Source organism: Mixophyes fleayi, chromosome 2, assembly GCF_038048845.1.
Source record: "Mixophyes fleayi isolate aMixFle1 chromosome 2, aMixFle1.hap1, whole genome shotgun sequence".
In the NCBI taxonomy this organism is placed as follows: domain Eukaryota; kingdom Metazoa; phylum Chordata; class Amphibia; order Anura; family Limnodynastidae; genus Mixophyes; species Mixophyes fleayi.
In genome coordinates, this window is record NC_134403.1 from 377,193,123 (window position 1) to 377,337,301 (window position 144,179).

Genomic DNA, 144,179 nt, shown 5'->3' on the forward strand with positions numbered 1-144,179 from the left:
TCCATCCACCACCTATCAGGACACCAGTCCCTCATTACTCTCTATATGTGGACATGTCACATTATTACCGTGTTCTCCATCCACCACCTATCAGGACACCAGTCCCTCATTACTCTCTATATGTGGGCATGTCACATTATTACCTTGTTCTCCATCCACCACCTATCAGGACACCAGTCCCTCATTACTCTCTATATGTGGGCATGTCACATTATTACCATGTTCTCCATCCACCACCTATCAGGACACCAGTCCCTCATTACTCTCTATATGTGGGCATGTCACATCATTACCTTGTTCTCCATCCACCACCTATCAGGACACCAGTCCCTCATTACTCTCTATATGTGGACATGTCACATCATTACCATGTTCTCCATCCACCACCTATCAGGGCACCAGTCCCTCATTACTCTCTATATGTGGGCATGTCACATCATTACCATGTTCTCCATCCACCACCTATCAGGACACCAGTCCCTCATTACTCTCTATATGTGGGCATGTCACATTATTACCATGTTCTCCATCCACCACCTATCAGGGCACCAGTCCCTCATTACTCTCTATATGTGGGCATGTCACATTATTACCATGTTCTCCATCCACCACCTATCAGGACACCAGTCCCTCATTACTCTCTATATGTGGGCATGTCACATCATTACCATGTTCTCCATCCACCACCTATCAGGGCACCAGTCCCTCATTACTCTCTATATGTGGGCATGTCACATCATTACCATGTTCTCCATCCACCACCTATCAGGACACCAGTCCCTCATTACTCTCTATATGTGGGCATGTCACATTATTACCATGTTCTCCATCCACCACCTATCAGGGCACCAGTCCCTCATTACTCTCTATATGTGGGCATGTCACATTATTACCATGTTCTCCATCCACCACCTATCAGGACACCAGTCCCTCATTACTCTCTATATGTGGACATGTCACATCATTACCGTGTTCTCCATCCACCACCTATCAGGACACCAGTCCCCTCATTACTCTCTATATGTGGGCATGTCACATCATTACCATGTTCTCCATCCACCACCTATCAGGGCACCAGTCCCTCATTACTCTCTATAAGTGGGCATGTCACATTATTACCATGTTCTCCATCCACCACCTATCAGGACACCAGTCCCTCATTACTCTCTATATGTGGACATGTCACATCATTACCATGTTCTCCATCCACCACCTATCAGGACACCAGTCCCTCATTACTCTCTATATGTGGGCATGTCACATCATTACCATGTTCTCCATCCACCACCTATCAGGACACCAGTCCCTCATTACTCTCTATATGTGGGCATGTCACATTATTACCATGTTCTCCATCCACCACCTATCAGGACACCAGTCCCTCATTACTCTCTATATGTGGACATGTCACATCATTACCATGTTCTCCATCCACCACCTATCAGGACACCAGTCCCTCATTACTCTCTATATGTGGGCATGTCACATCATTACCATGTTCTCCATCCACCACCTATCAGGACACCAGTCCCTCATTACTCTCTATATGTGGGCATGTCACATCATTACCATGTTCTCCATCCACCACCTATCAGGACACCAGTCCCTCATTACTCTCTATATGTGGGCATGTCACATTATTACCATGTTCTCCATCCACCACCTATCAGGGCACCAGTCCCTCATTACTCTCTATATGTGGACATGTCACATTATTACCTTGTTCTCCATCCACCACCTATCAGGACACCAGTCCCTCATTACTCTCTATATGTGGACATGTCACATCATTACCATGTTCTCCATCCACCACCTATCAGGGCACCAGTCCCTCATTACTCTCTATATGTGGGCATGTCACATTATTACCATGTTCTCCATCCACCACCTATCAGGACACCAGTCCCTCATTACTCTCTATATGTGGGCATGTCACATTATTACCATGTTCTCCATCCACCACCTATCAGGACACCAGTCCCTCATTACTCTCTATATGTGGACATGTCACATCATTACCATGTTCTCCATCCACCACCTATCAGGACACCAGTCCCTCATTACTCTCTATATGTGGGCATGTCACATCATTACCATGTTCTCCATCCACCACCTATCAGGACACCAGTCCCTCATTACTCTCTATATGTGGGCATGTCACATCATTACCATGTTCTCCATCCACCACCTATCAGGACACCAGTCCCTCATTACTCTCTATATGTGGGCATGTCACATTATTACCATGTTCTCCATCCACCACCTATCAGGGCACCAGTCCCTCATTACTCTCTATATGTGGACATGTCACATTATTACCTTGTTCTCCATCCACCACCTATCAGGACACCAGTCCCTCATTACTCTCTATATGTGGACATGTCACATCATTACCATGTTCTCCATCCACCACCTATCAGGGCACCAGTCCCTCATTACTCTCTATATGTGGGCATGTCACATTATTACCATGTTCTCCATCCACCACCTATCAGGACACCAGTCCCTCATTACTCTCTATATGTGGGCATGTCACATTATTACCATGTTCTCCATCCACCACCTATCAGGACACCAGTCCCTCATTACTCTCTATATGTTTGCATGTTACATCATTACCATGTTCTCCATCCACCACCTATCAGGGCACCAGTCCCTCATTACTCTCTATATGTGGGCATGTCACATCATTACCGTGTTCTCCATCCACCACCTATCAGGGCACCAGTCCCTCGTTACTCTCTATATGTGGGCATGTCACATTATTACCTTGTTCTCCATCCACCACCTATCAGGACACCAGCCCCATTTCGACCTCTACATGTGGACATGTCATTTGATCTCTCAATCTTTCCATGTTGAATAATAGAATACATTAGAAGACATTTTGCAGATAAAAACCTTCAATGAACACATCCTTCAAACAAGGAGTTTTCCTAGAAATTAGACAGATACTGATCTAGTGCATCCTTCACACATAGGATCTCTTACAGTGACACCAAATGATGCCACTCAGAACTGAACATCTCTTCTCACTGAGGTTATTATCTCGTCTTCCATCTTTACCTCTTCACTCTGCGTCTCCCACACATTGAATGTTGATTTCTTCAGAGCATTTCTAGTGTCCACAGGAATCTGTAAAGGAAACTTGGAGACACATCGACATAGTTTTATATCTTCTCTCCATCCTCCATCTTCATATCCAACAATCTCTCCATTCTGTCTCTCCTTCCTCCAATAACTCTCTCCCTGCTGTTTAATTTCTGTATACAGCATCTCTCTCATGCCGCTGTCTAATTTCTGTATACAGCTCTCTCATTGCCTTCTCCTCCCTGTATACAGTTCTTTTTCCTGTACCAGATTTCTCCCTGCTTGTTCCAGGCTGCAGACCTCTCGGATTGCTATCTCGTGTCCATCTGTAAACTCTCTCTCGGCTGTCTCTACATTCCCTACCAGCTCTCACACTGCTATGTCGTACCTTTCTACTAGATGTTAGCATGTCTCTCCTGTTTATTCCCTAGGATCCAATCTGTCATTGATGTCTACTCCCAGTTATCTACCTAATGTCTCCTCCCCATCTACTAATCCATCCATACTGTGTCCTAAATGTCTACTAGATCTCTTCCTGCTGCCTCCTCTCTGTCTCCCACATATCTCCCTATTGTATCCTCCATGTCTACCAGTCCCTCCTTGCCATCTCCACCCTAGTAACCCATCTCCCTGTCTAACCCATCTCTCCTTACTGTCTCCACCCCCACACAAACCTGGGAGATCAGACAAACTCCACACAAATAGTGCCCATCGCACCAGTCCAGTGTGTCCGTAATAAACACAACAGTGCCAACTGACTATGCTATATCTCCAAGGCTTCCCACCATTCTCCACCTTGTAATATATTATCAACACAGTCTGCTTTTACCTGCGTTTTATCCTGACCATTCTCGTTTGTGCACAGAGTCTCTCTGAAAGAGAAAGTCATTTGTTATAGAGATCAGTAATTATTCTGTTGAGTTCCCAGAATAACTCTTAGTAACTATAGTTATGTTTTCCATGATAATGTGACCACTAGAGGTATTGTCCTTAGGACTCACTAGCGGCAGCTGCTGTTCATGTAATAAAATCATATACAATTGTTTTACTGAACATTTTTTAGAAAAATTAATGACAATACTCTGCTTACATGTGCAATGTGTCTTTTAAAAGTAGTTGGACTTTTTTATAATTTTCACATGTTTCTGTGTTACAAATGTTATGTACACACCTTATTCCAATCCTTAATTGTCCAGTCGTTAATCATTTCTTAAAACTCAAGAAAAGATCATATAAAGTTATTAAATTTTAAGTAGATGTCTTAAAGAAAGTAAAAACTGAAACGTCATACTTGCAAAAGTTTTCAGACCCCCACCCACCCACTCTTATCCGCTAGAACCATCTGTCGGGGGAACGTCATTTTTTGTGCAGACTGAAACAAGCTTTTTCCTTTTACATCAATCTTCTTTCCTTCATTTCTACCTTAGTTCCCTGACCCTGAGATCGCCGTCCCTCCCAGGACGCTGCCACCACCATAATTCTCTGATGATCACTGAAGAATACAGACACACAGCACAAGTCATTCTGTCAGGTGTGAACTTATCTGGAAACTGCTTTTGTTGTACAGTGTTTGTAAAAATGCTGTAAAATCACTGTTCTTGCTGGGTCCAGATGGAAAGAGTAGAACCATCACCAACATCAACATTTATTTATATAGCGCAAGCAAATTCCGTGGCGCTGTACAATTGGAACCATCAATGCATAGGCTGCCGTCCGTCACTTCAGATGCAGAGAGAGGTCTTCATCACACGTGTCCCTATTGTATGTTACGATGATTGTGTAATAATGTGACTCATATCCCGGGGCCTCTCCTGAGGGCCTGCTGGGGGCAAATCTAGCCCTGGCCCCATTATTTCATCATCATCATCATCATCATCACCATTTATTTATATAGCGCCACTGATTCTGCAGCGCTGTACAGCCCCATTGGAGCTTACAGTCTAAATTCCCTAATACACACAGATAGACAGACAGACAGACTAGGGTCAATTTTGATTGCAGCCAATTAACCTACTAGTGTTTTTGGAGTGTGGGAGGAAACCGGAGCACCCGGAGGAAACCCACACAAACACGGGGAGAACATACAAACTCCAATTCCCGACCACGGCCTTATCTGTGTGAACTCATGACCCCAGCGCTGTGAGGCAGAAGTGCTAGAATTTGTATTATTCTTTATCCATACAGTACATACACAGCACTGTACAGATAATACTTTATTCATTCACATCAGTCCCTTCCCCACGAGGTGAGGAGAATCAGGAGACTGGCGAGGGACCAGATGGATGCGGGCGGTTGCACAGAGCTTGGCGTAATATCAAGCTGCCTCCTTGCAGGTTAATATTAGTGTTCTCTCCATCCATCCAGGCTAGTTCTTTCTACCCTGGTCACCCACCTGGATATGCCGGGGCTCTGCATACACCAAGAAGTTAATATAATTCACGGCAAAATGTGGGCAAACATCAGCACAATGTTCATTGCGCACATTTCCGGGTACTGTGTCACCTCTATGGGGTGCGAGGCAAACTCGGCAATATAACATGGCCGCGGAGCGCCCCGAGAGTCCGGTTATCTCTCGTTTGCCTGTCAAGTTCTGTAAATAAATGTCTGCACCAAATATTTATCATTATAAAATAAGAAATTAGAGTTATGTACATATTATCTCATCACTTTGTCATATCTGTTGTCATTTGTTATGGTGAAGAAACCTTTTCATCATTGCTGTTATAATTTTGGTTTAATCTTATTTTATTTGTAGTTTTTCATGCAGATGATAGAATATTTTTTAATTTCTTCTTTTATTTCCATCCTGAGACTTCAAGTAAGAAGTAAACTGAGCGTCATCCAGCAGCCGATCTATTACCTAGTAAAGTCCAGTCCATGTTGTATCTACATTACATGGACCCGAGCGTGGATGGTACTCTGGGGATTATGTACACAGAACATGAACATGAGACACAGAACATGAGACCAGGAGATGTAAGATCAGAGTCACATATAAATCCAGTACATGTGGATGAGGGAACCATGGAGTTATAAATATAACCACATTAATTATGGCAGGTATTCGGGTTATCAGAAGGTCACTAAGTACTAGTAACTGGTGCTGAGAGCTCCTGAATACTCCGTCTCCATCATCTTTAACAGGTTTCTCAGCTCAGGAACAGGAGATAAATACAGCTCCAGGTAAACAGGTCACATGGCCATTATTACTGCTCTATAGCACAGAGGGTCCTACCCCTCTCACAGAAGCTGAGTACCCCCCACCTCACCTGATCTCTGGTAACTGCTCCGTCATCCTGTCCCTGTGTTATATCCTCTATAACCGTCTCTTTATGTCTGATTACTAGAAACTCTGTAACTAGAGACAAACTGGCTGCACCTCATTCCTATCACACCCTGCTCTACCTGTGAAGGGTTAACAAGTGGCAGACCCGGAATTTCTAGAAAGAGCAGAGTGTACACAGAGGGAACGTATACAATTACCAGGGTGACGGAGTGTACGCCCAGAACACACTATTACCATGTCATACATTCAATGCGGCTTGCATAAGTATTCATCCCTGTACATAGTAAAAGAAACACACCTGGCTTGTGGTCAGTAGATACTTAGTAAGGGAGATCCGCACCTGACTCGTGGACAGTGGTTACTTAGTAAGGGAGACCCCACCTGACACGTGGACTGTAGTTGCTTAGTCAGGGAGATCCCACCTGACACGTGGACTGTAGTTGCTTAGTCAGGGAGATCCCACCTGACACGTGGACAGTGGTTACTTAGTCAGGGAGACCCCACCTGACACGTGGACTGTAGTTGCTTAGTCAGGGAGATCCCACCTGACACGTGGACTGTAGTTGCTTAGTCAGGGAGATCCCACCTGACACGTGGACAGTGGTTACTTAGTCAGGGAGACCCCACCTGACACGTGGACAGTAGTTACTTAGTAAGGGAGACCCCACCTGACACGTGGACAGTAGTTACTTAGTAAGGGAGATCCCACCTGACACATGGACAGTAGATACTTAGTAAGGGAGATCCCACCTGACACGTGGACAGTGGTTACTTAGTCAGGGAGACCCCACCTGACACGTGGACAGTAGTTACTTAGTCAGGGAGACCCCACCTGACACGTGGACAGTAGTTACTTAGTGAGGGAGACCCCACCTGACACGTGGACAGTAGTTGCTTAGTCAGGGAGACCCCACCTGACACGTGGACAGTAGTTGCTTAGTCAGGGAGATCAGCACCTGACTCGTGCACAGTGGTTACTTAGTAAGAGAGACCCCCACCTAACACGTGGACAGTGGTTACTTTGTAAGGGAGACCCCACCTGACACGTGGACAGTAGTTACTTAGTGAGGGAGATCAGCATCTGCCACATGGACAGTAGTTACTTAGTAAGTGTCAGACGCGGTCCCCGCTGTTCCCCTGTCATACGGGGACGGACGCCTGCTGACTGCGGCCGGTGCTCCCTGTTGCCTAGCAACAGGCACGCCGCAGCTTCCGCCGGACCTCACTTTCGGGAGCATGCGCTCTGCTCCGTCCCGTTGGCTAGCAACGCGTGCCTCTCCTGTGTCCTCCAATCACTGGTCTGCTGCCTCTATTTAAACCTGGGTCTGGCGCCATTAGGGTGCCAGAGTAACAGGTTCCTGTCTCCAGCGTTTTCCCTGTGTTATTCCTGTTGTGACCCGGCTCTACTGACCATTGTCTTGCCTCTGCGATCTCCTGTTGTGACCCGGCTTGTCGACCATCCTCCATTCTGCCTGTCCCATATTGTTCCTGCGACCTTGGCCTGTTTGACTACCAGTTTGGATCCTCCTTTGAAACTTGCATTCCCGATTGGCTTTGACCCGGACTGTCTGACCCTCCTTACCGCTACACCGGCAACTGGCTAGGAGGACTGCCACCTGCGTGCCCTGTGCAGCGAAGTCCAAACCTCCTTGTGGGGGACCCTGGCGAACATCAGGGGTACGATAGACTCCGCATCTGCTAGTTCAGTAGTGCTAATACCTGTTAGTGGCTTTCTATACTCAAGTCTACGGCTGAGGCCTGACAGTAAGGGAGATCAGCACCTGACTCGTGGACAGTGGTTACTTAGTAAGGGAGACCCCACCTGCCACATAGACAGTGGTTACTTAGTAAGAGAGATCCCACCTGACACGTGGACAGTAATTACTTAGCAAAGGAGAACCCACCTGACACGTGGACAGTGGTTACTTAGTAAGGGAGATCAGCACCTGCCACATTGACAGTAGTTACTTAGTAAGGGAGATCAGCACCTGACACCTGGACAGTAGTTACTTAGCAAGAGAGACCCCCAGCTACCATGTGGACAGTAGTTACTTAATAAGGAAGTCTCCCAGCTGACACGTGGATAGTAGTTTCTTACTAAGGGAGATCAGCACCTGATATGTGACAGTAGTTACTCAGTAAGGGAGACTCCCACCTGACACGTGAACAGTAGTTACTTAGTAAGAGAGACCCCCAGCTGCCACGTGGACAGTAGTTACTTAGTAAGGGAGATCAGCGCCTGCCACATAGACAGTGGTTACTTAGTAAGGGAGATCAGCACCTGACACAGGGACAGTAGTTACTTAGTAAAGGAGATCAGTACCTGACTTGTGGACAGTGGTTACTTAGTAAGAGAGACCCTCACCTGACACGTGGACAGTAGTTACTTAGTAAGGGAGATCAGCACCTGACACGTGGACAGTAGTTACTTAATAAGAGAGATCAGCACCTGACACAAGGACAGTGGTTACTTAGTAAGAGAGACCCCCAGCTGCCACATGGACAGTATTTACTTAGTATGGGAGACCCCACCGAACACGTGGACAGTAATTACTTAGTAAGGAAGTCTCTTATCCGACATGTGGACAGTAATTACTTAGTATCGGAGATCAGCATCTGACACGTGGACAGTAGTTACCTAGTATCGGAGATCAGCACCTGCCACGAGGACAATAGTTACTTATTAAAGGAGATCAGCACCTGCCACATGGACAGTAGTTGCTTAGTAAGGGAGACCCCCACCTGACACGTGGACAGTAGTTACTTAGTAAGAGAGACCCCCAGCTGCCACGTGGACAGTAGTTACTTATTAAGGGAGATCAGCGCCTTCCACGTAGACAGTAGTTACTTAGTAAGAGAGATCAGCACCTGACACGTGGACAGTAGTTACTTAGTAAGGGAATCAGCACCTGACACGTGGACAGTAGTCACTTAGTAAGGGAGATCAGCACCTGACACGTGGACAGTAGTTACTTAGTAAGAGAGATCAGTTACCTAGTATCGGAGATCAGCACCTGCCACGAGGACAATAGTTACTTATTAAAGGAGATCAGCACCTGCCACATGGACAGTAGTTACTTAGTAAGAGAGACCCCCAGCTGCCACGTGGACAGTAGTTACTTATTAAGGGAGATCAGCACCTGACACGTGGACAGTAGTTACTTAGTAAGGGAGATCAGCACGTGGACACGTGGACAGTAGTTACTTAGGAAGAGAGATCAGCACGTGGACACGTAGACAGTAGTTACTTAGTAAGAGAGATCAGCACCTGACACGTGGACAGTAGTCACTTAGTAAGGGAGATCAGCACCTGACACGTGGACAGTAGTTACTTAGTAAGAGAGATCAGTTACCTAGTATCGGAGATCAGCACCTGCCACGAGGACAATAGTTACTTATTAAAGGAGATCAGCACCTGCCACATGGACAGTAGTTACTTAGTAAGAGAGACCCCCAGCTGCCACGTGGACAGTAGTTACTTATTAAGGGAGATCAGCACCTGACACGTGGACAGTAGTTACTTAGTAAGGGAGATCAGCACCTGACACGTGGACAGTAGTTACTTAGTAAGGGAGATCAGCACCTGACACGTGGACAGTAGTTACTTAGTAAGGGAGATCAGCACCTGACACGTGGACAGTAGTCACTTAGTAAGGGAGATCAGCACCTGACACGTGGACAGTAGTTACTTAGTAAGGGAGATCAGCACCTGACATAGCCCCCCCACACACTGTTTCCTCCCTTTGTTCCTTTTCTCTCTTACGATCTACACATCTGTCACTACTATTTTAATTCATATATCTGCAATCTCTCACTGAGATACTCTCATACTTTTATTCTCTTAATAAAAAATTGTATTGGGGATTTGAACTTGTTCTGATATGAATATGTTACATTCCAATCACCTCCATCACCTCCTTGATCTCAGTGAAATTTTAATATAATTTTATAAAAGAAGAAAAAAAAGAAAGGGGTCTACATGCAAGGGGAAGACAGTGTAATTTTGCCACTGTATAAATTGTTGGTAAGACCTCATCTTGAATATGGAGTACAGTTCTGGGCACCAATCTATAAAAAAATACAGTTTGGAACCAGAAAGGGGTTAAAAGAGGGCGACAAAATTGATTCATTAAGTTATGAGGAAAGAGGCGTCTAAGAGGAGATATGATTACTATGTACAAATACATTAAAGATCAATACAAAGACCTTTCATGGGAACTTTTTACCCCAAGGACTGTGCACAGGACACGCGGTCACCCCCTAGGGTTTGAGGAGAGGAACAACCATCAAAGGAAGGGGTTCTTTACAGTAAGGGCAGTCACTATATGGAATTCACTGCCAGGGAAGGTTGTGATGGCAGATTCAATAGATATTTTTAAGAAAGGATTAGACAAGTTTTTTAGTGGAAAAGTGTATCCAGGGATACGACCGTTAATTAAAATGAAGGATAGTAGAGGATATAGGGAGAAATAGGACTGCAATATTTTGTTAGGAGGGATTTTCCCGATTGAAACAAATTGGCGGTTGCTTTATCCGGATTAATTTCTAATACAAGAGAGGGATCGCAGGAGATCTAAAATCGGTTGAACTTGATGGACTGGTGTCTTTTTCAACTTCATCAACTATGTAAGTTTTTTTTACTTGTACATAATACTTTAATTGACATAAAACTTTAATTGAACATGATGTTAAGGGCTGGATTTACTAAACTGTGGGTTTGAAAAAGTGGAGATATTGCCTATAGCAACCAATCAGATTCTAGTTAGCGTTTATTTAGTACATTCTACAAAATGACAGCTAGAATCTGATTGGTTGCTAAAGGCAACATCTCCACTTCTTCAAACCCGCAGTTTAGTAAATATACCCCTAAGACTCCTCTGGGGGTAGTAGTCAAACAGAAGCCATATTATATCCCTGAAGCGAGACGGCTGGCAATAAAATGGGAAATGCTGAAAATGGTTGAGTTAGATGTGATCGAGGAATCCACAAGTGTAATAGTCCAATTGTACTTGTATAAAAACCCAATGGGACTATAAGATTCTGCAATAGCTTCTCACGGTTTGATGTCTACCCCATTCCACGGGTAGATGATCTGGTAGAGAACTTAGCGGGTAATTATTTTAGCTCACAAAGGGAAATTGGCAGATCCCTCTCACCCTTTCTCCATCAGGACATTGTTCTGCAGAATCGGTGCTGCACCAAATGTTCATTCTGCAGACAGATGCATTTAGTGTTGGCTTGGAGGCAGTTCTATCCCAAGTCAAGAAAGAGGCTGAATACCCCGTACTTTAGTTAGAGGTTGCGACAGTGGAAAAAGAATGTTTGGCCATAACGTGGGCCACAGAAGCCGTGGCAGGGAACTCACAGTAGTAATTGATCATGCACGTGGGATGCATACCAACCGGGTAGTGACTGCCAAGGTAATGCTGTGTTTTTTGGTCCTCCAGCCTTTCCAGTTCATGGTGAAGCATAGACCGGGCATTCTGCATAAAAATGCACTCTCTGCGGAGTGTGGAGGGGTATAAAACAAGCAGTCCTTGCCCATAGACTCTAGTGTTATAAGAGATTTCAGGAAAAATAGGGCAGTGTCTGTATCTCTACACACTTGACTGTATAAGATTTCTAGAAACAGGGTGTATCAATGCATCATACATTGGTTCATCGGCGCTGGCTATTGGCACTTGCATATGTAGTAACTGGAGTCCTCTTCCTTCATGGTTTGATGCCATTAGTTGTAGTTCTCTGGGTGTTTTCTATGGGGCAGATTCTGATTGGTACACCGAACCAGGGCTATTGCCTGGGGCATTTCTTTAGAAGCTGGGACTGATAATTAGAGTCAGATGGGTCGTATGCGCCAATCTCTGTAGGTCTTCAGCCTGTATGTATAACAGGCGGCTGTGGCCACGATTTGATTTTCAAGATGGCCATAGATCCACTGTGAGTCATGATCATGCACTGGTGAGGATTCAGACTGTACCTCACTCTATTGGATAAAACCTGCTATGTAGATGTAGCTACAAGGCTGTAACACCACCATTAACATTTACTCTAAACAGAAATGATCTAAACAGGCCCAGAGCGAACAACATTCATTCAGCGGATATGGACAGAGAATCTACATCTTGTAATATAACGCATCAGCCTCTGATTACTGCAGCTGAATCTGGGGAATGTGAATCCGGATGATAGATAATTCTTGGATCACCCTAACCTGTGTTTATACATATTACTCTCTTATATTCCCAAGTGATTCCCATTATACAGAATTTGGAGATTGTGGGACCGGGGGGCCCATAGGAGTAATATTTGTAGAGTTAAAATTCTGTAGATCTCTGTACAGTCTCATTGTAAAATCGATGGTTAACGAGATTGTCCGTATAATGAGAATACTTTGGTCAACGGGGCCTTCGCTGTCTCCACCTGTTGTCTCAGCTACTTCTACCAAGAGATCACAGGAAGCCAGTAGATCATTAGACGTTTATTATGCAGTCATACAATATTTTGGAGGGATTGTTTAGCTTTTGATGGTTACAAAACATAATATAGAGTCATCTGTCTGACCCAATACTTTGTTGCCATGAAATAGAATCATCATTTTCAGGGTTTTCTGTACAATACAATTACTCTACAGGGCTTGAAAATCAGAATCTAACTTATTACAGCAGCACAAATATAATTATTTTAAAATATTCTAAAAAATATTCTAACATTTTTCAGAATGACAATATTAATTCTACTCTGATGTCAAGACACCGACATAGATGTCCCACATAGACAGATACTGCATAGACCCATGCAGTGGCAGGCCCTAGACCATACCTCCCAACTTTGGAGAAATTGGGAGAGGGACCTGTGATTATACGTGTGCCGTCATCATGATGGGGGTGTGGCCAAGCTCTGGGGCGTGGCTAGAACTTTCGAAAGCATTCAGATGCCCCATTCCCCCTACCATCAATTGATTGCTGTGTCCACTGCTCAGAAGCTGATCCAATGGCATTCAACATGAAACCATGAGAATTTAAATACATACTTTAATAAATAAAAACCAATCTCCTTATAAACCAGTTGTATACAATATATACACTATATCTATATATGTGACAGAGATAATTAGTGTGTGTATGCATTATATCTTCCCCCACATCTTTATCTATAATATCTCATGTTTCCATACATGTTACGTGTAATATGTCCTGTACAGAATATGAGGATATTTCAGGGGTGATGTAACAGTGGGGGGGGATATGTGCAGAGGGAGAGGCCCCCGTTTGAATTACAGTTTCTGTAAATCCACAAACCCTATATTAAAACATTATTAATACAACAGGTATCAAGTGGGTTTTAGGTCCAGCCTAAAAATCTGCTCATAATAAAGTACAATACTTAAAATTCACATTTGTAATTGACTGAGATAAGATTAACCAGACACTGGCCGTATTATCCAATAACTTCTATCTGTAACATACAAAAGTGATCCGTGTGCAGAGCACATATGTGCAAATATACATGGGTGTATACAGAATCTTCATATAACTGGCCGTATTATCCAATAACTTCTACCCGTAACAAATAAAGTGATCCGTGTGCAGAGCACACATGTACAGATGTGTCTAGAGCGGGATGTGAGACTTCTTAATGCTCTTTCCACCTACAAGATAAGAAAACCACTGTAAGAAAACAGATTATATAAATGTACAAGAAAAAGAAGAACGGAGGAACCAGAACATACGGAGACATTGGGGGAACAATGAAAGGGTTACATGAGACAGATGATTAATCCCCTTAGTGAGATTCACTAATTATGATTCTTTAGACCCCACGGCCTCCATCTTCCTTACACTAATCACATTTTGCACATAGAGCTTAGAAGGCATGTAAGAGAACATGGGAAATACACACAAGGGAGGACGCATGTAAGAGAACATGGGAAATACACACAAGGGAGGACGCATGTAAGAGAACATGGGAAATACACACAAGGGAGGACGCATGTAAGAGAACATGGGAAATACACACAAGGGAGGACGCGTGTAAGAGAACATGGGAAATACACACAAGGGAGGACGCATGTAAGAGAACATGGGAATTACACACAAGGGAGGACGCATGTAAGAGAACATGGGAAATACACACAAGGGAGGACGCATGTAAGAGAACATGGGAAATACACACAAGGAAGGACGCATGTAAGAGAACATGGGAATTACACACAAGGAAGGACACATGTAAGAAAAGGAAGAAGAGACATCACTTACTCTGTCTGCTCAACTCCAGGATGTCGGACACATTTTATTTCTTTCTTAATGAGACGCAGCAAAAACTGAGGAAAGAAAGAGACTCTGTGAGACATAAAGCCAATCACAGCCAGACAGGTGACATCACAGCCAGAGACAGGTGACATCACAGCCAGGTAATATTATAGCCAGAGACAGGTGACATCACAGCCAGGTAATATTATAGCCAGAGACAGGTGACATCAGAGCAAGACAGGTGACATTAGAAAACAACATGATGTTGAAGATCTGCAAGTGTTCAGACAGTAGAAAATCTTTGGTGTTTAGCAGCATATTAGACAAACTGCTGTTAGTCCCCATTCACATTATATTGTGATTACTCACCAATAAGGCACAGGCATCGCTTATCATGAGCATGAAGAACACGTTGTGCCAGCCATATGGGGACAGGAGACCAGCCAGCAGAGGACCTAGAGCAGCACCTGGATGTAGATAGTAGAAAAGTAACAGGTGAAAACAAAATAGGAGACATCTGGACACCAAAGGCAAGGAAAGTTGGGACAGACTTTGGCGCAAAGAGGAGAAGGATAAGAGCCTGGGGTAAGGGGATAAAAAAAAATAGGGTATCGGCATCAAAGCAAGAGAACAGTGCAGGGTCGCAAGAAAAGGGAAAGGGGAGGACGGTGCAGAGACAGGAGAGAAGGAAAGGGGAGGACGGTGCAGGGGCAGGAGAGAAGGACAGTGCAGGGACAGGAGAGAAGGAAAGGGGAGGACCGTGCAGGGGCAGGAGAGAAGGACAGTGCAGGGGCAGGAGAGAAGGAAAGGGGAGGACGGTGCAGGGGCAGGAGAGAAGGAAATGGAAGGACGGTGCATGGGCAGGAGAGAAGGAAATGGAAGGACGGTGCATGGGCAGGAGAGAAGGAAAGGGGAGGACGGTGCATGGGCAGGAGAGAAGGAAAGGGGAGGACGGTGCATGGGCAGGAGAGAAGGAAAGGGGAGGACGGTGCATGGGCGGGAGAGAAGGAAAGGGGAGGACGGTGCAGGGGCAGGAGAGAAGGAAAGGGGAGGACGGTGCATGGGCGGGAGAGAAGGAAAGGGGAGGACGGTGCAGGGGCAGGAGAGAAGGAAAGGGGAGGACGGTGCAGGGGCAGGAGAGAAGGAAAGGGGAGGACGGTGCATGGGCGGGAGAGAAGGAAAGGGGAGGACGGTGCAGGGGCGGGAGAGAAGGAAAGGGGAGGACGGTGCAGGGGCAGGAGAGAAGGAAAGGGGAGGACGGTGCAGGGGCGGGAGAGAAGGAAAGGGGAGGACGGTGCAGGGGCAGGAGAGAAGGAAATGGAAGGACGGTGCATGGGCGGGAGAGAAGGAAAGGGGAGGACGGTGCAGGGGCAGGAGAGAAGGAAAGGGGAGGACGGTGCATGGGCGGGAGAGAAGGAAAGGGGAGGACGGTGCAGGGGCAGGAGAGAAGGAAAGGGGAGGACGGTGCAGGGGCAGGAGAGAAGGAAAGGGGAGGACGGTGCATGGGCGGGAGAGAAGGTAAAGGGAGGACGGTGCAGAGGTGGGAGAGAAGGAAAGGGGAGGACGGTGCAGGGGCGGGAGAGAAGGAAAGGGGAGGACGGTGCATGGGCGGGAGAGAAGGTAAAGGGAGGACGGTGCAGAGGCGGGAGAGAAGGAAAGGGGAGGACGGTGCAGGGGCGGGAGAGAAGGGAAGAGAAGGGGGGTGCAGGGATAGGGAAATGTTTGTTAGGGAAAGGAAAGTAACAAATAATTGATTAGATTATTAGATTAGTAGTGTCTCACCTACAGATCCAGTGCCATCTATAATAGCGGTAACTGTGGACAGGGCATGAGAATTTCCTTTTAAAGTCTTATGTGTCCCCTGTGAAAAGAAATATTTAAATTCATAATTTTTTGGTGGATAACAAGCTCTTATTTTGCAGGATGAGTTTTTGCTTTTCTCATCCAGAGCTATTTTATTCCACTACAAAGTCAGGAGTTAAATGTGGATTCAGACTTGTATAACGTTCAACAACTCTTGTTTCATTGATCTGATAAAGTTTTCTAACTGAAGACCCCAGTTTTATTAAGCTATTACGTCAGTATTCTTCAGCAGTCACTGATACGTCACATACTCGCAGGCTAGATGTCACACAGAGGGGACCACCCATGGTGCATCTCCTCTCCGGACTGTCAGTTAAACAGCCCTGATATAAGTAAAGAAATTTCAATTTAGTGACCTTAAAGTAACCAAGAGACTCCCTGTGGATGGACAAGAGACTTTACAAATACACTCTGGTGCTGGTCACATGATATAAAACCCAGCATTGATGCAGATGCAGGTTATATAATGGTGTTAGCGCATCTATACAATAAGTTTAACTGACCAGGTCAGCAGCCACGGCTGTTGTGATAAGAGAGTATGGACCATTCACTAGAGCTCCGCAGATCAGCAGCATCACTGGGGCAGAGAGAGACAGTCAGCGACATGCATGGGACAAAAGAGACAGACAGCAAGACAGATGTGACACATATAAGAGAGACAGAGAGAGAGAGAAACTTGAGACTGCCCAGTCGATTGTACCACAATGCAATGGAACTTACACACGGTAAATACTGGTCCTGTGTTACTGACAGATGTAAAGAAGTAAAGCTGCAAAAAAAGGGAATAGTTAATGATTACCACCATGAATAACCTGTGCCTATAGGCATTATATATATATATCTATTCCTATGGTGGTGATGTACAGTATAAGGCTGCGTCACACTGATGTCACACTCACAGTGGGCGCTGCACAAATCAACATAATTCCACAGGTTGTAGCTCGTTTGTGAGATTTATCAGAGATCACTCCAGCTAGAATTCCACCTGTACAAAGAACACAGAGATTTGTGAGACTTGAAAGAGACTTCGTTACAGTGTCTCATTAATCTGGTCAGTCTCCTCCTTCCATTGTAGTTCCCCATCTCCTCCTATGTGACCCTCCCCAAGCCCAGCGCACAGACCCTCACCAAGCCCAGCGCACAGACCCTCCCCAAGCCCAGCGCACAGACCCTCCCCAAGCCCAGCGCACAGACCCTCCCCAAGCCCAGCGCACAGACCCTCCCCAAGCCCAGCGCACAGACCCTCACCAAGCCCAGCGCACAGACCCTCACCAAGCTACTCTACAGACAGTCATTTGGCACCACCACAACAAGCAATGCCCTTGGATGCTCTACAACTATGCCCTCCAGGGATCTCCGAACAATGCCCTAGCCATCCCTTCAAGACATGTTTCAGACATAGTCCTAATATTCTATTCTGGTTAATGTATCTACTATAATCCTCCTCTCATAGCGGATATATCTGTGCAAAATGTGAGTTCTAGATTTAGATTAAAAAAAGTTAAATTGAAATGAATTGAATATTTTGTATTGCTAGAATTCTCCCACCATTGTGACCATCTTCTACACAAGGTAAAGCTTACCAAAAATACCACCGACATCAAACAATGTAGATAGGTCCCCAGCATGTCGAGCATCCATGTGACCTGCAGGGGCAAGAAACATGAGCATTACAGTGTAATAACAAAGGTTATAGAGTGGAGTTATATGGAGTGGTAGAAAGTCATGGGGACGTGATATACAGAATAATAGGAGGATTTATAGGGAGGAGTTATATGGAAGAATTGTATGACGTAATAGAAGGTCACTGCTACAGACCAGCCTGGGTCTAATATGCTTTAATAGCAGGTACTAATGTGTTTCCATTCCCTCAGAGGGGATTAATGCACTGGATTATATAGGTGAGCCCGATCCCCACCATCCCCATAGATATTCCAGTAACTAGACCTCGGTGACCCCGATCCCCACAGATATTCCGGTCACTGGATCACGGTGACCCCGATCCTCACCATCTCCACAGATATTCCGGTCACTGGATTTCAGTGACTCCGATCCCCACTATCCCCATAGATATCCCGGTCACTGGATCTAGGTGACCCTGATCCCCACTATCCCTATAAATTTCCCGGTCACTGGATCTCGATGACCCCGATCCCCACCATCCCCATAAATATCCCGGTCACTGGATCACGGTGACCCCGATCCCCACAGATATCCCGTCACTGGATCTTAATGACCCCGATCCCCACCATCCCCATAAATATCCCGGTCACTGGATCTCGATGACCCCGATCCCCACCATCCCCATAAATATCCCGGTCACTGGATCACGATGACCCCGATCCCCACAGATATCCCGGTCACTGGATCTTAATGACCCCGATCCCCACCATCCCCATAAATATCCCGGTCACTGGATCACGATGACCCCGATCCCCACAGATATCCCGGTCACTGGATCTCGATGACCCCGATCCCCACCATCCCCATAAATATCCCAGTCACTGGATCTCGGTGACCCCGATCCCCACAGATATCCCAATCACTGGATCTCGGTGACCACGGTCCCCACAGATATCCCGTCACTGGATCTTAATGACCCCGATCCCCACCATCCCCATAAATATCCCGGTCACTGGATCACGATGACCCCGATCCCCACAGATATCCCGGTCACTGGATCTCGGTGACCCTGATCCCCACCATCCCCATAGATATCCCGGTCAACACTCACCCACACTCGCCATATACAGCGGCAACCAGAACAGAAATGTGTAGCTGACGAGTTTAGCAAATAGCAAACACATGGAGAATTCCACAACACCCTGTAAGAGATACAAAAACAGCACAAATCAGCCAAACGACATCCACTGTATGCTGGCATCATCCACCGCGCTCAGTTCATCAGTTATCGCTAGAAATTATGGAGGTATGCAGTGGGGGTATGCAGTGGGGGTATGCAGTGGAATGCCATGCCAGCACTTCTCCTACTTTCTTCATTGTAACACCATCACATTCCAGTCACTTACATTCCCATTACTATTTCCATACCGCCACTTCTAAATTTCCACTTCGGCCACTGTGTGTATCACATCGGAGACTCCATACACAAACCTAACAGATGCTTTATGGTGGCGTGCCATCTACGGTGTTCTCATCAAACATTATTATATACATGTAACAGGTGAGCACTTAGAGGGTGGAGGTTCTCTAGCTGCCTGGAAACCCCCCAATCTCAAATCTCCCTTTCAGTTCCATTATACAAAGGCCAGTAATTGATTTTCTGTAGTCCGGCAACCCCAACGACATCATGGGGTTGTCAGAAGAAGGCGGAGGAACTGTGCAGCCTATTACTGCGGATCTGGTGGCCCCGCCTTCTAGAAGGACATCCCTTCCTCTGCACCAAGGGCTGCCAGTTAGTTTAAACAATAGGAATCCCAACACCGCATGTACTCAGACAAGTCCTCCACTTTCCCCAGCCCACCGGAGACTCTTTCCTCCCCCCATGTTTTGTGTCTCATCTGTGTCTCTTGTCCTCGTTCCGGTGTCTCTCTCAACTCTGCTTCCCCTCAGTGTTTCTTTCTCAAATGTTGTGTATGTACCTTCCTCTTACGTCTTCTGCCGCGTGTTTCTCTCTGCTCTCATTGTGTTTATTTTCTAAATTAAAATATTTTTTTCTACACATATTAAATTTATTTAAAAAACCCAAAAACCTCCATTCATTAAGTAACGCTTTTATTCAAAAAATAAAGCGTTTTTTTTATGGATACTAAAAACAACAAAACAGGAAACCCCTCTAGAAAACTTGCGTTTGCCGCTGTGTATATAGCACCGTAGATACAACACACAGGCCTAATACTACCAACTCACCTATCACTGAGTGTCAATCACAAGGTACAATTCAAGAACTGACATTCATGGTGGAAATGATTTCCTTCAGAGCAGTAAGGCTTAGGAACTACCGAGGTATTTCCCATCCTCTGGGATAATTCGTCAGATGCAGGGTTTAAATTTTGGGCTGTTTGTACTTTTTACCCACTTAGCAAACTATGATCAACATGCCCCAAAATGCAATGAAATTGTATGTCTGCTCAAACACGTCTATTGTGCAACTATTATGCGTTTGTTGGGATTCCACCATGTAATAACTGGAGAGATTATACAGGGTCTCGAGAAGACATTGAGGTTGGATTGGATCCCTTTGGTTTAGCTAGTAGTGATTGGCGTTACCTCTAAGTTGATGTTACAATTCCTGTCACCGTCATGCAAGATTGACTATAACAAATTCTTTGGTTATTATGTTTACTGTACATTTATACTTTTACTAAGTTTTACCAAATTTAATGTAATTTAATATTATAGTTAAATGTAATTTATTGCAGCTAGATCTCTTGTGGTGTTTAGCCCTTACTAACCAATCAGGACAGTTTTCTCAAGCTCTGACCAATCAGAGAATCTGCTCTCTATTGCTTAGTACGACAAGTCCATTCATGTTGGGTCTCCTGATGGAACAGTATGTGATGTTTTATTAGTTTGTTTTTCTTATGGATTGAAACCTGGAAGAAAGAGGAGGATCCCCACCATAGATTTAGGTATATAATATAGCGGGCCCGGGATGCCAGTGTATGCTTGTGCTTGTAGTTCTTACATTACACTATTTGTTACACCCACCAGCAGGGGATTTGGGAGGAGCCCACTGATCTCAGCACAGGGCTGTTTTCTCCTAGAGGATGGGGGCCCTGCACTGGGGATGAGTCACATTATGTCAGGGGGCCCCTGTTGTGTGTTTCACTTTTATAGTCTGGCACTGGATGCGACATTTGAAGTTGGGCCCCAGGCAGTTTGACCCCCCGCAATGGTCACAACCGGCTCAGGGTATGAGAACTGCTGCTTGGGGCACAGAGGAGGGAGCAGGACATTGTTTATATCAATAACCTACTGGTCATCAACAAGTGGATTATGATCAAAGGAATCTCGGGTCGAATCTTGGTGCACTTTAACTGTATTGTCATGTGGATGCATAAAACCATATTGTAAAGTGCCTCTATCTACTAAAGGGGTTTCACTTTATTAATATTTATAGCAGCCTAAATGCCACAATAACATCAGGAATAAAATTGAAGTCTTTGTATTCCCGCTTTAAGGATTATTTTCCACACATGTAGGTATCGCTGAGGTGCTGTAATATGGAGACCGTGACCAGTGAACTCATCTGTGCTGGATACAAGATGACATTTACACAGACTGGGACTGGTAAGAACAATCTACTGGTTCTAGGGACAAATACGGAACAAGAACCCTTCAGAAGTCTCAAGTCATTGATCAATTTGTCAAACTCACCGGTATTCGGAGTGCCCCAAAAAAGCTGATGGCAGCTGTTCCACTCTTTCCAGTATTGGGGTCTTTCTGTAGTATGACAATGTGATGTGTTGGGTACACTGGGGTGGGTCCCAACATATTCTGTACTTCCCAATTCTAAAGAAGAAAATAGGGAATTCATAGAAAATACATTTTCTCTCACACAGCAGATAATCTGATTAACAATCCCTAAATTCCAACTACCATCAGATTATGATCTACTAATCCAGAGAGTAACAATCCCTACACGCCACCTTCTTGCAGAATAATATCTACACTCTAAGCAGCAATGACTACATTCTAAATCCTATCACACCCCCACCTTGCCTACACTTACTGGGTCTACTCCTGTCCTCTTCCTCATCCTTCTTCTCCTGGTTGCCTGTCACATGAGCCCTAACACAGGGGCTCACTCAACTCCATATTACACCCTCCACCACAAATCTTCCCACCCACCTCACCCCTCCAACCCCATTCTCATCCTTACTCTCTCACTCACCTTCCGTTCACCTTTGCACCCTGGAATGCCAAATCTGTCTGCAACAAACTTGCGTCCATTTATGACCTTTGCGGTAACCAAACCCAAATACCTCACTCACTGCTCATGATTTATTGAATAACAAAATTGTCACCATCCACCACAAAATCTCCTTTTGCCAAATCCAGCTCCTGTACCCACCCTCAGCAACACTCACCCTGCCACCTTCAATTCATTCCCTCCTGTAATTAATTAAGATCCTCACTCTTTTCTTTTCCTTCTCGCTCAACATGTTCCCTTTATCATGTCCCCTCCAAACTCCTCTGTTCCCATTCAGCTGTCTCCACCTTGCTCACCTCTTCAACCTTTCACTTTCCATCACCTTCCCCTCTGCCTTCAAACATGTTACTTTCTCCAAGATTTTCAAGAAACCATCTATTGACTCTTCATCTCTCTCCACCTAAAGGCCATCTCTCTGCTCCCCTTTGCTTCCAAACTTATTGAATGGACGGTCTTTAAAACTGTCTGTCGGTCTTTAACTTTCTTGCAATGGACTCTCTTCTCGACCTTCTGCAGTCTGGCTTCTGCTCTCTTCACTCCAATCAAAATACCCTGACCCTGACTTATTTGTAGCTGAAAGGGCCAGTTTTTCTCATACGCCTCGATATCTCTACCACTTATAACATTGTTGATCACTCTCTTGTCCTTGACATTCTAGCAGCAGAATTCAGGGTGGATTGTAGACTAATCTTCCTCTCCCATCTCTCCGTATCTGCTGCACGACTCTGTAAATCTCTACCCTGGCTCCCATTTCCTCTAGAATTCAATTTTATTTACTCACCCATTCTTACAAACCTCTCACTAATGCTTCACCTCCATATAGCTTCTCATGAGAAACACCTCAGTTCATTCTTTGCCCTCACACTCCAACCTATGCCTCTCCTGCCCCCTCCTCTCACACGAATCTCCAAAGCTTCTCTTGTGTTTCTCCTCACCTCTGAAACTTCTTACTTTTCCCTTCCATACTTTCCCCAACCTAAAATTCTTCAAACTCTCTCTCAAATACCTCCTATTCATGGTTGCATACACTACCCCCTCCTAGACTCATTTCCACAACATCCAACTCCTCCACCCACCATGTTCCCTTGTGTACTACTTGCTCGTATTGTCTCTTACTGCCACGTCCCTCAAGAATGTAAGCTGTCATGGCCAGGGTCTTCTCTACCCTCTGTCTCATGTCTATGTACCTTGGTTGCCTCCGTGATGTCCTATGCTGAAGTTTTTGTGTGACCACTATGCTGATGTATAAGTAAACCACATGGAATGTATACTTGGTATTGTGCTATCTGTAATTGTTGAAGGATAACACATAGTTGGGTTTTGTACTACACGCCTGTTATAATACATAATTGTATTTATTATACTTATGTGTAATCATGTATTTGTTCTGTTGGATTCATGTATCTTTATCCTGACTGTACACCACTGCGCCTTATAAATCAACAATGTTAATGAAATTATTATCTGGGATTCCAGAGAGTAACAATAACTATACTCCATCTCCTAGCAGATTATTATCGACCAATCAAAAGAGCAACTCTATATTCTTTACACGGTCTTGGGGAAAGTGCCAAAAAATAGTCCCAGCCAGAACACCATATAATGTCATAAATCACAATCTTAAGGCTATACAGTTCATACACCACGCACCATCCACCACCCTAAAATAGGAGGATTTATATACTTACGTTAAATCCGTTTCTCTGATTCCGTCTGGGGGACACTGCTTACCATGGGGGTTGTGTAGGGGAGCACGGGAGTTGGCACCTAGCTAGTTAATCTTTAGCACTGCTGACATACCCCTTCCGTCCACAAACCCCCGCCTCTTCCTCTTCAGTTAATTCAAAAAGCCCCAAGGAGATAGGTCAATCAACCAAGAGCATACAGAGGAAAGGCAGAAGGGAGGGATCGCAGTGTCCCCCAGACGGAATCAGAGAAACGGATTTAACGTAAGTATATAAATCCTCTTTTCTCTTTCATCCAGTCTGGGGGACAATGATTACCATGGGGACGTTCTAAAGCAGCCCCCTAAAGGTGGGACCGCTCTGAAAGCCCCGCTCGTAGAGCACTACGAGCGAAATTTGCATCTGCGGATGCGAATACATTAAATTGATAGAATTTGGTAAATGTGTGGACAGAAGACCAGATGGCTGCCCTGCAAAGCTGGTCAGCAGAAGCCCCATTTCTTGCTGCCCATGACGCCCCTACCGATCTGGTGGAATGGGCCGTAAGTCTCTCTGGCACAGGCAGGTCAGCTGTCATGTAAGCCTGCCTAATAGTTGCCGTAATCCATCTTGCAATGGACTGTTTAGAGGCTGGCCAGCCTCTTTTGTTAGAATCATATAGGACAAACAGAGAATCGGTTTGTCTAATTTGAGATGTTCTTTTAAAATAAATACGGAGAGCCCTAACCACATCTAACTTTTTCATAGACTGCCGATCAGAGTGAGAAGTAGATGAAAAAACTGGAACTACAATTTCCTGGTTCAAATGGAAGGAGGACACCACTTTTGGAACAAAAGAGGGGAGTGTTCTCAAAACCGCTCTGTCCTCATGAAAAGCCAGATATGGTTCCCGGCAAGACAGAGCTCTCAATTCCGATACCCTACGTGCCGATGCAATTGGCAGAAGAAAAACAACCTTCCAGGTCAAACACCTAAAATCTACTTCAGGTAAAGGTTCAAAGTGAGGCCCTTTAAGCATGTCCAGTACCAGGTTAAGATCCCATGGTGCTGTAGGTGGAACATAGGGATGTTGAATATGTAAGACTCCCTGAAGAAAAGTCTTGATATCTGGCAAATCCGTTAATTTCCGATGAAAAAAGACTGAAAGAGCCGATACCTGAACCCTTAGGGAACCTAAACGAAGACCTGCTTCCAGCCCATGCTGAAGAAAGGCCAATAAGCGAGGGAGACGGAAGGAAGATGTGTGATATGACCTATTTTCACACCATCTGATATAGGCTCTCCAAATCCGCTGATAGATGCGAGCCGAAACTGGTTTTCCAGCTTGCGTCATAGTGTTAACTACACTGGAGGAAAAACCCCTAGCTCTCCAGAGGCTGGCTTCAACAGCCATGCCGTTAAACTGAGCTGAGGTAAATTCTGGCGCCAGAAGGCCGGGCTAGTTCAATATTTCCTCGAGAGCAGGGGAGCTCTGTCTTAGCTCCCCCCCCATCTGATAATGCTGTCTCTCTGGATTTTTTTTTTATTTTTTTTTAAAAAAACACCATTAGGAAAAAAAAACAGATCGTGTACGGCAGAGTTGTGGAGACCTCAATTGAGGTCTCCGCTGCGGTTTGCACCCCGATGCCCCCCCCCCCCATGTATGAGGGGGGATCTTGGTATGGCCCTCTTCTGTTTACTTCTCCTCCGCGGAATCCAAGATAGCCGCTGGCATTTTGTTTCTTCCGATAACCGGCACTCCATGCCCGCAGTGGCAGCGCCGGTTATCGGGGAGGCCTCAAGAGTGACAGCGGTCCGGAGAGACCGCCTGTCACTCTGTATTCAGGCACCCAATTTACTCTGCCAGTGAGAGCCTCTGGCAGTGCCTGCGCTGCTGTTCTGGGAGTGTGCTCTCTATAATAGAACACACTCCCAGGTCTTCCACCAAAGAAGAACTTCCTATGTCAAAAAGGAATTAAATAAAATAAGGTTAAATGAAAAAAACACTAGCAGTACTAAAACATGCCCAACTCCTATGGGCACCTAGAAAAAACTGAGGAGGAAGAGGTGCCAACTCCCGTGCTCCCCTACACAACATCCATGGTAAGCAGTGTCCCCCAGACTGGATGAAAGAGAAATTGACTTTTGGGGTAGAAAACATGCACTGACCACTAACAAAGGGGTAGACAATGTATAGTAACATATATCACCATCATTTTTTCTTGATGCCAACTTTTGACATCCAGCACATAATTTGTTTTATTTTGTTTTTACAGACCAGTTACCTTGTCTGGTGTTGACTCGCCAGCTCTTAAGACTTGATTCTGAATCTTAAATCCATTGCATGACAAATTTACAGGAGTCTGGTGGAAAAAAAACACCTCTAACTATGGCAGCAGTATTAGGAGGAGATTTAGGTTAGTGTGAAAGAAGACAATAATGTTGAAGGAGGAGTCGAAGGGTGACGGGAAGTTAACACTTGGGTAAAACTTGGGGACTGTTGGAGATTTGGGATTGGAGATAACTAATTATAGAACACAGCTGTTCGGGTATAGACAAAAAACAAAACCTCTTTGTGGTAAATGTTAGAGGACTAAGGACTGTAGGAGAATGAGACAGGAGTAGATGAAAGTATAATTACCAGAGGAGGAGTGTCAAACTTAATGTCTTGAGGATCTAGAAAGAGCGGGGACAAAATGTAAATCCACAAAATCAGGATAACTCCACAAAAGCAGAAGGACCTAGCTCTGACGTGGGAGAATACACTTAACGGTGACCATTAATCATCATCATCATCATCATCAATTTATATAGCGCCACTAATTCCGCAGCGCTGTACAGAGAACTCACTCACATCAGTTCCTGCCCCATTGGAGCTTACAGTCTAAATTCCCTAACATACACACAGACAGACAGACAGACAGAGAGAGGCACACACAGACTAGGGTCAATTTGTTAGCAGCCAATTAACCTACCAGTATGTTTTTTGGAGTGTGGGAGGAAACCGGAGCACCCGGAGGAAACCCACGCAAACACGGGGAGAACATACAAACTCCTCACAGATAAGGCCATGGTTGGGAATTGAACTCATGACCCCAGTGCTGTGAGGCAGAAGTGCTAACCACTACGCCACCGTGCTGCCCATAACTTATCAGGACACATTCAAATCAGACAGGAAGGAAAATATAATCTCAATGGCGGAAAATTCAATAAACAAACAATGAGAAAGAGCAGGTAGAGGAAACTTAATTCCATATTCTATAATAATACCTCCGCCATCCATCCAGTTTATAACAAAAAAGTGGCATAAATTTCAGATGAAAGATATATATTTTCTACAGGATATAAAGTTAATTTAATTCCGCTTTCAGTCTCCATCATTTTTATAGAATCACTCACTAAGAAGAGATGATAGTTAGAGCTATGAATGGGAGCAGGGACACATACGCTCTATGAGGAACAGGAAGCAGAGGACGCCCATCACACAGATTATTATGCCTGGTACGATGAAGGACATTCCCCAACATGTAGACACATAGTATCCAGCAATCAGAGACCCCAGGATATTCCCCACCGATGTGTGAGAGTTCCATACCCCCATAATGAGGCCCCTCCTATGGAGAGAGATGACTGTTAGTAAGGGGCGGTCTTTTGGGTGGTATGGTACCCAGATAATGTTATACAAATATGATGGATTTATAATAAGTTCGTCAGACCTGAAACTACCAATATAAAAACAATCTTTAAAGCCTGCCTGCCACTCCCCCACTTGGGAATATTCCACCCCCCAACTGGTAAAAAACTGTTCCCTTCCCCACCAGGGAATAATATGTAGCGCCCTCCCCCACTATGCAATAATACACTGCTCCCTCCCCCACCAGGGAACCTCCACTGCTCCCTCCCCGAGCAAGGACAGATGATAAATCCACTCCTTCCTTCCCCACTGGCCTAATTGGGGAACTTTTAATTTCTATCATTTTCACTCTCACCTTCCTTTCCCAAACCAGTTTCCAATGCAGGTTACAACACAGGGCCATCCCGTTGTCTGGACCAAACCATTTAGCACCTGAGAAGAGAGGGCACGAAAAGCCAGAAAATCTTATCATAAAGAAAAATACAGTACAAAAATATCGATCAGAAGGAATTTGCCACATCTTAAAGCCCATGCTTTAAATATATCAAGAAAAGCAGTGAAAGAATAAATGAGATCTAGAAAATGTCTGCTGGGTATAACCATATATGATATCTACACTCACCTGGATGAGGATATAATAGGTTAGATTATGGATATTGTAAAAGTATCCTAATCCAAAGAGAACGGTGAAGAACCCACTGGCCACCATGCCCCAAGAGAGGAAATACCGGAGGGGTAATCGTTCCCCAATCATCCCACTGAAATTAGAAGAGAAAAGGTTAGATTGAAAATTTTCAGGAACAAGAAAAGCTCTAAAATGTACAACGCAGCTCAATAGGAGGCCCCATCTCGGTGCCTCGCTCCAGGATGTAGTATTCAGCACACAGCATAGACTGAGTACAGCTAAGTGTGAGTGAACATAGTGTAAGTACAGCCAAGTGTGGGTGAGAACCTTTTTACAATGTGTAACACACACTGCATTAGTATCAATTGCATTCCTCCTGTCTATTCAATACATGGCATTGTATGAGTGAGAACCTCGCATCAGAAGTGTGGGGCTCCTAGCAGAGATACAGCACACACCAGAGAACCGCTCTACAATATTCACAAAGACCACGTCAATTCGTCTCACCGCGTCTCCCGCCACTAGTGTCATGATATAGCTTTCAGTACATGGCATAGTGTGAGTGACAGTATAGTGTCCAGTACACAGTATAGTGCCAGTATGGCTCCCCAAGCAGAACCGCCTCTGCTCCCCATACGGAAAGTAATAATTGATATAGAGAGAGAGATAGAGATATATATATATATATATATATATATATATATATATATATATATATATATATATAATCCCTGGAGGCTGCAGATGAGACGGGTTTATATTAGAGATGGGCGGGCTCGGTTCCCCGAGAACCGAACCCACCCGAACTGTGGCTATCAGTGTACCGAGCTGACAAGGCTCGGTACTCTCCCGCCCGCTCGGAATCCAAATTGAGGCCGAACGTCATCGTGACGTCGTCGGATCTCGGGGGATTGGTTCTCGCGATACTGGAAAATTATAAATACCTGCCTCCACAGCAATCCATCGCCATTTGACAGAGGGAGAGAGCTGGGTGTAGTCACAGGCTGATTAGAGCTGGGACAGACAATACAATTCTGATTCCAATTCTGCTAACAATCGATAGAGAGATAGAGGATTTGCATTAATATTTCTGGCTGTCAAAAGTAGTATCTGTCAGCAGATTGAAAAAATAATTTGTAGCACTACAAGTGCGTTGGGCTCAGAATGGATTCAAAGCAGGCCACCTATGAGCAGAATGAACAACCAGGTTCTGTCACCAGTCCTGATGGTAGTGTTCCCAGTACGTCATCTGGGAAAGGCTATGTCAAACTACACAGTATTTTGAAATCAGTCAAAAAAACACACACACAAAAATTTTTGCCGTGTTGAAGCGCAAAAGAAGTGTAACTGCGGAAAAGTTAAGTGGCGATAAAAAAAAAAATTGCCAACATGCCATTCTATACACGCAGTGGCAAAGAGAGAATGAGGCCTTCACCTTTGTCTATTAGTGGCAGATCAAAAAATGTTACCGAGCCTACAAGTGGTGCACAACTACTGTTACGTGTCAAAGCCGAGCTGCAAGATAACAGTAAGGAATTAGAGGATAATGTTTGCTCAGAATCAGAAATGACACCAATCCCTGGGGATAGTCCATCCACCAGTGGTATGTCTAATCGTGAGCATTCTGTTAGTGACAGTGTACCCATAAAGAAGGTTCCTTTCAGCAGTTCTGCTGATGTGTACCTGAACAGTGTAGCCGGTGATACACAAATTGAGGATGCCACTTTTGAATTAGAAGAGGATGAGGGGGAGATTTGTGTAGGCGACGAGGGCACTAATGATGATGTTGATGATTATGATGCAGACAGATACCAAATTGCCTTTCTCAATTTCTATTTATATTCTAGACTCTATAACGGCTGAATAGTTTACTATTTTACTCCTAGTGGAGAGGGGGTCTGATGCAGACAGATACCAAACTACAGTGGTCCATTTATTTTTACTTTCTAATTCCACAGTCTATGCAGGCTGCTTTTTTTCTATTCAACTACACGTGGAGGACGGGGGGGCATAGATAGCCACCAAACTACAGTGGTGCATTTATTTTTGCTTTCTAATTCCACAGTCTATGCAGGCTGCTTTTTTTTCTATTCAACTACAAGTGGAGGTTGTAATATACACCCAAATGCGATGGCTGCATTGCCAATAGAAAAAGACGAAGAGGAAGACAACCAGATTTGTGTGGAGAATTAAGGACGGCCTACCAGGGATTAAACTGTTTTCTTCCTAATTTATTAGCTTTAGAATTACCTTACTTATCCAAGAAACAGGTGGAGCACTAAATTAGGTTATTTTATGCACAAAAACATTGATTTTTAAACAAAATTGCAAAACAAAACCAAAACACGCAAAGGCGGTTTTGCAAAACCAAAACCAAAACATGAAGGTAATCCAGATGCAAAACCAAAACACAGGGGTCAGTGAGCATCTCTAATATATATATATACATACACACACACACACACACACACACACACACACACAAGTTAACCCGTGCATGATACTCATGCATTCTAGTCAAATCAAGCTACTTAAGGTCTTAAAAAGGTTCTTGTCATGCATTTGGGCCTAGCCCAGGCCTCCTCAGGGGAAGAGCGTTACTTCCCAACGCAAGCACCCTTTTTAATGTGTGTTCATGAGGTAAAATTACCTCACGAAAATGAGTTTGACCCCTCAACTCGTAAATGTAGCCTTTACTACCCCTCCCATGGGGAGAAGGGGGGGATGATGGAAGTTAATTGACTTCACTATTCTAATTTTTTTGTCAAATGATGTCAGTATACCAAATTTCAGGTCAATTGAATGAGCCCTTTCTGAGAAAATAGTTTTTTCCACACACACGCACTAACACACGCTGCTAGACTTTTACTTTTATATATTAGATAATGCTAAGAATTTAGTAGGTCAGTGTATAACTCCGCCCAGCAGGTGGCGCTGCAGCTTGTTTTTTTTTTTACACACACAGACTAACACACGCCACTAGGCTATTATAATTATATATATATATATATATATCCGTCTCATCTGAAGCCTCTAGGGATTTTACTGCACCCTCCTACTGCCGTGAGCAGAAGATCCCTTTCTCTTCTATGTATGCTGTGTACATGTTGCAGGGTGGTTCTTTTACACCACTGATTTCAGCATTTATACATTTGATCCAGGAGGCAGATGAGAGAGTAGAAAGTGTGGCCGGATGGTTGGTGAATATTGTTCAAAAGAAATAAACCTAAATAGAGACGTTTACTCCAAGACACTTTCATAGACGTACATCAGTGTCTCCATAATACAGACCAGAGAGGAGATGATACGGGCGATGTTCTGGTCAGTGCACAGTGACCTCTCTGGGGTGTGCTGGAATTCTCCCAATATAGCTACATATTATCCACATCTGGTCCATTATTCTACATCAGGAACCTCTCTTACCTGAGGTACATTCCCACCGCGTACGCGCACAGGAAGGAATAATCCAGGGCACCCAATAACTGCTTATAGTTCTTCTTATCTGAGAAGAGACGGGGACATTAGACTGGATATTGACAAGAGAACACACAGGGAGTCAGGTACTAGAAGGTCTTACCAAACGGAGCCCACCCGCAGCGAGAGGCATTGTCTACGGGGTGTTGGGATGGCTGCTTCAAGATGACAAACTCTTTGTAGCTGTGAGGTTCGATCTCGTTGGGTTCAGAACAATGTTTGTGTAATTCTCCCTGAGAACAGATTTCACTGTCAGTGTAAGAAAGACTTTACTGTTATTACTATCTTCTAACCAACATTACTAACTAGTTCTTGTCACCAGGCTGTTCTAAGCAGCTTTACAAACTAGTCAGTACAATACACAAGGTTTGTGTAGTTCCATCACACCCCTAGTGGCACTGCTGCAGGTAAGTAGAATATACAAGGTGTGTGTAGTCCCACCATGCCCCCTAGTGGTACTTCCGCAGGTTAGTAGAATGCACAAGGTGTATGTAGTCCCACCATGCCCCCTAGTGGTACTTCTGCAGGTTAGTAGAATGCACAAGGTGTATGTAGTCCCACCATGCCCCCTAGTGGTACTTCTGCAGGTTAGTAGAATGCACAAGGTGTATGTAGTCCCATCACACCACTAGTGGCACTGCTGCAGGTTAGTAGAATGTACAAGGTGTGTGTAGTCCCACCATGCCCCCTAGTGGCTTTCCTGCAGGTTAGTAGAATACACAAGGTGCACAAGGTGTATGTAGCCCCACCATGCCCCCTAGTGGCATTCCTGCAGGTTAGTAGAATACACAAGGTGTATGTAGTCCCACCATGCCCTCTAGTGGTACTTCTGCAGGTTAGTAGAATGCACAGGGTGTGTGTAGTCCCACCATGCCCTCTAGTGGTATTTCTGCAGGTTAGTAGAATGCACAAGGTGTATGTAGTCCCACCATGCCCCTTAGTGGCATTCCTGCAGGTTAGTAGAATACACAAGGTGCACAAGGTGTATGTAGCCCCACCATGCCCCCTAGTGGCATTCCTGCAGGTTAGTAGAATACACAAGGTGCACAAGGTGTATGTAGTCCCACCATGCCCTCTAGTGGTACTTCTGCAGGTTAGTAGAATGCACAAGGTGTATGTAGTCCCACCATGCCCCTTAGTGGTACTTCTGCAGGTTAGTAGAATGCACAAGGTGTGTGTAGTCCCACCATGCCCCTTAGTGGCATTCCTGCAGGTTAGTAGAATGCACAAAGTGTATGTAGTCCCACCATGCCCCTTAGTGGCATTCCTGCAGGTTAGTAGAATGCACAAGGTGTGTGTAGTCCCACCATGCCCCTTAGTGGCATTCCTGCAGGTTAGTAGAATGCACAAGGTGTGTGTAGTCCCACCATGCCCCTTAGTGGCATTCCTGCAGGTTAGTAGAATGCACAAGGTGTGTGTAGTCCCACCATGCCCCTTAGTGGCATTCCTGCAGGTTAGTAGAATGCACAAGGTGTGTGTAGTCCCACCATGCCCCTTAGTGGCATTCCTGCAGGTTAGTAGAATGCACAAGGTGTGTGTAGTCCCACCATGCCCCTTAGTGGCATTCCTGCAGGTTAGTAGAATGTACAAGGTGTATGTAGTCCCACCATGCCCCTTAGTGGCATTCCTGCAGGTTAGTAGAATGTACAAGGTGTGTGTAGTCCCACCATGCCCCTTAGTGGCATTCCTGCAGGTTAGTAGAATGCACAAGGTGTGTGTAGTCCCACCATGCCCCTTAGTGGCATTCCTGCAGGTTAGTTGTACACCAACTTTTCTTGATGCAGCTAACAATAGAACATTACTTTCACTAGACTGACCTCCAAGAGTCTTTCTACAGCATCCACAACCAGCCCAGCAATCACAATATTTATCCCAACCTCCATGTTCAGCTATTAAATATTGCTATTCCTCACTCCGTACCTTGACGATGGTGATTGGTTTCCTGGACAGGTGGAAGCTGCAGTACAGAAGATAGGTCAGTACGAGGACCAGAGCACGGAACCTGTGAAGACAAATATCAGTCAGTTGCTGAGCAGATAACTGGACCTTGTAAAGTGGGTGATGTAGTATATTCTGTATTGTTAGGGTGCAGTAGCCCCAACGGCCAACAGTCTCGTAGAAGAGCTTTGATAAATTAGTAATGGAAGTGAGGGGATAATCTAGTACTAGTGTAATACTAGAACAGACTTGGCCCGAATGCTTAACAATCTGCTACACAAGGTATTAGACATTTGGTTCAAATCAGGGACATTTCACATATTTTAAAGTAAAAAGATATAATAATAATAATAATAATAGTAGAAGTATTGACAATCGGTATGTGTATTGCTGCGACGGCAGAAAAGAACGAGCTAGAGAAGAAATGTTTGGGATCCTGGAGTACTCACCACTGGTCCTTTGGAAAGGACAGGAAGATACGGATCCCAGGAGGCAGAGCAGCCATTTATTCCCAGAGAGATTGTCTTCTTGTCTTTATGCTGCATTGAAAACACATTAATGTAATTGGCTTGTGCTGCCCCCTACTGATCATCACTATGCATTACTGTCTGTAACACAGTACGGGCCTATTTATCAAATAGAGTAGAGCCCTAAATATGGTGAAAACTGGAGTTTTCTCCGGATTAAGGAATTCTCTTTATGAAGCTCTCCCTGTCGGTTAGATTTTATTTTGCCAGTTTTTTGTTACTTCTATCTTTTACAATCAAAAAAAGAAAAAAAGAAAAAAAAACATTATTTTTTTATTAGCTAATCTAGAAACCCAAGTCTGAGATTCCAGTTCCAATGCTCCTACACAAGCCGGCTATAGAACCTGACCTGGCGAGCAATAAGACTAACTCCGCCACCCAGCGTCATCAGGGAGCCAATCATCAGTCAGTGACCCCGGTGGCCTATTCTTGTTACAATGGGAAAGAGAAAATCTTCAATATCGTCCAATATTGAAAAATAGACCTGTCCTGACCAGTGGACATGATCATAATACAATTCTATTACACTGTATACAGACATAGGACACTACACCTCCAACATGACCTGACCACTGGACATGATCATAATACAATTCTATTACACTGTATACAGACATAGGACACTACACCCTCAACATGACCTGACCACTGGACATGATCATAATACGATTCTATTACACTATATACAGACATAGGACACTACACCTCCAACATGACCTAACCACTGGACATGATCATAATACAATTCTATTACACTCTATACAGACATAGGACACTACACCTCCAACATGACCTGACCACTGGACATGATCATAATACAATTCTATTACACTCTATACAGACATAGGACACTACACCTCCAACATGACCTGACCACTGGACATGATCATAATACAATTCTATTACACTCTATACAGACATAGGACACTACACCTCCAACATGACCTGACCACTGGACATGATCATAATACAATTCTATTACACTCTATACAGACATAGGACACTACACCTCCAACATGACCTAACCACTGGACATGATCATAATACAATTCTATTACACTCTATACAGACATAGGACACTACACCCTCAACATGACCTGACCAGTGGACATGATCATTGTGAAAATATCAGGTTTATTATGACAATTTATACCCACTTCACGCTGGCTGCGCCCCCCCCCCCCCATCCCTATACACAAACAATAAATACATGCCAGTCAGGTTTACCACATCTGTCCCATACCCTACTAGATAAGGTGCTTCAGTCACCTGGATGTCCTGACTTGCTGAACCCCAGCTGCTCGGCCTGACAATATCTCCTCTACCTGCGTGGTAGGAGACAAGCTCCTGGTCTCCCTGTTAGATTGTACTGTTAGGACAACCAAGTAACAAGACCCCCGGAGGTCTGAGCTGCAGATGTCCCAGCAGGATGCTCAGTCCAGGGGAGCCCAGACTTCAACACTGGAGATCTTCCCAGGATGAAAGCAAAAAGACCAACAGCCTCCCCTGGTTCACACTCTGTCCTCTATACCCTGTAGATTTCCATGGGACTGGGTCAGGCCTTAGATAGTGGGATCCTCTGAGAGTGGCTGTCTGTTAATAAGGGCTGTCCCTTCTCACCCTAATACATCCCTTGGTCTCCTGCTGGGCTGACACCAAGGTGTCTGGGTGAGTACAACCTGAGACAATAGGGACATACTCAGGTTAATTAATGAGCAAGGCCAAGATGATTAAGTGACACTCCCAGTATTAACCCCTTACAACCTCTTTCAGCCAGAACTAGTTTCCAGCTGATCAACAAAAACTTCCCTTAGGCGCTAGATATGGCTCTGGACACTGCGCACACATCACAAGAGGTCTCTCCACCTCCACATAAAGTAAGAAAGTAATGTAATTGTAAGTCTGTGAAAACAAAAGGCTGCACAGCCTTACAATACATTACTATCTTGTCACAGCACAGATCAAGGCTTCTTGTAGAGAAAGAAGGGGAGAATGAATGCAGCTACAGCCCCCTCACCTGTATACTGGACTCCACCCAATCCCTACCCATAACCCACTTGGGTTCAATTTATGAACAATGTTTAACAGTATCATTACAATTAGGGATGTGCACCGGCCACTTTTCGTGTTTTGCGTTTTGGGTTCTGATTACCTTCAGGTTTTGGGTTCTAATGTGTTTTGCCAAAATACCCCCCTCAAGGTTTTGGGTTCTGATTTTTTTTAAAAAAAAGCATAAAAACTGCTAAAGTCCAGATTTTTGTTTTTTTTTCACTCCTACGCTATTATTAACCTCAATAACATTCATTTCCACTCATTTCCAGTCTATTCTGAACACCTCAAACCCCACAATATTGTTTTTAGGCCAAAAGGTTGCACCGAGGTAGCTGGATGACTAAGCTAAGCGACACAAGTGGGTGGCACACAAACACGTGGCCCATCTAGGAGTGGCACTGCAGTGGCAGACAGAATGGTAGTTTCAAAAGCTAGGCCCCAAAGAGCACATAATGCCAAAAAAAGAGGTGGAATTGTCCTTGGGCCCTCCCACCCACCCTTATGTTGGTGAAATAGGACATGCGCACTTTAACAAACCAATCATTTCAGCGACAGGGCCTACAAAATTGTGGCTGAAATGATTGGTTCTTTTGGACCCCCACACAAAAAAAGCTATTCATCTCTCCCTGTACAAAGTAAACTGGCTCTACTGAGGCAAGATGTCGTCCTCATCCTCATTCTCTGATTCCTCGCCCCCTTCACTGTGTACTTCCTCATCCTCACACATTATCAATTCGTCCCCGCTGGACTCCACAATCACAGGTCCCTCTGTAGTCTCTGGAGGCCATTGCTGGTCTTCATTGAAGAATTGATAATTCATTTTGATGAACATCATCTTCTCCACATTTTGCGGAAGCAACCTCCTTCGCCGCTCACTGACCAGGTTCCCCGCTGCACTAAAAACTCTTTCGGAGTACACACTGGAGGGGGGACAACTCAGATAAAATAGAGCCAGTTTGTACAGGGGCTTCCAAACTGGCTTTTTTTCCTGCCAGTAAAAGTAAGGACTGTCTGACATGTCTACTTGGATGGTGTCAGCAAAGTAATCCTCCACCATTTTTTCAATGGTGACAGCATCCAATGCAGCAACAGTAGACATGTCAGCAATCGTTGGCAGATCCTTCAGTCCGGACCAGATGTTCTCTGCGGGTCGTTTAGGAAATCTCAGCTGTTTCCTCGCAGCCACAGGTGTGGAAGAAAATGAAGGAGGAGCTGTTGCCATGTCACGGTCCTCTTCAGATGACAATCTCCTGATCAGCAGTTCTTTGCACCGCTGTAGACTTGTGTCCGCCGTTATCAGAGACACAACATACGCTTTAAACCGAGGATCGAGCACGGTGGCCAGAATGTATTCCTCTGACTTTAAAAGACTGACCACCCTCGGATCCTGGCAAAGCGTACGAAGGGCTACATCCACAAGAGCTACATGCTTGGTGTAATCGCAATGGTTTACCAGCTCCTCCCTCACTTTCTCCAGCTGCTTCTGCAACAGACTGATGAGGGGAATCACCTGACTCCCTGACACCTGAACATGGCACGTGCTGGAAATTGCCCATATGTAATGCCCGCACAATGTTACTGGCGTTGTCCGACACCACAAATCCCCAGGAGAGTGTAAGTGGGGTAAGCCACTGCGAGATGATTTCCCTCAGTTTCTCTAAGAGGCTGTCAGCGTTGTGCCTCTTACTGAAAACGGTGATACACAACGTTCCCTGCCTTGGAACGAGCAGGCGTTTCGGAGATGCTGCTACTGATGCAGCTGTTGCTATTGCTGCGGAAGGGGATGCATCTACCCAGTGGGCTGTCACAGTCATATAGTCCTTAGTTTGCCTTGAACCACTTGTCCACATGTCCGTGGTTAAGTGGACAGTGGGTACAACCGCATTTTTCAGAGCACTGAGGACATTTTTTCGTACTTCTCTGTACATCCCGGGTATCGCCTGCCTAGTGAAGTAGAATCTAGATGGGATTTGGTACCGGGGACACAATACCTCCATCAACCGTCTAAATCCCACTCCACTGATGGCGGACACCGGACGCACGTCTAACATCAACATAGCTGTCAAGGCTGCAGTTATCCGCTTTGCTATAGGATGACTACTGTCATACTTCGTGCTCATGGCAAACGACTGTTATACGGTCAATTGTTTAGTGAAAGACGTAGCGGTCTTACGACTTCCCCTCTGGGAAGATGACCGACTAACAGCAGCAACAGCAGCAGCGGCAGTAGTAGGCGTAGCGCTGTAGGATCCTCTGGAAGAATCCCGGATTGAAGAGGACTCAGTCATGCTGGTGACATGGCCTGCAGGACTATCTCCGATCCAGATCGAGGAGGAAATTGATGAGGAGGGTGTTGCTGGTGTGGATACAACGGCACCAAGGGATTTAGGTGTCCCTGGACTGCTGACGGTCCAAGCCACAGTTCCTGAACTAAACACTGAATTATGAAGGTTCTTCAGGTGATGTATAAGGAATGATGTCCCTAGGTGGCCAAGATCCTTACCCCTGCTTATTTGAGCTTTACATAAGCTACATATGGCCATACATTGGTTGTCCGGATTGGGATAGAAATAATTCCAGCCGAAGAGGTGGATTTTTTGGTCTTCTGCCCAGGCATGACGATGGGCTTTTTCATCCCATGGACAACAACTGTTTCCCCCCCGGTGCCTCATTTAAGAAAACCACATCAGCATCCTCCTCGTCAAGTTCCTCCTCAGCGCCAGCTACATCAATATCCTCCTCCTGGTGTACAACATTGACACCTTCATTATCCAAATCTGGATCTGCACTGTGGGTGATCCTTCCAGCATATGCAGAGGGTGTGCTGCAAATGGTGGAAGGAGCCACCTCTTCCCGTACAGTGATGGGAAGGTCAGGCTTCGCAACCACCAACACCCTTGGACTCTCCTTGGGGATTTGTGATGCCATGTCTTTAGAAGGCAGAGTTGTTTGCTGTGTTTTTGATGACAGCTTAACTCTCTTAAATTTTTTAGAGGGGGGGGGGGGGGGGGAGGAGGGCTTAGATCGTTGTGTGAAGCTGAACGACTAGTCATGAACACGGGCCAGGGCCTAAGCCGTTCCTTGCCACTCCGTGACGTAAATGGCATATTGGCAAGTTTACGTTTCTCCTCAGATGATTTTAAATTTTGGATTTTACATGCCCTCTACTATGACATTGGGCATCGGCCTTGGCAGACGACGTTGATGGCATTTCATCGTCCATGTCATGACTAGTGGCAGCAGCTTCAGCATTAGGAGGAAGTGGTTCTTGATCTTTCCCTACTTTATCCTCCAAATTTTTGTACTCCATTATATGCAGCACAAGAGAGCGTACCCCTAAACCACACACACCCGGCAAAGGCTTTAAAAATTATATGCGGCACAGGACAGTACCACTGGACTGGAGATATCTAGCAGTACCACTGGACTTATACTGCAGGATCAGTGAACTTAGTTATATAGCAGTACCACTGGACTTATACTGCAGGATCAGTGGAGTTATACAGCACTACCACTGGACTTATACGGCAGGATCAGTGAACTTATATAGCGGTACCACTGGACTGGACACAGGACAGCACCACTGGAATTATGGCAGCACCACCACTGGACTGAGCAGGACAGAGCACAGGACAGCACCACTGGACTGAGCAGGACAGCGTACAGGACAGCACCACTGGACTGAGCAGGACAGAGCACAGGACAATACCACTGGAATGAGCAGGACAAAGGACACCACTAACACACCCTCCCTCTTCCTTGATCAATGCCCGAGTGAAGATAGCGGCGGGAAGCGGGGACTAATATGAATCCGGATCTCGCGAGATCCGACGGCGGGATTATGACGTTTTGCCTCGTTTTGAGTTTTGCGATCGGCGGGAATACCCGAACAGTGCTCGGATTAGGCTTGGATCGGCACTGTTCGGGGGTGTTCGGATTTCTAAAATCCGAGCCCGCTCATCCCTAATTACAATATCAACAATATACATTTTACAATGAGTAACACATAGTAAAAATCCTCCTATATAGGCATGGCTACAATGTCCCCTTATCCTTAGGTAATGAGACACTGCATTATGGTGTACAAGTTATACTCAGAAATGCGGCAAACAAGGGAGAAGCTGCTTAAGGTGATATCAAACTCATTTCAGCAAAATCATAATACAATATATATATATATATATATATATATACACACACATATCTCAAAATCACAGGGGTACCTCGGCCAAGCCCAGTGGTAAGCAAGGTGGAGGTCTACTTGGCAATTAGTTTGGCTAAGGGGACCCTTGAAAACATTATGGAGACCCAAAGGGTGCCTTAAACAGAGAAATTTTGGGATCCACTGTACTGCTTTCTATAGAGACATAGGACCATACTTGTCAACCTTTTAAAACTTCATTCCAGGAGAACCCGGGCAGGGGGTGTCGTTGGAGGGCGGGAGGAGCAGTGCATGGTGAATGACGCGATTCACAGTTAATCACGTCATTTTGACAGCAAGTTGCCATTTGTGGGATACTTGCCTGCTCTCCTGGGAGTCTGGAAGACCTACCCGAATTTCAGGAGCCTCCCGGACATTCCGGGAGAGTTGGCAAGTATGCATAGGACACTACACCACCAACAGGACCTGACCACTGGACATGATCATAATTCAGATAAGGAGAGATACTGAGAATTACATCCAGCATATAGATAAGGAGAGATACTGAGAATTACATCCAGCATATAGATAAGGAGAGATACTGAGAATTATATCCAGCATATAGATAAGGAGAGATACTGAGAATTACATCCAGCATATAGATAAGGAGAGATACTGAGAATTGCATCCAGCATATAGATAAGGAGAGATACTGAGAATTATATCCAGCATATAGATAAGGAGAGATACTGAGAATTGCATCCAGCATATAGATAAGGAAAGATACTGAGAATTGCATCCAGCATATAGATAAGGAGAGATACTGAGAATTGCATCCAGCGTATAGATAAGGAGAGATACTGAGAATTACATACTGAGAATTACATCCAGCATATAGATAAGGAGAGATACTGAGAATTACATCCAGCATATAGATAAGGAGAGATACTGAGAATTACATCCAGCATATAGATAAGGAGAGATACTGATAATTATATCCAGCATATAGATAAGGAGAGATACTGAGAATTGCATCCAGCATATAGATAAGGAGAGATACTGAGAATTGCATCCAGCATATAGATAAGGAGAGATACTGAGAATTGCATCCAGCATATAGATAAGGAGAGATACTGAGAATTGCATCCAGCATATAGATAAGGAGAGATACTGAGAATTACATCCAGCATATAGATAAGGAGAGATACTGAGAATTATATCCAGCATATAGATAAAGAGAGATACTGAGAATTGCATCCAGCATATAGATAAGGAAAGATACTGAGAATTGCATCCAGCATATAGATAAGGAGAGATACTGAGAATTGCATCCAGCGTATAGATAAGGAGAGATACTGAGAATTACATACTGAGAATTACATCCAGCATATAGATAAGGAGAGATACTGAGAATTACATCCAGCATATAGATAAGGAGAGATACTGAGAATTACATCGAGCATATAGATAAGGAGAGATACTGATAATTATATCCAGCATATAGATAAGGAGAGATACTGAGAATTGCATCCAGCATATAGATAAGGAGAGATACTGAGAATTGCATCCAGCATATAGATAAGGAGAGATACTGAGAATTGCATCCAGCATATAGATAAGGAGAGATACTGAGAATTATATCCAGCATATAGATAAGGAGAGATACTGAGAATTGCATCCAGCATATAGATAAGGAGAGATACTGAGAATTGCATCCAGCATATAGATAAGGAAAGATACTGAGAATTGCATCCAGCATATAGATAAGAAGAGATACTGAGAATTGCATCCAGCGTATAGATAAGGAGAGATACTGAGAATTACATACTGAGAATTACATCCAGCATATAGATAAGGAGAGATACTGAGAATTACATCCAGCATATAGATAAGGAGAGATACTGAGAATTACATCCAGCATATAGATAAGGAGAGATACTGATAATTATATCCAGCATATAGATAAGGAGAGATACTGAGAATTGCATCCAGCATATAGATAAGGAGAGATACTGAGAATTGCATCCAGCATATAGATAAGGAGAGATACTGAAAATTACATCCAGCATATAGATAAGGAGAGATACTGAGAATTGCATCCAGCATATAGATAAGGAGAGATACTGAGAATTATATCCAGCATATAGATAAGGAGAGATACTGAGAATTATATCCAGCATATAGATAAGGAGAGATACTGAGAATTGCATCCAGCATATAGATAAGGAGAGATACTGAGAATTGCATCCAGCATATAGAGCACAAGAAGTTGTACTGTGCAGTTGATCATGATTATAGAGGCCAAACACTTTTAGAGATAAATGTTGCAAACAGTGCTTGGAAATCAGGAAGTTCTGGGGATTGTGGATTGGTGTGAACAGGATCCAGACACACGTAAGCAGGACACACAACACACAAAGCAGGTGACCAGGATTTAGATGAACAGGACACAGCAGCCACGTGTGACACAAATGAAGCAGAACCCTGGAGGTTTCTGGGTCATCTCCAGAGGACATTACGTAGCATTCAGGAAGCAGAACCGGATGGTAACAAATATTACGCAACGCTGAGGTTTAGGTGTCAGAGTACTGTGCAATGACCTAATTACTCGGATTAAATGAACTTTCACAAGTATTTTATATTATCTGTGTAAGAAAATTCTGTCCTGAAAACTGGAATCGCTTCCTGGAGAAAGGAGCAGCACAATATGGCTGCATTACCGCAATAAAACATTTATAATGTAGAACTGTGTCCTTGATTACTACGTCTGATTGGTCCTCGCACTCACAAGACCCCTCCACAGCGACACACAGCCCCAATTCCCAGGCTCCAGATGGGGGTAGAGCTAATTAGTGGTAATGAATCTTTAAGTTATTTTGAATTATTAAAAAAGAGTAAATAAATGTATTAATAAATAAGTAAATAAGTTTATTAATTTAAGTAAAAACAACATGATCTAAAAGTAATATTATATGTGTGTGTGTATGTTAGGGAACTTAGACTGTAAGCTCAATGGGGCAGGGACTGATGTGAATGAGTTCTCTGTACAGCGCTGCGGAATCAGTGGCGCTATATAAATATATGATATGTGTGTGCTTCTATGTTTCTTTTTGTTTTACTAATAATTCATTTTTACTTTCTTAATAATGGAACAGAAAACCCAAATCTGAGCTGTCATTTTGCATGTGATGAAACTGGGGCATCAACGCGCTAAGTAACTGTTACCGCCTGGACCAGTGTCGCCCCCTCGGCAATAATAATATTGTGTGTGCAGGTATAATGTATATATAGGTTACTCACAAACACAAACAATATTTCCTATTATAATAAATTGCCCAAAAGAGCCGGAAGACACAGGGGCATTAATTAATACTATATATTCCACTGACAAGGCCGCACTTAGGTTAGTTGGACCCTGAATAGACAACAGACAGCTCAGGCTGACATTTAGGGGCATATTTAACCATCACAGTAGTGCACTATTGTGTACTTACCGTGGAATTAAAGTCCCGATGTGCCCTCCGCAAATTTATTAAAGGTGCATCGCATCAGATATCATGGATATCTGCGGCTTTGCACTCCTGATCGTTTTTGCGAGCAGTCACCATTCAACAGAATGGCCGCAATCTAACAAGTCCCGAAAAAAATGTTTTTTCGGGAACTTGTCTTGATAATGTACCAGCTGAAGCAATAAGGATTGATAACTATTTCTCACTTTTGCCGATTAATGATAAATGTGCCCCACAGTCACATACACAGATCACACAGACACAATACACTGCTAGATGCTGATTACTTAGTGTAAATAATATTCATTCACAATAATCAAACTATAAACAAATTTACACAACTAATCCTGAATCTTCAAAGACAATGAGATTGTACAGACACAATGACAGGAGATAAAGGACCCAGACACAATAATCTCCAGCTCACACTGATAATATCACAGTTAGTGGGGGTGAAGGACACCATGGGGGTGGGTTCTATAAGACTGAATGTAATGTTACCTAAACTGTCAGAAATGGTTTCTATGATGTATAAAACACCAGGACTGTAGTGTGACCTGTGTGATAACCTGGACAATAATCTATATAAATATTTATCTCCCCCCCATACAGGATCGAGAGTAACATACACGGGCGATACTGAACTGGAGCCATAGACACAGGATCAGTCTTTAGTCTCCCCCCTCTCTACTTATATTTGCATGTTAAAAAGTAGGAAAAGACCTGACGAGAACAGACATCAACTATACAACGATCTGTAAAGAGCAGGAAAATCAATAAATAAATCAAGGAAATAAATAACCTTAAAGATGAAACACACACAGGTTATATGAAGGATTAACAATATATTCACTTCTATATAATGTAACAGGATATATATATATTGCACTGTCAGTAATTTACACACAGGAGCTGCATGTGCTGCGCAGCCACATACAGTGTCCTACACACATGTGCCGCGCAGCCACATACAATGTCCTACACACATGTGCCGCGCAGCCACATACAATGTCCTACACACATGTGCCGCGCAGCCACATACAATGTCCTACACACATGTGCCGCGCAGCCACATACAATGTCCTACACACATGTGCCGCGCAGCCACATACAATGTCCTACACACATGTGCCGCGCAGCCACATACAATGTCCTACACACATGTGCCGCGCAGCCACATACAATGTCCTACACACATGTGCCGCGCAGCCACATACAATGTCCTACACACATGTACCGTGCAGCCACATACAATGTTCTACATACATGTGCTGCGCAGCCACATACAATGTCCTACATACATGTGCTGCGCAGCCACATACAATGTCCTACATACATGTACCGTGCAGCCACATACAATGTCCTACATACATGTATCGTACAGACCTGCAGTGCTCCTTCCCCACAAGCTGTCTCTCTGTTTCCTTCAGTAACTCAGAATAACTCACCCACTTCCTTATTACAGCACCTGCTGCACCCTGTGTCTCCGCCCCTCCTATAATACCTGGCTGACAATGTCCCCAGACAGGTTGGACCAGAACACGCATTGTGTACATTCAGGGCTGACATCTTAGTATGTGATAATACGTATTCCCTGCGTCACACAGAATGTGCTGATTATTCACGTTATTAATAGCACAATCTTTATTTATCTTCCCTAATCATCCTGCAAATCTACAATATGAAAACAATCCAAGATTAATCCTGAATATTACAGTTGTACAGTGCTGGTATTTCAGATATTAAAACAAGACAGATATTTTTTGTAATACATGGGAGACAGCTTGTGAACGTGAAAATATAATGCAACAAGAGAGTAAAAAAATTAATAGCTTCACCAACCTAACTAATGCCCCCATTACCCAGTATATCCTCAGCTAACACCCCCCATATAACCCCTCCAACTAACTCCTCCTAATATCCCATATAACCCCATCCAACTAACTCCTCCTAATATCTCATATAACCCCTCAAACCAACTCCTCCTATTACCTCATATAACCCCTCCAACTAACTTCTCCTATTACCTCATATAACCCCTCAAACCAACTCCTCCTATTACCTCATATAACCCCTCAAACCAACTCCTCCTATTATCCCATATAACCCCATCCAACTAACACCTCCTATTATCCCATATAACCCTCCAACTATTATTATTATTATTAATTTTTATTTATAGGGCGCCACTAGGTATCCGTAGCACCGTACAGGGACAGACAGAAACACGATATAGGGTGAGACAGCACAGTATAGTTAACAGAAAGCACAGTAACTCAGAAGCTCAATGAACAGCTAGATTAGAGATGAGAGCCCCCAACGGGGTAGAGACAGGGGCCGGAGGACCTCACGGAGGAGACAAGGAGCTGGAGAGCAGAGTTAAGGTGGTGGAGAACAGAAGGAGAGGAGGCCCTGCTCGGAGGAGCGTACAATCTAAGGGGAGGGTAGGACGGACAGAGACACAATGGTAGGAGGAGGGAATGGGGAGAGCAGAGGCAGAGACGGAGAGGGGGGGGAGAGGAGAATAAAAAGGTGGGAAGTAGAGGGAGGGGGGTAGGGGGGAGACTGGGAGGAGGTCAACGGGTGGGGGACTGAAGGGCTTTAAGGAGCAGGTGGGTTTTTAAGGCCCGTTTGAAGCTGGACAAGTTGGGGGAAGTTCTGATGGAGCGGGGGAGCTGGTTCCAGTGGAGGGGGGCAGCGCGGGAGAAGTCTTGGATGCGAGCATGGGAGGAGGTAACCAGGGGGGAAGAGAGGCGGCGGTCTTTAGCCGAACATAGAGGGCGGGATGGAGCATGAATGGAGATAAGGTAGGAGATGTAGGGAGCAGTGGAGTTGAAGAGGGCCTTGAAAGTAAGAGTGAGGAGCTTGAACACGATTTTGTAGGGGATGGGGAGCCAGTGGAGGGATTGGTAGAGGGGGGAGACAGAAGAGGAGCGGCGAGAAAGGAAAATGAGCCGAGCGGCTGCATTGAGTACGGAGCGAAGGGGAGCGAGATGAGAGCGGGGGAGGCCAGTAAGGAGGAGGTTACAGTAGTCCAAGCGGGAGATAATAAGAGAGTGGACAAGGGCTTTAGTGGCATCTTGGGAGAGGAAGGGCCGAATGCGTGCGATGTTGCGCAGCTGGAAGCGGCAGAATTTGGCGAGAGAGGATGTGAGGGACAAACTAACTCCTCCTAATACTTCATATAACCTCATTTAACTAACTCCTCCTATTATCTCATATAACCCCTCCAACTAACTCCTCCTATTATCCCATATAACCCCTCCTTTAATCCCATATAACCCCTCCAACTATCTCCTCCTATTATCCCATATAACCCCTCCAACTATCTCCTCCTATTATCCCATATAACCCTCAAACTAACTCCTTCTATTATCCCATATAACCCCTCCAACTAAGTCCTCCTATTATCCCATATAACCCCTCCAACTAACTCCTCCTATTACCTCATATAACCCCATCCAACTAACTCCTCTTATTACCTTATATAACACCTCCAACTAACTCCTCCTATTATCCCATATAACCGCTCCAACTAACTCCTCCTAATACTACATATAACCTCATCCAACTAACTCCTCCTATTATCCCATATAACCCCTCCAACTAACTCCTCCTTTTATCCCATATAACCCCTCCTATAATCCCATATAACCCCTCCAACTATCTCCTCCTATTATCCCATATAACCCCTACAACTGACTCCTCCTATTACTCCATATAACCCCTCCAACTAACTTCTCCTATTATCCCATATAACCGCTCCAACTAACTCCTCCTAATACTACTTATAACCTCATCCAACTAACTCCTCCTATTATCCCATATAACCCCTCCAACTAACTCCTCCTTTTATCCCATATAACCCCTCCTATAATCCCATATAACCCCTCCAACTATCTCCTCCTATTATCCCATATAACCCCTCCAACTATCTCCTCCTATTATCCCATATAACCCTCAAACTAACTCCTTCTATTATCCCATATAACCCCTCCAACTAAGTCCTCCTATTATCCCATATAACCCCTCCAACTAACTCCTCCTATTACCTCATATAACCCCATCCAACTAACTCCTCTTATTACCTTATATAACACCTCCAACTAACTCCTCCTATTATCCCATATAACCGCTCCAACTAACTCCTCCTAATACTACATATAACCTCATCCAACTAACTCCTCCTATTATCCCATATAACCCCTCCAACTAACTCCTCCTTTTATCCCATATAACCCCTCCTATAATCCCATATAACCCCTCCAACTATCTCCTCCTATTATCCCATATAACCCCTACAACTGACTCCTCCTATTACTCCATATAACCCCTCCAACTAACTTCTCCTATTATCCCATATAACCCCTCCTATAATCCCATATAACCCCTCCAACTATCTCCTCCTATTATCCCATATAACCCCTACAACTAACTCCTCCTATTATCTCATATAACCCCTCCAACTAACTCCTCCTATTATCCCATATAACCCCTCCTATAATCCCATATAACCCCTCCAACTAACTCCTCCTATCATCCCATATAACCCCTCCTATAATCCCATATAACCCCTCCAACTATCTCCTCCTATTATCCCATATAACCCCTCCAACTAACTCCTCTTAATACCTTATATAACCCCTCCAACTAACTCCTCCTATTATCCCATATAACCGCTCCAACTAACTCCTCCTATTACTCTATATAACCCCATCCAACTAACTCCTCTTATTACCTTATATAACCCCTCCAACTAACTCCTCCTATTATCCCATATAACCCCTCCAACTAACTCCTCCTATTACCTCATATAACCCCTCCAACTAACTCCTCCTATTACTTTATATAACCCCATCCAACTAACTCCTCTTATTACCTTATATAACCCCTCCAACTAACTCCTCCTATTATCCCATATAACCGCTCCAACTAACTCCTCCTAATACTACATATAACCCATCCAACTAACTCCTCTTATTACCTTATATAACCCCTCCAACTAACTCCTCCTATTATCCCATATAACCCCTACAACTGACTCCTCCTATTACCTCATATAACCCCTCCAACTAACTCCTCCTATTATCCCATATAACCCTCCAACTAACTCCTCCTATTACTCCATATAGTTCCTCCTAATACTCCACATAACTCCTCCATGTAACTCCTCCTATTGCCCCATATAACCCCTATCACAGTACCTGTACAATCACCATAGGGGTCACTTTTCAGTAACAGCAGGAAGGTCTCACAGTATCTGCACAATTTTTTTCTTAAATAATTTAAACAGAAAGCCCAGATCTGAGCTGTCACTCCCCATGTGCATGTGATGAAACTGGGGCATCAGCGCACTAAGTAACTGTTACCGCCTGGACCAGTGTTGCCACCTCACCAATATTTTATTTATATATAAATACAGCCACAATATTTCCTATTATAATAAATAGCCCAACAGTGCTGGAAGCTCTATGGACACAGGGGCATTAATTAATACTATATATTCCACTGACAAGGCCGCACTTAGGTTAGTTGGTCCCTGAATAGACAACAGACAGCTCAGGCTGAGATACAGTCACATACACAGATCACACAGACACTTACACAATACACTGCTAGATGCTGATTACTTAGTGTAAATAATCTTCATTCACAATAATCAAACTATAAACAAACTTACACAACTAATCCTGAATCTTCAAAGACAATGAGATGTACAGACACAATGATAGGAGATAAAGGACCCAGACACAATGATCTCCAGCTCACACTGATAATGTCACAGTTAGTGGGGGTGAAGGACACCAGGGGGGTGGGTTCTATAAGACTGAATGTAATGTTACCTAAACTGTCAGAAATGGTTTCTATGATGTATAAAACACCAGGGGGTAAATGTATCATACCCCGATTTGTACAACTCGCCGGAAATCGGCGAGTTGACAGCTGAAATTTAAAGCGGCGCTGCCTTGTAAAGGGAAGTTTCCAAATCGGGGTATGATACATCTACCCCCAGGACTGTAGTGTGACCTGTGTGAGAACCTGGACAATAATCTATAATCTATATAAATATCTATCTCCCCCCCATACAGGATCGAGAGTAACACACACGGGCGATACTGAACTGGAGCCATAGACACAGGATCAGTCTTTAGTCTCCCCCCTCTCTACTTATATTTGCATGTTAAAAAGTAGGAAAAGACCTGACGAGAACAGACATCAACTATACAACGATCTGTAAAGAGTAGGGGTGTTCACCGGCCACTTTTAGTGTTTTGGGTTCTGATTAGCTTGAGGTTTTGGGTTCTGATTTGTTTTGCCAAAACACCCGACGAAAAGTATTGGTTCTTATTTAGGGTTTTGGGTTCTGATTTATTTATAAAAAAGCATAAAAAGTGCTACAATCCATTTTTTTGTTTTTTTTTCACTCCTACGCTATTAACCTCAATAACATTCATTTCCACTAATTTCCAGTCTATTGTGAGGACCTCACAATATTATTTTTAGTCCAAAAGGTTGCACCGAGGTAGCTGGATGTCTAAGCTAAGTGACACAAGTGGGCGGCACAAACACGTGGCCCATCGTAGATGGCTGTGTAGGCTTGAATGGCCTTTTGCTGCTCCTCCATCCTCTGCAGCATACCCAATTTGGTACCGGGGCCACAATACCTCCTCCAACTGGTCTGAATTCCACTGCACAGATGGCTGCTCCTACATCCTCTGCAGTATATAGAGGGTGTAGTTCTAGCGCGTCAATACCTCTTGTTTTCGATGATGACAGGGCATTTTCATTATTTTTGGATTTGACAGCAACAGTGAACGTAGTTTAATATCTGATACGCAGCTATCTGGACTGCGTAGTGGAGTGGCCCTGGTACCCAATTTGGTACCGGGGCCACAATACCTCCTTCAACTAGTCTAAATTCCACTGCACAGATGGCGGACACCGGACGCACGTCTAACACCAACATAGCTGTGTCGGTGACATGGCCTGCAGGAATATCTCTGATGGAGATAGAACTAGGCCCCAAAGAGCACATAATGCCAAAAAAAGAGGTGCACGATGGAATTGTCCTTGGGCCCTCCCACCCACCCATATGTTGTTGAAATAGGACATGCGCACTTTAACAAACCAATCATTTCAGCGACAGGGCCTACCAAACTACTGTGGCTGAAATGATTGGTTTGTTTGGGCCCCCACACAAAAAAAGCTATTCATCTCTCCCTGTACAAACTAAACTGGCTCTACTGAGGCAAGATGTCGTCCTCATCCTCATCCTCTGATTCCTGGCCCCCTTCAGTGTGTACTTCCTCATCCTCACACATTATCAATTCGTCCCCGCTGGAGTCCACAACTCCCTCTGTACTATCTGGAGGGCAGTGCTGTACTTGATTGAGGAATTGATAATTCACTTTTATGAACATCATTTTTTCTACGTTTTGCGGAAGCAACCTCCTTCGCCGCTCACTGACCAGGTTCTCCGCTGCACTAAAAACTCTTTCCGAGTACACACTGGAGGGGGGACAACTCAGGTAAAATAGAGCCAGTTTGTACAGGGGCTTTCAAACTGCCTTTTTTTCCTGCCAGTAAGAATATGGACTGTCTGACATGTCTACTTGGATGGTGTCAGCAAAGTAATCCTCCACCATTTTTTCAATTGTGACAGCATCCAATGCAGCGAGAGTAGACATGTCTGCAATGGTTGGCAGGTCCTTCAGTCCGGACCAGATGTTCTCAGCATCCCCGCCAGCGGCTCTTTTAGGAAAACGGAGCTTTTTCCTCGCAGCCACAGTATTTTTTGGTACAGCAGCAACAGTGAACGTAGTTCGACTTTTAAATAGCAGTACCTAGTATTTTTTAACAATTTTTTTTAATTATTTTTGGATAATTTTTTTATAATTTTTTTTACAATTTTTTTAGAACTTTTGGATAATTTGGAAATAACAATGCCCTTAGCAGAACAGAGCACAGGACACAGGCAGCACCACTGGACTCAGCAGGACAGAGCACTGGACAAAGCACCACTGGACTCAGCAGAACAGAGCACTGGACAAAGCACAAGGCAACACTAAACTGAAAAGCAGGACAGGAGCTCCCTAACTACAACCTCCCTCACAAGTGATCGCAGCCAGAATGAAGATGGCGGCCGCGAGCGGTGAATTTATGACATCCGGGTCTCGCGAGATCCGACGCGAGACTTGGATGTCATAGCCTCGGTTTGGCTTCATTTGGCGCCCGGAAGTTCCCGAACAGTGCTCGGATCCCATCGGATCCGCACTGTTCGGGTGGGCTCGGATTACCGAAATCCGAGCACGCTCATCTCTAGTAAAGAGCAGGAAAATCAATAAATAAATCAAGGAAATAAATAACCTTAAAGATGAAACACACACAGGTTATATGAAGGATTAACAATATATTCACTTCTATATAATGTAACAGGATATATATATATATATATATTGCACTAATGTCAGTAATCTACACACAGGAGCTGCATGTGCTGTGCAGCCACATCCAATGTCCTACATTCATGTGCTCTGCAGCCAGGGCCGGACTGGCCATCTGGCCCTTCTGGCAAATGCCAGAAGGGCCGATGGCTGGATGGGCCGGCCCGACTCCTCCCGTCTTCTTGGTGGCTGGTTCCTCCCCAGGAAAAAGCCACCTCTGCTGCGCGCTCCTCAGGTCCCTCCCCAGTTATGCTGTACACTGTTACACTGGTGAGTTTCCTGGTTATTTTTTAGAGGTTTTTTTACTGAAGGGGTGGGGTGCCCGCGATTTTCAGGGGGGGGGGGTCAAGAGTGTGGAAGAGCCAGTGGGTGCTGGGAGTGGGGGTGAGATAGCCAAGGGGTGCTGGGAGAGGGGGTGAGATAGCCAGGGGGTGCTGGGAGAGGGGGTGAGATAGCCAGGGGGTGCTGGGAGAGGGGGGTGAGATAGCCAGGGGGTGCTGGGAGAGGGGGTGAGATAGCCAGGGGGTGCTGGGAGAGGGGGTGAGATAGCCAAGGGGTGCTGGGAGAGGGGGTGAGATAGCCAGGGGGTGCTGGGAGAGGGGGTGAGATAGCCAGGGGGTGCTGGGAGAGGGGGTGAGATAGCCAGGGGGTGCTGGGAGAGGGGGTGAGAGCCAGGGGGTGCTGGGAGAGGGGGTGAGATAGCCAGAGGGTGCTGGGAGAGGGGGTGAGATAGCCAGGGGGTGCTGGGAGAGGGGGTGAGATAGCCAGGGGGTGCTGGGAGAGGGGGTGAGATAGCCAGGGGGTGCTGGGAGAGGGGGTGAGATAGCCAGGGGGTGCTGGGAGAGGGGGGTGAGAGCCAGGGGGTGCTGGGAGAGGGGGTGAGAGAGCCGAAGGGGAAGAGGTGCTGTGAGAGGGGTGAGAGAGCCAGGGGGTGCTGGGATGCTGGGAGAAGGGGTGAGAGTCAGGGGGTGCTGGGAGAGGGGGTGAGAGAGCCGAAGGGGGTGCTGGGAAAGGGGGTGAGAGAGCCAAATGGGAAGAGGGGGTGAGAGAGCCAGGGGGTGCTGGGAGAGGGGGTGAGAGAGCCAAAGGGGAAGGGGGTTCTGGGAGAGGGGGTGAGAGAGCCAAAGGGGAAGGGGGTGCTGGGAGAGGGGGTGAGAGAGCCAAAGGGGAAGCGGGTGCTGGAGAGGGGGTGAGAGAGCCAAAGGGGAAGCGGGTGCTGGGAGAGGGGGTGAGAGAGCCAAAGGGGAAGCGGGTGCTGAGAGAGGGGGTGAGAGAGCCAAAGGGGAAGCGGGTGCTGAGAGAGGGGGTGAGAGAGCCAAAGGGAAGCGGGTGCTGAGAGAGGGGGTGAGAGAGCCAAAGGGGAAGCGGGTGCTGAGAGAGGGGGTGAGAGAGCCAAAGGGGAAGTGGGTGCTGGGAGAGGGAGTGAGAGAGCCAAAGGGGAAGGGGGTGCTGGGAGAGGGGGTGAGAGAGCCAAAGGGGAAGCGGGTGCTGGGAGAGGGGGTGAGAGAGCCAAAGGGGAAGGGGGCGCTGGGAGAGGGGGTCAGAGAGCCAGGGGGAAGGGGGCGCTGGGAGAGGGGGTGATAGAGCCGGTGGGTAGAGGGTGCAGGAAGACGTATGAGAGAGCCAGGGGAGTAGGTGGTACAGGAAGATGTGTGAGAGCCAGCGGAGAATGGAGAGAGGGACAAAGGAGAATATGGTGCAGGGGCATAGGTAAAAGAAAGTGTAAAGGGAGAGACATCTTAAGAATTCGAATGTCAGGGATGCAGCTATCATAAAACACAAGTAATAATGAAGAATGGAAATGCAGAGGGGCCTTCATACTCCATTCACTTATATTTTCTATACCCCCACTCCTAAATTTCTGCTTCAACCACTGCCCTCTATTCCTGCTCCCGACTGCCTGTGTGAGCTGACAGCTGCTGATCCCTCCTCGCCCAGCGCGCCCAGTAGGAGAACAGAACACAGGATGCCATAATCAGGTAAGTTCATATATTTTCTCGTGTGCAATATGTTTTTAACCATCCTTTCTTGAACTGGGGACACTACAGCGTATCCAATAATGTTTAACACTATGTATTGCTCATTATTGCGCTGTAATGTTTTTTGCATATTTATCTGTACAGAGATTTTTAATTAAGAGGAAAAAACATTGCTTGTCATAAATTTTATCTGTAATTGTGTCAATATATCAATTTTTGTTTGCATTGTAAATGATGTATTAAGCTGCTCTTAGGGTTACTCAGTATCTGATATGCTGTACCAATTTCTATTTGTGAATGAGTTTTTGTCTGAGCTTTACTAATGATTTGGGGGCACTACTATGGCATAATGTTATTTGGGGTCACTATTGTGGCATAATATGATTTGGAGGCACTGTTGTGACATAATATATTATTTGGGGCACTACTGTATGGTATATGTTTTGGGGGAACTACTATGCCATAATATGATTTGTGGGCACTTCTGCATGACCAAATATGAATTGAGGGTAATACTATGTGGCATAATATGACCTTGGGGCACTACGATGTGGCATAATATGAACTGGGCACATTACGGTGTGGCATCATATGAACTTCTGCCAAAGGCAAGTCTTTCATTGTTGAATATGATGGGAGCCCAAAGAAGTTGCTGTATCGGGGCCCAAAATTCCTCTTGTCAGCCCTGCCTGTGAGTCAAGGGAGTAGACGTCTCCAGGTAAATAATCTAAATGTTTCCTATCTAATCAAACTGATGGATCACATCCAATTATTTCTCACCCACCTCCTCTATCCCCCTTAATTTATATACTGTGTTATTTAAAAAGAATAGAAAAGACGCATATCCAATTACTGTAGTAAAACAAAAATATTTTTCTCTGACATTTTGCTGTAGATGGAAATACTTTTAATGCGGCCGTGTGGGTTCAACTGATCATTCAATAGTTATGTTTGTTTTAGATATATGTTAGTTTTATTTCATGTGGAACGATTCATGAAAATTCTGCCATTACTATTTAATTGAGGGAAAAGGGAACCTGTTACCTATATGTGTGTAAGTACTCTGTTCGTTGTTGCTATTTTGTGGGAGATTTGAAAAAAGCAAAACATTGTTTCCTACAGTGGCGTCTGTATAATTGGTGGTATTGCTGTAGTATGGGGTGGCGAGGTGGCGGCAATGCTGTAGTGTGTTTGGTGCTTAGTATTGCTGATAAGTAGGAGAGGGTATTGCTATAATGTGGGGGGTGATGCCGATTGCTGTAATGTGGGGGGTGATGCTGGATGCTGTAATGTGGGGGGTGATGCTGGATGATGTAATGTGGGGGGTGATGCTGGATGCTGTAATGTGGGGGGTGATGCTGGACGCTGTAATGTGGGGGGTGATGCTGGACGCTGTAATGTGGGGGGTGATGCCGGTTGCTGTAATGTGGGGGTGATGCTGGACGCTGTAATGTGGGGGGTGATGCTGGACGCTGTAATGTGGGGGGTGATGCTGGATGATGTAATGTGGGGGGTGATGCTGGACGCTGTAATGTGGGGGGTGATGCCGGTTGCTGTAATGTGGGGGGTGATGCCGGTTGCTGTAATGTGGGGGGTGATGCTGGATGATGTAATGTGGGGGTGATTGATGTAATATGAGTGTGTGTGGGGGGTTATTTATTGATGTAATTGGGGTGCTAATAATGTAATGTTGAGGGTCATTAGAAGAAATAAATACCCCCCCCACACACACTCATACTACATCATGTTGTACTGCGCCAGCATCAGTGTGCAACAATATAGTGCATGGAGCCCACAACACGTGGGCCTGTGTGCTTTAAATGCCAGGGCTGATTTTTAGTCCCAGTCCTGCCTTGTCTGCAGCCACATACAATGTCCTACATTCATGTGCTCTGCAGCCACATACAATGTCCTACACACATGTGCTGCGCAGCCACCTACAGTGTCCTACACACATGTGCTGCGCAGCCACCTACAGTGTCCTACACACATGTGCTGCGCAGCCACATACAGTGTCCTACACACATGTGCTGCGCAGCCACATACAGTGTCCTACACACATGTGCTGCGCAGCCACATACAGTGTCCTACAGACATGTGCTCTGCAGCCACATACAGTGTCCTACAGACATGTGCTTGCGCAGCCACATACAGTGTCCTACACACATGTGCTGCGCAGCCACATACAGTGTCCTACACACATGTGCTGCGCAGCCACATACAGTGTCCTACACACATGTGCTGCGCAGCCACATACAGTGTCCTACACACATGTGCTGCGCAGCCACATACAGTGTCCTACACACATGTGCTGCGCAGCCACATACAGTGTCCTACACACATGTGCTGCGCAGCCACATACAGTGTCCTACACACATGTGCTCTGCAGCCACATACAGTGTCCTACAGACATGTGCTTGCGCAGCCACATACAGTTTCCTACACACATGTGCTGCGCAGCCACATACAGTGTCCTACACACATGTGCTGCGCAGCCACATACAGTGTCCTACACACATGTGCTCTGCAGCCACATACAATGTCCTACAGACATGTGCTTGCGCAGCCACATACAGTGTCCTACACACATGTGCTGCGCAGCCACATACAGTGTCCTACACACATGTGCTGCGCAGCCACATACAGTGTCCTACACACATGTGCTGCGCAGCCACATACAGTGTCCTACACACATGTGCTGCGCAGCCACATACAGTGTCCTACACACATGTGCTGCGCAGCCACATACAGTGTCCTACACACATGTGCTGCGCAGCCACATACAGTGTCCTACACACATACAGTGTCCTACACACATGTGCTGCGCAGCCACATACAATGTCCTACATACATGCACCATGCAGCCACATACAATGTCTTACATACATGTATCGTACAGACCTGCAGTGCTCCTTCCCCACAAGCTGTCTCTCTGTTTCCTGGTTGCTTCAGTAACTCAGAATAACTCACCCACTTCCTTATTACAGCACCTGCTGCACCCTGTGTCTCCGCCCCTCCTATAATACCTGGCTGACAATGTCCCCAGACAGGTTGGACCAGAACACGCATTGTGTACATTCAGGGCTGACATCTTAGTATGTGATAATACGTATTCCCTGCGTCACACAGAATGTGCTGATTATTCACATTATTAATAGCACAATCTTTATTTATCTTCCCTAATCATCCTGCAAATCTACAATATGAAAACAATCCAAGATTAATCCTGAATATTACAGTTGTACAGTGCTGGTATTTCAGATATTAAAACAAGACAGATATTGTTTGTAATAAATGGGAGACAGCTTGTGAACGTGAAAATTAGAGATGGTCACTAACCCCTGTGTTTTGGTTTTGTATTCGGTTTTTGATCTGGATTACCTCCGTGTTTTGGTTTTGGTTTTGGCTTTGCAAAACCGCCCTTGCATGTTTTGATTTTGGTTTTGGTTTTGTTTGGTTTTGTTTTGCTATTTTCCAAAAAAATACAATTTTTTTGGTCTAAAATAACCTAATTTAGTGCTCCACCAGTTTCTCAGATAAGTGAAGTAATTCTAAAGCTAATAAATTATGAAAAAGTTTAATCCCTTGTAGGCCGTCCTTAATTCGAACACTTGTCTGCAAATTATACAGACAAACCTGGTTGTCTACCTCCTCCATCTTTGATTATTGGCAATGTACCCTCACCCTCACCTACAAGGCTCTCTCCCACTCCACTGCCCCTTATATCTCCAATCTCCTCTCCATCCACACTCCCGCCCGGTCCCTGCGTTCAGCCAATGACCGTCGCCTCTCCTCCACTCTGATCACCTCATCCCACTCCAGAATTCAAGACTTCTCCCGAGCTGCCCCCTGCACTGGAATGACCTCCCTCGCTCCATCCGTTTGTCCCCCAACCTGTGCTCCTTCAAATGGGCACTCAAAACTCATCTCTTCCGCATAGCCTACCAGCTTTCCACCTAACCCTCCATGGTCTCTCTCCTCTCTTCGCTCCTCCTCAGTAGAGGGGAGCGCTTGCTCCCCTCCTCCGACACCCTCTGTGCCTGTCTTCTGTCTCCCCTCCCCTTAGGATGTAAGCTCGTATGAGCAAGGCCCTTCTCCCTCCTGTCTCTCTACCTTCTCTTCTGCTCCAACCTCCTTATATTTGCCTTGCCTGGAGCCTCTGAAGTCTTGGTACTAATCGTTTATTGTTTTGTACTGTTATTCCCTGTACTGTCCATTGTTTGTATTGTGTACGGCGCTGCGGAAACCTTGTGGCGCCTTATAAATAAATGATAATAATAATAATAATAATAATGTAGCCATCGTCTTTGGGTGTATATTGCACCCTACACTTGTAGTTGAATATTAAAAAAAGCAGCCTGCACAGACTGTGGAACTAGAAAGTAAAATTAAATGGACCACGGTAGTTTGGTGGCTATCTATGCCCCCCCAGAATTGTAGTTGAATATAAAAAAAGCAGCCTGCACAGACTGTGGAACTAGAAATTCAAATATACAAAGAAATGGACAAAGGCAGTTTGGTATCTGTCTGCATCAAACCCCCCCCCCATCCACTTGTAGTAAAATAGAAAAAAAAAGCAGCCTGCATAGACTGTAGAACTAGAAATTCGAATATACTAAGAAATGGACAAAGGCAGTTTGGTATCTGTCTGCATCAGATCCCCTCTCCACTAGGAGTAAAATAGAAAACTATTCAGCCGTTATATAATCTAGAATATAAATAGAAATTGAGAAAGGTAATTTGGTATCTGTCTGCATCATAATCATCAACATCCTCATTAGCGCCCTCGTCACCTCCACAAATCTCCCCCTCATCCTCTTCTATTTCCAAAGTGGCATCCTCAATTTGTGTATCATCGGCTACACTCGGGCTGTTCAGGCACACATCAGCAGAACTGCTGAAAGGGCCCTTCTTTATGGGTACACTAACAGAATGCTCACGATTAGACATCCCACTGTTGGATGGACTCTCCACAGGGATTGGTGTCATTTGTGAATCAGAGCAAACATTATCCTCTAATGCCTTACTGTTATCTTGCAGCTCGGCTTTGACGCGTAACAGTAGTTGTGCACCAATTGTAGGCTCAGTAACTTTTTGGGTTCTGCCACTAATAGCCAAAGGTGAAGGCCTCATTCTTTCTTTGCCACTACGTGTGTAGAATGGCATGTTGGCAATTTTTTTTTATCGGCACTTAACTTTTGCTCAGTAATACTTCTTTTTCGCTTCAACACAGTTTTTTTGTTTTTTGGACTGATTTCGAAACACTCTGTAGTTTGACATCGCCTTGCCCAGATGACGTACTGGGAACACTAACATCAGGACTGGTGACAGAACCTGGTTGCTCATTCTGATCATATGTGGACTGCTTTGAATCCATTCTGAGCTCAAAGCACAGTGGAGTGCTAACAATTATTTGGTAAGATACTGCTGACAGATAGTAATTTGGACAGCCAGAAATATTTATGCACAATTATGGGGGACACCCCAAAAGCACTGTAGAGTGCTAAAAATTATTTGGTAGATACTGCTGACAGATAGTAATTTTGACAGCCAGAAATATTTATGCACAATTATGGGGGACTCCCCAAAAGCACTGGGGTGTGCTAAAAATTATTTGGTAGATACTGCTGACAGATATGACTTTTGACAGCCAGAAATATTTATGCACAATTATGGGGGACACCCAAAAGCACTGGGGAGTGCTAAAAATTATTTGGTAGATACTGCTGACAGATATGACTTTTGACAGCCAGAAATATTTATGCACAATTATGGGGGACACCCCAAAAGCACTGGGGAGTGCTAAAAATTATTTGGTAGATACTGCTGACAGATATGACTTTTGACAGCCAGAAATATTTATGCAACAATTAGGGGGGACACCCCAAAAGCACTGGGGAGTGCCAAATATTACAAAAATAAAATAAACCTTTATCCTCCTCTCTTCTCTAGCGATTTTGTTACGGCAATTGGAATAAGAATATTGTATTCTCTGTCCCTGCTCTAATCAGCCTGTGACTACACCCTGCTCTCTCCCTCTGTCAAATGGCGATGGATTGCTGTGGAGGCGTGTATTTATAATCTTGAAGTATCGCGAGAACCGAGCCACGAGATCCGACGACGTCACAATGACGTTCGGCCTCGATTTGGATTCGGAGCGGGCGGGAGAGTACCGAGCTACTCAGCTCGGTACTCAGATACCCAAAGTTCGGGTGGGTTCGGTTCTCGGGGAACCCGACCCGCCCATCTCTAGTGAAAATATAATGCAACAAGAGAGCAAAAAAATAAATAGCTTCACCAACCTAACTAATGCCCCCATTACCCAGTATATCCTCAGCCAACACCCCCCATATAACCCCTCCAACTAACTCCTCCTAATATCCCATACAACCCCTCCAACTAACTCCTCCTAATATCCCCTATAACCCCTCCAACTAACTCCTCCTATTATCTCATATAACCCCTCCAACTAACTCCTCCTATTACCTCATATAACCCCTCCAACTACCTCTTCCTATTATCCCATATAACCCTCCAACTAACTCCTCCTATTATCTCATATAACCCCTCCAACTAACTCCTCATATTACCTCATATAAGCCCTCCAACTAACTCCTCCTATTACCTCATATAACCAGGGCCGGTGCTAGGGTCCATGGCGCCCTAGGCATTTTTACAAAATTGGCGCCCCCCCCGCAAAAATCAGCGCCCTCCTCCCTCCTCACCCCGTCTTTCCTTACCTTGTCTCACTACCGCCGCCTCTCTGCTCCATCTCCTCCCCTCCACTCACTGACACTAGTGAGTGGAGGGGAGGAGACGGAGCAGAGAGGCGGCGGTGGTGAGCAATAGCCTCTTCCCCCCTCCCCGTGCATCTGAATGCTGTGTGGCGGCCGTGACAGGTATGGTCAGCGGTCGCCGCACAGTTTTAAAGTCATTTACCATTCTGTGGCGCCCTCCAGGCGCCCTCCAGAGCCCGGCGCCCTAGGCAAGTGCCTAACCTTGCCTAATGGGAGCGCCGGGCCTGCATATAACCCCTCCAACTACCCCCTCCTATTATCCCATATAACCCGCCAACTAACTCCTCTTATTGGGCCTGATTCATTAAGGATCTTAACTTGAGAAACTTTCAGTCTCCTGGACAAAACCATGTTACAATGCAAAGGGTGCAAATTAGTATTTATTTGCACATAAGTTAAATACTGACTGTTTTTTCATGTAGCACACAAATATCAACTTTAAATGTCAGTGTACAAATAAGCTATCAAGTATTTGTGTGCTACATGAAAAAACAGGCAGTATTTAACTTATGTGAAAATAAATACTAATTTGCACCCCTTGCATTGTAACATGGTTTTGTCCAGGAGACTGAAATAAGAAGTTTCTCAAGTTAAGATTCTTAATGAATCAGGCCCATTATCTCATATAACCTCTCCAACTAACTCCTTCTAATACTTCATATAACCCCTCCAACTAACTCCTCCTTTTACCTCATAAAACCCCTCCAACTACCTTTTCCTTTTATCCCATATAAACCCTCCAACTAACTCCTCCTATTATCTCTTATAACCGCCAACTAACTCCTCCTATTATCCCATATAACCTCTCCAACTAACTCCTCCTATTACCTCATATAACTCATCCAACTAACTCCTCCTATTATCCCATATAACCCCTCCAACTAACTCCTCCTATTATCTCTTATAGCCGCCAACTAACTCCTCCTATTATCCCATATAACCTCTCCAACTAACTCCTCCTATTACCTCATATAACTCATCCAACTAACTCCTCCTATTGTCCCATATAACCCCTCCAACTAACTCCTCCTATTATACGTTATAACCCGCCAACTAACTCCTCCTATTATCCCATATTACCTCTCCAACTAACTCCTCCTATTATCTCATATAACCCCTCCAACTAACTCCTCCTATTATCCCTTATAACCCACCAACTAACTCCTCTTATTATACCATTTAACCTCTCCAACTAACTCCTCCTATTACCTCTTATAACTTATCCAACTAACTTCTCCTATTATCCCATATAACCCCTCCAACACTCCTCCTATTATCCCATATAACCCGCCAATGGACTCCTCTTATTATCTCATATAACCCCTCCAACTAACTCCTCATATTATCTCTTATAACTCCATCTACTACCTCATATAACCCCTCCAACTACCTCCTCCTATTATCCCATATATCTCCTTCTATTACTCCCTATAACCCATCCATGTAGCTCCTCCTATTACTCAATGTAGCTCCTCCTATTACTTCATCTAACTCCTACTATTACTCCTTATAATCCCTCCATGTAAATTCTCCTATTGCGCCATGTAACTTCTCCAGATAACTCCTCCTATTACTCAATGTAACTCCTCATACTACTCCATATAACTCCTCCTATTACTGCCTATATCCACTCCATATAGATCCTCCTATTACTCCATATAACTTCTTCTATTACTCCCTATAATCCATCCATGTAACTCCTCCTATTACTCCATATAACTCCTCCTATTACTCCATATAACTCCTATTACTGTTTATATCCACTCCATGTAGCTCCTCATATTACTCCCTATAATTCCTCTATGTAACTCCTCTTATTTCTCCATATAACTCCTCATATTACTCCATGTAGCTCCTATAATTACTCCATATAACTCCTCCTATAACTCCCTATAATCCCTCCATGTAACTCCTCCTATTACTCCATGTAACCTCTTCAGATAACTCTTCCTATTACTCCATATAACTTCTCCATGTTACTCCTTCTATTACTCCATGTAGCTCCTCCTTTTACTCCCTATATCCACTCCATTTAGCTCCTCCTATTACAGCCGCCGCGGCTCGTGACAGCACCCCCCCCCACCCCTCCCACCCCCCACCGTTGAGGAGGGGTCAAGGAACCCCAACATCCAGCTTTTCCGGGAAATCTTTTAAAGAAATCAGTGAGTAATTTATTTAGCTCTTACAATGAACTAAGTAGTGGAACTGACCCTGAACCTTTTTTGAATCAAGGATCTTCTCGACTACAGATTCTTGATGTCCATCCACCGAAACTGACTGAGGTCTAGAGGACTGTCAAGGTTCGAATCTTTTGGAAGACCGGGCAGGTTTCAACAAAGAGCAGTGGAACGTACTGGGAATTTTTAGAGATTCAGGAAGCTTCAGTCTGAAGGCTACTGGGTTGACTTGCTTTAAGATGGTAAATGGACCAATAAATTTGGGTCCTAATTTCTTGCAAGGTCGACGGAGTCTTATATTCCGAATAGAGAGCCACACTGAATCTCCAACCTTGAAGGAACAGGTAGAACGATGTAGATCGGCAAAGACCTTAGACCTAAAAGAAGCTCGGAGTAAAGACTGATGCACTGATTTCCAGATCTTCCTAAGCCGGGTGGCCGTGGCCCTGGTTTCTAGATGCCGGGGCGCTGCAGAATGAGAGCGTCCCGGCCGTTGCCTTGGCAACGGCCGGGACAATGCGGAAGTGATGTCCCGGTCGTCATGACGACGGCTGGGACGCTGGGGCAGCGAGTCGCGGCGGGGCCCGGAGCCGCGGCGGCTTGTGACAACAAAACACACACCAGAATGTAATCTGAGACGTAGTCCAATCAATCTGCGGGTTATGTAACCGGAGCCAAGGTAATCCTAGAACTAAGGAATGTGAAGCTTTGGGAATGATAAGAAGCTTATGCAATTCTGAGTGCAGAACCCCCACTCTGATCCTCAGAGGATGAGTCTGGTAGTTTATAATACTATTTGAGATGCGCCTTCCATCCACTACCGTGATATAGAACAGTCGAGGTAACAGCTCTGTGGGTAACCGCAACTCTTGAACTATTGTGGCAGTAATGAAGTTTCCAGTGGCACCAGAATCAAGAAGTTCTGAGAGGTTCTTGGTTCTCTGAGCATGTTTACGAGTGATTGTTAGTACACAAAAGGATTTTTGTGGGGAAGAATTGACTACTCCTAACCTACCTTCTCCATCACCGGTTAGGAGCGTGAGTTTTCCAGACACTTGGGGCAGAAATCAAGTAAGTGTCCCGAAGCTGCACAGCAAAGGCATAAGTTCGCTATTCTGCATCTCTGATGCTCCTCTTTGGTTAAACGAGAGGGGTTCACTTGCATGGGCTCATCACTTGGCAGTGAGGACTGCCGGGACCTAAGATGGTGATGCGGTTTAAAACTTTCACCCCTTCCTTTCTCCAGGGCACGTTCCCAAAGGCGTAAATCAACTTTAGTACACAGGGAAATTAGTTCATCGAATGTAGAAGGCACGAGTGGATAGCTCAACCTTAATTTTATCGGACAAGCCTCTCTAGAAGTCTGCAATCAGGGCCTCATCATTCCACTTCAACTCAGAACCTAATATTTGGAACTGAACCAGGTATTGGCCCACAGAACGAGAGCCTTGTCAAAGGCGTAAAAATTCTAAGGATGCTGATATGGTTCTGCCAGACTCATCAAAGATCCGATGGAAGGCTGTTGTGAATCCAAACATGAGGAAAGCAGGGGATCTGCTCTTTCCCACAATGGAGATGCCCAGGCGAATACTTGTCTCAATCGGAGGGAGATAATGTACTCAACTTTTGCTTTCTCCATGGGGAAATTGCTAGGTAGTAGCTCAAAATTGATTTCACATTGACTCAGGAACCCCCTGCACAGTTTTGGATCACCATCAAACTTGGCAGGAGTTGGAAGATGAAGATGAGAAGCCATGGCAGGAACTTGAACAGGAGCTTGTAAAGAAACAGAAGAGTCACCTGAACTGAGAGTAGTTTGAATGCTATCCAGGTGGGAGAACAATTCTTGAAGGAACTGCCCCATCAAGCCCGCTCCTTGGGGCAGATCACCAGTGGGATTTATTGGGCCAGTGAAAACTGTCACGCCTGAGGATGTGTCTGTACCCAGACTGGGTTGTGTCTCTGGAGCTGGTCTGGTGACTACATGGACAATGCTGGTTGGCCTGATAATGTTCCTCTGCATGTAGTGAATGGACTGGTGCAGATAGTGATTACACTAGCAGGGGAGAGCAAATAGGAACTGGATTGCTGGACCAGTCTGGAACCAGAATGTTGGACCGGACTGTAGGCGGAATGCTGTAACCGGAATGTTGAAAGAAGATTGCTGTAACCGGTCTGGAACCCCACTAGAAAACATGTATACAAACCTTAGTACTTACTGTAGATTACAACATTTTGGCATTTGGCTGAAGTCAATTTATATTACCTGGAATAGGTCTCTGCAGGAGCATATGTGATGGCAGATATGGCTTTACCTGGATTATTCCTCAGGCAAATAAAATATGAACCTGTCTTTTTACCTGCATGAGAATAGAAGCCAAGCACACAGCAGTAGGCCTCAAGTCCATGCATACCATCCTTGTGTGAATGAGTCAGACCATGGGCTGCTTCTGCCAGTGCTGGTAGGTAAGCCTTTGATGTCACTGGTCTATCGTTACCATCTCTGCACATACCATATCCTGGGGATAACAAAACTTTTACATTCTGATTAATTTCTGTTCGGTAATTAACTGAAACAACATCAAATTCATGTCCTGTGAAGAAATATTAGTTAGTAATGGACTTCTTGGATATCTTGAAAATAGTAGTCCCATAGGCGCAGAGGTAATCAAAAGGTGATGTCAATATAGGCTGGATAACGTTCATACAAAACTTGCAATTTTAATACCAGTATAAATACACATATAGTCGTGAATAAACAAAGGTTGCAAACTTTAGTGGGTAATTCTAAAATCTAAACAGAGGCATTCTGTATCACACAGTAAATATACAATCAATAAAGCCAGGCGCCCTGAACCTATAGCTACTAATGAACAGGAAGCGCAACTCTGCTAGACACTGGGTGTGGTGTACTACCTAAGCCTCCGCCCTCATCCTAAAGGGAGCGCCAGCAAGTACTCCTCTCCTACTCTGAGGATTATACCCTAAACCCAAACCTTAACAAGGAGACTGTCTCCTCACTTGGTGTTAGTAGTCGGGGTGGCTGCGGTCACCGCCGTGACTCTCTGCTTGCTCCTGCTGGTGTCCCGGCCGTCGCTATGACGACCGGGACATCACTTCCAGTTTCTTCGTCCCGGTTGCCTGGGCAACAACCGGGACGCTCGAGGTTTCATGTCGCTGCGCCCGGCCAGCTGTCTAACAGCCGGGCGCACGCGTGCAGGTCTGTTAAAGGATTAGCCATTCAGGGCTAATGAGATATTTTGCAGCTGGGCACCTTGTTTCCTCATTGGCTGGCAGTTCCAGTGATTAAATAGGCGAGTCCTGGGAGCACCTTCAGGACTCCCCTCTGATTGGCTCTTAGCACTACTTAAGGCAGTGAGGACTGAGCCTCACTGCAGGTTATAGCATTCTGTCTCAGTACTGCTGCCTGCTACTGTGCTTAATTGGTGTTTAACCTTGGATTGCTTTAACCGTGTATGACCTCTGCCTGTTTCTGGACTCTGAACCATTGCCTGTGACCCTGACCTTCTGCATGTACCCGGACTCTGACCCATTGCCTGTGATCTTGACCTTTTCCCTGTACCCGGACTTCGTACCATTGCTTGTGACCCTGACCCTACTGGTACCTGTCATCTCCTCCGGTGCTCTGTCTAGTCCGTGGATGTCTGGCCTGCCTCTACTCCGTGTACTGCCTCCTGTACATGTGCGCAGCTGTGTGAGCATAAACTTATACTACTCTAAGCATAAGTCCTGGGGGCATCCGAGTACCTGTGAGCATAACCAGTCTCTATGGGAAAGGCGGCTGCTAAAGGTGAAGACCTCTTCTACTTAGTTCTATACGTTTATGCCACACTGGTTGCCATAACACTAGGGTGTACTTTCAAAGTCCCAAGGACCAGTTGCAAATGCTAGACCGAAGCCCACTGGAACAACGTGCCACCGGGTGAGGTACACCCTCCCGGGACTGTCAGTGACCACTGCCGGAACTCAGGCCAGCCGCGCCCAACCCCGCAGTAACACCACCTGAACTGGAACCATCAGACGGAACTGCTGGAACTCAGTGTCAGGCACCCAAGTGGAACCAAAGGCAAAACCACCAGAGCTCAAGAGGGGTGTGCTGCACCGCCAATGTGGTACCCGATCACTGCCTCAGGAACTCTGCGTAACCCTAAGGACCTATTAGCCGGAGACAGTAATGTGTATCCTAACCCTGACAGTGTATTGTGCTGTTTACACCCCCTGGTCCCACACAGATAGGGAAAACACAAGACAGCAGTGAAGGATACGAGCCCACCTTTAATGGGGGCCTGACGTCTTGATCCTGAAATGAGACACACAGAACACAACCACACAACAACACAATCGTTTATCACTACACTTACTTTAATAACACAGTCCTAGTGCTGGAAATAAACTAGACCACACAGGCTCTAGGTCTGGATCGCCTAACACCACAGGCCCTAGGCCGGACTGAAATACTCCAAAAAGTCAAAAATATTCCCTACCGAGGTCCTAGAAGCCCCAAGGCCTTGTGTCCTACATTGAAAATGGGCCATGCGCCCAGACTAACTAATGAGCCTTGTGCCCAGAAATATCACTGGGGTCTTATGCCCAGATAAACCCTGCCTATACCTAATTTGGCCAGGGCCTTATGCCCACTATGGTGCCACGGGCCTAATGCCTGGATGCCGCATGGGCCTAGTGACCGATGTGAGGAAGAAACAAAACTTTATTACAGGGGTATGTTTAGAAATGTGGGAGAGGGCCTGGTAGAGGAATTGCCCAATAGGACCCTACCTTCCTCTGATATCTTCAGGGGTCTTCTTCAAGAATCCCCCAATCTGCCGCCGTCTTCAATGCTCCGCCGCTGTCTTCTGGGCTTGATCCCGGCGAGTCTTCAGGAGGCGGAGTCGTTCTCAGCCCTAACAAGGGCTCTCTATCTCCACTGTCTGTCCACCGCTTTTTTCTTCCTGTCTTCTTTCTTCTTCTTCCGGTGTTCCCTCTTGCTCCCGTTGCTCGTGGCATCTTCTTTCCTGTTCCTTGCGTCTTCTTCCTTCCTTCTTTGTTCCTCGGTCCCGCAACGACTGCTCTCCTCGATCTCCACTGCAGAATGAACAACATGGCACCGGCCATGGTGCCTTAAATAGCTGCTGATGCCAGATGACGTCACGGCAATGCTGTGTGACGCCGCAGCGAGACCTGATTGACTCGCCGCATGGCCAAAATTAAAATAATCAAGTGGGGAGCCCTGATTGTCTCCCTGTCCCGGTTGTTTCCGAGGGCGCCGCTGGACAGACCAGATGTGCACCGAGGGACCCTCTGGATGCATCACATCCAGGTAAGTCTCTCACATAAGTGCATTCTCAAATGACAATATTTTCCCATTCAGAGCAGCCCGTATGAACCCTGTATTCGTGAACTCACAATACCTACCTGGCTGTAGTACAGCGGGAGCAGTGTTAAAGCTCGTCACACCAATCTGTTATGAAGGTGTTGTAGGATTGCTTGTGAGTTCTATGTATGCAAAATAATAACAAAAATGTAAGAAACCTCGCTACCCCCAACTTAACATATGTGGGTGTGTTTTACAGGTGTGTGAGCTTATTCCATTTTTCCTTTTTGACCGTCTCCGTGTTGCAGCAGCCACAGTTTCTGCAGCCAGATCAGTTGGGGAAGTAACACAATTTTGTCTCATGTTTCGGTGCTCCAGTCAGCCAGTTTCTGACATCTCCCGGTGATTTGGCTAATGATGAGTAACCGCTTCCACAGACTGATCACCTATTCCGTGAGCATGAACCGCAGCGCAGAGGACAATATATCTTGTGTGTCATACTACAGTGAAACACGTCATAAACATGTGGTGCAGTCTCATTTCAAGTCCTGCTGCTGCGTGCAGCTGTATACAAAGACGTCACCATTGTATTCACCGTTATTTCTTTATTACATTATTTGTTTCTCTCACTGTAATGTTTGTTACTCTTCTTCGACCAGAAAAATATTCACACTGCTTCTCATTCATCAAGTAACGAAAAAATGAACGTAATGTGCATTTTAATAAAAACACACATACATCGGACATATACGTTCGTATTCAGCAAGGAGTGGATGTGCAGATACGTCTGGTGACGTGGCAGGTGTTTTGCCGGTGATTACAATACTATAGCCATTGGAAACTTGTTTGATATGTTGGCCGATTTGTGATAACACGCAATTAAGACTCTTCGTCCATGGGTGATGAATCCGCCCAGACATATTCACCAATCCAGTGCTTCACGTGCAAGTCAGAGCGGACGAGGCTCATTTGGAAGCTGCGTTGTCGATGCTCCTTCAGGAAAATACCAGCGCTATCTGTCTGAAACAAACCCACTCTGGTAGTGTCGATGAACTACGCAGGGGCGGATCTAGAAAAGTATCCTACCCGGGGCGATTTAGAGGGGGGCAATTTAGGCCCCGCCCTCTTTTTGACTTCAAGGCTGCCGGCGGCTGCACAATATGTGCAGGTCCGCTCGGCAGTGACAATGTGCTGCCCGGCTGCTCTGATTGTGTTTTAAACACAATCAGAGCACCCGGGCAGCACACTGTCACTGCCGAGCGGACCTGCACATATTGTGCAGCCGCCGGCAGCAAGCCCCTGCTAGGGGGGGCGATCGCCCCCCCCTGGATCCGCCACTGGAACTACGGAACTCTCGGAGCACCTGCCAGATCGTTGAGATCCCAGGATCGTATTCCAGGATAACTGGTTGAGATCTACCCAACACTGACTCTTAGGTTTTGGTTGGAGTTGTCCATTGTTTGTCACTAAATATTTTCAACCCATTTCAAATACATACTTTTCATTAATAATGTATTTATATAGTTTTAATAGTTACAGCAGCATCTATCACCTTGCAATGAAAAGAGGGGTGCGGCTCATTGGCCCTTTTGCCCCGCAGTTCTGCTACCTTTGGCAAAGAATTGTTATAATTATGTAAGGAAATGTATCTGTTTTTCTGACCTAACACCATAACTTTATAAACCCTCATTTCCATGGATGGATCCTTGTTTTATAGAGGTCTTCCAGAAAATGTCCCTGTTTTTCAATATTGCCAGACTAAACAATCATCATCATCATCATCATCATTTATTGATATAGCGCCACTGTCAAAGTCGTATAATTGGATGAAAGAAAGTATATTGATTAATATACTTTTGCTGTGCGATTGCAAAGCGTACGCCATGACATGTGACGTAATCGCACGATAAATCACGCACTTACACATTCACATATATATATATTTCATATTTAAAATAGTTCCAATCCACAGTTGTTTATGAGCAGATGCTATTTGGTTTATAGTTATATATTATAAGGTTATATGTACACTTTCGTGATATCTAAAGTTCAGGTCACGGGAAGCATGTCATGTTTGGTATCATTCTAATCAATCAATATTTATCCGCAGTTGTCCGGTTCATTCGCCCAAGGGATCGCACAGGGCGTACTTTAGTTATCGATGATAGGGGATAAATGATTAGAATGATATTGTCTGTGTAATGTAAATAGACTAGTTTAAACTGGTTTCTTGGCGGGAAAGTTGGAATGCATCATCTGGAGAGCTGACCACCACTCTTGGAGGGGGTTGTTTGAACTGACCTATGGATTGCATTACACTGGACCTTCCTGAAGCCTGAACCTATGGAAACTTGCCATGTCATCTGTATTGTATTTACTGTAACACCAAATGTATACTGTACTTATTTATTGAACTGCTAAACTTTTGCTTTTGCTAAATAAATTGCTTGTGCTTTGGAACCACACAAATCGCATAGACAATGCCTATTGGAAAACAATGAAATTACTTTAATACCTGTTACCACCCAAACTCTTCACACCACCAATCACAAGAGGACAATGAGCCACAATCTGATGTCTTGTGAGAAGGGACAAAAAGGAGCTGTTTGGGGAGGGGGATTTTGTTATTGGAGAATCTTGAGAGAGCAAGGACTTGGACTGATTGAGAGTAACCGGATTCTCTCAGGGCCAGAAAGGAATGCTTGAAGCAGGAGCTTCGTGACACAGATCGGACTGTTACCACTCCATCGGGAGACACTTGCAGATTCTGGGGAATTAGTGAGCCTACTTCGCTAGGGAGACTAATACCCAGGGTCCCACCAAGCTGGCGGAGACTTGGCTGAGCGGCTGGGATCAGCAAGATACACAGACCCACCTTGCGGATCAGAACCCTTGGCCCACTTGGATTGCCAGCTGTGGATTTTATTACCAGCAGTTTGGGCCTGCTAGGGCTCTGTGCTTGGAGGTAACCTGCTGGGTACTTGGTTGGGGAGTTTTTACGTGCACTGGTTATTTTCTGACACTTGTTATATTTGGTGGGGGAACAAGTTTCTCCTTGGGGAGCACTGTTGTATTTTACTAAGTGTGTGCACTTTGCTAATAAAAGGAATTATTATCTCTTCCCTGTCTCCTTACCTGTGTGACCTGTGAACCTAGAGGACCGGGTATCTAGTGAGCTTCGGTTCCAATCCTGGTGTTCTCACATGTGGTAATAGGACTATAGGAGAATATAACACTACTACACCTCCACATATCCAGTTATTAAGATGTTATAATGTTATTCTTAAAAATATAACATGTTATAGTAAAACTGGTCAACCAACAATGAGACAAAGGAAGTAAATTATAATACATCAAGGATATATTTAGGAGCAATTAAGGAATGTATAAACATTATACATATATATAGTACAGCAACTTAAATTTAATTGAAGAACTAATCAATGTAACACTTAATAAAAATATGACTAGGTGGACAGGACATTTTGTTAATAAGTCTACTTGTGAATTAGGATATGAGGCAGCTCATAGCTTGATGTCTGATATCCCATAGACACTTCCAGGAAATGTGTATTTTATATGTGGAACCATATAAATGGCTACCTCCAAATTATGAAGGTACATGTTACATTGGTGAATTAATTCCTAGTACAATTATAATGGAACATAAAGATCTGATGGACAATTTTACTCAAAATATAAGACAGAAAAAGAAAAGATCTATAAGAACTATAGATATCAAACAAAAGCATATTTTAAAGTAGAACACTCATTTAAAGTAAGAGTGGGTTTTGAAATTTATTTTACTCATGGACAAATTAGATACTTAAACTGGTCTATTGCCTCATGTTGAGGCCATAGACCAGTTAGCTGATTTATTGGATAACATTTCAGAAATGCATGATGACACATTTAGGTATGCTTCAAAAGAGAATTATGCTTCTAAAACTGAATTGATTCAACCTAGATTAATATTACATTACTTAACTCCTCAAAGAAGTGGATATTATCACACATTAGAAACTGTGTATGGAACACATAAATGTACTTATATCACTAATTCAATAAAAAATCCTTAGGAAGAGATAGATAAATATATGTTACATATTGCACAATTGAAGGATAAGTTTAAAACAAAACATAATGATCTAGATACTGAAAATGATGACTGATTAAAGAATTCTTGGTGGAATCCTTCTAGTTGGTTTACAGGTAAATTCAGGAGTGTCTCGATGGTGGAAAGGGTTATTTTGGACGTTAGGGAAATATGTTATTATATTTCTAATAATATGTGCAGGGATTTACCTATTGTTGAGATGTGTACAAGGTATATCAGGAAAACTATGTAAATCTGGAAACAAATCTTTGCAGATAAATATATATCATAATCACAAGGAAAATTGTTATTTACAATAAATTATATAAAAAGAAATAGTGATTACCGGTATATGGAAATGAGGGTAACAAAAGATATTCGTGCCCCAACTTTAATGTAAAATTTTTGGGGGAAAATTAGAATTACCTTATAATTATCTGTTGTGAATAGGGACACTTCAGTCCTTGTCACTTGAGTTTGTTTTGTTTTTAGAATCTTTCTAAACAAGGATTTTGTTATACTATAGTTAAAAGATAAATGTGTGAATACAATTCACAAAGAGAGGATTGATAAAGTATAGTTTTGGCATAATAAAAATTAGTTGGATGAAATATTAATAGTTTATAGAAATATGATGGCTTAAAAAAAATATCCAATGTTTTTAGCTGAAATGAATGGATGTCTGTGTCTCAGGAATGTAATCTGATGCCAGATATTTTTAGCTGGACATAGGTTTTTCACACTTGCTGTTTTAAGACGTGCTTCGCAGTACGGCAAATTTCTGTTATCGCCAGAAGGTTGAGGTTGTTTGAGAGGAAGTGTATGGAGTTAAGTTTGTTACAAGCAGAGTGTGCATTCCAAAGGGCACATTTAAAGGACTTTGGAAGAGATGGGAGACAGGTGATGTGTTTGAGCTTTGCTGGATTTCGGTAGTGTTCTGATATACAGTTAATTGATAAAAATAAACTATTAACCTTCCTTTTTTTGAAAGCATTCTTACTTTGTAGCATTTTTTTCTACACCTGCCTAAAACTTTTGCACAGTATTGTACATGTATGAAGAATGTATGGGGGACCAATCACTTTAAAACTTTTAAAGTCTTGCTAAACCAAAAAACACATATGATTCTGCATAGAAACGAAGAATTTGCCAGCAGATAAGAACCACTTGGCCCATCTAGTCTGTCCATTTTTTAACCTATGGTAACCTCAAATCATATTTGATCCTTAGTTCTCTGTAAGGATATCCTTATGTCTATCCCAAACATGTTTACATTGCTCTACTGTGTTAGCCTCTACCACTGTCACGAATTGGGGTCTAAGCCCTGTTTACAGCACTCGGCAGTAACATATCCCCGTACATCTCCCTTTTGGTCGAATGCATCATTCTATCCTGGGACAAGCGTGACTTCTATCTGCAGCACTGGGGGCTGCCATCTTGGGTGAGACATTTGCTAAACATCCTGCTGAGTCTGAACACCTGATCTAATCCACCAATTAGCTTCCTCTGCAGACTATAATAGTCTCCTCCTACACTCAGCAAATTGCCAGTGCAACACTTTCCTAGTTCCTGGTTCCAGATCACCACAGTTGCTGTTTGTTTTGCTGCTTCATTCTGTCTGCTGTATACAGATCTCAACCGTTCATGTGAATTCAGCTTCACCATGTTTGCTGCTTCAATCCTCCTGCTGTATACAGATCTCCACCATTTACCCTATGAGTGAATTCAGTCTCATCCTGCTGCTGTTTTATGGACTTCTCTGAGTGAGTTCAACTTCATCTTGCTGGCTGTTATATGAACTGCAAACTATTAACCCTCTGTGTGAATTCAGCTACATCCTGTTGCTGTTATATGAACTGCAAACCATTACCCTTTGTGTAAATTCAGCTTCACTCTGTTTGCTGAAATAAATACTTTGGCTATTTATTTCTCGTGTGGATTCACCTTCATTCTATCTGCTCGTGTACAGATTTCAGCTGTTACCTTCTGTTTGGATTCTCTTCTCATCAATATATGCCTGTTTCTTCTACTGGCTGTCAGGGGTAGTAGGTTGTTGTTCTGAGTAATCCACTTTCTGGAGCCATCTCTGTGTCTCGGGACAGACTTCCAGTTCCAGACCTTCATCAGATTCTGAGTTCTGAGTTGTCCAGGGCCAGCTCCAGGCTTATTCTGTTCAGGAGGTTGCCACCCTTTGTATAGTCTCTGCCTGAGTTTTGAGTCTTCCCAGTCCCAGTTGTGGCACTATATTCCTCTGAGTTTCTGAGTTATTGGTGGTATTGAGTGTCTGGTCGTGGGGTCAGGTCCTCCCTCTTTCCACATCTAGGTTCCAGTCCACCAGGTCCAGATTCCAGTTGTTTATTCCAGTACTGAGTCTAGTCCAGCATTCCTCCTCCTAACATCTGGTATACAGAAATAGAGGTACCCCTATGAATAAGACACTCATCCGGCCATCCCAGGTTCCACTACATCCTTGCCACAGCTAGCCCCAAGGGTCCCGGGATGGATCGCACAAACCCTATTGCCATGACAACCACCTCTGATGGAGGCTATTCCATTAATCCACTACCCTTTCTGTGAAGTAGTTTTTCCTCAAATTTCCTCTGAACCTCCTTCCCCCAGTGTCAGTACATGTCCTCGTGCTCTAATATTTCTCACTCTATGAAGAATTTTTCAATCCTGCACCTTGTTATAACCCTTGATATATTTGAAAGTTTCTATCATGTCCCCCCTTTCTCTTCTCTGCTCCAAACTATACATATTAAGATCTTTTAGTCTTTCCAGGTAAGTTTTGTGATGTAGGCCATGCACCATTTAGCTGCCTTTCTTTGTACAGTCTGTAATGTATTTATATCCTTCTGGAGATATGGCCTCCAGAACTGAACACAGTATTCTAGATGAGGCCGCACCAATGACCTATACAGTGGTATTATTACTTCTTTCTTTATGCTACTGATTCATCTCCCTATGCAACCAAGCATCTGACTTGCCTTTCTCTGTATGACTCTCTAATTTTCGTTTATGTAATTTAAACAAACATGGTGAGAAGGGGGCAGAAGATGATGAGAATAGCACTAAGGAAGTTAATTAGTGCAGAGGGGGTGTTGGTGGACAGTAAATAGTATTGCTAGAAGATAAACACACAGAGTAGCGCTGTATTAATATCAGTATCTCATATAGCAGAAATAAACCTCTTAATAAGGGTTTGGTTTAAACCACTTAATTTAATAGTCACACAGCACACAGCATTACTACACAGCATTACTACACAGCACGCAGTATTACTACACAGCATTACTACACATCATACTACACAGCACACATCATTACTACACAGCACACAGCATTACTACACAGCACGCAGCATTACTACACAGCATTACTACACAGCATTACTACACATCATTACTACACAGCACGTAGCATTACTACACAGCACACAGCATTACTACACAGCACGCAGTATTACTACACAGCATTACTACACATCATACTACACAGCACACATCATTACTACACAGCACACAGCATTACTACACAGCACACAGCATTACTACACAGCATTACTACACAGCACACATCATTACTACACAGCACACATCATACTACACAGCACACAGCATTACTACACAGCATTACTACACATCATACTACACAGCACGCAGCATTACTACACAGCACACAGCATTACTACACAGCATTACTACACAGCATTACTACACAGCACACATCATTACTACACAGCACACATCATACTACACAGCACACAGCATGACTACACAGCATTACTACACAGCATTACTACACAGCATTACTACACAGCACACAGCATTACTACACAGCATTACTACACAGCATTACTACACAGCATTACTACACAGCATTACTACACAGCACACATCATTACTACACAGCACGCAGCATTACTACACAGCACACAGCATTACTACACAGCACGCAGCATTACTACACAGCATGACTACACAGCACACAGCATTACTACACAGCACGCAGCATTACTACACAGCATTACTACACAGCACGCAGCATTACTACACAGCACACAGCATTACTACACAGCACGCAGCATTACTACACAGCATTACTACACAGCACGCAGTATTACTACACAGCATTACTACACATCATACTACACAGCACACATCATTACTACACAGCACGCAGCATTACTACACAGCATTACTACACAGCATGACTACACAGCATTACTACACAGCATTACTACACAGCATTACTACACAGCACACATCATTACTACACAGCACGCAGCATTACTACACAGCACACAGCATTACTACACAGCACGCAGCATTACTACACAGCATGACTACACAGCATTACTACACAGCACGCAGCATTACTACACAGCATTACTACACATCATACTACACAGCACACATCATTACTACACAGCACGCAGCATTACTACACAGCATTACTACACAGCATTACTACACAGCATTACTACACAGCACACATCATACTACACAGCACGCAGCATTACTACACAGCATTACTACACAGCACGCAGCATTACTACACAGCACACAGCATTAGTACACAGCACGCAGCATTACTACACAGCACACATCATTACTACACAGCACACAGCATTACTACACAGCATTACTACACAGCATTACTACACAGCACACATCATTACTACACAGCACACAGTATTACTACACAGCATGACTACACAGCACGCAGCATTACTACACAGCACACAGCATTACTACACAGCACGCAGCATTACTACACAGCACACAGCATTACTACACAGCACACAGTATTACTACACAGCATTACTACACAGCACGCAGCATTACTACACAGCACGCAGCATTACTACACAGCACACAGCATTACTACACAGCACACAGCATTACTACACAGCATTACTACACAGCACACATCATTACTACACAGCACACAGCATTACTACACAGCATTACTACACAGCACACATCATTACTACACAGCACACAGCATTACTACACAGCATTACTACACAGCACGCAGTATTACTACACAGCATTACTACACATCATACTACACAGCACACATCATTACTACACAGCATTACTACACATCATACTACACAGCACGCAGTATTACTACAGATCATACTACACAGCACACAGCATTACTACACATCATACTACACAGCACACATCATTACTACACAGCATTACTACACATCATACTACACAGCACACATCATTACTACACAGCATTACTACACATCATACTACACAGCACGCAGTATTACTACACATCATACTACACAGCACACAGCATTACTACACATCATACTACACAGCACACATCATTACTACACAGCATTACTACACATCATACTACACAGCACGCAGTATTACTACACAGCACACATCATACTACACAGCACACAGCATGACTACACATCATTACTACACATCATTACTACACAGCATTACTACACAGCACACATCATTACTACACAGCATTACTACACATCATACTACACAGCACACAGCATTACTACACAGCACACAGCATTACTACACATCATACTACACAGCACACATCATTACTACACAGCATTACTACACATCATACTACACAGCACACATCATTACTACACAACATTACTACACATCATACTACACAGCACGCAGTATTACTACACATCATACTACACAGCACACAGCATTACTACACATCATACTACACAGCACACAGCATTACTACACAGCACGCAGCATTACTACACAGCACACAGCATTACTACACAGCATTACTACACAGCACACATCATTACTACACAGCACACAGCATTACTACACAGCATTACTACACAGCATTACTACACAGCACACATCATTACTACACAGCACACAGCATTACTACACAGCATTACTACACAGCATTACTACACAGCACACATCATTACTACACAGCACACAGCATTACTACACAGCACGCAGCATTACTACACAGCATTACTACACAGCACACATCATTACTACACAGCACACAGCATTACTACACAGCACGCAGTATTACTACACAGCATTACTACACATCATACTACACAGCACACATCATTACTACACAGCACGCAGCATTACTACACAGCACGCAGTATTACTACACAGCATTACTACACATCATACTACACAGCACGCAGCATTACTACACAGCACGCAGCATTACTACACAGCACACAGCATTACTACACAGCATTACTACACAGCACGCAGCATGACTACACAGCACGCAGTATTACTACACAGCATTACTACACAGCACACATCATACTACACAGCACGCAGCATTACTACACAGCATTACTACACAGCACGCAGCATTACTACACAGCACACATCATTACTACACAGCACACAGCATTACTACACAGCATTACTACACAGCACACATCATACTACACAGCACGCAGCATTACTACACAGCACACAGCATTACTACACAGCACGCAGCATTACTACACAGCACACAGCATTACTACACAGCACGCAGCATTACTACACAGCATACAGCATTACTACACAGCACACAGTATTACTACACAGCATTACTACACAGCATTACTACACAGCACACAGTATTACTACACAGCATTACTACACAGCACACATCATTACTACACAGCATTACTACACAGCATTACTACACAGCACACAGCATTACTACACAGCACGCAGCATTACTACACAGCACACAGCATTACTACACAGCACGCAGCATTACTACACAGCACACAGCATTACTACACAGCACGCAGCATTACTACACAGCACACAGCATTACTACACAGCACACAGTATTACTACACAGCATTACTACACAGCATTACTACACAGCATTACTACACAGCACACAGTATTACTACACAGCATGACTACACAGCACGCAGCATTACTACACAGCACACATCATTACTACACAGCATGCAGCATTACTACACAGCACACATCATTACTACACAGCATTACTACACAGCACACAGCATTACTACACAGCACACAGTATTACTACACAGCACACAGCATTACTACACAGCACACATCATTACTACACAGCACACAGCATTACTACACAGCACACAGTATTACTACACAGCATTACTACACATCATTACTACACAGCACACATCATTACTACACAGCACACAGCATTACTACACAGCACGCAGCATTACTACACAGCACACAGCATTACTACACAGCACACAGTATTACTACACAGCATTACTACACAGCATTACTACACAGCACACATCATTACTACACAGCACACAGTATTACTACACAGCATTACTACACATCATTACTACACAGCACACATCATTACTACACAGCACACAGCATTACTGCACAACCACACAGCACACAACATCACACAGTATTACTACACAGCACACAGCATTACTACACATCATACTACACAGCACACATCATTACTACACAGCACACAGCATTACTGCACAACCACACAGCACACAACATCACACAGTATTACTACACAGCACACAGCATTACTACACAGCACACATCATTACTACACAGCACACAGCATTACTGCACAACCACACAGCACACAACATCACACAGCATTACTACACAGCACACAGCATTACTACACAGCACACATCATTACTGCACAACCACACAGCACACAACATCACACAGCATTACTACACAGCACGCAGCATTACTACACAGCATTACTACACAGCATTACTACACAGCACGCAGTATTACTACACAGCATTACTACACATCATACTACACAGCACACATCATTACTACACAGCACGCAGCATTACTACACAGCACGCAGCATTACTACACAGCACGCAGCATTACTACACAGCACGCAGCATTACTACACATCATACTACACAGCACGCAGCATTACTACACAGCATGCAGCATTACTACACAGCACGCAGCATTACTACACAGCACACATCATTACTGCACAACCACACAGCACACAACATCACACTTGCCAACTCTCCCTGAATGTCAGGGAGACTCCCTGAAATAGGGGTGATCTCCCTCACTCCCTGAAGAGTCTGGCATTCTCCCTGATGCTGAGCCAGTACAAGACGTGGTTGGCTTCGCCATCTGTGGCATGATGACACAGTTCAGAAATTGTGTCCTATGTCCATGTATTGATGCCTATGGAGGTGGCCATTTTCATGGAGACCAAGATTTAATCAAAGACTGACAGGTAAGACAATATGACCAGTAATGGAGACAGAAATGTAAAAGACACTTCAGTCTCTAGAGATTTATTAGCTGCTTTTCTTTAGCGCATAGTTGCCTACGAGGAAAAGTTGGCAAGTATGGTTTTAAAGCCATCCCCTCCAAGAGAGATACTTACTAAAGAGAGACAGGAGGAGTGGAATGTAGTGCTTCACAAAGCATTGGTAATTATTTCCTGTATTATCGCACTCTCATCCCCGTTTATCATACACAAAGGCACATTCATATGTTTCCAAATATCACTGCCACCTATTGGTGCTTATAAAGGGCACTGAGTAATCGCTATTGCCACTTGTTAGTTGCAGTATTTAGTTCTTATCTCAGCAGCAGTCTTATACCACAATAATTAACATTTCAATTAATGTAGAGACATAATGAGCCAAACTAATCTTCAAATGCAATGAGAATGCAAATTGCGTATAAAAAAATCGGACATAACTTGCACATACGTGCACCCATAATCAAATACAAGCAGGTGTCAAGAAATGTTTTCATTTGAATACAGGCAGTGGTGGGAGTCCACCCATTTCATTGGTGGGGGGAGTAGGCTCCTTGAAAGAAAAAACAAACAAACCTCACATGTCAGCGGCGTCTGCACTCCTCCTCCCTGGTCCGTCCGCACTGATTGTTGGGCATGATGTCATCACATCACGACCGATAATCAGTGAGGAGGTGGCGCAGAGAGGAGTCGGCAAGCAAGAAAACAGAAGACAAGAGAAGAAAGGAGAAGAAAGATGCCAATAGAAACGGCAAGTGAAGGAACGGAAGCAAGGAGGAGCACAGGCAGCATGGCAGAGTGTGAAAGGGGAGCACAGGCAGCAGGGCAGAGTGTGAAGGGGGAGCACAGGCAGCAGGGCACTGTGTTTTGAGTAGAGATGAGCGCACTCGGATTTCCTGAATCCGAGCCCACCCGAACGTTGCCGATCCGAGTCGGATCCGAGACAGATCCGGGTATTGGCGCCAAATGAAAAATTGAAACCGAGGCTCGGAGTCATAATCCCGCTGTCGGATCTCGCGATACTCGGATCCTATAAATTCCCCGCTAGTCGCCGCCATCTTCACTCGGGCATTGATCAGGGTAGAGGGAGGGTGTGTTAGGTGGTCCTCGGTCCTGGTAGTTCTGTGCTGTGCTGTGCTGTGTTCTGCAGTATCAGTCCAGTGGTGCTGTGTGCTGTGCTCTGTCAATTTTGAGTTCAGTGGTGCTGCTGGGTCCTGTGTGCTGTGTCCTGTTCAGTCCAGTGGTGCTGTGTCCCGTGCTCTGTGCTTCTAAGGGCATAGTTATTTCCCCAATATTCCCAAGTGTTTAAATTTTTTTAAAAAAGTTAATAAAAAAAATATACAAAAAACGAATTAAATTTTTTTTTAATTACAACAAAATTTGCCAAACCAATCCTGCAGTATAAGCCCATTGGTACTGCAATATTACCAAGTTCACACATTCAGCAGTAAAAGTCCAGTGGTACTGCTGCAATATTACAAAGTTCACACATTCTGCAGTATCAGTCCAGTGGTGCTGTGTGCTGTGCTCTGTCAATTTTGAGTTCAGTGGTGCTGCTGAGTCCTGTGTGCTGTGTCCTGTTCAGTCCAGTGGTCCTGTGTCCTGTGCTCTGTGCTTCTAAGGGCATAGTTATTTCCCCAATATTCCCAAGTGTTTAAAAAATTAAAAAAAAGTTAATAAAAAAAATATACAAAAAACTAATTAAAAAAAAATGTAATTACAACAAAATTTGCCAAACCAATCCTGCAGTATAAGCCCTTTGGTACTGCAATATTACCAAGTTCACACATTCTGCAGTATCTTGTGCTACATATAATGGAGAGCAAAAATTTGGAGGATAAAGTGGATTGGATACACTTATATCAAGACCCACTTCCTCCTAATGCTGAAGCTGCTGCCACTAGTCATGACATAGATGATGAAATGCAATCAACGTCGTCTTCCAAGCCCGATGCCCAATCTCCTAGTACAGGGCATGTAAAATCCAAAAAGCCCAAGCTCTCAAAAAATAGCAAAAAGAGAAACTCAAAATCATCTGAGGAGAAACGTAAAGTTGGCAATATGCCATTTACGACACGTAGTGGCAAAGAACGGCTTAGGCCCTGGCCCGTGTTCATGACTAGTGGTCCAGCTTCACCCAAGGATCTAAGCCCTCCTCCCCCCCCCTACAAAAAATTGAAGAGAGATATGCTGTCAGCAACAAAACAGCAAACAACTCTGCCTTCTAAAGAGAAATTATCACAAATCCCCAAGGCGAGTCCAAGGGTGTTGGTGGTTGTCAAGCCTGACCTTCCCATCACTGTACGGGAAGAGGTGGCTCGGGAGGAGGCTATTGATGATGTAGCTGGCGCTGTGGAGGAACTTGATGATGAGGATGGTGATGTGGTTATTGTAAATGAGGCACCAGGGGGGGAAACAGCTGATGTCCATGGGATGAAAAAGCCCATCGTCATGCCTGGTCAGAAGACCAAAAAATGCACCTCTTTGGTCTGGAGTTATTTTTATCCAAATCCGGACAACCAATGTATGACCATATGTAGCTTATGTAAAGCTCAAATAAGCAGGGGTAAGGATCTTGCCCACCTAGGGACATCCTCCCTTATACGTCACCTGAATAACCTTCATAGTTCAGTGGTTAGTTCAGGAACTGGGGCTAGGACCGTCATCGGTACAGGGACACCTAAATCCTGTGGTCCAGTTGGATACACACCAGCAACACCCTCCTCATCAACTTCCTCCACGATCTCCATCAGATTCAGTCCTGCAGCCCAAGTCAGCAGCCAGACTGAGTCCTCTCCAATACGGGATTCATCCGAGGAATCCTGCAGCGGTACGCCTACTACTGCCACTGCTGCTGTTGCTGCTGTTAGTCGGTCATCTTCCCAGAGGGGAAGTCGTAAGACCGCTAAGTCTTTCACAAAACAATTGACCGTCCAACAGTCGTTTGCCATGACCACAAAATACGATAGTAGTCACCCTATTGCAAAGCGTATAACTGCGGCTGTAACTGCAATGTTGGTGTTAGACGTGCGCCCGGTGTCCGCCATCAGTGGAGTGGGATTTAGAGGGTTGATGGAGGTATTGTGTTCCCGGTACCAAATCCCATCGAGATTCCACTTCACTAGGCAGGCGATACCAAAAATGTACAGAGAAGTACGATCAAGTGTCCTCAGTGCTCTAAAAAATGCGGTTGTACTCACTGTCCACTTAACCACGGACATGTGGACAAGTGGTTCTGGGCAAATGAAGGACTATATGACTGTGACAGCCCACTGGGTAGATGCATCCCCTTCCGCAGCAACAGCAACAGCTGCATCAGTAGCAGCATCTCCGAAACGCCTGCTCGTTCCAAGGCAGGGAACGTCGTGTATCACCGTTTTCAGTAAGAGGCACAACGCTGACAGCTTCTTAGAGAAACTGAGGGAAATCATCTCGCAGTGGCTTACCCCACTTACACATTTTCCTGGGGATTTGTGGTGTCGGACAACGCCAGTAACATTGTGCGGGCATTACATATGGGCAATTTCCAGCACGTGCCATGTTTTGCCCACACAATAAATTTGGTGGTGCAGCATTATCTTAAAAGTGACAGGGGTGTGCAGGATATGCTTGCGATGGCCCGCAAAATTGCGGGACACTTTCGCCATTCTGCCACTGCCTACCGAAGACTGGAGCACCATCAAAAACGCCTGAACCTGCCCTGCCATCACCTCAACAAGAGGTTGTGATGCGCTGGAACTCCACCCTCTATATGCTACAGAGGATGGAGGAGCAGCAAAAGGCCATTCAAGCCTACACAGCCACCTACGACATAGGCAAAGGAGTGGGGATGCGCCTGAGTCAAGCGCAGTGGAGACTGATTTCCGTGTTGTGCAAGGTTCTCCAGCCGTTTGAACTTGCCACACGAGAAGTCAGTTCCGACACTATCAGCTTGAGTTAGGTGATTCCCCTGATCAGGCTGTTGCAGAAGCAGCTGGAGAAAGTGAGGGAGGAGCTGGTAAACCATTGCGATTACACCAAGCATGTAGCTCTTGTGGATGTAGCCCTTCGTACGCTTTGCCAGGATCCGAGGGTGGTCACTCTTTTAAAGTCGGAGGAATACATTCTGGCCACCGTGCTCGATCCTCGGTTTAAAGCATATGTTGTGTCTCTGTTTCTGGCGGACACAAGTCTACAGCGGTGCAAAGACCTTCTGGTCAGGAGATTGTCCTCTGAAGAGGACCGTGACATGCTAACAGCTCCACCCTCATTTTCTTCCACATCTATGGCTGCGAGGAAAAAGCTCAGTTTTCCTAAAAGAGCCGCTGGCGGGGATGCTGATAACATCTGGTCCGGACTGAAGGACCTGCCAACCATTGCAAATATGTCTACTGTCGCTGCATTGGATGCTGTCACAATTGAAAAAATGGTGGAGGATTATTTTGCTGACACCATCCAAATAGACATGTCAGACAGTCTATATTGTTAATGGCAGGAAAAAAAGGCAGTTTGGAAGCCCCTGTACAAACTGGCTCTATTTTACCTGAGTTGTCCCCCCTCCAGTGTGTACTCGGAAAGAGTTTTTAGTGCAGCGGGGAACCTGGTCAGTGAGCGGCGAAGGAGGTTGCTTCCTCACAACGTTGAAAAAATGATGTTTATAAAAATGAATAATCAATTCCTCAATGAAGTACAGCACTGCCCTCCAGATAGTACAGAGGGACCTGTGGTTGTGGAGTCCAGCGGGGACGAATTGATAATGTGTGAGGAGGAGGAGGAAGTACACACTGTAGGGGGAGAGGAATCAAAGGTTGAGGATGAGGACGACATCTTTCCTCAGTAGAGCCTGTTTAGTTTGTACAGGGAGAGATGAATTGTTATTTTGGTGTGGGGGCCCAAACAAACCAATCATTTCAGCCACAGTTGTTTGGTAGGCCCTGTCACTGAAATGATTGGTTTGTTAAAGTGTGCATGTCCTATTTCAACAACATTCCCAAGGACAATTCCATCTTGCAACTCTTTTTTTGGCATTATGTGACCATTCAACAGTTGTTTGCCATGTTCAAAAAGTAAAAGAAAATGTCAACAAATTCAAAAAATTAAATCAAAAGTTAAATGCCCTGTCATTATTTAAAACAAGAGGTATTGACGTGCTAGAATTAGTGTAGTGTTAATATGTTATAAACACTACACTTGGAACTTGGAGGAGGTATTGTGGCCCCGGTACCAAATTGGGTACCGGGGCCACCCCACTACGCAGTCCAGATACTTATTTGGTGGAATTCTGACCAGTTGAGGGTGTATTTATTATATTGTGGCCCCGGTATCAAATTGGGTACCGGGGCCACCCCACTACGCAGTCCAGATACTTGTTTGGTGGAATTCTGACCAGTTGAGGGTGTATTTATTATATTGTGGCCCCGGTATCAAATTGGGTACCGGGGCCACCCCACTACGCAGTCCAGAATTTTTTGGGGGGGAATTCAGAGCCGTGGAGGGTTTTTTATTAATTATATTGTGGTGACCACTCCTCTACGCAGTCCAGGTACATTTATTAGTGCGATTCATACAAGTTCAGGGTTTTTAATTTATATTGTGGTGACCCACTCCTCTACGCAGTCCAGGTACATTATTCAGTGCGATTCAGACCAGTTGATGGTTTTCTTATTATATTGTGGTGACCACTCCTCTACGCAGTCCAGATACATTATTCAGTGCGATTCAGACCAGTTGATGGTTTTCTTATTATATTGTGGTGACCACTCCTCTACGCAGTCCAGATACATTTATTGGTGCAATTCATACAAGTTCAGGGTTTTTAATTTATATTGTGGTGACCACTCCTCTACGCAGTCCAGGTACATTATTCGGTGCGATTCAGACCAGTTGATGGTTTTCTTATTATATTGTGGGGACCACTCCACTACGCAATCCAGAAAGATACCTCGTTGCAACGTTTTGGACTAATAACAATATTGTGAGGTGTTCAGAATACACTGTAAATTAGTGGAAATGCTTGTTATTGAATGTTATTGAGGTTAATAATAGCGTAGGAGTGAAAATAAGCCCAAAAACTTGATTTTTGAACTTTTTATGCTTTTTTCAAAAAAAATCCGAATCCAAAACCTTAAATCCGAACCAAAACCTTTCGGCAGGTGTTTTACGAAACAAATCCGAACCCAAAACATCACGAAAATCCGAATCCAAAACACAAAACACGAGACACCAAAAGTCGCCGGTGCACATCCCTAGTTTTGAGGAGCACAGGCAGCACGGCACAGTGTTTTCAGGGGCAAAGGCGGCATGGCAGAGTGTTTTCAGGGGCAAAGGCGGCATGACACAGTGTTTTCAGGGGCAAAGACACATTTTGTATACTTAAAACGGTCATTAGGTCAGAGAACTGGTTGTTAATTTATTTGATTCCCACCCACCACTGAATACGGGTATAAGTACGTTGTGGTTATAGATAACTTGCAGTATATATCTAGACAGACAGAACAGACAAACAGACTGCAGGATATGTACATGCATATGTGCAAAATCAAGTCCCATCAATGCATACAACAACATATTTTTTTTAATAAATTAATTTGCAACTATTAATACTATAAACATTATTACAGATATATGTAGAATGTGTTTTTTTACATGAAATAAATAAATCAGGATTTTCTTAATGCGTACTGTACATAAAATTCATTTTTACAGGTTCTCTTACTTGTAAACACATGTTCTGGCGTACATACATGTCAGTCATCTCTATCAGTCGGCACTAACACCTGCCCTGTAGTTGGGGCAAAATATACGGCTAAAAACACCTTCCCAAGCGATGCCCAGAGCGTGAATCAGATGGATGTGTGTGCGCTCAGCCTCGGCACCCCCTGACTGCACATTGCCTACCTGCCCCCGTTCCACTCTTCACTTGGACATGAATTGGATGCAGTAACGTTCACTGGTGTAAAGTCCGTTTCTGATCAGAGCAATGTCACACAAGATACGGGACGTAACGGCACTTATGGCCAAACCTGAATCTGCGTATGTACGCTAGGTACTAACAATGATTACTGAGTGTTACAGCTGCCCATATCACAGATGTAACAGGTGTCAGGATTCCTTTTGGTATTATTTAGTCTCCACACTGATTTGTTATTTGACCAGATCACCAGCCCTATATTATTACTATATATACCCTGTCATATGCCGGGAAAGAGAACTGTGTGTGATCAGTAATATTTAATACTGACACCACTGCCTGTTGCTATTTCACATTTCTATTTCTGGTTTCATCAGGACACAGACATCCTGCCCAACATACGTTTCTCCTGACGTCTTTGTCATTGGATAAACCTTCTTACAGGTCACACTACATATTTATAGGGGCTCCAGCCAATGAAATTCTTTAATTTAGATTATCAGCCCTTCCAACCTATTACATGTCCTGAATAAATTACTAATACAATACAGTAAAAAAACAGATTGTTATCAAATCTCAGCTCTATAAAAAGTATGTCTTTCACCATTTGCACACTATTTGTTATAAATAGAGGATAGTGTTATTAATGTTATTGATATGACATATTTCCTTATTGCCCAATTATTGTTTATTAAAAATGCATCGCTTCTAATGAAGTATGCACTTTAATCATTAGTTAAAATGTACCACGTGATATTATTCTTTTAGACAAAAATATATTCCTTTACCCGTAGGCAATAAAATAAAATTCATCAGTAGGGTAATGGTAGAGGTTACATGTGTCAAGAATTCTCCATCCTCAATGTGTAGTGTAAACCTGATGAAGTGTTGCATGAAAATCACAAGTGATCCTTCATCACCTCGCCAAATGAAGGTGACCTCATCTATAAACATCTCCATAGGGCCAGGTTTGCGATGTAGCTACAGTTGGACCAGATGCAATTGTCCTCCACTTGCTTATGAGCAAAACTGGTCCCTATTGCTGTTCCTCTTCTCTGTAAGTAGAATGTTCCACCAAACCATAGGAAATTATTTATCAATATTAAGTTGAGATCTTGTAATATAAAGTCAGCTTGTGCTGCATCTAGTTCAATATCCTTGTCCAAAATATATCTGATGCTTTCTCTCCCCTGTTCATGGTTAATGACTGTATACTTCCCTATGACATCACTTGTTACTAGCCAAAAATCTTCAGCCCAGACTATTTTTTGCAGGATATGCAGAATCTGTGTAATGTCTTGTACATAGGACTGCTGTATTTTTACATGTCTTTGTAGAAAAAAATCTATATACTGAGATAAGTTGAAAGTTATTGAGTCAATGAATTTTGTGAGATAATAGAAACAGGGATGGTTGGGTGTGATACAAAATGAAAATCAAACTCTTTTTTGTGAAGTATCTCCCATACTAAACCTTCTTCCTAGTGGTAATTTATTACCATAGTGTTTAGAGAAATTGTGATTACCAATTTCTATATATACAATAGTGTAAGTCTTATCAGTACTAACTTGTAATCCCTGTGTAAGTAGCTCTCAGTAAAGAATGGAGACTGGAGAATGGAGTCAATCAGTGTACAAAACATTTGTATTTTATGTTAAAATGTAATTATCCCTGACTTGTATGGACAGATTTAACAAGGATCATCATAATGGCATTACAGTCACAAGCTAAGGCAACCTCTGGACTCACGAAGAGTCATCCTTCAGCACTCAGGAGAGGAAAAACCCCCTGTGGAGGAAACCTCTGGTGAACCATAACTTCAGGATCGCCCTTCCCTCTGGGCATTAAGAGGTGCATTACTTGGTTAAGGGGGGTTCAATTGTCAATCTCAGAAGATAAGCAGATGCTGAGTAGTCTAAGAGGAATGGGAGAAAAACGTTGTTAGTGGATGAGCATTGCAAATTGACAAAGAAATGGTGTCTGTATAAAGGAGAGAATCCAAACTTCCAACTACCGAGAACACTGAAAAAGACTGAACTACACATAATAGACCCAGAGGGCTTATTGTACTATTATAATGCATGTATATTATTGTTGGTGAATTACACACTCTATCAGAATATACGCTCTATGCAAGTCTCTGCTATTCAGGGACTTAGCAGATGTTGTCTTATAAATATGTCATCAGAAGATCTCTGTCCTGGGGCATCCGGCAATCTAGGAGTTAAATAGATATATAGGAATATGTACCAAGTATTGTTAATGATATAGGTAATTGTGAAGATACCAGGCTTAGTATATAGCTCTGTGCCAAACAGCTGGTATACCCATCGATGCCCATCCAAGGTTCACAATCACTCATGCAAATATCCAAAATAAAAAGTAGGTTTATGTAACAAAGGGTAGCACCAAACAGCAATAGTAACATTTAAATAATAAACCGTAACAAATCACACTACAGTCTGGCACAGCCAATATACAGGGTATGTACCTGCTCAAAGGGAGAGAAAAAGGCACCAAAACAGGGGGTCAGAGACAGAGACTGCGGAGGGATCTGTGAGAGAAGTGTGTGATGGCCGAGGAGCTGCGGGAGGAAGACACCGAGTTTGTGAGAGGAGAGAGAGACAGCGGAAGAGCAGTGAGACGCAGAGTGTCAGAGACAGAGACTGAGGAGACATCTGAGAGAGGAGAGAGAGACAGCGGCAGAGCAGTGAGACGCAGAGTGTCAGAGACAGAGACTGAGGAGGGATCTGTGAGAGGAGAGAGAGACAGCAGCAGAGCAGTGAGACGCAGAGTGTCAGAGACAGAGACTGAGGAGGGATCTGTGAGAGGAGAGAGAGACATCAGCAGAGCAGTGAGACGCAGAGTGTCAGAGACAGAGACTGAGAAGACATCTGAGAGAGGAGAGAGAGACAGCGGCAGAGCAGTGAGACGCAGAGTGTCAGAGACAGAGACTGAGAAGACATCTGAGAGAGGAGAGAGAGACAGCGGTAGAGCAGTGAGACGCAGAGTGTCAGAGACAGAGACTGAGGAGGGATCTGTGAGAGGAGAGAGAGACAGCGGTAGAGCAGTGAGACGCAGAGTGTCAGAGACAGAGACTGAGGAGGGATCTGTGAGAGGAGAGAGAGACAGCAGCAGAGCAGTGAGACGCAGAGTGTCAGAGACAGAGACTGAGGAGACATCTGAGAGAGGAGAGAGAGACAGCGGCAGAGCAGTGAGACGCAGAGTGTCAGAGACAGAGACTGAGGAGGGATCTGTGAGAGGAGAGAGAGACAGCAGCAGAGCAGTGAGACGCAGAGTGTCAGAGACAGAGACTGAGGAGGGATCTGAGAGAGAAGTGTGTAATGGCCGAGGAGCTGAGGGAGGAAGACACCGAGTTTGTGAGAGGAGAGAGAGACAGCGGCAGAGCAGTGAGACGCAGAGTGTCAGAGACAGAGACTGAGAAGACATCTGAGAGAGGAGAGAGAGACAGCGGTAGAGCAGTGAGACGCAGAGTGTCAGAGACAGAGACTGAGGAGGGATCTGTGAGAGGAGAGAGAGACAGCAGCAGAGCAGTGAGACGCAGAGTGTCAGAGACAGAGACTGAGGAGGGATCTGTGAGAGGAGAGAGAGACAGCAGCAGAGCAGTGAAACGCAGAGTGTCAGAGACAGAGACTGAGGAGACATCTGAGAGAGGAGAGAGAGACAGCGGCAGAGCAGTGAGACGCAGAGTGTCAGAGACAGAGACTGAGGAGGGATCTGTGAGAGGAGAGAGAGACAGCAGCAGAGCAGTGAGACGCAGAGTGTCAGAGACAGAGACTGAGGAGGGATCTGAGAGAGAAGTGTGTGATGGCCGAGGAGCTGAGGGAGTAAGACACCGAGTTTGTGAGAGGAGAGAGAGACAGCGGCAGAGCAGTGAGACGCAGAGTGTCAGAGACAGAGACTGAGGAGACATCTGAGAGAGGAGAGAGAGACAGCAGCAGAGCAGTGAGACGCAGAGTGTCAGAGACAGAGACTGAGGAGGGATCTGAGAGAGAAGTGTGTGATGGCCGAGGAGCTGAGGGAGGAAGACACCGAGTTTGTGAGAGGAGAGAGAGACAGCGGCAGAGCAGTGAGACGCAGAGTGTCAGAGACAGAGACTGAGGAGGGATCTGTGAGAGGAGAGAGAGACAGCAGCAGAGCAGTGAGACGCAGAGTGTCAGAGACAGAGACTGAGGAGACATCTGAGAGAGGAGAGAGAGACAGCGGCAGAGCAGTGAGACGCAGAGTGTCAGAGACAGAGACTGAGGAGGGATCTGTGAGAGGAGAGAGAGACAGCAGCAGAGCAGTGAGACGCAGAGTGTCAGAGACAGAGACTGAGGAGACATCTGAGAGAGAAGTGTGGGATGGCCGAGTAGCTGAGGGAGGAAGACACCGAGTTGTGAGAGGAGAGAGAGACAGCGGCAGAGCAGTGAGACGCAGAGTGTCAGAGATCTGCAAAGAGTAAGTTCCCACTAACCAAACACTGAGACGCCTCTGAAGGTATGAGATTGACTGACCTTTTATTTCCAGTGAACAAAGGTTAACTAAATTATACAACGGAACAAAATGATATAGGTTACAATATGGGAAAAAGAGCTCTAATAGTTATAAAATGCTTAATGGCTGATACCTTTCCTTACATTATTCTCTTATCGTTTTAACCATAACCATAATAAAGACACGACAACTTAAATGTGGGGAAAGTAACACGGGATTTATTGCAGGTATGGTGGTGGAGAAAGGAGCAGTCCGAGTCGACATCCGCCAGGCCAACCAGGATGCCCCAAGCCTTCCAGGGGGCATCCGCAAACGGGGGACAACCACACACCCCAAGGCGCACATATCTACCTAAACGGGGCTACCGCCCCGGGCACTACAGAACCCTCCCCTTTTCTAGGCTAACGGAAGCAACCACAAGTCAACCCGGTCGGGAAGTACTTGGACCGAGACTAATAGCCTATTCCATTTGAAAACAGGTGGGTTAAGCGTGCCCGATACCATCATGTGCCCTTACCACTGGCCGTCGACTGTACTGCGATTTCCGGCCACGCCCGGGTCCTCAAGACCCGCGGCCCGCCACCACACCTAAAGAATTCCCGCTAAGCCTCTATAAATATCCTCAACAAACAAACGCATGCCTTCCTCATTCAGATGAACATCATCAGACCGATATAGCCCAGGACTCTGGAAACGTATAAGAGGATGTTGTATACGGACTCCACCAATAGAGCGAATAAATCGAGCAATCACCGAGTTCACTTTTTTCCGTACCTCGTCAGCCACTCTGCCTTCCTTAAAATATCTCCAAGACAACCTAGGCACTATATCCGACCAGCATATTAACAGGTCAGGCCAGGAGGCACGGACCCAAGCCAACTCCAACTGAATTACGAACTCCAAATCTACGGTCCTACCTATACCCAGGTCATTTCCTCCCAGATGAATAACCAACACATGAGGCACACCCCTTTTAGCAATCTCATTTACTAACAACCTACGAAAACCCGTCCATCTTAAACCCCTCTGACCAATCCACTGAACAACAACTGACCCCAGAATAGCTGAAGTATCACCTATAGCCCTATGCAAAGCAGCCCAATGCACAAACGAATGTCCCAAAACCCAGACCAGCCGCGGGGTCCTGTGCTCTGTAAAGAAGGCAGTGAAAAACAATATACATGTTAACGACAAATACCAGCAAAACTTTCGAGCAGCTGGAAATTGAAAAATAATAATAAGAAAAGCAAAGACCAGCATGGCCCCAGGATTCTATCCTGCACACCCATAACAGGCAACTCAGCAGACCACCACACAAGAGGTACACATTCACACAAGTAGCAAAAGGAAACAAAGAGGGGAGCTGAAACACAAGCGAGACAAAACCCTCGCGCCCTGCTTAAAAAGCATGAGCAGCCAAAGCCCTGTGAATCCGCCCGCAGCTTCAGATCAGGAGAGCAGAAATTCAGGAAAGAAGAGAGGGTCGCACATAACGTTTGTAGACATTACTTTTCCACCTGCCCAGTTCCTTCAAGGCAGGCTCTGATGCCCCTGCAACCGCAGCAGATGTAGCGGCACCAATACGGAAAGAATGGGTGCCAAACTGCTTACAATCCACACCCACAGCCGTCAATGTGCGTTTAAAAACCACTGAAAATTGGTACCTGGTGAGAGGTGAACCATCACCATGCACCAACCAAGGTAATGCACCACTCGGTCTAAGGGAGGCAAATTGGCTGATTAACACAATAGGGCATACAGAACAACCAACCCTTGGGACCAATGTAACCCAGCGCCCTCTCCCTAACTGGTCAGATTTAGACTTCCTCACCTTACAACACACAGAGCTGCTAGATATTATTACGTGCTGGCCTAGCATGCCTGACAAGGGGGAAGTACGAGAGGAAGCAACTAGCTCGCTCACCCGCAAAGCGCCAAAGTATAACATAACAAAAGCAGCGCGAAACAAAGCAACCTCGTAGCTATCCCTAGCAATTGTCGAGATTGCGGCCACCATATTCCCTAGCAAAGAGTCACTGATAGGCCTTCTCTGATCCGAAGGAACCGGTCTATCTCTCGCCCAACCCCTCAGGGACTTTGAAATCAAAAAACTTTTTGTAAAGTCTCTCTCTCCTTTCATCCTAGCAAAGAATGATATCCCTGCCAATGCGGCCACCATGGAGGCCTTAGACTTGCCTGCCTGATACCCGGCCCAGACAAACGCCAGCATCCGCTTATCCCCACTTTCCTTACCGCCAAGGCCTTGGCTGTGGAAAGTGCACCATTCCGTCCATGCAGCCCGATATTTTCTCCTCGTCGAGGGAGCCAGGGAGGCTTCGGCCAGCCCTTCTATGCTGGCTTGACAATCTGCCATACGTAAGAGGGACAGGGCACACCCGTTAGGGATGCCCCAGGAGCCAAGACCCTAAATCTCTCCATCTGACCCCTAGACAACGCATCCGCCAACTCATTCTCGACTCCAGGCACATGCCGAGCTTGAAAGGATATATCGCAGGCCAGACAGCGCCAGACTAACCTACGCAGAAGTGTAATTACTGGGGGGGACTTGGACCTTTGTCCATTTATTGCCTGCACAACACCGAGGTTGTCACACCAAAAAACTACCTGTTTTCCAGCTAACCTGCTTGACCATAGCTCCAGTGCCACGATCACGGGGAAAATCTCGAGTAGCGTCATGTTAGCTGTCCAGCCGGACGCCACCCACTCCTCGGGCCATGAAGCAGTACACCACTCGCCGGCAAAGTATGCCCCAAACCCTACCGACCCAGCTGCATCTGTAAATAGCTCCAGCTCCGGACTGGACACCGGAGGACCGGGCCATACCCGTACTCCATTGAAATCCTGCAAGAACAGGTCCCACACTGCCAAATCCTCCCGGATTTCCTCCGAGAGTGAGATTCGACAATGTGGTCTCCTGTTCCCCGCCGTTGCCCTCTCCAGCTTCCTACAAAATACCCTGCCCATGGGTATCACCCGGCAAGCAAAATTGAAACGTCCCAATAACTCCTGCGCTTGTCTCAACGACACTCCCCCTTGGCCTATCACTTCGCCTATAGCTCCCCTTAGCTTACTCACTTTATCGTTTGGCAAGCAGCAGATACCCCGGACAGTATCTATCTCAATACCCAGGTATGATAACTTGGTGGTGGGGCCTTCAGTTTTTTCCCCAGCCACTGGTACCCCCAGGGAATGGAAAAGAGCCTTCACCGCAAACAACATGTCTCTACAAGTCTCATCCTCCCCGGGCCCTACCACCAAGAAGTCGTCCAAGTAGTGGGCGACTCCGTGGTGGCCTGTGCCCGCCAGATACACCAGTGCAAGAACGAACTGAAACATTCGAAGAATGCACAGGACACCGCGCACCCCATGGGAAGACACCTGTCTACATAATAGCCCTCCTCTAGCTTAAAACCCATGAAGGGGAAGGAATCCGGGTGAAGCGGCAGCAGACGAAAAGCCGACTCCACGTCAACTTTCCCCATCAATGCCCCTTCCCCGAATCCCCGAACCATGTCCAGAGCCGATTCAAAGGACTGGTACGTGACCCTACAGTACTCATCTGGGATCGCATCGTTCATCGACGCCCCATGTGGAAATGAGAGATGCTGAATGAGTCGAAATTTCCCTGCCACCTTTTTAGGAACCACCCCTACCGGGGACACCACCAAGTCCCGATATGGGGGGTCCCGAAAAGGTCCACTCATGCGCCCCAACCTCACCTCCTTCTGAACTTTCTCCAATAGAACCCCTGGGTGCAAACTAGCCGATTTCAAATTTCCCCCTTTTTCCGACTGTACCGTTCCCTCGATAGGAACTCGAAACCCTTCTCTAAAGCCTTCCCTCAAAAACTCTGCCTCCATCCTATGAGGATAGCGGCTAAGCCACCTGCCCAGGCTCGCCAAATTAATCGGCGACCCTGCCTTCCCCAACGCCAGTGCTGGGCTGACCACCTGAGCCACCTCTTCTATCCTGCTTGTCACATGCCTTTGCTGGATGCCCTCCCCCGCACTTAATACATGCATGGGTGAATCTGCACCCTTGTCCGTGAGGGCAGCTTGATCGGTTGAACAGGAAACAGCGGCCCTTGCTGAGAAAGGGCGCATTACCCTTCACCCGCCCTGTCTGTCTCCGCCACGTGACGCTTGTGGCGGCAGCCCCCCACCCTTCCTGGGACACCTTCAACCAAGTCTCAACATCTTTGTAACCTAACATCAGGCTGGCGTGTCCCTTATATTTTTCCCTGAAAACCTCATCGTAGGCCAGCCAAACCCCGGGACGGGAGGACACGTACATCTCGTGTATCATATGCAGATATTTTAGCATATCCATCCATTCGCTAGGGCGAGACTCCAGATAACAGGCCGCAAAGAGGTAAGCGCCCGACAGCCAGTTCTTATAGGTCTTGTAACTGGCTTCCCCGCCCCCTCCCCTGGCCATGGCCTCTGTCACCAATTTCTTGCCCTGCTTGGAAACTTCAAACATATCAACGAAACGCCCCCTGTGAATTCTACTGCGTATTGTCTTCCTGACCCCTTGAAATATACCTGTGCTTGCGCAGCGCATAGTGTCATCACCCGTGAGCCTGGAGCCCCTGAAATGTCTATGCCTATCCGCAGAGCGCTCTGACTGTCTAGTAACAGAATGCTTCCGCAAGCGCTTCACTAACCGCTGCGGACTACCTTGTGAATCCGAAGAAGACATGCTAGAGCTACAGCTATAGCTACCAGACCCCCCAGATTGTTCGTCATACATATCAAAGACATTCATCTCACCTTGCTCCGCGGACCCTCCTTCCAAGCCCGTCCACTGACCTTCCATCTCCGCCTCAGCCGAGGCCTGCCACTCTCGAGTCACGGACCTATCCCTTCGGCCACCACTGAAAGCGACGCCATCGGCTGGGAGAGACACGTTACTACATGACGCCAGAAACACAGCACCAATCAACAAAGAGCGCCTTCCTTGACTACCAGACCTGTGATTCTCCTGCACCACCCGGCTAGCCCGCTCCCCCTGCCCTTCCGGGGCAACACTGCTGGGACCTGATCCACTCCTAGATCTACCCCTGCGGGACCCGGAAGCCACCTGTCTGCTGCCCCCTGCTGCCCGGTCTGACTGCTGACTATGATGGGATCGGGCTCTATTCTCTCTGGCCCGGCTATGCCCATGTGGAACATCCTGTACTTGCCCCTGGTAACTACCCCTTGGAGAGGAAGAAGGAGGCAGACCCCTGTCTATCCCACGCGGGCCATTCCGCACATCCCTGCCCTCCCCTAGAACAGGACTACCCCTACCAGGTAAGCTACCATGTACACTGAGGGACCGTGACAGGGATTGGGACTGACTAATTACAGGCACCCTAGGGCTACTCCCCGTATTAACAGTGGAACTGCTGGGCCTGCTAACACTAGTGGGGGGGGACACCACCCCCCTGTACTGACCGTGAGCCAGCGCTATCCTCATGCTGGCCCACGGACCTATGATGCTGCCTACCGGCGGGGGGGTGCCCTGCCCCTCCGCCACTGAATGCTGGCCACTTACCCTCCCCCTGGCTGGAGCTAGACGAGCGGATCCTCCGCTCGTGGAGTTGCCATGGCGACGGACCCGGGACCGGAAGTGACGTCCGACGTCACTTCCGGCCGGGCGGCGGCCATGGAGGCCTGAATCATACCCCTCCGCCGCATCTCGTGACGGGGGGAAGGTCCGGCGCCTGCTAGCTCTCACAGCTAGCGGGATGACTGTGCAGCTAAAGGTAAGGAACCGGGCGGGGGAGGGGAGCGGGAGGAAGCGGGGGAGCGTGGATCCATATCGTGGCTGGGGTTAAATAATGAGCACACACCAAAACACAACAAAAGGGGGGGGGGAGAGCGTGAGCGGGGACAAGGAGAGATAGGTGGAGGGAGATGTAGCGGGAGATGGGACCAGGGATAAACAACCACTAAAATACAAGTACTATACAATAAGGGTAAAAGAAAAGAAATAAAGAGCACAGACAAAGAGAAGAAGAAACAAGCAGATATACACAAGTGTTGAGAAACAGAGACAGCGGACTAAGAGATATACTTATCTGTGTCAAGCAGCCTCTAACGTCCAGCAGTGTAAGAGATGGATTCTTCTCCGCCTATCCCATATATAACCTCCGTAACTCCTCCCCATGACTCATCCGGACGTCCTGATCAGACCAGCCCCTTTAACCCCCAGAGTCCAATACAGTTCAACACAGCCTTAGCTTTTATTATCCCTCGAGCTTATATCCAGCCCTCTGTTCTTATTTCCCAAAGGTTTGTCATTTCTAGTACTGAGCTTGAAATAGCGCTTTTCCTACAATTCTGATTCCTTAACACACATAGAATACCAGAGTAAGAGGGAATGAGAACATTTTACTGTGTTATCTAATTTCGGGTCTATTTATCAAGGATTTTTCCTGTGTTAAACACCCAAACACAACAGTTTTCGGGTGTTTACCGTGAAGTTGCTATGTATTATTGAAGCATCGCAGCAGATATCTCAGATATCTGCTGCTTTGTATTTGCTATCGTTTTTCTGAGCACTCCCCATAACAGTGTATGGGAAGTGCTCAGAACCGCTATGTATGAAAGTCTAATTAGAGAAACGTTTCTCTTTTTTTACATGTTAATGTACTCCATGGTGTCATCTGAAGCTGGAGCCATCTGAAGCTGGAGCCATCTGAAGCTAGCGCCATCTGAAGCTGGAGCCATCTGAAGCTGGTGCCATCTGAAGCTGGCGTCATCTGAAGCTGGAGCCATCTGAAGCTGGCGCCATCTGAAGCTGGTGCCATCTGAAGCTGGCGTACATTAACATATCTGAAAACTTTTGCGCTGTCCAGCTCTGCTCTGAAGAGCGAATGTGTGGAGGGATCATGTGATCCCTCCCTGTCAATCATCCTGCAGTTTGCCGTCCAGGATGCTAGTGCGCATGCACCAACTTTTCAGTCGGTGCATGCGCACTAACAAAAAAGGAAAAAAAAAAGAGAAGATCATCGCAGCCTTTAAACTTGAGAAAAGACTGCGATGATCAGGTCACTTCTCAGGGACAGCAGGTTATCGGCACTGCTGTCCCTGAGAAGTTTTTTAATACATAGTCGTTACTTTTCAATCCTTATCAAGGAGATAAGGATTGAAAAGTATCAAGTGAAAAAAACGAAGGGTCATAAATAGACCAAAAGTGAGCAATTACGGCTTTTGTTTACTGAGCAAATTTTTTTTCACACGTTTCCCAGTTTGACTCTATAAAAGAAGAAACCACTCCACAATTATAGAAATACAACATAAATTTGGTATAGTTAAAAATATTTGCCTCATTACAGCCAAAGTTAAATACATCATAGTATACAGCATTGATGTTATATACAGTGTTATTATGCCGTTACAGTATTATTATGTAAGGGTGTGCACCGGCCACTTTTAGTGTTTTGGGTTTTGGGTTCTGATTAGCTTGAGGTTTTGGGTTCTGATTTGTTTTGCCAAAACACCTGCCGAAAGGTTTTGGTTCTGATTTAGGGTTTTGGGTTCTGATTTATTTTTAAAAAAGCATAAAAAGGGTTAAAATCAAGTTTTTTGTTTATTTTTCACTCCTACGCTATTATTAACCTCAATAACATTCAATAACAATCATTTCCACTAATTTCCAGTCTATTCGGAACACCTCACACCTCACAATATTGATTTTAGGTACAATATTTGATTTTTTGGTACAGCAGCAACAGTGAACGTATTTTGAAAGAGCAGTACCTATTTTTTGGTACAGCAGCAACAGTGAACGTAGTTTGGAATTGCAGTACCTATTTTTGGGTACAGCAGCAACAGTGAATGTAGTTTAATATCTGACATGCATCTATGTGGACTGCGTAGTGGAGTGGCCCCGGTACCCAATTTGGTACCGGGGCCACAATATAAAACCCTCAACTGGTCTGAATTCCACTGCATAGCTATCTGGACTGCGTAGTGGAGTGGCCCCGGTACCCAATTTGGTACCGGGGCCACAATATATCACCCTCAACTGGTCTGAATTCCACTGCACATATGGCTGCTCCTACATCCTCTGCAGCATATAGAGGGTGTAGTTCGAGCGCGTCAATACCTCTTGTTTCTGACGACCATGTTACAGAGCATTCATCATTGAGATCCCATCAAATATGTCAAAGACAGACAGCGTCGAAGTGTTATTTGTTGACTTTGTGAACAAAAAAACTGTCCCTGTTGCAAATATGCGTGCAATGAAGAGTGACTTTTTCATTTAAAGGCTCAAGCTTTCCAGTGTAGTGTTTATAACATCATTACACCAACAGGTAAAAATCCTTTTAATTGGGATAATGGAGCCACAAAGGTAATTGCACATATGTAATGCCCGCACAATGTTACTGGCGTTGTCTGACACCACAAATCCCCAGGAGAGTCTAAGTGGGTTAAGCCACTGAGAGATTATTTCCCTCAGTTTCTGGACTGATGCACCACTGGACTCAGCAAGGACAGAGCACTGGACTGATGCACCACTGGACTCAGCAAGGACTTTTTTGTTGTTTTTTTTTAATTTTTTTAAAAGGATTTTTGTAGAATTTTTATTTTTTTTTAATTTTTTTATGGAAGAATTTTTAATACTTTTAAAATAAATATGAACTTAGCAGAACAAAGCACAGGACAAAAGCACCACTGGACTCAGCAAGGACAGAGCACAGGACAAAAGCACCACTGGTCTCAGCAGGACAGAGCACAGCACAGCACAGCACAGCACGAGAAATAGCAGGACAGAGGACCACCTAACAAACCCTCCCTCTTCCCTGATCAATGCCCGAGTGAAGATGGCGGCGGGAAGCGGGGAATTTAAAGGTACCGAGTATCGCGAGATCCGACAGCGGGATTATGATTCAGAGCCTCGTTTTAAGTTTCGGAATCGGCGGGAATACCCGGACAGTGCTCGGATCTGACTCGGATCCGCATTGTTCGGGGGGGCTCGGATTCCAGGAATCCGAGTCCGCTCATCCTTATTATTATGCCAGTACTTTGGAACAAGTAGATATAGTTGACTAATATATGACAATGTAATCACATTTCTCTGACACAGATTCATATAAGTGGAGGTTTCTGATATCAGTAAATGCAGATTATACGATACGGACCCTCCACTTGTCTTTGACTGGCGTCAATTGATGTCATCATGACTGCAACAGGTCCCTGAGTCTGTGCATTCAGAACAGGAAGTCACATTATTGTCACTTTGTGTAGGATACATCTGGGGGCGCAGGTAATGCTGCAGCCATAACAGAAGCACTGCAGGAATATCGTCAGTTAGTCCCACACAGATCTGTCACCAAGGAAGGTAGGAGAAGGTCTCTGTAGCAGTCAGTTTGTGTCAGTGTCTTTGTGTTTGTCTCTCACTATTTATCTCTGTCGGTGCGATATTACAAGATATAAAAATATTTCCTTGAACGTAAAAGACAAATGACTACACAACTAACTTGCCTCTACGACATCAGCGTGGTCAGGGGAAAATCCGTAGGACGATCTTCTTCTTGGGGCATCCGGCATTCTAGAAGGTAATTATATATATGGGATTATGTACACTGTATATTTAATAATTTAGTTAATATTCCGTTATGCAGTATTTCTGTAAATTTGTGGAAAAAATCCATCCCACAGGATCAGAATATCGTCTATATATCTTAGCCACGCCACTTAATTATGTGGCTAGTGAACCTCTCATTTATGTCAACAAATACATGCTCCCTCTACCACCAACCGAGAAAGAGATTAGCGTAAATCGGGGCTCAAACTGTCGCTATTGCAGTCCCCCTTATCTGCAAGAAGAGTCCTTCGTTAAACACAAAATAATTTTAAGTTAGAATAAATCTCAGAAGTGTGATGATAAAGTATTTTGTACCTGTATGTGCATTCATATTTAGAAATTATTGGACAGTGGTCAATCCTTGGTCATGATCAATGTTGGGGTACAATGATTCAACATCACACAATGATAATTTTGTTTCCGGGCCAATTGTTCTGTCCTGTATTTTTGACAATACATTCAAGGTATCCCTTGTGTAAGATTGTAAGCTTAGGACGTAAGGTCATTAATACTGGTCCACAAATTTACTAGCAGTTTGGGTAAGTCCGCCAATCCCCGACAATATTGTTCTTCCAAGGGGATTTTTTAATTTTTCTGCATTTTTGGCAACACAAAGAAATTCATTTTCATCTTTAGTAATAATTCTCTCACCAAACGTTGTACTGATTAACGTTTGATACATTTTCAGTAAATTGGAAGTGGGATTAAAAATAAGTCGCTTATAGCAGGAAGCATTATTTAATTTGCGATAGATTTCTGCTGTGTATTTGCAGCATGGCCACAGGATGATATTTTATCCATTGTCCGATGGCTTTATTTCGATGTCATCCCAAATGTCTATTTCCTTGAGGGCATAAATTTCATCTTTATTAAGATTCTAAGCAAATTTAGATTGTGTTTGGATTTAATAAATACTAAATAGATTGTCAAGATCTTTGGACTCCAGTTCTGTACAGCCCTTAATTTGTGGACATATAGAAGCGTCAGGTAAAAAATAGAACTTCTTCTTTAAATGGTATTTCTCTCTATAGTAATGGACCTATCCAAGTTGTAAGATCCCCTAATTCTTTAAGCATTGCAACAGATAGTTGGTCTTCATCTGTGTCCAAATTGACATTAGAGGATATTAGATTGTTATTATTAGAATATTAGGGGTCATTATATTGTCGATTCTCTGAATTAACATCTGTTGTGTCAAATCTTTTAGGTTTATTAGTCTGAAAGAATTTATTTAGAAGGCGTTTTCGTGCAAACAAAGCTAAATCCTTTTCCCATTCAAACCTGTCCATGTTTTGTACAGGTGAACAGGATAAGCCTCTACTAAGGAGATGGATATGGTGGGGTTTCAACTCTCTATCCGAGAGGATAATAATTCTTAGTGCAGAGTCTAATGCATATGACATCTTACTCCTGTGATATGTCATTTCTTCTCGGTCCTCTGTTCTTCTTTTACTTTGATTTTCGCCCCCTTTGTATTTTCTTAAATCTGTTCCGCTCTGTCTGTATTTGTCAAACCTTCTCCTCAAACATCTTTGTGAAGTTGGTGGATGTTTCCCCCTCAGAACTTGTGAAGTGGAGTAAGATGTGGTCATTCTCCTGGTCTTACATAAATCCCATTTGAAGACCGGAGTTTGTGCATAATCTTTTTATCGCTAATAAATTTGCTCCTCTTTTTATCTATTATTTGTTTCATATAAGTCTAAGGGCTAGATTTACTAAGCTGCGGGTTTGAAAAAGTGGGGATGTTGCCTATAGCAACCAATCAGATTCTAGCTATCATTTTGTGGAAAGTACTAAATAAATGAAAGCTAGAATCTGATTGGTTGCTATAGGCAACATCCCCACTTTTTCAAACCCGCAGCTTAGTAAATCTAGCCCTAAGTCTATTTTTAGTTTATCATATGCTTTCTGTAACTGCTCTGTGTTCTCATAGTCTTTCAGTTTCTCTCCTAATATAGAGATCTCTTTGTTGTATTGTTCCAGCATAATGTTGTCATGCTTAATAAGGATGTTAATCAATTTATTTACACATTAAGTTAAAGCACATTACCAATCTTTATTCAGATCCTTCAATATTAAGTCAAAAGCGGGATGAAGTTTGTGTCTTAGACCCTCGTGGAACCATTTCTTGTTAGATATAGTTGTCAAACATAATCTTATTCCAGTATGTCTTTGTTTATATATCACAAGGTTAAGTTCATTTAGGTAGTCAGACCAGCCCCTACTAATATTCTCCTGTTCAATCATATCAGTTAAATAGACTTGTTTATGAGCAGATGCTAATTGGTTTATAGTTATATATTATAAGTTTATATGTACACTTTAGTGATATCTAAAGTTCAGGTCACGGGAAGCATGTCATGTTTGGTATCATTCTAATCATTTATTTATCCACAGTTGTCCGGTTCATTTGCTGAAGGGATCGCATAGTGCATACTTTAGTTATCAATGATAGGGAATAAATGGTTAGAATGATATTGCCTGTGTAATGTAAATAGACTAGTTTAAACTGGATTAATGGTGGGAAAGCTGGAATGTATCATCTAGAGAGCTGAACCCCACCCTTGGAATGCTGACCCCCACCCTTGGAGGGGGTTGTTTGAACTGACCTATGGACTGCATTACACTGGGCCTTCCTTAAGCCTGAACCTATGGAAACTTGTCAAGTCATCTGTATTGTATTTACTGTAACACCAAATGTGTATATATACAGCTCCCTGAAATCAGCTACAGTCATTCTGACCACAGTCTTCAAGACTGAAGGACTGTAGCTGGTACCAGCGGAGAGCAGCGTATGTATGTATGTATGTATGTATGTATGTATGTATCATTAATCGGCTATACTGTATTTATTTATTGAACTGCTAAACTTTTGCTTTGCTAAATAAATTGCTTGTGCTTTGCAATCACACAAATTGCATAGACAATGCTTATTGGAAAACGATGAAATTACTTTAATACCACTGATTCCGCAGCGCTGTACAGAGAACTCATTCACATCAGTCCCTGCACCATTGGAGCTTACAGTTTAAATTCCCTATCATACACACAGACACACACACACACACACACACACAGACAGACAGACAGAGAGAGACAGACTAGGGTCAATTTGGATACCAGCCAATTAACCTACTAGTATGTTTTTAGAGTGTGGGAGGAAACCGGAGCACCCGGAGGAAACCCACACAAACACGGGGAGAACATATCTTATACAAGACACTGCAAAAAACTTAATTTGTGCACTTTTCATCTCCTGCATTGACTATTGCAATTCCCTCCTTACTGGACTTCCCCAAAACAGACTCAAACCCCTACAATCTATTTTGCACCCTGCGGAAAGATTGATTTTACTTGCAAATTATTATTCCTCTGTTGAATCACTCTGTATGTCTCTACACTGGTTGCCTATTTTCTACCGAATCCAATATAAAATACTTTTACTAACCTGCAAGGCCATCAACAAAGCTGCACCAACATACATCTCCTCTCTTGTCTCAAAATATCTCCCAACTCGGCAACTCCGTTCTGCAAAAGATCTGCGTCTCTCATCCACCCTCATTACATCCTCCCATTCCCGGTTACAGGACTTTTTTTGGGCTGCACCCACTCTATGGAATTCTCTCCCTCGCACAATAAGACTCTCCTCTGGTCTACAAACTTTAAAGCATTCTCTGAAAACCCACCTATTCAGACAAGCTTATAATATTCCTCAACCACCCTCTTAACCTCACTACATTACCCTATTACCACCCGTTACACAAATTCACACAAGACAACTACCCCTTGACCAACATTGTTGTGTGACGGGATCATTTAGCTTATGAATCACTTTTACATTTGCAGTCTGGCTGGACCGTAATGCAAAATGTAGACTTAACCTCATGTATCAAACTCCCATTGTCCCATAGATTGTAAGCTTGCGAGCAGGCCCTTCTCACCTCTTTGTCTGTTTTACCTAGTTTGTTTATTAGTTTACTGTGTTTGTCCCCAATTGTAAAGCGCTACAGAATATGTTGGTTCTATATACATAAATGATGATGATGATGATTGCCACACAGCAGTGGCAGAAAGAAAAGTGTTGCAAGATGGAATTGTCCATGGGCCATTCCACCCACCCTTATGTAAGATATTGAAAAAAGACATGTACAGTTTAGCAAAGCAAGCACTCCAGCGACAAGTTGGAGTGCTTGGTTTGTTTGGGCCCCCACATAACAAGCTACCAATAGATTAGCTGCCTTAAGCCTAACAGTGCTGTCAATGAACTCTACATTATTAAACCATGTCTGCTCACGCTGCATCTTTAATCTCCTGCACCTCTGTAGATACCTCCCTCTCATCCCTGAAGAACTGTCAAATGTATGTAGACACAGGATTACAACTGGAGTGCCAATAGATCTGCTTCACAGATTGTGACACGGAACATGTGGGCAGCATGGAATCTGTCATGTTGGAATATGTTGCATTGAACAGAGATTTAAACCAATATATAGACTCCCAAAGTGCCGATCATCGTGTTGTTTGGTTGGTCGTAATGTTTAATTTTTGCTTCCAATCGCCTTCCAATCCTGCAGTGTGTATGAATGCACCCGACTATTGGCCAATAATGTATCTCAGAGTGACAGGTCTCAGTCTGCCTGCTGCTGATCTTGTCATGATCCACGGTCTCAACTGTCTGCGGCTGTTTTGCTTTAGAGAAGAGACTGATATGGATGGTATGGGTTGCTTCCCCCTCTCTCACCCTGCACATGTAGTCTTAACCCTCTGTGTGCTGGCTGGAACGGATAAGATTAGTGCATAATGAGGAGATTAGAGCAGCTTCCGTTCCTGGGGTTAAACTTCAGCTGCCGGAGATAAAGCTGTCGCACAGAATTTACGGCCAGCTTACAGTTCTGCACTCGGCACAGTGCTGTGTCAAGACAGGCTGCCCAATACAATTGCCGGGCTCCGCTGAACATCTCCCAATGAATTAAGACCTGAGCTGTCACTACCTTGCAGCCGATAATTTTGACAGATGAAGAGCAGAGATCTGATGATAATCGTGTATAGTGTGTACACGTCAATCGGTTTGCTGATCGGGATTTTTTTTTAACTTATTCTGTCATTGGTATATCGTTAATCGTTTACTTTTCTGTAGTGTGTACCCAGCTTAAGGCAATTTGAGGCTTGCCAGCTGGTGGGTGCAAGTCTTGAGCTTTAGGGATATAGAATCCTGGCCTTTGACCCACCTGGGGGTCCCCAGAGACCCGCCACAGGAGGCCAGCAGTTAGGTGGTGTGACTCATGGTGAAGGCTGGCTTTGAGGAACCTTGTTGCTGCAGCACCAGCTGGTTCCTGTGAGTTATATTCCAGTTCAGTGGAGGTATGGAAGCCGTTTGTTGGTCCCCGATGCCGGTGAATGAGATATACAAGGGCCTGTGGCTCCAGGGGGAGAATTGGGCCTGACAGCATCAGGAGTTTCTTTACCACAATTGCACCACTGGTGACATGCTCTCTGTCTGTTGTATCCTGTAAGTGTCAGATGAGTGCATTTGAGCAAGTCATTGATAGCGAATAGTGGATTTAGTGTTCAGTTCAATGGAACAGCCACAATGTACGTTCGGCTAAACTATGTCCCTCATATAATGACAGTCAATGTAGGGATACCACTACATGTGGCAATAACAATGCTATTTACACATGAAATGGAATATAATGGAGGAAAACCAAGATCCACCACCTATCCCATTGATTCTATTCTCCAACGTGATCCTTCACACTCACTCTGCCAGTACAATTCCTGGAATGGACAAATGTTTCTTTCCACTGGTATATTTCCTTCAGCATCCAAACACGAGAATGGTCCAGATTCTTAAATCCATCCTTTGCCCCTATATCACCCCCTCTTCCCCCATCGGAATGTAAATAGCCAGAACATTTGCTATACAGCTATCACTATTGGTGAATAACAATTTCTTGCCTCCAACTCACTTCCAGACATTCGATCTATAGCATCTGCTCTACATATTCCACAAAAATAGCACTTAAGGAGGTCACCAATGACCTTATTTCTGCAAAATCTTAAGGACATATCTCCATACTAACTTCTAGAACTTTCCTCTGCCTTTGACCCGATTGAGCATTCCTTACTGTTAGAAAGCCTCAACTCCCTGTCATTTAGTCCTGGACATGTTATCTAATAGGTCATTCAATCACTCTTAACAAATTCAACTTTGTTGCAGTGCTACAAGACCTCCAGTTGTTTTCAGTTTACGCCTCCTCTCTTGGAAGTTCTAGTATCCTCCAATGGGTTAAAGTAAGGCACACACGGGTCAATCCTGCAGTTTGGCACAAGCACAGGGTGGGCTTCACATCCAATTTGGTAACACACACACAGATAAGTGTCACTTCTGGTATAATTGGAACGTTTTTAGAGTGCTCAGAAGAGATAAATGCACTAGCTGATAGCAGCCATCTGTGGTTCAACTGCCATACTGCACTTATGAACATTTCCTATCAATTTCAGTAGGATCATTATTAGACATTGGGGTTGTTTTTGGGCCATACCTGCTGCGATATTGACCAATTGCTACTTCCAACAACATTGCTGATCTCTCACTGACAATACTTGATTATTTATAATGAACATATATTTATTAATATATAAACAAAGGAAATACAATACTAGAGGAAAGGACACATATGATAAACTATACAGACATTTTTAATATTCATTGAAGAATTATTTTGTACAATGGTCTTCCCCAATAATAGTGTTACTACATTTCCTCCTTGCAATTCAGAGAACCTCTTTGATGTTTTAGAATGGAGAAGTGAAGGTAAAAACATGAATTGCAGAAGTGGTGGCTGCTAGGAATGAAGGAACCGATTGAAGGCGTTGTAGGCAGATTCTAGGTCAAACAACATCTGGCGAACTTGAGAGTCATCAAGCTCATCTGAAGCGGACATACTGCTAAGCTTCTGCAACCTGAGAACGGAGACATGAATTAGACAAAGGAAATAATCTGAATCTTTTGACACCATGAAGAACAGCAAAACGATAGTCTAGGACATACATGTATAACAGCTAAGCATGACCTTATCTGTGTGGAGTTTGTATGTTCTCCCCGTGTTTGCGTGGGTTTCCTCCCAAACATACTGGTAGGTTAATTGGCTGTTATTAAATTGCCCTTAGTTAGTTAGTTAGTTAGTCAGTCTGTCTGTCTGTCTGTCTGTCTGTCTGTCTGTCTGTCTGTCTGTCTGTCTGTCTGTCTGTCTGTCTGTCTGTCTGTCTGTCTGTCTGTCTGTCTGTCTGTCTGTCTGTCTGTCTGTCTGTCTGTCTGTCTGTCTGTCTGTGTTTTAGGGAATTTAGACTGTAAGCTCCAATGGGGCAGGGACTGATGTGAATGAGTTCTCTGTACAGCGCTGCGGAATAAGTGGCGTTATATAAATTAATGATGATGATACTGTAGCGCAGAGCCTTTGGCTTCAAATGAACAGGACCAAAGAGATGTACTATAACAAGGAACGTCTGGCACATGAACCACAGACTCAAGGCAAAGCTCAACAGGTCATGAGGATCTTCTGACCAAAAGACGATGGATTGAAGTTTGGTTACATATTATATCCTTACACCTCCTTTAATCTCTATTATTAACAGAGATAAATAAACATGTCAATTAAACTAATTGTAATAAAAATACAGGGTAAGTTTAGCAATATAAAGCCAAGTGTAACGGTTTCATCTTCGATAAAAATGTAATTGATACAAAATCTTGCAGACATCTCTAATCCCTCAATGAATTTCATATGATGGTATAAGACTTAAACAACAGCTTACAGATAATATTATTGTTTACATACATAGCTCCACCATATTACGCAGAGCAGTACAGAAAATATTTATCACTCACAAATAATTCCTGTCCCATTGGACCTTATATACACACGGAACCATTTTTTTTTATAGTGGCCAATTAACCTACCAGACAAAATAAAAGTATCAGGCGCTGTGAAACATGTACATATAAACAGATTGGGCCGCAGCTTCCTAATATGCAGATATCTGTATCGGCAAAGAATAGCACAAAAGAAAGGATAAGAGTGCTGAATTCCCACCAAATTTAATAAAATTACTGAACCAATAATAAATATGCTAAAAACAAGAATAAATAGTCAATAAGCAGCAAACAGACATAAATAAAGGCACATCGGTAGTATGGACTTATCAAGTAAATAGTATTGTGCAAAACAGATCACATCAGCAACATGGATTTATAATATAAATAATATTTTGGGCAATCATATTGTGATTCTGATTGTTCGTGTAAATTACGGAAGTGTATAAATAAAGCTAGTTCATCGTTGCCATAGTAACCTTTGTAAACACATCGGGAAAATATATATATATAACCCGATCTTGCTCATTTTGCTGGCAAAGACACCTGGAAAATAGACAAACTTCTACAATGAACAGTGAAAGTGAGTATGTAGGATGTCAGAGCAATATGGAGAAAATTAAATATACAAACAATCATTAAAAAAATCAAATGGCTAAATGCATAAACACACTTATTAGAAAGATAAATATGCTTATAATAAGGTCCGAGACTGTATGATCCCACTAATAATAAATGTAGATATACCTCTATAGGTAAATTGATTGAAAAATTGATAAAAAAATATATAAAAAAAAATTATAAATAAAAATATGTATAAAAGATAGTGTATAAAAAAAATCACTAAGAAAAGGGGCAGAAAGGAAAACAAATAACTTGTTCTTTATACCTAAATGAACATGCAGAAATATATCAATCAGATGTTATTCAGTTTTATAGTGTAATTTAAACCAAGGGGAACAAGAGTTTTAATCTGAAAATCCAATAAGCCTCCCGCTTGCATAAGAGACTGAATCTGTCACCTCCTCTAGGGGTAACATCTATTTGTACAATAGCTCTAACCTGGAGTCCATCCAAAGAACCCCCTCTGCAAACATCAACGTGTGCAGATAGACTATGAGTTTTAACATTTGTAAAGAGTATTCCGTCGATGTTCTGTGAAGCGCACACACAGAGACCTAATGGTGCGCCCCACATATTGTTACCCACAGGAACAGTTAATTACATATATTATATAAGTCGATTGACAATTCTATCAATAGAAAATTTCTCACCAGAGATAAGAGAAAAAAAATTAGTGCATTTGTGTTCCGCAAACCCACAAGTTAAACATTTATTTCTGCCACAACGATAGAATCCATTAGGTCGAATACCCAGCCAATTACTCGGCAATGATTCGGCAGCTACCATCCTCCTGGGATCAAAAGAACTTGGTGCCAATCTCTCTTTTAAATTACGAGATCTCCTATAAACAACATTTATACCTTTATTAACAAAGGAACCTATTAAATCATTAGCTTCCAATAGGACAGAATTCTTATTAATAATATGTCTAATTGACTGCTATATTGTGTAATGAAAACCATGGATCTTTGATCATCTTTTGTCTTCTTAGAAACCTGATTAAACAGATCAGTTCTATCCACTTCCTCATCATTCAGGGCTTCATTAAGCTTCAGAATTGTATCAGGATACCCCTCTCTGTTCCAGAAAAGACTGGTAAAGTTTATAAACATGTTTCTTAAAATCTACTTGAGCAGAACAATTCCATTTCAGCCTAAGGAATTGTCACTTCGGGATATAGTCCCTCCACACCCTGGAATGGTCCCTCTTGTAGTGTAAGAAACTATGAGCATCGACTTGTTTAGAAAATGTTTCGGTATAAATAATATATTGTCACTTACCTTCAGCGTGACGTCCAAAAAATTTAACAGTAGAACTACTGTAAGTACTCGTTAACCGTAAACCAAAGTCATTAGAATTAAGATGTGCCAAAAAGGAGGAAATAGAAAAATTATCCCATCCCCATCCGGTTTAGCCAGGAGAGTGACGATCTCGTCTCAGTGATCCATTCTGCACATTATTTATATTATAAGTCCATATTGCTGATGTGATCTGTTTTGCACAATACTATTTACTTGATAAGTCCATACTACCGATGTGCCTTTATTTTAAGGGTGTGCACCGGCCACTTTTGGCGTTTTGGGTTCTGATTTGTTTTGCCAAAACACCCCACGAAAGGTTTTGGTTCTGATTTTGGGTTCTGATTTTTTTTTTAAAAAAAAGCATAAAAAGTGCTAAAATCCATATTTCGTTTTTTTTTTTCACTCCTACGCTAGTAACCTCAATAACATTCATTTCCACTAATTTCCAGTCTATTGTGAGGACCTCACAAAATTATTTTTAGTCCAAAAGGTTGCACCGAGGTAGCTGGATGTCTAAGCTAAGCGACACAAGTGGGCGGCACAAACACGTGGCCCATCGTAGGTTGCTGTGTAGGCTTGAATGGCCTTTTGCTGCTCCTCCATCCTCTGCAGCATATAGAGGGTGGAGTTCAAGCGCGTCACTACCTCTTGTTTTAGTTGATGGCAGGGCAGGTTCATGCTTTTTTGATGTAGCAGGAACAGTGAACGTAGGTAAATTTAGCAGTACTAATATTTCTGGACTGCAAGAATATATTGCTCTAGAATTTTTTACACTTTTTAAATTATTTTTTTATATTTTTTTTTAATAATTTTTTTTTTTTTAACATTTTTTTTAAGATTTGTTAATAATTATAAAATTACTATGGACTCAGCAGGACAGAGCACAGGACAAAAGAATAAAGCACCACTGGACTGATCACACAGGAGCAGGAGCACCACTACCCTACAACCTCCCTCTACCCTGATCACAGCCCAAATGAAAATGGCGGCCGCTAGCGGGAAATTTATGCAATCCGAGTCTCGCGAGATCCGACGCGAGATCCGACGTCAGAGCCTCACTTTCATTTTTTTGGTGCCGGAAATAACCAAACAGTGCTCGGATCCCGTCGGATCCGCACTGTTCGGGTGGGCTCAGATCCCGTCGGATCCGCACTGTTCGGGTGGGCTCAGATCCCGTCGGATCCGCACTGTTCGGGTGGGCTCAGATCCCGTCGGATCCGCACTGTTCGGGTGGGCTCAGATCCCGTCGGATCCGCACTGTTCGGGGGGGCTCAGATCTCGTCGGATCCGCACTATTCGGGGGGGCTCAGATCTCGTCGGATCCACACTGTTCGGGTGGGCTCAGATCCCGTCGGATCCGCACTGTTCGGGGGGGCTCAGATTAGCGGAATCCGAGCCCGCTCATCCTTACTTTATTTATGTCTGTTTGCTGCTTATTGACTATTTATTCTTGTTTTTAGCATATTTATTATTGGTTCAGTAATTTTATTAAATTTGGTGGGAATTCAGCACTCAATTAACCTACCAGTATATTTTTGGACTGTGGGGGAAACATCCAAACTCCATCCAGAGAGGGCCCTGGTCAGAACCAAACCTACGGCCCCAGCACCGTAAGGTTCTTCTATTTCTGAAAGTGCTGCATCTGAACATATTGTATGTTTGCCTCGATCACGTATGTTCTAGATAAGCAGCAACATGAACAATACAGTACAAGATAAATGGACAAGACGTCAGTATTCATCTCTTCTCACCACTGGCTGACTTTCTCTCGGCCTTCAAAGTCTGGGGGAAGGTGGCTCATTCGGTTCATAGTCTCCATCAGCTCACGAAGGTCGGGCTGGATCTGTCGGAACAGAGATTTGAAATATTACCAATCAATGAATGATCCAACCGAGGACGTCATTTCTCCCATTTACTGTCTATTTTATTTCCACAGAAAGACAATACTTTTATTTGGAGAAAAATAATACAGAGAATATTATAATGCTAAAGGTCTAGTGGGTACTTTTCACAAATAGGCTATTTATTGGCAGCATGTGGAGATATTTAGACCAGTGTCTGTGGTGTGTATTTCTGTAGAGAAACAGGACTGTAGGCTCCCCATGGCAAGGGAACGATGGCCTGGGGCAGAGAAACGGTACTGAAGGCTCCATATGGGACTGTTGGCCTGAATAAGATTATCTAAGTAGTGATCTTTAATGTCTTACACCACAATGCAAATAAATGGTTTTATTTTTAATCTGGGGTTATTACTTAATGGAGAAGTATGTGAATAGGAGACTTAGTACGGGGACAGTATACACTTCCTCTTTGTTTGTGTCAAGAACTATATAGGAGCATCTGCTTTGTAGTATTACCTCGTCCATGGCTCGGATCTCTAAACGCAGTTTATCCATCACAGTAATGAAGAGCTGAAACAGAAGAGCAGATATCACATTGAAAAGACCCGGTACATACATTATACAGAGACCCCACCCTCCTGTCCATAGACACCACACAGAGACCCCACCCTCCTGTCCATAGACACCACACAGAGACCCCACCCTCCTGTCCATAGACACCACACAGAGACCCCACCCTCCTGTCCATAGACACCACACAGAGACCCCACCCTCCTGTCCATAGACACCACACAGAGACCCCACCCTCCTGTCCATAGACACCACACAGAGACCCCACTCTCCTGTCCATAAACACCACACAGAGACCCCACTCTCCTGTCCATAGACACCACACAGAGACCCCACCCTCCTGTCCATAGACACCACACAGAGACCCCACCCTCCTGTCCATAGACACCACACAGAGACCCCACCCTCCTGTCCATAGACACCACACAGAGACCCCACCCTCCTGTCCATAGACACCACACAGAGACCCCACCCTCCTGTCCATAGACACCACACAGAGACCCCACCCTCCTGTCCATAGACACCACACAGAGACCCCACCCTCCTGTCCATAGACACCACACAGAGACCCCACCCTCCTGTCCATAGACACCACACAGAGACCCCACCCTCCTGTCCATAGACACCACACAGAGACCCCACCCTCCTGTCCCATAGACACCACACAGAGACCCCACCCTCCTGTCCATAGACAGCACACAGAGACCCCACCCTCCGTTCCATAGACACCACACAGAGACCCCACCCTCCGGTCCATATATACCACACAGAGACCCCACCCTCCTGTCCATATATATCACAAGAGACCCCACCCTCCTGTCCATATATATCACAGAGAGACCCACCCTCCTGTCCATATATACCACACAGAGACCCCACCCTCCTGTCCATATATACCACAAAGAGACCCCACCCTCCTGTCCATATATACCACAAAGAGACCCCACCCTCCTGTCCATACATAGCACAAAGAGACCCCACCCTCCTGTCCATAGACACCACAAAGAGACCCCACCCTCCGATCCATATATATCACAAAGAGACCCCACCCTCCGATCCATATATATCACAAAGAGACCCCACCCTCCTGTCCATAGACACCACAAAGAGACCCCACCCTCCGATCCATATATATCACAAAGAGACCCCACCCTCCTGTCCATAGACACCACAAAGAGACCCCACCCTCCGATCCATATATACCACATAGAGACCCCACCCTCCTGTCCATATATACCACACAGAGACCCCACCCTCCTGTCCATAGACACCACACAGAGACCCCACCCTCCTGTCCATAGACACCACACAGAGACCCCACCCTCCTGTCCATAGACACCACACAGAGACCCCACCCTCCTGTCCATAGACACCACACAGAGACCCCACCCTCCTGTCCATAGACACCACACAGAGACCCCACCCTCCTGTCCATAGACACCACACAGAGACCCCACCCTCCTGTCCATAGACACCACACAGAGACCCCACCCTCCTGTCCATAGACACCACACAGAGACCCCACCCTCCTGTCCATAGACACCACACAGAGACCCCACTCTCCTGTCCATAAACACCACACAGAGACCCCACTCCTCCTGTCCATAGACACCACACAGAGACCCCACCCTCCTGTCCATAGACACCACACAGAGACCCCACCCTCCTGTCCATAGACACCACACAGAGACCCTTGTCCATAGACACCACACAGAGACCCCACCCTCCTGTCCATAGACACCCACACAGAGACCCCACCCTCCTGTCCATAGACACCACACAGAGACCCCACCCTCCTGTCCATAGACACCACACAGAGACCCCACCCTCCTGTCCATAGACACCACACAGAGACCCCACCCTCCTGTCCATAGACACCACACAGAGACCCCACCCTCCTGTCCATAGACACCACACAGAGACCCCACCTTCCTGTCCATAGACACCACACAGAGACCCCACCCTCCTGTCCATAGACACCACACAGAGACCCCACCCTCCTGTCCATAGACACCACACAGAGACCCCACCCTCCTGTCCATAGACACCACACAGAGACCCCACCCTCCTGTCCATAGACAGCACACAGAGACCCCACCCTCCGTTCCATAGACACCACACAGAGACCCCACCCTCCGGTCCATATATACCACACAGAGACCCCACCCTCCTGTCCATATATATCACAAAGAGACCCCACCCTCCTGTCCATATATATCACAGAGAGACCCCACCCTCCTGTCCATATATACCACACAGAGACCCCACCCTCCTGTCCATATATACCACAAAGAGACCCCCACCCTCCTGTCCATATATACCACAAAGAGACCCCACCCTCCTGTCCATACATAGCACAAAGAGACCCCACCCTCCTGTCCATAGACACCACAAAGAGACCCCACCCTCCGATCCATATATATCACAAAGAGACCCCACCCTCCGATCCATATATATCACAAAGAGACCCCACCCTCCTGTCCATAGACACCACAAAGAGACCCCACCCTCCGATCCATATATATCACAAAGAGACCCCACCCTCCTGTCCATAGACACCACAAAGAGACCCCACCCTCCGATCCATATATACCACACAGAGACCCCACCCTCCTGTCCATATATACCACACAGAGACCCCACCCTCCTGTCCATAGACACCACACAGAGACCCCACCCTCCTGTCCATAGACACCACACAGAGACCCCACCCTCCGGTCCATATATACCACAAAGAGACCCCACCCTACGATCCATATATACCACAGAGACCCCACCCTCCTGTCCATAGACACCACACAGAGACCCCCACCCTCCTGTCCATAGACACCACACAGAGACCCCACCCTCCTGTCCATAGACACCACACAGAGACCCCACCCTCCGGTCCATATATACCACAAAGAGACCCCACCCTCCTGTCCATATATACCACACAGAGACCCCACCCTCCGATCCATATATACCACACAGAGACCCCACCCTCCTGTCCATATATACCACACAGAGACCCCACCCTCCTGTCCATAGACACCACACAGAGACCCCACCCTCCTGTCCATAGACACCACACAGAGACCCCACCCTCCGGTCCATATATACCACAAAGAGACCCCACCCTACGATCCATATATACCACAGAGACCCCACCCTCCTGTCCATAGACACCACACAGAGACCCCACCCTCCTGTCCATAGACACCACACAGAGACCCCACCCTCCTGTCCATAGACACCACACAGAGACCCCACCCTCCGGTCCATATATACCACAAAGAGACCCCACCCTCCTGTCCATATATACCACACAGAGACCCCACCCTCCGATCCATATATACCACACAGAGACCCCACCCTCCTGTCCATATATACCACACAGAGACCCCACCCTCCGATCCATATATACCACACAGAGACCCCACCCTCCTGTCCATATATACCACACAGAGACCCCACCCTCCTGTCCATATATACCACACAGAGACCCCACCCTCCTGTCCATAGACACCACACAGAGACCCCACCCTCCTGTCCATAGACACCACACAGAGACCCCACCCTCCGGTCCATATAAACCACAAAGAGACCCCACCCTACGATCCATATATACCACAGAGACCCCACCCTCCTGTCCATAGACACCACACAGAGACCCCACCCTCCGGTCCATATATACCACAAAGAGACCCCACCCTCCTGTCCATAGACACCACACAGAGACCCCACCCTCCTGTCCATATATACCACACAGAGACCCCACCCTTCGGTCCATATATACCACAAAGAGACCCCACCCTCCGGTCCATATATACCACAAAGAGACCCCACCCTCCTGTCCATAGACACCACACAGAGACCCCACCCTCCTGTCCATAGACACCACACAGAGACCCCACCCTCCTGTCCATAGACACCACACAGAGACCACACCCTCCGGTCCATATATACCACAAAGAGACCCCACCCTCCGATCCATATATACCACACAGAGACCCCACCCTCCTGTCCATATATACCACACAGAGACCCCACCCTCCGATCCATATATACCACACAGAGACCCCACCCTCCTGTCCATATATACCACACAGAGACCCCCACCCTCCTGTCCATATATACCACAACAGAGACCCCACCCTCCTGTCCATAGACACCACACAGAGACCCCACCCTCCGGTCCATATATACCACAAAGAGACCCCACCCTCCTGTCCATACATAGCACAAAGAGACCCCACCCTCCTGTCCATAGACACCACAAAGAGACCCCACCCTCCGATCCATATATATCACAAAGAGACCCCACCCTCCTGTCCATAGACACCACAAAGAGACCCCACCCTCCGATCCATATATACCACACAGAGACCCCACCCTCCTGTCCATATATAACACACAGAGACCCCACCCTCCTGTCCATATATACCACACAGAGACCCCACCCTCCTGTCCATATATACCACAAAGAGACCCCACCCTCCTGTCCATAGACACCACACAGAGACCCCACCCTCCTGTCCATAGACACCACACAGAGACCCCCACCCTCCTGTCCATAGACACCACACAGAGACCCCACCCTCCGGTCCATATATACCACAAAGAGACCCCACCCTACGATCCATATATACCACAGAGATCCCACCCTCCTGTCCATAGACACCACACAGAGACCACACCCTCCGGTCCATATATACCACAGAGACCCCACCCTCCTGTCCATAGACACCACACAGAGACCCCACCCTCCTGTCCATATATACTACACAGAGACCCCACCCTCCGGTCCATATATACCACAAAGAGACCCCACCCTCCGGTCCATATATACCACAAAGAGACCCCACCCTCCTGTCCATAGACACCACACAGAGACCCCACCCTCCTGTCCATAGACACCACACAGAGACCCCACCCTCCTGTCCATAGACACCACACAGAGACCCCACCCTCCGATCCATATATACCACAAAGAGACCCCACCCTCCTGTCCATAGACACCACAGATATCAGTTCCCCTGCCAAAGCTTTGTGGACAGCTACAGTACAGTGCCACATCTAGGCTATGGTTATACAGAGGGTGGTGTACTATTCATATCTTGGTCCACCTCTGACATCACTAGACATAGATGAGCATATCATCACACTATGTTGGACATGTCAGACAGAATCTAATAACAGGTAAGTGACAGGCTGACCACTTTCTCTTATCACATCAAATAAAAAATATATATAATGAAACCATAGGCATTTGTTTTTGCAGTGGATGGAAAGTGTTTTGGGAGAATAATATATAATATGCTCTTAAAAAAAAAGTCCATCTGGACATGACCAGAATGTATCACGTTGGTGAATGAAGAGATTTTTGGATCATTAGATCCATTCAGTGACACCGATACATCAGCAATAAGCGGGGAGCGCACTCACAGAAACTATATCCGCAATAAGCGGGGAGCGCACTCACAGAAACTATATCAGCAATAAGCGGGGAGCGCACTCACAGAAACTATATCCGCAATAAGCGAGGAGCGCACTCACAGAAACTATATCCGCAATAAGCGGGGAGCACTCACAGAAACTATATCAGCAATAAGCGAGGAGCACTCACAGAAACTATATCAGCAATAAGCGGGAGCGCACTCACAGAAACTATATCAGCAATAAGCGGGGAGCGCACTCACAGAAACTATATCAGCAATAAGCGGGGAGCGCACTCACAGAAACTATATCCGCAATAAGCGGGGAGCGCACTCACAGAAACTATATCAGCAATAAGCGGGGAGCGCACTCACAGAAACTATATCAGCAATAAGCGGGGAGCGCACTCACAGAAACTATATCAGCAATAAGCGGGGAGCGCACTCACAGAAACTATATCCGCAATAAGCGGGGAGCGCACTCACAGAAACTATATCCGCAATAAGCGGGAGCGCACTCACAGAAACTATATCCGCAATAAGCGGGGAGCGCACTCACAGAAACTATATCCGCAATAAGCGGGAGCACTCACAGAAACTATATCAGCAATAAGCGGGGAGCGCACTCACAGAAACTATATCCACAATAAGCAGGAGCACACTCACAGAAACTATATCAGCAATAAGCGGGAGCACTCACAGAAACTATATCCGCAATAAGCAGGAGCACTCACAGAAACTATATCCGCAATAAGCGGGAGCACTCACAGAAACTATATCCGCAATAAGCGGGGAGCACTCACAGAAACTATATCAGCAATAAGCGGGGAGCGCACTCACAGAAACTATATCCGCAATAAGCGGGGAGCGCACTCACAGAAACTATATCCGCAATAAGCGGGGAGCGCACTCACAGAAACTATATCCGCAATAAGCGGGGAGCACTCACAGAAACTATATCCGCAATAAGCGGGAGCACTCACAGAAACTATATCCGCAATAAGCGGGGAGCGCACTCACAGAAACTAAATCCGCAATAAGCGGGAGCACTCACAGAAACTATATCCGCAATGCAGCGGTTCAGGTTTCCTTTATCATCCTTGATGGTGATTGGTCGATCTTCTTTAATACGCTCCATAGCCAGAGGACAGTCAAGCTGTAGAAACAGTTATAGGTTAAAAGAGATCTCTAGCAAAATAACAAAACACAGATGAGAAGATTCAGCACAGTGCGTCTCCACCATCCAGATGACGTCCAGCAAGGAGTCCTGGCTCATTCTTCCTCACTCTCCATAAAGGTGACCAGAAATATGAGCAGAACGGATGGTTGTACTGACCTGAGATGCAGCCTTCCCTCACTCTGGCGGTTCCCTGCTCTCTTCTTTGCTACCGGCAGTTTTGTTGTAGATGGGGAGGGGTGAAGAGACCAGCCATTCAGAGGAACCCGCCAGAGAGCAGGAAGGGTGTGCACCAGGTAAGTTATACATATGGGTGGAGAGATGACAAAGAGCAATGAGAGTATTAAGCACATTTCTGTAAGAGGAGAGAGCCATGTGGGGAGCGTCCATCAGGAATGAGACATGGGCCAGCTACATGACAGCAAATCAAGCAGGACCAACACAGGAGACAACACGGGGGGGGGGGGGGGGAGGGAAGAACCACATGATGGGGTGTTAAGTACAAACAACACATGAAATAGAAGGACTCAGGAGAGCGATAAGAGGACAGAGATAAAGGGTCCTACCCTGTACTTTCTGCAGAAATCATCTATAGACCCAACTTCTGCTCCTTGCACTTGTTTAAAAGCAGCTTTATATTGAACCAGGAGACGGGAGCAGGCAGCTGTATACCTGGAAGTCACAAGGACATTGCACACAAAAACATTAATATTTAAAAAACTTAAGTACATATTCCCAATACATTTTAAGCCAACAATAAGGTTTTAAAAAATTAAGCTGTCTTCCATATCAATCTCCTCCATTCACAGTAATACACCCCTTGGTCAGTAGGTGTTCCTGAAACACGGCAAAAACATAGGACGCTCTAATGTCTACTGACCATCTATTCCCTGAGCCGCCACCTGCGGGAGCTACATCCGGTTTACTTCACGGGGTTAATGAAATGTATTTGTGTGTGTGTGTGTGTGTGTGTGTGTGTGTGTGTGTGTGTGTATGTATATATATATATATATCTCTTCCGATTGTACAGGGGACATCATCGTTTATACGTGATATAGACGATTTTTTTGAAGCGGTTGTCAAATGTAAACAATGTTCTTAAATGTTACACATACATATACACACACAAACATAATTACATGCATAATAACATACATATATATTACACATACATACATAATAACATATACAGGGTGATTCAAAAGTCGCAGTACACCCTTTTATTTCAAAAACTCTACAGGAATTGGGCCGATTTCAAGATGGCGCCCATGTTTGGTACATACCGTAAAAGATAGACCACGTCACCCATACCTTACTGGAGTATTCAGGTTTCCCAATTTCCTGTAGAGTTTTTGAAATAAAAGGGTGTACTGCGACTTTTGAATCACCCTGTATATTACACACACATACATAATATAAAATACATAATACACCCCACTCTACCCCCACCTATACTACTCACACTCACCCCACCTACACCACTCCCACTGGTACACCCTCACACCTACTATACCCCCACCTATACTACTAAATAAAATACATATATATATTACACATATACACTGAAATTGAGAAGGTAGTTCTTGTTTTACAGATGCACAGTACAGTTTGGCTGGTGAAACAGGTCTCTGTAATCTCATTCACCATGTCTGAGAATATTTCTGCTATACCCCACTGGTTTCCACAACACAGCCATCTAAGTGTAAATACAAGTGTTCTACATATACAGTAAAAGGATTCTATAACATCAACAAATGCAGTGTAGCTTCTTCAATATTTACCACTGCGTTGTTCTGTAATAAGACTACGGACCCCGCACCCCAGCTGCCACCGTCAGACCCCCGCACCCCAGCCGCCACCGTCAGACCCCCGCACCCCAGCCGCCACCGTCAGACCCCCGCACCCCAGCCGCCACCGTCAGACCCCCGCACCCCAGCCGCCACCGTCAGACCCCTGCCGCCACCGTCAGACCCCTGCCGCCACCGTCAGACCCCACACCCCAGCCGCCACCGCCAGACCCCCGCACCCCAGCCGCCACCGCCAGACCCCCGCACCCCAGCCGCCACCGTCAGACCCCCGCACCCCAGCCGCCACCGTCAGACCCCCGCACCCCAGCCGCCACCGTCAGACCCCTGCCGCCACCGTCAGACCCCTGCCGCCACCGTCAGTCCCCACACCCCAGCCGCCACCGTCAGACCCCCGCACCCCAGCCGCCACCGTCAGACCCCCGCACCCCAGCCGCCACCGTCAGACCCCCGCACCCCAGCCGCCACCGTCAGACCCCCGCACCCCAGCCGCCACCGTCAGACCCCAGCCGCCACCGTCAGACCCCAGCCGCCACCGTCAGACCCCAGCCGCCACCGTCAGTCCCCACACCCCAGCCGCCACCGTCAGTCCCCACACCCCAGCCGCCACCGTCAGTCCCCACACCCCAGCCGCCACCATCAGACCCCCGCACCCCAGCCGCCAGACCCCCGCACCCCAGCCGCCACCGTCAGACCCCCGCACTCCAGCCGCCACCGTCAGACCCCCGCACTCCAGCCGCCACCGTCAGACCCCCGCCGCCACCGTCAGACCCCTGCCGCCACCGTCAGACCCCCGCACCCCAGCCGCCACCGTCAGACCCCCGCCGCCACCGTCAGTCCCCACACCCCAGCCGCCACCGTCAGACCCCCGCCGCCACCGTCAGTCCCCACACCCCAGCCGCCACAGTCAGACCCCCGCCGCCACCGTCAGTCCCCACACCCCAGCCGCCACCGTCAGACCCCCGCCGCCACCGTCAGTCCCCACACCCCAGCCGCCACAGTCAGTCCCCTGCCGCCACCGTCAGTCCCCACACCCCCGCCGCCACCGTCAGTCCCCACACCCCAGCCGCCACAGTCAGTCCCCTGCCGCCACCGTCAGACCCCACACCCCAGCCGCCACCGTCAGACCCCCGCACCACAGCCATTTTTAGTAGTTTTTCGCACATACAGTAAGATTGTTAACTCACTCGCTTGGTGAAACGCAGTCTTTGATATAAGCCTTCTCCAGTGCTTGCAGAGTCTTCACCACTGCAAAGAGTTCTGCCATGTTATCGTACCTGCAGAGTGGAGACACATTGTTTATCTAGCTGTAGATTATTTTATGCTGTATAATGGTGGATGGAAGGAATGGAGGTAAAGGCGAGAGGACGACAGTAAAAGACTGACATTACTGCAGTGTATCCTATCCCAGGCGTTGTCACTGGATCAGAGGACAGGTGCAGCCAAACTCTGGGTGGACCTTTCAATCCAAATATATGACTTTCCATTGTGTATATTCAGTGTTTCACCAAAGCCTCACCCAGCAGACCGTGGACAATGGCCCAAATACAGAATAGGGTTATCCTTCAAGTATCAATCAGCAGCTGAGGCCATAATAACTAAACCACACGGCACTAGGACTACAGCGCTGCAGAGTATAACTAAGCCTGCTCACATTACCAGATGCTATAACTATACCTGCTCCTATCCAAGTGTGAACACTATGGGGGGAATTCAATTGTCCGTACTGTAAAACGAACGCGGCCTGCACACTATTAGCGTTATTACGGTAGTTTCAAGACCGGCTTTTTGCTCGCACCTCCCTGCACTGTACATCGAGGAGTTCAAACCACAAATTACATATGAAAGGTGGCCGTCCACCAATGAGCTTATAATCTATGAAGTGTGAGCAAAATTCGATACGCAAGATAGAGGTAAGTGCGCAGCCTCCAATAATAAAGCAGTCATAGTTCATATATTCAGATTCCCCTTCTCACGCCCAAAAGTGGGGCGATTCATGTATAAGCCCCTAATGTTGTCTCACACTGGTGACCTGGTAACAACTTGCCTTGTTAATCACTTTCACAATATACCCTTCCAAAGTACAAGGCTTGCCTTATAGTGATTGATAACTCTCTCTCGGCTTCCACTTAGATTGTAAGCTCTTTGGGACAGGGAGCCCCTGAACTGCTGTGTCACTTATTCGCAGCAAGTACTAAATTACTTCTAATTGAATTACTGTTTTGACCTTTTGTTGTTCTGTTTCCCACTTTCCAGAACTGTGGTCCCTTACAAATCTATGACAGTGGTAGTAATGTTACTATAGGTACTACATCCACATGTATGTGTGCCACAGCGTATAGCAGTGAGTATGATCATACTTCTCTCTCTCCCGGGCATTCTTATACAACTTCACTTCCTGGAAAAGACAAAGAACTAGATTATAGAAACAGCCCGATATAAACCAAAAGGAAGCCTTTCTCCCCAGCTTCCCAATACTAATACATCTTACTATCCCAACAACTGTATATACCGTATCTATCCTAGTACTGGTGAATACAGCCATTCCTAGGATCCCAATAGGGATGTATAAACCCTAAATCTAAAACAGTACCCCAAAACTGATATATGTATCCCAGACTATTCCCCCACATTGCTTCTCATGTATGTCTATAGTGGTGTATATCCTGTTTATCCCCCCCATAGTGATATAACGGCATTAATACAGCTGGCCACTAACGATAGTGATATAACGGCACTAATACAGCCGGCCACTACCGATAGTGATATAACGGCACTAATACAGCCGGCCACTAACGATAGTGATATAACGGCACTAATACAGCCGGCCACTAACGATAGTGATATAACGGCACTAATACAGCCGGCCACTAACGATAGTGATATAACGGCACTAATACAGCCGGCCACTAACGATAGTGATATAACGGCACTAATACAGCCGGCCACTAACGATAGTGATATAACGGCACTAATACAGCCGGCCACTAACGATAGTGATATAACGGCACTAATACAGCCGGCCACTAACGATAGTGATATAACGGCACTAATACAGCCGGCCACTACCGATAGTGATATAACGGCACTAATACAGCCGGCCACTACCGATAGTGATATAACGGCACTAATACAGCCGGCCACTACCGATAGTGATATAACGGCACTAATACAGCCGGCCACTACCGATAGTGATATAACGGCACTAATACAGCCGGCCACTACCGATAGTGATATAACGGCACTAATACAGCCGGCCACTACCGATAGTGATATAACGGCACTAATACAGCCGGCCACTAACGATAGTGATATAACGGCACTAATACAGCCGGCCACTACCGATAGTGATATAACGGCACTAATACAGCCGGCCACTACCGATAGTGATATAACGGCACTAATACAGCCGGCCACTACCGATAGTGATATAACGGCACTAATACAGCCGGCCACTACCGATAGTGATATAACGGCACTAATACAGCCGGCCACTACCAATTGTGATGCATACACCCAATGTAAGGCAGCATCCATGTACAGTAAAGACCTATATACCATCCCAATGCAGATATATCACAACCCCCCCATAGTACTATTGATCTTTTCTATCCACACCCGAACACAGCGCTATAGCAGCACCTCAACATAGATGTATTGATCGTGGGTAAACCAGGGACCCCATTCAAATGTTAGAACCCTCTCCAACACAGATGTGCAGGCCATGCATATACCAGCGCCCTAATACAGATATGTGGCCTTTCTAATCCAACATAGACACCCCTCGTTTATCCAAGCACACCAACACAGAAGTATTAACCTTACCAAAGCACCCCAAGACACATGTAACACAGCATACTTCATTTTCTCTATTCCCGCCATTTCACTAGTCCCATCCTTACCTCATACAATTCCGGCTTATTTCCAGGAGCTGGAAATGGAAGAGAACATGGTGAGATGATGTCTGGCATACACCCGGAGTACGATTTAGTCATAGTTATTTATCAAAATCACACTTGTAACTAACCCAGTGAAACCCAGGTAAAAACTTAGTATTATTAGCTCTCAGCTATCCACTAATCAAGTATCTGCAGGTACCACCATGACTAGTCCTCAAATGCTCGCTATCCCCAGTCCTAAGATGGATTTTCATCTTAACTTAAAAAATTCTTCACTTAGGCAGTGGATTTTGCTTCTTATCTCCCTTTTCTGAGCATGCACAGTGTGGATTTGCTTAAGATAAGCAAAAAACGACAGATAAGATCACTAATGAATCAGGCCCATTATTCCTAGTTCTCATGTGTTATTCTCATCACTTCCTGTTTCTGTCTCTCAAATACTACTTATCCCCGTTCTTAAATACTCCTTATTCATGTCCTTACCTGAAACGGCAGCCTGAGCTGGGATTCCATGAAACATTATGAGATATCTACTAAACCTGAAATCAGAGAAGGAGAGCAGGTTACAAGAAAAGCTAAAAGAAAAAGTGTGTCGTAATTACAGTCACGAAAAAAAAATCAGAAAACCAGGTAAAAAGGGGCAATGCAGGATGGGAAGTGGAAGCAAAATAAATGAAGGGGTGGAGCAAAATTGACAGTAAGAATAAGCAGGTAACTTTGAATGTGGGGAGGACAGTTTTGGGGGGGGGGGGGGGATAGCGGTGAAGAAGAGGTAACTCTGAATGTGGAGAGGACAGTCTATGAGGTGGTGGGGTATAGATGAAGAGGTAACTGAATGTGGTGTTACAGCAATAAAACCCTTAATGTGCCATATGATGCAGGTAATAACTGGATCGTGCCCTTTAATTACAAAGAAAGTAGGGATAAAGTGGTGGAATTGGTATATTTGGAGGGTCATTGGGGAGAAGATGCTGAATTAATATTAGACGGGCAGAAAGTAACAGGAAGGGACTGGATGTGGAGTAGGGAAGGGGGGGTTGTGAAAGGGGACAGTGGAGATAATGGGGTGACTCTGGGTGTAGGGGGCACAGAGATGGAGGCAGTGACATGGAAGTGAGCACAATGTAGGAATAATGACTAGGGATGAAAGGGGGACAATAATGGATGTAGAGGAGGAAAGTAGGGATTTAGGTGTTTGGACTGGATGTCAGTACTACAGTGAGTGGAACTGGATGAGGGTAGAAGTAGAGAAGGACAGGATGACAGACACTGGATGTGGAGTAGGGAAGGGGGGGTTGTGAAAGGGGACAGTGGAGATAATGGGGTGACTCTGGGTGTAGGGGGCACAGAGATGGAGGCAGTGACATGGAAGTGAGCACAATGTAGGAATAATGACTTGGGATGAAAGGGGGACAATGGATTTAGGTGTTTGGACTGGATGAGGGTAGAAGCAGAGAAGGACAGGATGACAGACACTGGATGTGGATGGAAAGTAGGGATCACGGGGGATCATTGGGAGAGAGCCAGGGACTGATGATCTGGAGGGGGGTGTATATCTGAGGAAGAGACCCGACTCACCCTCCGGTGACAGTGACGGGTGTTTTGATGGTTCCGGGTGTAAGAAGTTACTTCCGCGTCACGAGCTGCTGAGTCTCAGTCACTGAGGGAGAAGATGTCCCCAGTGACGAGCTCTGAGTGAAACGGGAGCCGCCATTTTATCGGAGATCAACAGCCGTCATATTAGAGGAAATAACCAACGGAAAATGTCTCCACACCCGGGACAGCACAGTGGCCCCGCCCGTTCCACCAGCGCTAAGCGCACTGATTGGTTAAACCTTCTGCTATGTGATTGGCTGGAATCTACCGCGCGCCTTGTTTCTCTCGGACCTAAACAGTGTCGGGTACTGAAGTATTATTACTCTTATTACTCTCTGTCTCTTATCCTCGGGTATAGTATTATTGTTATTATTCCCTGTAATACTATTATATACTCTGGTATAGTATTATTATTACTGCTCCCTGTCTGATACCCGGGTATAGTGTAGTATTACTCCCAGTCATAGTGTCTGATACTCGTCTATAGCATTATCCTTACTCCCTGTCTGATACCTGAGTATAGTATTATTATTACTCTTGGCTGGATCACATAGAAATAACTTTTTGAAGATCTTTAATTTAATTAGCAGTGCAATGTACCTTTGTATATCATTGCAGATGTACTTATCCTTTTATATAGGTATGTGTTTTGTATGGACTTCTGAGACAGTATGTCACGTTTGGGTTTTGCAACTGTCTGGAGACAGGTAATCTCATGTTAATTAGATCTTTTCTTCGCTGAGTGATCAAAACGTCTGTTGAGCCTGAAAGACAGGAGGAGGTAGTTATACTTGCTGGTAGACTCCCTATGTAAGTGATCACTGATGAATGTGAATTTTGCAAGTTAAATTGTATTCAAAGCAAAATTATAGAAATGTTATATCCTGATGGTAAACATTCAATAGTAACCTCAGACGTAGTGGTGCCGATAACAGCAATGTAAAAAGGTGTTAAACCCCTTAAGGCTGAGTTATGTGCAGGCTGCATGAATCAGTCTGGGCTGGTTAAAGGGGCAGGAGACGGGATTTCCTCCTGCCAAGCTAGTGCCCAAAATGTATTTAAAGGGCCCTGTTTGCACTGAAAGGTATTATACTATCTGTAACTTCTGGAAAGATCGCTTGTACCACACACTGACGTGCATAACTGTCCTTATTAGGATACTTAAACTAATCCCTGCTTCATGATCCTGCTTTGACGCCTACCTACCGTGGCAAATCCTGTGACCTACAGATTAGACCAATCTAATCCGTTATCCAGCTGTTCTGAGGTTGGGACCCAACATTCCAGTACCAGCGCTCTGCCCGCTACCTGCAGCTCTGGCCACTGTGATAGGTCAGGGGGGGAAATCCAAAGCAACCCTGATCTAAAGGAAGAGGTCAGGGGTACCAGCCCAGGTGCCCAGTGAGAGTTACCCAGAAAGACGCGGTTACAGGTGATGTTAAGAAGCCTATTGGTGGCACTAGGAAAAGCTAATTCTACTGCGGTTAGATGGCGCATTTAAGATAAAGAAAAGGGGACGGTGGCAAGGCAAGTCTAGCCGGTCCAAAGCAACACAACAGGCAGGGTGGCCTAGGAGGTCCATCCTGTTACATACTCTCTGTTTGATATTCAGGTATAGTTTTATTATTACTCCATCTAATATTCAGGTATAGTATTTGTTGGTTAGACCTCTGATGTTGATAAAGGTGTTCAGCGGTGTTAATGCGGATGTTAAGTCGCTACGCTTTTGTAACTTAAACGAGGGTCTCCGGTTCACAGTGTGGTACTTTTAAGGTACTTATTTTCTGGTGACCACGCAGATATTAGAACTGCGACTGTCCTCGTGCAGGCACTGACTTGAAGTAACGGCGGCGAAAGCTGAACTTCCGGTTTGCGGGGTCTGGGTATGTGCACTAGCAAAAATCGGACATTGGAGTCCTGACCCACTTATGGTTTCCTCCTAGACCACCGGGAATTACAGCAGTTGCCATAGCAACCCGATAAGGAGACGGAGCAAAGTGTTCCTATACTAACAGTATTATTATTAATCCCTGAAATAGTGTCTGACACTCGGGTAGAGTATTATCTTTACTCCCTGTCTGATACCTGGCTAGAGTTTATTATTTCTCCCTGTTAGAGGGGTGAATCCAGTTCAGCGGGAATTGTCTCGCGGGCGTTCCCAAGACACTTTGTGTGTATATTTTTACTGAAATATCTGTCCCCCATAGATGTGCGAGGGAAAATGATAGTTACTTAGTAACGGCAAGAATGCACAGCTTGAATTCCCCCTCATAGTGTCTGATACGTAGTTATAATATTATTACTCCTTGCCATAGTGTCTGATACTCTGATGTAGTAGCAATGTTATTATGGTTGTACTAGTGGGAGTAATATAGGTGAGGGTAGGTGTGAGGGTGTACCTGTGAGAGTAGTATAGGTGGAAGTAGGATAGATGTGAGGGTGTACCAGTGTGAGTAGTATAGGTGGTAGTAGGGTAGGGGTGAGGGTGTACCAGTGTGAGTAGTATAGGTGGAAGTAGGATAGATGTGAGGGTGTACCAGTGTGAGTAGTATAGGTGGTAGTAGGGTAGGGGTGAGGGTGTACCAGTGTGAGTAGTATAGGTGGAAGTAGGATAGATGTGAGGGTGTACCAGTGTGAGTAGTATAGGTGGGAGTAGGGTAGGTGTGATGGTGTACCAGTGTGAGTGGTATAGGTGGGAGTAGGGTAGGTGTGAGGGTGTACCAGTGTGAGTAGTATAGGTGGGAGTAGGGTAGGTGTGAGGGTGTACCAGTGTGAGTAGTATAGGTGGTAGTAGGGTAGGGGTGAGGGTGTACCAGTGTGAGTAGTATAGGTGGAAGTAGGATAGATGTGAGGGTGTACCAGTGTGAGTAGTATAGGTGGGAGTAGGGTAGGTGTGAGGGTGTACTAGTGAGAGCAGCGTAGGTGGGAGTAGTGTAAGTATGAGGATTGTTGACATGTAGGAGGTGTACAGGGATGTATGGGAATGTGATCAGTAATGATGTAAGGCTGTCGCATTTTGAAGGTATCTAGTTTTGTTTTTCAGAGACTAATTGTGTTCAAAATTAGGCATTACCAATAAAATGACAAAGTAATAGGTTACTGGCACTCCACTGTAATATGATAAATAATGGGGTTGTATCTAGCTTATCACAATATGTGAAGTTGTTAATGATTACTTGTATAATTGTCTTTATACAAATATATAAATGCCGTGCAATAACAGGTGTGGCCACAAGATGTCCCCGCTCTAGTGATGAGAGGAGAAAAGATGGAGTCTTGCTAATATCTGCTGGGAGAAGGGGTGACACAGATCTCTGCAGCATATACTAAGTGCTTATCACAGGGGAAAATAAACACTTTCCCTGTCTTCTCCAAGACATTCTGGGTCTGATTCCCGCCACACTAATGAAGAGTGACCAGCTATGTTCCCCCTTCCCAGCATTGGAGTCTATAAGTTAGCTCTTGGGAAAGATTTTGTTTCTTTCTTCTTTTCCTGCTGCTACTGGAGGGATATATAATCTCGGAGACACCCGTGCTGGTATTACTGACCGTTCTAAACAATACAGAAGTGAAAGTTGCTCAATCAAATTATAGGTTCATAGCGAGTGCTGGAAAGGCTGGGCTTTTCCGGAACGGCAGAAATACAGAGAAATTCCCCCAGCACACTGCTATAGCCAGCAAAGGAGCTACCATTTCTATTTGTACATAAAAATGCAGAAGTCTTAGTTGCACACATTTGCAAATGTATGGAAAGCCACCCGCCACTCCACGGCGCTTCTGCTAATAGGGTGGTCCTAACTCTAATCAGTCAGAGTCCCTATTATATATTGGGCCGTACACATATGTTTTTAAATTGGTAAGTTAGCTCTCAATTTGTATGTATGGCCTAATAAATGTGTGCAACTGAGACTTCTCCATTGTTCTGTACAAGTAGAAATTGCAGCTCCTTTGCTGGTTATAGCACTGTGCTGGGGGACTTTCTCTGTATTTATTACTGACTTATGCCTGGAGGCTGACTATGAATCCCAGTGTGGAGGGATAAGGAGTGTTTTGGGATACTGGTGCAGACTATTAACCCTTGAATCAGAGGGATCCAGGCTAACCTCTGATCTAGCCCTTGTCACCCTCAGCGTATAACCCCAAGATCTGTTTCAGAGAAAATCAAAAGAGTTCCATGTCGGAACTTTACAAATTCAGTATTCAGTACTGTTACATCATCATCACTATTTATTTATATGGCGCCACTAATTCCGCAGCGCTGTACAGAGAACTCATTCACATCAGTCCCTGCCCCATTGGAACTTACAGTCTAAATTTCCTAACACACACACACACACACACACACACACACACACACACACACACACACACACACACACAGACAAATAGAGAGAGTAGGGTTAATTTGATAGCAGCCAATTAACCTACCAGTATGTTTTTTGGATTGTGGGAGGAAACTGTAGCACCCGGAGGAAACCCACGCAAACACGGGGAGAACATACAAACTCCTCACAGATAAGGCCGTGGTCGGGAATTGAACTCATGACCTCAGTGCTGTGAGGCAGCAGTGCTAACCACTGAACCACCGTGCTGCCCAACTACTTAAGTGTCCCCTTTGTTTCCTGTAAATGATTTTTTCATCCCTACAACTGGGTCTGTCAGTATTTATAACACACAGAAAAGGAGACCTTTGGTTTGTTATGTCTAGCGGTACATTTATGAAATAACCTATTGATGTATTGTAGTAATGTTCCCTTCTTTATTCTCAAACATAATTCATTCTCCCACTGTACAGGTTACGACCGTGAATCCTATAGATCACATTCTTAGTGCGGTTATTTAAATATGCTGAATTCCCTGATCATTCTGCAGCCTGTCAGTGAGATAATAGTATATTTATACTTTTAGGTCACAGGATGGACCGCTATAATGAGGTAAAACTTCTCCTGAAGACCTGGGAAGCTGAGTTTTTGAAGGAACACAAGAGAAAGCCAAACAAGGTATGGGATTCGCAATATGTACAGTTTGGAAGGGAAACACAATTTTAGACTCTGTGTAATTACATTCTGTGAAAATATCTGTTTTTTCCACTTTTTCTTAGATTTACATCACTGGTAAAGTGGTGACTGACATTGTATTAATGGTGGCGAGGACCGTGAGTGTGGTTGTAGTGTGCGGAGAGACATTGTGTTGGAGCTGATGAGTGCGATTCTAGCGAATAGGGAGTGGTTGTAGTGGGGAGAGAGATTGTATTAGCGGTGATGGTTGTAATGGGGAGAGACCTTATGTTAGCGTTTGAGACATTGTGCTTTCCACTGAATTTCTTGTTAATAAAAGTGTTCTTCTGGGAGGCAGTAGCTGCAATAATCATTAGAGTCTCTCACACAAACTCGATGTACTAAATATACTCGCAATGTACAATTTATGCTGCATACATAGATACTGTATATAATTTTATATACATAATGAGAATGGAGCAGTAACGTGTCAGATAAGATTGTTTGGGGCTGGTTTGTTGGTGATATCAGTTTCTTTTATTGTTCATCCTATAGAGTTGAGCAGATTGATTGATGCAGTGTGTGTGTGTTATGATATTCAGGACTCGTGTCACAGGTCAGTCAAACTTTATTTGCATGGAGGAAAAGGGGATGATTTCATTCCTGGAAACGTTGCAGGCTTCAGAGGGCCACTGTCTGCAGAGTTATCAGGGTGTCTCTTACAAGAAGGTTCCTCTCCCGCATAGGGGCCGACAAGGTCGCCCAGTGGGTAGACACCATATTAGTACTGACTTGGGTTGTCTGTCAAAAATGACGTCACTGTTGTCAGACATTAAGTTCATGGTGATTTCAGCAATTGCAGAGAGAGAGATACACTAACAGGGTTATATGGGGGCTGAGGGGGAAGAGACAGACTGAATGTATGAGAGACGGGGAGAGAGTGACACAGGATCACGTTGCCCTAATGTTATACTATGCCATTATGTATCTTCAAATATTGCACTTTATTACTATATAGTGTTTGCTTTGATTATATTGCAAATGGGAGGAGATACTTCACAATACAATTTATAGATTGTTTTAATTTGATGCAAGGAAAAATCTGGAAATTCTAAATTCCTAAAAACAACATTAACAATGTAAGATTAAAATGTCTGAATGTTGTGATCCCTTTCTCCTGTCTGACAGGTGGACGTGAAAGATGCTCCTATGGAAACACAGGGTAAGTAACAGACCCCGTACAATCACCTGTTATATCTTACCGTGGGCATACAGAAGGGGCGCTCCGTTACCTCCGGAGCAGTATGATCCCTGCCATCAGTGTGTAAATCCCCAGCCTTACAGTAATCACGTGACCATTTATCATTTACATGATAATTTCAATTACTATTTTGGGTCAATTTTCAGTAAAAGGTACTTACCTGGAGTCCGGTGTTTGCGCCATCCTGTCTTGTGCCCACCACTGCTCTGCTCATGGCTCTCACTGCCAGTGTGCAGTGTGTTCACCAGTGTCAGATAAATGGCACACAGGAGCTGCAGAGCAGAGGCTGGGACGTCAAGGGTAAGCCAAATCACATCAGTGCTGGAAGCCAGGCAAGCCATTTATATAATATATTAATTATGGTACTACATTTTCTGTCTTGGGTGGAATTATTAATGAGTGAAGCGAGGGTGACTTGTGTTGGATACTGTCACTTGGCACACAGTAAAGGTATGTGGTATCTGGGTATATAATGAGCATTACATCATCTGAGGAGCGAGGACTAAACAGAAACTTCAAACCAATTGTTTGAACTTCAATCGTTATTCCTCTTTTTAATCACTCTGTATGTCTCTACACTGGCTGCCTGTTTTGTACCGAATCCAATATAAAATACTTTTACTAACCTACAAGGCCATCAACAAAGCTGCACCAACATACATCTCCTCTCTTGTCTCAAAATATCTCCCAATTCAGCAACTCCGTTCTACACAAGATCTGCGTCTCTAATCCACCCTCATTACATTCTCCCATTCCCGGTTACGGGACTTTTTTCGGGCTGCACCCACTCTATGGAATTCTCTCCCTCGCACAGTAAGACTCTCCTGTGGTCTACAAACTTTCAACCGTTCTCTGAAAACCTACCTCTTCAGACAAGCTTATGTTATTCCTCAGCCACCCTCTTAACCTCGCTACCTTTAGCCTGTTACACAATATCACACAAGACAACTACCCCCTGACCAACATTGTTGTGTGACGGATTCATTTAGCTTATGAGTCACTTTTACCTTTGCAGTCTGGCTGGGCCAAAATGCAAAATGTAGACTTAACCTCATGTGTCATTCTCCCATTGTCCCATAGATTGTAAGCTTGCGAGCAGGGTCCTCTCACCTCTTTGTCTGTTTTACCCAGTTTGTTTATTAGTTTATTATGTTTGTTCCCAATTGTAAAGCGCTACGCAATATGTTGGCGCTATATAAATAAATGATGATGATGAACCAGAGAACAGTAAGATAAGCCATATGTTTGTAATGAATAGTAACCAGCTTGGTCATTTTCTAGTACAGTTTAGAAGATGTTCTTATGAGTTACAGCATGTTTTGCCATCAATATTGTTCAACCGATCTGTAAAATCTTCTTCTGTCCACCAAGTCAGTTGCCTGGGTGTTATTCTTGACTCTTCCTTCTCCTCCTACACCCCCGCCCCCCCCCCCCCCCCCTCCCGCACACATACAATCTGTTCCCCAATCCTGTCACTTCCAGCTCAGCAACATCTGTCGGCTGTCAGTCACCGCTGACGGCACAACACGGACGGCTGTCTTCTGTCTGGAAGGGGGATCGGAGGTACTGTGGAGGTGTCTCTGCTGCCTAGCCCCCTCTTCCTAATTTCAATGTTCCCTCCTAGAAGTCGGGCACAGTCGCCGTAGACTGTGCCCATCCTCCATTGGTGACAGGCAAGCAACTGCAGCCACAGCGTGAGGAGGGATGGCAGTAGGTAAGTGTACCCTCTCCCAGCACAGTGTGTCCCCTAAAGTTAGGCTGCCTCTTACTAGGGGCAGCCATTGGGTTAAATAAAAAAAATAAAGAAGATGTTTTGCCCCTGGAAGAAGGTGTTTCTCCTCTTCTGCACCTCCTCCTTGGTGGTCTCACTCCTTTGTGTGCAGACACCAGAATAGGCAGCCATTTTACAGCTGCAGCATCCCCCTTTTTCTGTCCTGTAAGATAACGGGTTGGGGGTGTTTTTTTCCCAGGGTTTGTCCCTTAGAACGGGGGACTGCTTGGCTGTATTGCAGGCTCACTTTCTGTACTTGATATGTCTGCTACTTGTCTTATTAACCGTGTATTTCACTGTTTATTTGACTGTTTTATCTATGTGTTTTATCCCATCTGTTAACATGTCAGAGGGGGGAAAATCCATGCAGGTTAAGGCTGAGGTAACGTCTATGTTGAAGTTCACCTGTGCCGCCTGTGATGTTCAGTTACCGTCTGGACAGTCTGGCGTGCACGCCTTGTGTCAGTCTCAAGATCGCATGCCGCACCAGCAGATACTGGTTTTGATTTGGCGGAGTCCACCTGGGCTCGGTCTCTTTCCAATACTATGGCTGAACTTGCCGAATTGGTGCTGTCTCTCTAAGTCAAAGTCCGGCTGGACATGTGGTGGCAGATTCTGTTGAATCAGCTTGGGTGTGTGGACTTGCATCCTCAGTACATGGTTTGGTTTCGGTCCCCTCCTCTTGCTACACCAGCCTCCTCATGTATGCTCAAGCGTGTGTCTGTACCCTTGCAGGGAAATGAGTCAGATTCTGACTGTTCTTCCCAGGAGGAGGGCGAATTAGCCGTGAATTCTGACATGGACTCTCCTTCTGTGGTGGTGGAGGTTCATTCTTGTCACGGAATTGCAGAGATGGTCGCTAACCGGTATTAGCAAAACTGAACAGGGAGACGCAGAGTCTAATGTACTCCCGCTATTCACCAGGGACCCCAGCAAGGAAGTTTGGGCTTCGCTACAGAGGGTACACAGGTTGTGGTTCTCCAAGACTGTCACCGATGTAGAGACAATAGTAGACAGGCATAGTCAGGCAGTCCAGGTCAAAGCCAAACGAGTGATGCGGTACACGGGGAGGATCCAGAGAGTAGTCAGGTCAAGCCAAATAGTCAGACAAGTCGAGCAGCGAAGTACAAAACGTAACACAGGAGAATGGTAACAGGAAGCAGAGTCAGAACCGAAGAACGCAGGATCAGAAGTTCAGGAAGCTCTGGAGTAGGAGCGAACCAATACTCTGGCACCTGACAGGCGTCAGAGGGCACTATATAAACCATAAGGTGCACCCTGATTGGGTGATGGAGATTCGCCGGTCAGCATGTCTGACCGCCGACAAGTGTGTGGAGAAAAGAGCATGACCACGCACAGCATGCAGAAGAACAAGGAAGTGTCTGACTGAAAGGAACATGACCACGCACAGCGTGCATTAGAACAAGGAAGTGTCCCATTGCTAGACAGCGGGACGCGGCTGCCAATAAGGTGCAGGCGTCCGTCTCCTGCACCAAGTATCAGTGCGGAGACGGCGCCTGACAGTATCCCCCTCCCCTGAAGAAGAGTTGGAGGTCTAATTCTTCAAAACCTTAGACAGCCGGTCAGGAGCATGTAGATCTTTCTTATCCACCCAGGACCTTTCTTCAGGGCAGTAACCCTTCCAGTGGACAAGGAACTGATTCTTACCGTGAATAGATCGGGATTTCAAGATTTGTTCAGCCTCATATTCGTCGCCCAAGGCCGTCTTGATGGGCGGATGCTGAAGGCTGGACAATTAATTGGGAACCAATGGTTTTAATAAGGAAACATGAAATGAATTATGCACACGGAGTGCAGGAGGTAGATGAAGCTTTATAGGTAACCGCATTAATAATATGAGAAATGCGAAAGGGACAAATATATCGGGGAGCGAATTTCATTGATGGTAGCTTGAGTCTGAAATTGCGCGTGGACAGCCAAACCTTGTCCCCAACATAAAGGACTGGAATCTTCCTACGGTGATTATCAGCAAAGAGTTATGCTGTTCCGAGTACTGTAAAAGTTCAGATCGTCACCGACCATCTCTTGAGCTGCCGTTTACCGATGCACTGGGGACTTCTGAGAAGGTGGGAAGTATGGGATGTCTGCCAAAGATGGTAAAAAAAGGAGATGTTCCAGATGATTCTTGTTGATGAATATTATGTGAAAACTCCCCCTTGGATAGATAATCGCTCCAGGAGGATAGGTGATCAGAGCAGTAAGAATTGAGGAATGTCTCCAAGTCCTGTTTGACCCGTTCAGTCTGACCATTAGTCTGGGGATGGTACCCTGAACAGAATTTTAGCTTGATTCCTAGATTGTTGCAAAAAGATCTCCAGAATCTTGAAATTAATAGAACTCCTCTATTGGAGATGATCTCAACGGGGCAACTGTGGATCTGAAAAATATTTTTAATGAAGAGGGTGGCTAGATCAGCAGCAGATGGCAATTTCTTAAGAGGAACAAAATGTGCCCATTTGGAAAAACAATCGCCCACCACCCAAATAGTATTGAAGCTATGACTATTGGGGAGGTCAATAATAAAGTCCATGCTAATGCTTGCCCAAGCATAGTTTGGAACAGGGAGCGGAAGGACACCTAGGTGTTTTGTGACGAGCACATACTCCGCAAGCTGCAACATACTAGTGAATGTCAGCATTCAAGGACGACTACCAATAGCTGCGGACAAAAGAGCAATAGTCTTCTTAACCCCAGCATGACCAGCAAATCTGGAATCGTGAGCCCAAGCCAACAGTATGGAACGGAGATGGGTCTCCAAAAAAGAGCGTCCAACAGGTGGTGTCTTAACTGAGGATTTAGTCAAGGCCAGAATCTTCAGTGGACTGATGATGGGTCTGAATGGCAGGAATCCGAATGATCAAAAGACCTAGACAGTGCATCGTTCCTGGAATTCTTTGAACCAGCTTGATATGTCAGGATCAACTGGAATCTAGAAAAAAAAAAAGTGAACAGCGGGTCTGACAAGGGTTAAGGCATTGACCAGATTCCAGATAAGGTAAGGTTCTTATGATCTGTGAATAACGTGATAAGATGGAGAGTGCCTTTAAGCAGGTACTGCCATTCTTCTAAGGCTATTTTGATGGCCAGGAGCTTTTTGTCCCCGATGCTATAGTTGGCCTCGCTGGATTGAAATTTCCTGGAGAGAAAGCCACACAGAGAGAGAGAGCCAACAGAATTCTTCTGAGAGAGAACTGCTCCCACACCCACAGAGGAAGCATCAACCTCTATAATAATTGGTTGTAATTATTCAGGCTGTCTTAAGACAGGAGCGGTGGCGAAGGCTTCCTTAAGAACTTTGGAGGCCGAAACTGCCTCCTGAGGCCAGTGTTTGGCTAGTCCACCTTTATGGGTAAGTGACGTGATGGCTGAGATCAACAAAGAGATGTTTTTAATGAATTGCAGGTAATAGTTGCAGAATCCAATAAAACACTGAGTAGCGTGCGGACCAGAGGGTTGAGGCCAACTATGGATAGATTCTACCTTTTTAGGATCCATACCAGAGATTAAATACCCGAAGAAGGGGGACCATATGTTGTTTAAAAAGCCACTTCTCCAATTTGCAATATAGGTGATTGGTACGGTGGCGAGACAGAACTTCTTTGACGTGATCTCGATGAGATCATGTCAAAGAAGATCAAGATATCAAGGTAGACGATGGAGAAGATCAAGGTAGACGACTACAGATTGATATAAAAAATCTCTGAAGATCTCGTCGATGAATTCTTGAAAATACGCAGGGGCATTACAAAGCCCAAAGGGCATCACAAGGTACTCATAATGCCCGTCTCTCATATTAAAGGCGGTTTTCCACGCATCACCTTGGCGAATGCGAATAAGATTATAAGCCCCTCTAAGATCCAGCTTGGTGAAAATCTGTGCTCCACGGATCCGATCAAAGAGTTCTGATATGAGGGGTAACGTTTTTTCAGTGTAATAGCATTCAACTTCCGTTAGTCGATACAGGGTCTAAGGGTACAATCTTTCTTTTTGACAAAAAAGAACCCTGCAGCCGCCGTTGAAGAAAACTTGTGGATAAAACCATGTTCGAGATTTTCAGAAAAGTATTCAGACATGGCTTGAGTCTCTGGGAGAGATAGGGGAAAGACCCTGCCCCTAGGGATGCACTTGTTGAGTACTAGGTCAATGGGGCAATCCTAGGGACGAGGAGGAGGCAGGGACTCAGCTGCAACTTTGCTGAATACGTCTACAAACTCGGCATAGGCCTCAGGCAGAGCAGGCTGCAGAGTAGAGGCTGGACAGGAGATCGAAGCCTTGGGCGCATGTACAGCAGTCAAACAATGTTGTTGCAGGTGAACCCCCAAGAAATGACTTGGGCAGAAGACCAATCAAACTGCGGATTGTGAGCTTTAAGCCAGGGAAGACCCAGAATAACAGGATTAACGGACTGAGGAAGAATTACGAAACTTATCCACTTAAAGTGAAGTGCTCCTACCGACAGCCGTAAGGGACTGGTAATGCGATCAATGAAACCGTTGCTGATGCGATTACCATCAATCGCAGTCAGTGCCAGAGACTGTGGCAATGGAAGGATGGAGAGACTAAGCTTAGAAGCAAACTCAGCAGAAATGAAGTTCCCAACGGATCCAGAGTCAACAAAAGCTGACAATTGCTGGAGGCCATCTGGAGAAAATAATGTAATAGGCATCAGAAACTCAGAATCTTTCAAAGAGTAGGGAGGGAGGAACTTTGATCCTAGAACAGACTACCCTGTTATTGTCTAGGATGGGGCGTTTCCTGGCTTCTTGGAGCTTGAGGAGAGACACTGACCCGTGTCCCCACAATAAAGACAAAGCCGATTCTTGATGCGTCTGTCATGCTCCTCCTATGACAGACGAGAGTGGCCAATTTGCATGGGTTCCTCTATAGGAATTGTTGGAGCTTGTAACCGAGGCGCCAGGCGAGGAAAGGGGTGTCGGGTCCGTTCTCGTTCTTGAGTACGTTCCCTGTGGCGGATGTCCACCTTAACACACAGAGAGGCCAAGTTGTCAAGATTAAATGGTAGCTCACGGGAGGCCAAGTCATCCTTGATGCGGTCATTTAACCCCTGTCAAAAGGTGGCTACCAGGGCTTTGTTGTACCTGCGGAGTTCTGAAGACAATGTACTAAACTGCATGGCATACTGCCCAGCAATGAATGAACCCTGATGGAGAGCTAATAGGCCAGAAGCGGCGGCGGAGGCGACACGTCTGGGCTCATCAAAGACTCTCTGAAAATTCTTAATGAACGTGGAAGAATCCCGTTCCCAGAGGGGAGAAGCCCAGGCCAAGGCTTGACTAGAGAGGAGGGAAATTTATACAAGCCACCTTGGTCCTCTAGGAGGTGAAATTTTCCAGAGCAAGCTCAAACTGAATAGCGCACTGATTTAGGAACCCACGGCATTTCTTTGGATTGCCATAATTTCTCTTGCAGTGGAATGCGTAGACCTTTGGAACAAGGAGTCCTAGCAGTAGATGTTATGGCTGTGGTGGAAACCGTAACTGCTAAGGCCACTTGGCTTGCTGGTAGAGACCCCTGAAGGGTGTCTAAGCGAGAAACAACCCCTTGTAAGCATTGCAAGAGTTGTGCCTGATTGGAGTCTTGCTGGTCCACCCTCTGGGCTAAGTGGAGAAGAAGGTCTTGAGCTGAGGGTTCGTCCTGTCCACTCATATGGCCAGAGTATACTGTAATGGAATTGCAGAGATGGCCGCTAACCAGCATTAGCGCAACGGAACAGGGAGGCACAGAGTCAGGTATTCATCAGGGATCCCCGTAAGGGAGTTTGGGCTTAGCTGTAGAGGGTACGCAGGTCGCGGTTCTCCTAGACAGTCACCGGTGTAGTGACAGTAGTAGACAGGCGTAGTCAGACAGTCCAGGTCAAAGCCAAACGAGTGATGCGTTACACGGGGAGGATCCAGAGAGAAGTCAGGTCAAGCCAAATAGTCAAATCAACCGAGCAGTGAAGTACAACATGTAACACCAGAGAATGGTAACAAGAAGCCGAGTCAGAACCGAAGAACGCAGGATTGGAAGTTCAGGAAGCACTGGAGTAGGAGTGAACCAATACTCTGACACCTGATAGGCGTCTGACAATTCTGATCGTCAGAGTGTGGAGGAATTAATACAGGCTGTGGTGTCAGGTACATGACATTCCTGAGACGCCTGTCCCTGCTGCTGCGGAGCCTTCTCTTTTCGCACGACGGGCAAAGCAATCTTTGTCTGCAGTTATGCAGTCCTTTTCCTCCTGAGGTTCTTGCTAAATAGGAAGTGCCTCCTCGTGTGGATGCTCCTGTTGCAAGTAACTACTATCTCTCTACCGAACACAGCCACTCTTAAGGATGGTACAGAAGTAAGGTTGAGGCCGTCCTTAAGTTTATTTTCGGGGCGCTGAGTGCCTTTGCGGCCTGCCTAGGCGTCGGGGTAGATCAACAAGACTGTAGAATGCTGGTCAGAATAGCTGTCTGAAGGTTTGTTGGCGTAGAGACAGTCTTCTGAACTGCTTCCACTGGTGGAGTTAATTCATAGGGTATAGGAGGCGTCCCTGGACACAGGACTGATAGGGGCACGAATATCTGCCTCTGCAGTTTCAACTCGTCGGACTCTCTGGCTTAAGTCCTGGGAGGGAGATGTTGAGATTAAAAAGGCTCTTGAGGCAAATTCCTTTTCTCTTTCATCCTATCTGGAGGTCACTGCTACCATGGGTTGTATGAGAGGAGCTAGGAGTTGGCACTCAAACAAATATTTATTTAACCTACAGACAGACTCCTCTCCTCTGCACCCCAGTGTTGTTTGAGTGTCCAAGGAGTTGGTCTTACTGTGTGCAGCATTTTCTTACAGACTTAGAGAAATTTCTTTTTTTTTCACTTATTTTATCTTTCTGTACTGAAGATTAAGTGCAGGTGCAGCACTGCTACTTACTGGTGCAGTGTTGGAAACACATTTCCTCACACCCTGGCTGCTGCATTGCCAGATCATGGACGGCTTAGATACTACAGATAGCTATGTGACAGGAGGGTGACCGACGCTGCTAGTCAGCAGAGATCCCGATGCAGGCCACCATTTGTAGGACCGTACCAAGTTCCCTTGTAATGAGTGAGGGCGACTTGGACTGTGTACTGTCACGGATGGGCTAAAGGGAGCTGCGGGCTTATATATAGAAGCCAGAGCCAAAGAGATAAGCAGTAAGACCCACTGTGTAGTGAGCAGCTAGGAACAGGATATGTCCATCTGTATTATATCATCATCATCATCATCATCATCATTTATTTATATAGCGCCACCATATTCCATAGCGCTTTACAAATCTGCTGTTACTAGTCTTCTCATTGTAAGCAAGCTACTGCTCACCTCCCGGTATAATGCTGTGTTCTTGTATCCAGACCTTTACAGGGAGTTCCAGGGTCTGAAACAGAGAAGGCCGAGCACGGCCCTGAACACAGCTGCGGAGACTATAACTGAGGTGAGCATCTCTTCAGTCTGCTAGGAATGCTGTTAGTCTCTTGGATGAAGGTGGTAACTACTATGGGGATATGTGTTGTTTGATGGTAGGCTTATTTATTTAGTAACCAGACATATTACAGAGGACCAGTAATGTAACAAGCTGGAGTTCCTGCTCTATGTATTTGCTACGCTTCTGGTGGTTTATATGAAGAAAAGAGGGACAGACCCTTCTTCAGTAGCTGTTGTGTCTTTGTGCTATCCATTGTGATATAATCAAACCGTTAATAAGGTTAAAACAAAAAAGTTCATCAAGTTCAACTTATATTTAAATTCCATCTGTGAGACTTACCAATTTGTACTCACAGTGGGGACAATATTTGTACAGTCATGGCCAGAAGGTTTGAGAATGACACAAGTATTTATTTCCACAAAGTTTTCTGCGTCAGTGTTTTTAGATCTTTGTCAGATGTTGCTATGATATACTGAAGTAAAACTACAAGCATTTCATAAGTGTCAAAGGCTTTTATTGACAGTC

General features: G+C 45.1%; 3 protein-coding genes across 8 annotated transcripts in view; 1 reads left to right on the forward strand and 2 right to left on the reverse strand.

Moving 5' to 3' along the window:
* Positions 1 to 12,841: 12,841 nt before the first annotated feature.
* LOC142139714 (glucose-6-phosphate exchanger SLC37A1-like) lies at positions 12,842 to 57,324 on the reverse strand. Of its 2 annotated transcripts, none has more exons than XM_075197579.1 (20): positions 57,273 to 57,324; positions 34,169 to 34,258; positions 33,702 to 33,783; positions 31,885 to 32,014; positions 31,731 to 31,809; positions 28,305 to 28,440; positions 28,038 to 28,114; positions 27,496 to 27,662; positions 26,690 to 26,724; positions 26,334 to 26,411; positions 21,829 to 21,963; positions 19,223 to 19,313; positions 18,072 to 18,134; positions 17,388 to 17,473; positions 17,209 to 17,257; positions 16,992 to 17,065; positions 16,408 to 16,486; positions 14,995 to 15,092; positions 14,632 to 14,696; positions 12,842 to 14,024 (listed from the first exon to the last, which is right to left on the reverse strand). In XM_075197579.1, the coding sequence occupies exons 2-20, from the start codon at positions 34,222 to 34,224 to the stop codon at positions 14,009 to 14,011; spliced, it is 1,596 nt and encodes a 531-aa protein (XP_075053680.1). In that variant the 5' UTR covers positions 34,225 to 34,258; positions 57,273 to 57,324; the 3' UTR covers positions 12,842 to 14,008. The 2 variants fall into 2 exon arrangements, with proteins under 2 accessions (XP_075053680.1, XP_075053679.1); XM_075197578.1 differs by lacking the exon at positions 57,273 to 57,324 and adding an exon at positions 45,335 to 45,428.
* Positions 57,325 to 108,661: 51,337 nt separating this feature from the next.
* Positions 108,662 to 128,237, reverse strand: VPS28 (VPS28 subunit of ESCRT-I). Its single transcript, XM_075197580.1, has 10 exons — positions 128,140 to 128,237; positions 127,045 to 127,100; positions 126,565 to 126,593; positions 125,023 to 125,060; positions 123,850 to 123,939; positions 121,424 to 121,529; positions 120,735 to 120,836; positions 114,210 to 114,263; positions 113,604 to 113,695; positions 108,662 to 109,017 (listed from the first exon to the last, which is right to left on the reverse strand). The coding sequence occupies exons 2-10, from the start codon at positions 127,079 to 127,081 to the stop codon at positions 108,900 to 108,902; spliced, it is 666 nt and encodes a 221-aa protein (XP_075053681.1). The 5' UTR covers positions 127,082 to 127,100; positions 128,140 to 128,237; the 3' UTR covers positions 108,662 to 108,899.
* A 174-nt stretch (positions 128,238 to 128,411) lies between these two features.
* Positions 128,412 to 144,179, forward strand: part of RECQL4 (RecQ like helicase 4) — a 162,441-nt gene continuing 146,673 nt past the window's right edge. For 3 of the 5 annotated variants that reach the window (XM_075197581.1, XM_075197583.1, XM_075197585.1), the window contains exons 1-4: positions 128,412 to 128,465; positions 133,071 to 133,157; positions 134,343 to 134,376; positions 143,584 to 143,663. In XM_075197581.1, coding sequence (XP_075053682.1) covers positions 133,074 to 133,157; positions 134,343 to 134,376; positions 143,584 to 143,663 — 198 coding nt within the window. In that variant the 5' untranslated portion in view covers positions 128,412 to 128,465; positions 133,071 to 133,073. Of the gene's footprint in view, positions 128,510 to 133,065; positions 133,158 to 134,342; positions 134,377 to 143,583; positions 143,664 to 144,179 lie in introns of those variants that run through there. The other 2 variants (XM_075197582.1, XM_075197584.1) reach the window with 2 other exon arrangements.

Coding starts and splice junctions, on each gene's coding strand:
- LOC142139714 (XM_075197579.1), bottom strand. CDS start 34,224: ATGGCTGCTCTGCCTCCTGGGATCCGTATCTTCCTGTCCTTTCCAAAG. Junction 19,314..21,828: donor TTGGGGCACTCCGAATACCG/GTGAGTTTGACA, acceptor TATCTCTTACAG/GGTGTTGTGGAATTCTCCAT. Junction 17,066..17,208: donor AGGACCAGTATTTACCGTGT/GTAAGTTCCATT, acceptor TCTCTGCCCCAG/TGATGCTGCTGATCTGCGGA.
- VPS28 (XM_075197580.1), bottom strand. CDS start 127,081: ATGTTTCATGGAATCCCAGCTCAGGCTGCCGTTTCAG. Junction 126,594..127,044: donor AGCTCAGGCTGCCGTTTCAG/GTAAGGACATGA, acceptor TTCCATTTCCAG/CTCCTGGAAATAAGCCGGAA. Junction 123,940..125,022: donor AATGCCCGGGAGAGAGAGAA/GTATGATCATAC, acceptor TCCACTCTGCAG/GTACGATAACATGGCAGAAC.